The 144,179-nt window shown below is 38.9% G+C and overlaps 9 protein-coding genes and 1 long non-coding RNA gene across 15 annotated transcripts; 3 read left to right on the plus strand and 7 right to left on the minus strand.

Moving 5' to 3' along the window:
* Nucleotides 1-251: 251 nt before the first annotated feature.
* Nucleotides 252-6,117, minus strand: LOC311067307 (uncharacterized protein). Its single transcript, XM_084089072.1, has 2 exons — nucleotides 5,703-6,117; nucleotides 252-4,041 (listed from the first exon to the last, which is right to left on the minus strand). Exons 1-2 carry the CDS (start codon nucleotides 6,082-6,084, stop codon nucleotides 416-418), a joined length of 4,008 nt encoding a protein of 1,335 aa, XP_083945198.1. The 5' UTR covers nucleotides 6,085-6,117; the 3' UTR covers nucleotides 252-415.
* A 509-nt stretch (nucleotides 6,118-6,626) lies between these two features.
* Nucleotides 6,627-12,191, minus strand: LOC311067308 (uncharacterized protein). Its single transcript, XM_084089073.1, has 3 exons — nucleotides 11,078-12,191; nucleotides 8,155-8,580; nucleotides 6,627-8,052 (listed from the first exon to the last, which is right to left on the minus strand). Exons 1-3 carry the CDS (start codon nucleotides 11,433-11,435, stop codon nucleotides 7,283-7,285), a joined length of 1,554 nt encoding a protein of 517 aa, XP_083945199.1. The 5' UTR covers nucleotides 11,436-12,191; the 3' UTR covers nucleotides 6,627-7,282.
* A 2,963-nt stretch (nucleotides 12,192-15,154) lies between these two features.
* On the plus strand, nucleotides 15,155-17,643 carry prss1 (serine protease 1). Its single transcript, XM_084089074.1, has 5 exons — nucleotides 15,155-15,276; nucleotides 15,468-15,627; nucleotides 16,803-17,056; nucleotides 17,168-17,304; nucleotides 17,403-17,643. The coding sequence occupies exons 1-5, from the start codon at nucleotides 15,237-15,239 to the stop codon at nucleotides 17,550-17,552; spliced, it is 741 nt and encodes a 246-aa protein (XP_083945200.1). The 5' UTR covers nucleotides 15,155-15,236; the 3' UTR covers nucleotides 17,553-17,643.
* A 619-nt stretch (nucleotides 17,644-18,262) lies between these two features.
* LOC311067717 (uncharacterized protein) lies at nucleotides 18,263-23,752 on the minus strand. The gene is made up of 2 exons (XM_084089749.1): nucleotides 23,676-23,752; nucleotides 18,263-21,596 (listed from the first exon to the last, which is right to left on the minus strand). The coding sequence occupies exon 2, from the start codon at nucleotides 21,549-21,551 to the stop codon at nucleotides 18,585-18,587; it is 2,967 nt and encodes a 988-aa protein (XP_083945875.1). The 5' UTR covers nucleotides 21,552-21,596; nucleotides 23,676-23,752; the 3' UTR covers nucleotides 18,263-18,584.
* A 174-nt stretch (nucleotides 23,753-23,926) lies between these two features.
* LOC311066680 (uncharacterized protein) lies at nucleotides 23,927-30,888 on the minus strand. Of its 2 annotated transcripts, none has more exons than XM_084087974.1 (2): nucleotides 30,745-30,888; nucleotides 23,927-29,361 (listed from the first exon to the last, which is right to left on the minus strand). In XM_084087974.1, the coding sequence occupies exon 2, from the start codon at nucleotides 29,278-29,280 to the stop codon at nucleotides 25,237-25,239; it is 4,044 nt and encodes a 1,347-aa protein (XP_083944100.1). In that variant the 5' UTR covers nucleotides 29,281-29,361; nucleotides 30,745-30,888; the 3' UTR covers nucleotides 23,927-25,236. The 2 variants fall into 2 exon arrangements, with proteins under 2 accessions (XP_083944100.1, XP_083944099.1); XM_084087973.1 differs by lacking the exon at nucleotides 30,745-30,888 and adding an exon at nucleotides 30,456-30,527.
* A 1,513-nt stretch (nucleotides 30,889-32,401) lies between these two features.
* On the minus strand, nucleotides 32,402-61,859 carry znf1035 (zinc finger protein 1035). 4 transcript variants are annotated; one of them, XM_084087972.1, is made up of 6 exons: nucleotides 61,437-61,794; nucleotides 60,627-60,691; nucleotides 58,629-58,691; nucleotides 51,766-51,908; nucleotides 41,468-41,521; nucleotides 32,402-41,386 (listed from the first exon to the last, which is right to left on the minus strand). In XM_084087972.1, the coding sequence occupies exon 6, from the start codon at nucleotides 41,349-41,351 to the stop codon at nucleotides 33,261-33,263; it is 8,091 nt and encodes a 2,696-aa protein (XP_083944098.1). In that variant the 5' UTR covers nucleotides 41,352-41,386; nucleotides 41,468-41,521; nucleotides 51,766-51,908; nucleotides 58,629-58,691; nucleotides 60,627-60,691; nucleotides 61,437-61,794; the 3' UTR covers nucleotides 32,402-33,260. The 4 variants fall into 4 exon arrangements, with proteins under 4 accessions (XP_083944098.1, XP_083944096.1, XP_083944097.1 ...); XM_084087970.1 differs by lacking the exon at nucleotides 51,766-51,908 and having other exon boundaries at nucleotides 61,437-61,859; XM_084087971.1 differs by lacking the exon at nucleotides 58,629-58,691.
* A 9,207-nt stretch (nucleotides 61,860-71,066) lies between these two features.
* LOC311067364 (uncharacterized protein) lies at nucleotides 71,067-84,497 on the minus strand. Of its 2 annotated transcripts, XR_014603214.1 has the most exons (4): nucleotides 84,248-84,497; nucleotides 83,113-83,186; nucleotides 71,991-75,853; nucleotides 71,067-71,817 (listed from the first exon to the last, which is right to left on the minus strand). XR_014603214.1 is itself a non-coding variant. In XM_084089177.1 (3 exons), the coding sequence occupies exon 3, from the start codon at nucleotides 75,441-75,443 to the stop codon at nucleotides 73,707-73,709; it is 1,737 nt and encodes a 578-aa protein (XP_083945303.1). In that variant the 5' UTR covers nucleotides 75,444-75,853; nucleotides 83,113-83,186; nucleotides 84,248-84,497; the 3' UTR covers nucleotides 71,067-73,706. The 2 variants fall into 2 exon arrangements, 1 of the variants encoding a protein (XP_083945303.1); XM_084089177.1 differs by having other exon boundaries at nucleotides 71,067-75,853.
* A 1,556-nt stretch (nucleotides 84,498-86,053) lies between these two features.
* On the minus strand, nucleotides 86,054-88,719 carry fpr1 (formyl peptide receptor 1). The gene is made up of 2 exons (XM_084090047.1): nucleotides 88,604-88,719; nucleotides 86,054-87,767 (listed from the first exon to the last, which is right to left on the minus strand). Exon 2 carries the CDS (start codon nucleotides 87,752-87,754, stop codon nucleotides 86,636-86,638), a length of 1,119 nt encoding a protein of 372 aa, XP_083946173.1. The 5' UTR covers nucleotides 87,755-87,767; nucleotides 88,604-88,719; the 3' UTR covers nucleotides 86,054-86,635.
* A 42,662-nt stretch (nucleotides 88,720-131,381) lies between these two features.
* Nucleotides 131,382-134,904, plus strand: has1 (hyaluronan synthase 1). Its single transcript, XM_084089416.1, has 5 exons — nucleotides 131,382-131,445; nucleotides 131,659-132,357; nucleotides 132,481-132,706; nucleotides 133,169-133,301; nucleotides 133,473-134,904. The coding sequence occupies exons 2-5, from the start codon at nucleotides 131,674-131,676 to the stop codon at nucleotides 134,146-134,148; spliced, it is 1,719 nt and encodes a 572-aa protein (XP_083945542.1). The 5' UTR covers nucleotides 131,382-131,445; nucleotides 131,659-131,673; the 3' UTR covers nucleotides 134,149-134,904.
* Nucleotides 134,905-138,446: 3,542 nt separating this feature from the next.
* Nucleotides 138,447-139,847, plus strand: LOC311067522. Its single transcript, XR_014603231.1, has 3 exons — nucleotides 138,447-138,602; nucleotides 138,668-138,861; nucleotides 138,981-139,847. It is a non-coding gene; the product is annotated as an uncharacterized lncRNA (long non-coding RNA).
* Nucleotides 139,848-144,179: the final 4,332 nt, after the last annotated feature.

Below are 144,179 nucleotides of genomic sequence, written 5' to 3' on the forward strand. Positions count from 1 at the left end.
TGCTATTTCAAACACCATATTTTTTTCACTGCAGTTTTAAGGAGAAAATACTTAGCAATGGTGTTGACTTATGCTTTGCACATGGTTTGTCTTAAAGCATATTTAAAACACCACATAGACATAAACAACATTAAAAACTTGATTTTCACCACAGGGGGTCTTCGACTTTTAAAAAAAATTTTTTTAACAAATGTTAATTTAGTTTATGTGGTTTATTGCATGAGGGTAACAAAGCACACAAAACTAATATATAAGTTCAGCTGGAAAATTTAATAACTGAATAAAAACATTAATACATTTTAAATCATCATGACACACTCCAGCAGCTTGACAGCAAAGTACAATAAAACAGCAAAGAGACAGTCTAAACTGAGCTATTGTTGTTTTGTATGTATATCATTTCTAAAAATCTAACTCAGACATCTCGCTGTGCATGTTGCATATAATGCATCTGTAGTTCTAGTTCTCCAGGCAAAGAACAACCACATATCATGCACTGGAACAGGTGATCCGGGGCAAAAGGCATTTTATTCCCCATTTTGTGTAGATCAGTTTGTTGGGCATACTGAGGTAAGTTTGTTACTTGTGGCATGAGTGGCATCTCATTTATGTTTCCCTGTGAGGTGAAGAAGATGCCTTGTGGTAACGGACCTGGAATTTGCCTTCCAACAGAATGCATTGGATGAGGAGCAGGTAAATTTAGAGCTGGTGGAGGAAAAGGTGGTGAGATAAAAGATGGAGGGCTATTTAAAGGAATCCGCTGGCCAGAAATTAGAGTTACGTGCTGTTGGATGTGGCCTTGTTGAACTGGTCCATTTACAAGGGTTTGGGAAACAACTGGAGTTGCCTGAAACCCCCACATTGGAGTTCTGTCCCCAATAGGAAAATGAGCTGGTGCAAACGGAATGTTCAGTGGTCCCATCTGGTTTGGGGGAGTTGCACTAACCCAAGTAGGAGGTATTTGAGGCTGTTCCTGGAGTTGTGGTTGATGAAGCTGCTGTTGAAGAAGCTGCTGTTGTAGCTGCATTTGTTGAGGCAAGTGCTGGATTATTCTGCTTTGCTGCTTCTCTAACCCATCCCCAGGTATTTCTTGTAAGCTCACAGTTGTAGACATTTCTAAAGATGTTTTCATTCCCCATGGATTAGTATTCGGTAGAACGGAAGCACCAGCAGATAGCACTATACCACCAGCCTGACCCATTTCTGTTTTAGCCAGACCAGAGGAATTTGGCATTTGCAAATCATGAGTGAGTTTATCAGATTTGTTGTTGGGTGGTGCTTCTAAGTCAACAGTTCCTTTACCATCTTCTGACGAATTATTGAACAGCTCTGGATTAGATGTTTGCACTGAATCACAGAGTACTGGCCATTGCGACTGCTGTGGGTCTTGCATGGACCTCGGTGACTGCATTTTCACATTCAGAGGTGAAGGCCTGTCCATGTGGTGTTGTGATTCTGATGAGGTCTTCTGCAGAGTGGAGTTTGGTGTATTCACCCAGAGAGAAGGATGCTTGCCCTTTTGCTCTGCTTCAGATACGTTTATCTCAGAGTAATGATTAGGTTGTGTTGACATGGGTACACTTGCTTGAGAATGTTGTTGCTGATGCATGAGCTCTGGGAGACCCTCGCATTTAGGCAAGATCGTCTTAAGGTGACTTCCTGGCCACTGCATCTGCACTGCATTAGTTGGCTGAGTGTCCAATGAACTCGAGGGCTTCTGACAGAGTAGCAGCTCTTCTGATGAAGGCGCCATTTGTAGCTGCCATTCTTGCTGCAACGGAACCTGCTGGGAATGATTTCGCGTCTGCAAGTGCTGCGATCTCAGCTGCATGTGTTCACGTCTATTTGCATCGAAGCTACTGGATTGTTGTGGAACCACATTTGGCAAGTGTGTTTCTGATACGATTCTACCAGGTAGAGGTGCTGTCCTTCCAATATCTCGATCTGACCTTGGCCTACCTCTCCTGCTGGTACTTACTCTACCTCTTTGAGAATGTATGGACAGTGAATAACTGTGACTCTGACCTTGCCGTTTACGCATATGAATCTTTTGATGCACAAGCAGACTGCTAAGCCAAGGGAATGATTTATGACACTCCTGGCAGCGGTGGGGTCTCTCCCCCGTATGAGTGTTTAGATGGTCTCGGAGCAAGTAGGCCAAAGCAAAGCTCTTGTCGCACAAATGACACTTGTAAGGTTTCTCTCCTGTATGGGAAAGCATGTGCCGCTGGAGCTGACTCTCATCGCTGTAGCCCTTACGGCACTGCGTGCAGCGAAACGGCTTTTGTTGATGCAGCCGCTGGTGTGTTTTCATGTTATGATGAAATGCAAAATCCTTACCACAGTCTGGGCATTTGTATGGCTTTTTGCCGGTGTGGATAATCGAATGCTGCTGCAAATAGCTACTAAATCTAAAGGACTTTTTACAAACTTGACACTGGTAACCCTTGTTGTGTATGCGCATGTGGAGCTCTAACACTGAACGGTAACGAAAGCACTTTCCACAGTCTCGACACCTGAACGGTTTCTTCTCTGTTTGGTTCTCCAAACCCCCTACTCCTGACATACTGTCAATATCTGCCTCATCCATTCCAATATCCTGCTTTTCAAGTACTGCTTTAACCTGATTTGTGATATGTGTTGTGTTGATACCCAAAATGTTCGTCATATGTGTTTGCGAATGGGACTGCAGGAGAGATTCTGTCTGGAATTTGAGAGGACAATACTGGCATGCATAGACCTTATCGAATCTCTTGCCATTACTCATTCTTTCATACTCTGCTTCATGGATTAACATGTGTGCTCTTAAATCAGGCGCTTTATAAAAAACTTGAGGGCATAGAGGACAGTTGCGCTGCTGCTCAACGTTTGCGTTTTCTTTACCTACTTGCCCCACAAGAGATACATCATGGTTTGCAATACGTGCCTCAGACCTAGCTGAGATCTTTTTGTGTTGTCGACAATGTGCTCGCATGTTTTGCGCAAAAGCGAATGTTTTTCCACAGTATGAGCAGTGGTAAGGCTTTCGACCGGTGTGGAGATACTGGTGCTGTTGCAAAAGGCTGCTGTATTTGAAGTTCTTCCCACAGATTTTGCACAGGTGGGCTCTTTCATCCACGTGCCTGCGTCGATGGTCCTCCATAACGTAGCGATGCTTAAAGACCATACTACAATCTGGACACTCGTACGGCTTCAGTGCAGCGTGGGATCGTTGGTGGATATGCAGCGTCCCCAAACTCTGAAAGCCTTTGTTGCACTCCAGGCATCGATAAGGACTGTCTAATGAGTGACTCTGCATGTGGGCATTGATGGACACCCTATACTGGAACTCTTTGCGGCACAGAGGGCAGCGAAAAGGCTTCTCCACAGTCTGTTCACAAGCATGAATCCTTAATCGCATCATTGTCGAGAAACACATACCGCAATGCTCACACACAAATCTCCTCCGTTCCTTGTACATAATCTTAGAGTGTCTTGAATGAGACACACTTGGTTGGCTATTTTCTTTATGAATACTGCGGTGTTTGATGAGGTCACTTCGATGCTGAAAAGTGATGCCGCATTCTTTACAAACGAGGGAAGCCTGCTCATCCTGATGCATGTGAAAGTGTCGATGGAGGTTGTATGTTTCGCGGCGAGTAAACTTTTTACCACATTCATTGCATTCCAGGCGGCTTTTCCTTCGTTTTACAACTATACCTGTCCCGTCACTCTTAGATTCATCTTCCTTCTCTTCTGTGTTGTCCTTATCCTTCTCCGTGCTTTTGAGATCTCCTTTGTCGTCTGTCTCTACTTCTGTGCTTTGTGCTTCCTTCTCTTCTGTGTTGTCCTTAACCTTCTCCATGCTTTTGGGATCTCCTTTGTCCTCCATCTCCACTTCTGTGCTTTGTGTTACCTCTCCATGAGACTTTGATTCTTCACTTACATTTGTCGACTCTTCATCTTGTTTTGCTGGGTGTTCCTCCTCTCTAACAAGCTTTAAATCTTTGCTGACATTTTCTATAGTTTTATCTGCCGTTTCATCTTTGTTGTTTTCTTGCCCTGCGGAGTGACAGGAACGAAAACATTAGAAGTAATTTGCAATGTAAAACCACAAAATGTAGCAGTCATTCAGATTTATAATTGCAATAACCTATTTAGATGAATTCAATGTTTTAAAAAGGAGTAGATAGTCTAAAAAGCTATTAAATACTACCACCGTTATTGTCCAAGAAAAAAAAAAAAAAGTCACATTTAAGTTAACTAAATACACATTGAGCTTGTGTGACAACATGCTCATTAAACAGTCTATTATAGGCTTTTCAGCTATTTCAGCAAGCAAGATCTGTGTAACTGAACATTTGATTCAAGAGCCTTTTCTCAGGCTGTGATGATGTATTTCAACAGTTATTAACATTGTAAATCAATGTTTTTCACATTTTAAAATTTTAATTTTTTTAATGCACATTCATAACACTAAACTTTATAACTGAATATAACTGAAAAGTGCTAGGTCATTCCGTCTCAACTCAACCCCTGATGACATTTTTCAGTTTCATTTTTTTTTTTTTTCTCTGGTAAAAGAAATATATAAATTAAGAAGAAAGACAAAATATTACACGTTATGGATGTATATTTACTGATGAATCCACTATTTTGTAATTAACCAATATGGTTAATTTCCATCTCAATGTGACTCCTTGAGTAAATTGGTACACATTTTAAGAGGTCAAAAACCAAATGTGGGTCACTATGCATACAGCTGATATTTTTTCTTGTAAAGAGCAATATCTGATCTCTTCTGCTGACCAATGTAATCATTATCTCAATATTTCCCCTTTTTTTTGTAAAGTCATTTAAACAAAAAGCTTTTTTTCTTTTTCCATTGACACAAATTGGAATGCACAATTTATATTTGTTGTAGTTTCCCTTCACCACCGTAGAAGTATGATGACTTAGGATTCTGAGATGTTCAAAATGGTCAATTTCATTCTGAATAAGCCATGAACCAAGCCAACCAGCTACAAGATGAATCACAACATTACAAACTTTGATTTGAAGCAAAAAAAGGTATTTCAAAATTAGACATAAATCAGGTACAGGGCTGTGTACTTCATGGCTTTAATGTGATAAAGAACTACAATGTTATGAAGCATTGCGAATGACAAATAAAAAATGATGGAGATGAACTGATTTAAGGTTGTTGATTATAGCCTACAGATACAATATATTTTGTGTTTATTGCAACTTATGCATTATTATATTATGGGTGACAGTGGCAGTATGCAACAAACGTTTTGGATATGTCTATTGAAAATTTCTACGTACAATAAAAATATACTATTTTTTATTATGTCAGAAAGACTCTTGAACATGGCTTGTTTCACAAGGACAGTTAAATCATTCTTTTTAATTAAAACGGATACGCGGAAAATTTATTTAAATGACCTTTTGAGGTGTTGTATGCAATTCTATCTAATTAAAAGCTTTATAACGGATCTTAATTTACAAGCATGAAAGGGTTAAACAAGCAGTTTTGTTTCTGATTGGGTTAGAACAAGCCAATTACAGAGTAATTAATTGCTGCCACCCCAAAAACACGTTCCACGAGTTTCTGCATGATCTTCCCACGGCTGAATATATGTGTGTGTAAAGTCTATGCGCTCTTCAAGAGAGCGCTGCGTGCCATTTACTGTCTGCCCTTGATGCAAAGTTGTACTTACCGATGTTTTCATTGTGCAAACGATCCGAGGTCTCCCCGCAGTCCGTTGCGGGCTCAGCTGAAACAAGATCACCGTTATTTTCGAAAAGCACATCCGTCTTTTGCTCGTCCACCGTAGATTTCCTATTACATGACATTCCTGATTCATCTTTGTTGCGTGGTGAAAGAGCAGCGCCATGTGGAGATGAATTTTCACTTGCTGGCGAAGACGGAACACCAGGCTCTTTCGGTCCCTTTACGCCGCTGCCTTGTGCACAAACCTCCGCGTCACAATCAGCGACTGTAGCAGATGCAGGTTGTAGTTCAGGTTTATTTTCAGCGAGTGTACCGTTAATGAGTTTATTATCTAATGGTTGTTCGGATTCAGACAGTACAGTAGCCATTTTCACATATTTCTTTCTCTTTTCTCCACCCCTAAAAACATGGAAGCCAGCGATTGATTGGAAGCCTGTGATTACGTCACATGCGCCCTCTGCGACTACATTTAAAGCGACACCTTTCGATAAATGTAGATGGGTGCAAATCTGCGACTTACTTGCATCTAAGATTTACATATTTTATTAATTTAGTAGATTTATTGATAACCGTGGTCAGACATGTGAATGTATTCACGTCCTTTTTGTGTAGATTTAATGCATTTTTTAACTCTTCAGTAAACTGGTAGTTATAATTTACAGAAAAAGGCAGAAATATCCACCTGGGTCCATTTAAATCACAAATATAGCAACAAAAAAAAAAAAAAAAAATTTTCTCTCGATTTTTATTTTTATTTTAATATGATTTTTTCATGTGATGACAAAGCTGAATTTTCAGCAGCCATTTTTCCAGACTTCAGTGTCACATGATAAATATTTATTACTATCAATGTTGAAACAGTTGTGCTGCTTAATATTTATAATTGACTTTGATAATATAAAAAAGGGGATAAATGTATTGATTGCTTTTATTAAAATTTGTTCATATGCAGACATTTTTTCCAAATACACATGATTTTTGTTAACATGGTGAAAAGTTTGCAAAAAGGTATATTTGAGCTTAGCTATCTTGCATTGCATGCAGAGTGACTGGGCAATCTTAGATCTCTATGTTAGTCAGTAATTCTGATAACTGCATTTATTTCCATGGAACTGGAGAACCTCTATGCATTACAATATCCTTTAAAACAGCATTTGGATGTATCTTCTTAACCAGTGATAGTAGCAAAAGTAAAACGTCATTTTACACTGATCTGCGGTGCCTCTATCAAAGAATGAAAATTAATGAATTTTATCATGCCACAGCATGAATACTAGAGAATATTTTTCTAAACTTATCATATATTATAAACTTGAGCAAGCAGATCCATAAAATGTCAGTAATTTATGATCAGCAACAAGAGTTCATAAGTCAATTTTGATTATAGCTTTGAGCTTTTTGGTGTACACAATACATTTTATTATATATCTGCAACAGGCATAACATATAATGTGGCTGCAATGACATGGCACAATCTGCAACTAGGTAACCTTATAAAACATTGCTTTAAATAAATACATTTACTGTAACCGAATACAGTTTATTTTTCCACATCTCACGGCAACATCAACGTCTGCGTCTTCGTCTGAGGTCTACTGTTCTGCCACGGCGTGGCCGTTGCGATACTCCATTTATGTCAGTCGGTGGTTCAGTGTGCAGAGTACCATCTAAAATATCTGGAGGTGGCGGTAGAGGTGGAAGAGTTGCTGGGATTTGCTCCTCTAGCTGTGGATGTTCCTGTGGCAATAACAGTTGCTGATAAGGCTGCTGTTGTGGAGGTTCCTGTTGCTGTTGTGTAGGTTGCTGTAACTGTTGTTGCTGCTGTGGAATTTGCTGCTGAGGCGGCTGATGCTGCATCTCAAGTAGACCCAACAGGCGTTGCAAAAGTACATTATTCTGCTGCAAGCTGCTTGTAAGGGCCTCTTGTGAAGCCACAAGCGTCCGCATATCGCTTCTGAAGCCTTCTGCAAACTCGCGCAGGTTCTGCTCCATGCGATCTCCAAGCTGCATGGCTGCTTCTCCCAGTCCACGAAGTTCATCTTCCAGCCAGGAAGTGCGTGGTGGAGGGGGCTCCAGTGGGCCCTGGTGGGTCCCTAAGGATGGTTCTGGGCTTGTATGAGGGGTCCCGTTGAGGAAAGGCGCGCTGTAAAGGGGTGAAGGAGGTAGCCAGCGTTCTGATGTCGGAGGTGGTACTATTCCCAGACCCAGGCCTAAGCCCAGTTTATCCTCCATGCTGCTCTCCACACCATCACAATCATCTCCATCATCACAGTCTTGCTCACCAGCTTCTTCATCCTTCTCGAAACCATCTCTTTCAGAACCATCTCCAACAGCAACTGAAACAGTGAAAAGATATGTAAACATTTAATATTCCCATGCTTGACGGACTTTATTACAGAATCAAATTTGTGAGGTCACTCAAAACCTGAAGATGTTACCTGGATCAGTGTCTGACAAGCAACTGAAACTGGCTTTTACTCTAGTGCTCTGCTTTTGACGAGACTGCTGGAGCCTGGGACTGACTTGAGTCGGCCTTCCCATAATTGCGGCCCCTCTGCTGGATGGCAGGTAGCAGGTGCGGTGCCTTGCGTCAGCCAGTCTACCACCGTTACGTCTCTTCAGGTCATCCCAGCGTTTCTTCACTTCTCTTAGAGTGCGTGGTACTCTAGACACAGCATTGACACGCTCAAGTATCCCGGCCCAAATTCGCTCTCTTTCTCGGCGCCGGAGCCTCCCTGCTGGACCGAACAGCTCCCCCTCACAGCGGGTCACCTCTGATACCAACACCTCCAGCTCTGCCCCGCTAAAGCGGCTCTTCCTTTTTCCTACGCCTCCTGCGGCTAATGCTGAAGACACCCCCCTGTCTTTAATTCAAAGGCAAGTTTTATTTTAACAAAAAATTAGGCTTCTGCATTTCTATTTAAAGGTGCACTCAGTAAATTGTTTGCTTTTGGTGATGCTGACGGACGGTATTTTTGGACTTATACTGACACATAGCAGCATTAATGCAGCATCACGCAAATATTTTTGACCAAAAAATTTACACATTTTAATTGAAATTTATTTAAGCCACTGTCTGTATGAATTGCACTGTATTTTGAATGAGTTAATAGTTTTTTTAAAGTGTCACATCAAGTGTCATGTTTTTTGTGGTCACCAATGATTTATTTAATCAGTGAGTAGAAATTACAATATCAGAATGTTACTATAATAAACTGAGTAATATATATAATATTATTAATTCATCTGTCAGTAGGATATGTACCAAAAACTTTCAAGCTGGCAGTTATTAAACCATAACTTGATCCTGAAGAATTAGTTCATTACACACCCATCTCGAATCTCCCTTTTCGGTCAAAAATACAAAAAAAGGCAGTATCCTTATAACTATGTTCCTTCTTAGAAAGAAATGGTATCTGTGAAGATTTCCAGTCAGGATTTACACTGTATTATAGTACCAAGACTGCTCTCATTAGAAAAACAAATGATTTGCCCTTATCATCTAATCATAGTGTTGCAATGATACTATCGTCCATGCTCTCAAAGACAAATGCAGAAAAGTTAGTTCATGTGTTCATGACCTCAAGGCTAGATTATTGTAATGATCTACTGGGTGGTTGCCCTGCACACATAATAAACAAACTCCAGCTGGTCCAAAATGCAGTTACTAGAGCCAGGAAGTATGAGCATAATAGCCCGATTCTGTCAACACTGCATTGGGTCCCAATTAAATATTGCATACATTTTTTTTTAAATCTTGTTGATTACTTATAAAGCACTGGATGGTTGAGCTCCCCAGTATTTGAGCGAGCTCCTAACGCATTATAGTCCTGCACGTCTATTGCGGTCTCAAAATTCTGGCCAGTTGATTATACCCTGAATGTCAAAATCGCCTGTAGGCAGTAGATCCGTTTCCTATTTAGCACCCAAAATGTGGAACAGTCTTCCTAGTGTTGGTCGGGAGGCACTCTGTGTTAAATCCAAATGTAGATTAAAACACATCTATTTTATCTAGAATACACATTATCACATTTCTATAAATTCAAATCCGTTAAAAGATTCTTAGGCTGCATAAAGTAGGTCAACTGGAACTGGGAACACTTCCCACAACATCCAATGTTTTTGTTACATCATAAGAAGAATGGCATCTACGCTAATATTAATCTGTCTGTCTCATCCTTATCCTGAGGTTACCGTAGTCAGCCAGATCAGATGGTGCATCTGCACCTAGACGCGACCACAACACAGCCCTGAATGTCAGCAGAGACCATATCAACTAGACAATCCCCTGTGAAGACCTTGTCGACACTACAGCCATCAACAAAGATCCTCGAGCAAAGACCACGAGAACCAGACAAGTCCTTTGCACAGACCCTGATGGCCAGCTTCGTCTCCATACTGGCGTGATGAATCCGATCTTCAAGCAGAAGGAACTGGATTAAATATTTTGAATGATTCCAATTCACAATCTGTTTTCTGACTTAAACCACAGCATGTTTGTTTGTTGGCCAGAGGAGAACTGGCCCCCCGACTGAGCCTGGTTTCTCCCAAGGTTTTTTTCTCCATTTTGTCACCTGATGCAGTTTGGGTTCCTTGCCACTGTCGCCTCTTGCTTGCTTAGTTGGGGACGCTTAATATTCAACAATATTATTTATCTGACACTATTGGATGAGAACTGAACTGAGCTGGACGATGACATCACTGTTTTCTGCAGAGCTGCTTTATAGCCGTCTTATCATCTTATATGAGTGTACATAATTTTGAACATTTATTAAATGTATTATTAATTTCTACATTTGTGACCCTGGATCACAAAACCAGTCACAAGTCACACGGGTATATTTGTGGCAATAGCCAACAATACATTGTATGGGTCAAAGTTATCGATTTTGTTTTAGGACAAAAATCATTAGGATATTAAGTAAAGATCATGTTCCATGAAGATATTCTGTAAATTTCCTACCGTAAATATATAAAACATTTATTTTTGTAAGTGAATGCAGCACAATCGCGAACATAAATGTACAACTTTACAGGCGATTTTCTCAATGTTTAGATTTTTTTGCACCCTCAGATTCCAGATTTTCATATAGTATCTCGACCAAATATTGTCCTATCCTAACAAACTATATACATCAATGGAAATCTTATTTATCCAGCTTTCGGATGATGTATAAATCTCAATTTCACAAAATTGACCCATGTGACTGGTTTTGTGGTCCAGGGTCACATTTGTAAAACTTTGATAACGAGGGGGGAAATTACAGAGTGCACCTTTAAATATTACTGTAATGTTAGAAGTAATATTTCAGGAAAGTAAAATCACATATTTTTAAACACTTCCTTCCATCTAAGACTTACTTTGTTCGATTGGGATGAGTTCATCTGAAGACATTCCAGGTGCGACTATGTTGGGATGCACAACCACAACGTTAAAGGGCAGACTGCTAGGCAACCCACCATTCTGGTGGTCACAACTGGCCTCTGAGTCGTCATCTTCCCTGGGGAAACCATCCTCTGAGACCCCGCCTCCAAAGGGACCCTCTGGAGACTCCACTTTGATGTGCATGGGAGGTGAGTGCTCATACAGCAACCCTCCCTCCTCGTAGTATTCAGTCATGGAAATGTTGTGGTTTACAGACACACCAATGTGACTGGTGGACAGCGTGCCATTCACAAGGAGGGTAAAAAGCCACCATGCTGTTCCATGGCAAGGCATTTATTGCTTCATTTTAATGTCTAACAAGGACAGCCTTAATAATGGGCTCAGCAACTAAATAAAATAGATAATAGCTACGGAACGGCAATAGGTTAACGTGTCATTTTATATATATATAAAAAAATGATGTATATTTACACTGATTCTGCGCAATTATTGCGATATTTTGTTGTCTGTACCTTGTATCTCTAAAACAAAAACCTGTGGCTTTTGTCTAATGTTCTTCTGATATTCTGTTATGTTTGACATTATGTATTAGTATCATTAATTACATGCAGACATCTTAGAGCTGTCCTAATTAACAATAAATTTGGCAATCACAAGGAAAAGTCCGAGGCTACAAGAGGAGCGGGCGAGAAATAAAAACAAATAAAGCATGGATAATATAGTTGGATTCGCATTTAACTAATTGTTTAATTAAGGGAATATCTTAAAAGTAAAGGCCAAAATTACCTGTGTCGGAGCAATGCGCATATATTCTGCACCACATCCGCAATGGATGCGCATTCCGCATAAATTACGTTAGCCGCCACTAGCTCTTCTCAAGCAAATACTGCTGTTCGTGGAAAAGTCATATATGCGACGTGCCCGCATTACGAGACAGATTTAGTTTATGGGGGAAAAAATCCGTACTCACACCGTCGGACTGTGATAAATGGCCAGAGAGTTTAAAACATAATGCTAACCCGATTTAAGTGCATAGATGCAAAGCTAACCTCTTAGAATCCTAAATGTACACAGACCACAAATCGTCGCAGGAATATGACATCACGCAAAGATATTTACCGTGTTGCTGTAACTGAAATTCTGAAACGAATATTTTATACATTAAAACGGAGAAAGTATATTTAAACAAACTCAGCTCTATGATTATATATAAGTTATTAGTATATAAGTTCAAGCTAAATGAAAAAATAATAGTGGAAATAATCCATTCCACCGAAAGGGTGACATTTCAGTCCCCAGGACATTATATGTATAAAATTGCATGACAATTAACTCTAAAATACATTTTATTATTAAGCAAAATGACCTGCACATTAATCTAACTACAATTTTAAAAAGTTCAATTAAAAACATTAATAAAAACTACACAGAACACTAAAAAATAGCATTTTCTGCATGTCCCCGCTCTCTATCTCTAAACTTTACCATGAAATATAATGATTAAAATCCTTCAGAAATCTAAAAAAAAAAATATATATATTATCTAATATTTTAGATATTTACATTCTAGTCGTGTCCCCAGGTTTTCATTCAGTCATGTTACCCTAACACATGCCCCCCTCTGAAAAACGTTCATTTTCAACATTTTCAACAGGAAGTTGCATCATCTGGATATTCTGAAGGCAATGGGATACGGTTCCCATTTCTCACATGGTAGAAGAGTTAACATGCAATGGCTTGGACTAGCCTACTTGTATTAGCTTCTCACTTGCTTCACCAGAGTGATCCAGTGAGCATAGCCAATCTGAGGATCTTTTTGGTTAAAATCAATCTTCACTATAGCTGACCTATGCAAATGGACTTTTGACTCAAAACCTTGAAGTCACGGAGATAGGCTATATCTCTTGCGACAATGTCCCGATGCGTGACAGCCCACAAAGTGATATTGATGTACAATGAGTAAAAAAAAAAAAAATCTAGAATTTATTTTTAATTTACTATTATTTCATTATAGTAGCAGGCAGACAATAATATATATAAAATAATAAAAAAACAAAGATACATCTAGGCTTTTTAATCAGATAATATATATATATTTTTCCCCTTGCCTAGCCTTCATTAGCCATCTGTTTTCTCCCACAAAAGCTAATGATTTATCTGTGATTTTTCTGGAATTGGAGTCAAATCAGCCCAAGATTCACAAAGCATAAACCATATGGTAACTTTTTTGTGAACTTTTTTTTTTTAAATGATGAAATTTAAAAGTGACAAGTCTGAGTTTTCTAACGTAATGTAATGGACAGTTTATAAGTAAACACAGAATGGAAATATAAAGAAGACAGTCATACAGAATTATGAAAAAGGGAGAAAGGTCATTTGGATTGGCTATAACAACGGCCATGTTTAAAAATGTATTTTAAAGATCTGTCCACTGTCGTTGACACCATGCATCGAAGGGATAAAAAACCTTAGATTTCTTATGGTTTGAGTAAAAGTCTAACCAGGGAAATATGCAGCAAAATATCTATTAGCTAGAAAATAGAGCATATGCTGCTCACAATTTTAAGCAACAATGCTATTCTATATTGTGCCTGGCAAATGAAAAAAAAATGTTCTGACAAGCAATATATGAGTTTAAAATGTCTGATTAAATATTTCAAAATTCTTTGATAGTCAATAAGAATCTCTGGTGACAAACACCTTGAATGGTTTAGCTGCCACATGTTGATTCAGTTGAACTTTCCCATGTCATGTTTATCTAAAGTCATCGGTTTGTAGGTATTTTGAAATATTATGGAAAATAAGGTTACCATCAGCTAAGATTTCACAGCTTATATATTTTTTTTTTATAATCAAGGGGAAATAATATAGTTACATGGGGAAATTAATCAATGCCCACTTTCAATTAAATGTGAATTTAAATTAAAACTTTTTACTTTTCACAATTAAAATTTTTCACAGCAATACTCCAGTCTGAAATATAGTCTGTGTTGTCCACTCAGTCTTCTCTAATGAGAGTTTGTAAAATGAGAACGCTCATTTTACAAATTTCCTGAATTTGATCACATTTTTTAAAAATAATAAAAGAGTCCTCTGAAGTGAAACACCACAGACTCTAACATGAATCATTGTTTGCAATTGCACCACAATGTAATGTATCCTAATTTACCAAATGAAAGAAAATTTAACATTAAGATATGCTAAATAACATTTATCATTATATATTTAACAGTATAACATGGCCAATTTTTAAACCCTTGGTTTTGCATGTTAGTTTCCAAAGATAAGTAATATAATGGTAACACTTTACAATAAGGTACATTAGTTAACATTAGTTAGTGTATTAACTAAAATGAACTAACAATGAGCAATACATTTGTTACTAGTTCATCTTTGTTAATGTTAGTTAATAAAAATACAGCTGTTCATTGTTTGTTCATTTTAGTTCACAGTAATGTTAACACATAGCCTTTGATTTTAATAATGTAGGCTATTTGTAAATGTTGAAAGTAATGTTAACTAAGATTAATAAATACTGTAGTATTGTTCATTCTTAGTTCCTGTCAACTAATTTAGTTCACTAATGTTAACTAATGAACCTTATTGTAAAGTGTTACCATAATAATTGTACAACATCAGTAAAACTTCAGTCAAAACTGTTTTATGAAAAAAAGAGATACATTATTAACATTGTGTCCTTAGCACCAAAGTCTTGTCAAAACATTTTTCTTAAAGTAGCGCATGATAAGCACTTAATATTTATAACTCATGACAAATTTCTTAATTTTCTGAACATATTTGTTACAAGTTGTTACTAATATGCAACCAAATTTCCCCTTTATAAATAACTGCTGCAAAGGATTCCCTATTAGAAAATAATAAGAAACATCAATTAATCAGTTTGTGAATATTGTTTCTCAACATGCAAAAAAATGATTTGCAATAATATGTTCTAGAAAGACAATCTGAATTATGTTGAAGCACATGCTGGAGTCACACACTGGTTGCTATTTAAGGCTTACATAATGAACCAACATGTATGTATGTCCTTGAAAATTATCTCAAGCTGTGGAGTAGACAGAGTATAAAAGGTGGGTCTTAACAGCATGGGAACACACACTCAGCAGTCTCAACATGAAGGCTCTCATTTTTCTGGCTCTGTTCGCTGTGGCTTGTAAGTAAAGGGGCATGAAAGATTTAGATTGGAATTAATACAGATCTATTAAGGGTTTTTAGGGTTTTTCGAAACAGAAATCATCATGTAAAATATAATCTATTTTTAATTTAATTCTATATGGTTACAGCTCTCTTCATTAATATTGGTAAAATGTATGTATGAAACAATGAAACCTTATGTTTTCCCAGATGCCGCTCCTCTGGATGAGGATGACAAGATTGTTGGCGGATATGAGTGCACTAAGAATGGTGTTGCATACCAGGTTTCCCTGAACAGTGGCTACCACTTTTGCGGTGGCTCTCTGATCAGCAACCTCTGGGTTGTGTCTGCTGCTCACTGCTACAAGTCGTAAGTGAAAGTCCTTTTTTTTTTTTTGCATGTGCATAATATATATATATATATATATATATAGGGGAGACTGGACTGGAGCTTGTCACATGGGGAAGTTGTTACAATAATTATATCTCAGAAGGTTTGACTCAAAAGTCCAATTGCACAAAAACGTTGTCTTTGGATTTGAATTAAGAATTGTTTTTTAACAATTTCTATAGTGTAGGAAGTTATGTTACTTTTAACATTTTAGCTTTGTAATGAATTATTTTGTGCTTCTTTTTATTTCCTTTTTAAATTTAAAAGATAGCAACTAAATAACCAATGTAATGACAAATTTATATTTGCTATGCCATTATTATATAAAAAAGAAAAGAAATTAGGTATGCATTAAATTGATCAAAAGTAACAGTAAAGACAGTGATAATGTTACAAAATATTTCTATTTTAAATAAATGCTGTTTAATATAACTTTCTATTCATTAAAGAATCCTGAAAAACATTCCACAAAAAATATTAAATTGTTTTCAAATTGATAATATTAAGAAATGTTTCTTGAGCACCAAATCAGCATATTACATGATTTCTGAAGGATCATGTGACACTGAAGACTGGAGTAATGATGCTGAAATTTCAGCTTTCCATCACAGGAATAAATCACATTTATATATATATATATATATATATATATATATATATATATATATATATATATATATATATATATATAAATGTGATTATATATATATATATTCAAATAGAAAACTGTTTTAAACTGTAATAAAATTTCACAGTACTACTGTTTTTTTTTTTTTTTTACTATATTTTGGATCAAATTAATGCAGCCTTAGTGAGCCTAAGATACTTCTTTCAAAAAACATCTTACGACCCAAAACCTTTGAATGGCAGTGCTCAATCTGCTTATAGTGTTACAATATGCCCTGCTATGGGGTAGAAATGTCCATCAGCTTACTGCAGTCAAGATTCTACCATATGTAAAGAATTACTTTTCAAAAATAAATATCTCCTATAAGAGGCACATAAGGGATACATCATTAGTAACCACTTCAATTTCAGCCAACAAAGTGCACATTTTCTTAGGTTCAATAAAAAATAAGTTGTAGAAGTATGTTAAAGAGTTCAACATTTAATGCTTTCTGTATAAACCAATAATCACTTGTCTCTATTCTCAGACGTGTCCAGGTGCGTCTGGGTGAGCACAACATTGACACCACTGAGGGCACCGAGCAGTTCATCAACTCCGCTACGGTCATCAGACACCCCAGTTACAACAGCAATACTCTGGACAATGACATCATGCTGATCAAGCTGAGCAGTGCCGCCACTCTGAACAGCTACGTTAGGACCGTTGCTCTGCCTTCAAGCTGTGCTTCAGCTGGTACCAGCTGCCTGATCTCTGGATGGGGAAACATGAGCGCCAGTGGAAGTGCGTGCCACTAAATTAACATGGAATGAAACTTCCTGCGTAAATCTTTAGGCCATCTAAATATAACCCATTAATACAAATTAACCTAGTGGGGACTTGATGTTTTCTCAGGCAACTACCCCAGCCGTCTGATGTGCCTGAACGCTCCTATCTTGAGTGACAGCACCTGCAAAAATGCCTACCCTGGTCAGATCTCCTCCAACATGTTCTGCGCTGGCTTCATCGAGGGAGGCAAGGACTCCTGCCAGGTAAGATCAATGCTAAACTTTTGATGTCAAGCTAACAGATATATAAAAATACTTTTTGCAGCAATTATTGACTTCTCTGAAATGCTTCTGTATCGCAGGGTGACTCTGGAGGCCCAGTGGTGTGCAACAACCAGCTGCAGGGTATTGTGTCCTGGGGTTACGGGTGTGCCCAGAGGAACAAACCTGGTGTCTATGCCAAAGTCTGCAACTTCACCACCTGGATCAGAAACACCATGAACTCCAACTAAGCTACCACGGATTTTCAAGGCCATAATCATGGCATGTTGCAATATCATTTAGGCAAACTAAAATAAAGATCTGATAACAAACATTAAAGAATGTTCTTTGTATTATTTATATTTTATACCATGGTCTGGGTGAATACTCGATTCTGATTGGCTGCAGGGTGTCCATTAAAAAGTGATAGAGGACACCTAGTAAATAAACTGTCAGGCGTAACCAGGGAAACCAAGTTATTGTTTGTAAAAACTTTAGATTTCGATTGTAAAACTAATTAAAATATAAACTAATGTTTTAAAAATGTGTTATTTGGCAAGTGAGCATGGTATAAGCGGGTTAATGCCCTTCGAGGTGTCCATTGTCAGGAATTTATGGACTTCGGCAGAGGCAACCGTCCGACGCGCACGCCTCGCCGTCGTCCATTAATACCTGACAATGGACACCTCGTCAGGCATTAACCCTAATTTAGCTAAGTTTTGAGATGTCTGCATTTTCACAGATTGAGCTCCACATTATCATTAATTAAATTGACATATTTAAAATGAACATATTTAATTAACATTGAATACATTTATTATGGATCTTTTCATTGATTTTTATTTTTATTTGATTAATTTCTGGTCAGATCTGGTTGTACTTACTATCTGTTAAAAAAAAAAAAAAAACTTGAATGTTTAGCCCAAACAGCTATACAAGTATAAATAACATAAGACTTGAGCAATATCAGACAAGACATTTAATCTGTTATAAGCAACAGATAAAATTTTACTTACAGCACCAACACCAACAGATCTAAATCAAACTATAGGATCTCTAAATAAAACAATACTGTCAATTACAGGGAATAACTAGTCCAAATACCTGAAAATTTATTTTTTAAACAAAATTATGTGTCAGTACATCAGTAATGTTGATATCACATGAAAAACATAAAATTCATATACAGCCAACATTTTCACTAGTTTCAGAAGTTATGTCATTCCCATACAAAAGTTCCTCACACACTCATTGAACAAAAGAGAATAACTTTTACAGAATATTCATATTTGTCCTCTGGCATGGTCCAAGTAATGTCCATGCAACTCTAGAAGGTTGGAAAAACAAGCGTTACATTCAGTGCATACTAAGTTACCGGTTGTGTCCTCTGTCTTCAATACAGATGGTGACCGGCTTGAACCATTTAATTCTTCCATTGTTGAAAAACTGTTCTCAGAGTGTTTTTTAACAATTTGCCTCACACTATTTTGAGAATTAGGAAAGGAATGTGTGTCTGATGACACATAAGCCAATGTCCTGGTGGTGCTCGGGGCCTCCGTGTTCGGTTTTTGCTGCTGCTTTGGTAATGGATGTAAGCTTGAGGGACCTAAGTGTGACAGTGAATGAGGCATTTCAGCACCATTTGAAGAGGAGAATGAGAGGAGCTTCTTTTGTGTCTGATTATCAGAAAGGCAGTAGTTGTGGCTTTGACGCTGGGGGTGGTGAGATTGATGTTGCCCTGTTATAAGTAGCTGGCCTTTCATTGCTATTGGTTCTTTCTCTACAGACTTGTGGAGGAGCTGATGATGGAAAAGCAAGTCTAAGGTCTCAAAACTGGCATTGCACGTACCGCACTCGTAGGGATGCACAGCAGACTGTGGATGAATGGTGTAATGTGTCTCCATTGTTTCATTTGTGAAGTGAACAACTCCGTGTCGTTTAAGAACGATCGCACTCGGGAAACCTTTTCCGCAAATATCACAAATAAAGGGCATAGTTGAGCGGTGCCACTCTTGCTGATGATTTCTCAACTTTTGTGCATTTGAGAACGTGTGAGGACAGAAGGGACAAACATGAGCGTTAAGCTCTGGATGCTTCTGCAGATGTTTATTGTACAAGCCCACAAATCGAAACCCCTGACCGCACTTGGGACAAAAAAAACGTCCTCTCTTCTGTCTATGCAGCCGCTGATGAATCCAAAATTTGTTCCAGTTTTTAAACATCCTGTTGCAATCGACACACGAGAAGCCTTGACCCCGCGAATGAGTGAGCATATGGGCTCTCAGCCTTCCAACATGCCGGAATACTCGTCCACACCGTGGGCAGAAGTACTTTCTTGGATCTGCTTTTTGGTGCGTACTGTTCAGTTGAGATACAAAATAGCTGCATTTGATCGGCTGATTCACTGAATAGAGATTATTCTGAGAGTCATAAACAGAAGTGGCCATGACCTGAGGAGGGCAAGCAAGCAAAGAAGAGCATCTTTTGAACTTCCTCAGCAAAGAAAAATCTTTTTCAGGAGATTTTACTGGACTTGCACTTCGCATTTTTTGTGCTGTTCTTCTTTTCAAGGAGTTTTTGGGTTGTAATCTGTGAGGAGAACTGTAACCAGAAGACTTGGTTTTTGTGTGCCGCATGGAAATGCAATGCTTGCTGTGCGTATGTAGCTCTGAGAGAAGACTGAACGTCTGCTTGCAGCAGTCACAGCTGTAACGCTGGGTATCCTTGTGTCCTTGCAAATGTAATTCATACTCATCTCTGGTGCCAAAGCAACATTTGCAAAGGTGACACCTGAAGCTGATGACACCATCCAATTCCATATCTTTCAACGTGGAATGTGGTTGTCTTTTACCTTCACACGTGTGTATCTTTAATGGCCCGATCTGAGAAAACCCCTTACCACATTTGGAACAGAAGTAAGGCCTGATGGACCAATGCACTCTTTCATGGACACGTGCAGTACAAGCCTGAGTAAAGGATTTGCCGCACACCTTACAAGAGTATGGTTTTTCTCCACTGTGAATACGAAGATGGATTTTGAGGACAGACTTGTAGCAAAAGACTTTGCCACAGATCGGACATGTTTGAGGTTTCCCTTTCCCTCTTCCTCGCCCCCTCCTCCTTCTAGGGGTGATTTGATTACTACGACAGTCACTTTCCATTTTGTCGATCACGCTCACATGGTTCATGTCTGCATTTTTCTCGGTCGCTGTGGCTCTACTTTGGTCTTGGTATCGGTGTGCACGTTTCCGACTTTTGGATTTATGGACTTTGCTGTGAGATCGCAGGTTAGAGAGTTGAGCGAAGGCTTTCCCACAATCCTGGCATGTGAAGGGCTTCTCACCTGTGTGGACACGCAGATGAATGATATACGCAGAGGCATGATTGAACGGGCGCCCGCAATATTCACACTTGATGACCCGTTTCTCTTTGCGTGGCCGTCCGCGAGAAAATGAATGAAATCCACGTTTACTTTCTTTGATCTCCACACTGGCTTCGGTTGAAGGTGTCTGGCTATTCAGCTCTGAATTAGGCTCTTGTGTTTTCTCAGGTGAATGATCTACACACGCATCATCCAATGTTACATCAGTTTGGTTTAATGTGTCAGAGGGCAGGGCTTCTTGATTTTCAGTGTCAGAAATTTTTGCATCTGCAGTGTCCTCATGGATTTGTTTTTCAGAATCTTCTTCGCACTGGCTATCACTTATAATAGGACAGGATGTATCACAGACATCTTTCTCAGATGTTTGGACAGTTGAACAGTGGGCTTCATTCATGTCAGGCTCTCTTTCAGACTGACTACTTGAGATTTCATCTGTTTGAACAGATATCTGAGTGTCGATTTGTGGTTTATTTAATTCTGCATTAAGAGGCAGTGATTTTGGTCCATTATCTGTGGTGCTGGAAAGACAATTAGAATTTGACTCTGGCTGATCAAGGTCTTCCAAACATTTCTGAGCATCCATTTCAGCTTCTTTGACAGGGGTAAAATCAGACTTAAATTGCTCTGGAAATGTATTTACATCTGCATTACAAGAGCCTTTTTCACTCTCTTTTTCGTCAACATTAACAGGCAAGGACTCATGTAGGGCATTAGTGCCTGCAGGCGACGGGTCCTCCACTCTTCTGTTCTGGGAGCTTAATGCCAGACCTTTTGAAATGAATTCCCCCATACCTCTCTTCACAGATTGTTCCTTGGTTTCATCCTCATCAGTGTTGGTTCCTTGCTTCTTATCTTCTCCTTTAAGCATGATGTGCGAGTCGCCTGCAGGTGCCTGAGTTTCCCTTCACTCAAGCTGAAACCAGACAAAGGAAAAGGAATGAAAGATATAGATAAGATATTATGAGATGTATTGCATCTAATGATAAGTTTCATCAGCACATTAGTAGCTGCTTCACATGTTATCCACATAATAGGTGGATCTATTAAAGGGTTAGTTCACCCAAAAATGAAAATTATGTCATTAATGACTCACCCTCATGTCGTTCCAAGCCCGTAAGACCTCCGTTCATCTTCGGAACACAGTTTAAGATATTTTAGATTTAGTCTGAGAGCTTTCTGTCCCTCCATTGAAAATGTATGTACGGTATACTGTCCATGTCCAGAAAGCTCATAAAGACATCATCAAAGTAGTCCAAGTGACTACAGTGGCTCAATCTTAAGTTTATAAAGCGACGAGAATACTTTTTGTGCGCAAAAAACAACAAAAATAACGACTTTATTCCACTATTCATTTCCTTCTCTCTGGGCCTCGAGTTTTTTCACGTAGTATAACTGCGCAGCGCTTCTGTGTTGTACATCACACGCATCACACACATGACCAGCGTCGGCCAATAGTGAGCCTACGTGTGACGTACAACACAGAAGCGCTGCGCAGTTATACTACGTGAAAAAACTCGAGGCCCAGAGAGAAGGAAATGAATAGTGGAATAAAGTCGTTATTTTTGTTGTTTTTTGTGCACAAAAAGTATTCTCGTCGCTTTATAAACTTAAGATTGAGCCACTGTAGTCACTTGGACTACTTTGATGATGTCTGTATTACCTTTTCTGGACATGGACAGTATACTGTACATACATTTTCAATGGAGGGACAGAAAGCTCTCGGACTAAATCTAAAATATCTTAAACTGTGTTCCGAAGATGAACGGAGGTCTTACGGGCTTGGAACGACATGAGGGTGAGTCATTAATGACATAATTTTAATTTTTCTGTGAACTAACCCTTTAATATTATTGTAGTACAACATCAATGAAAAAATACATAACATTATATTAAAATAATACATCATATTTCATCTCCGGAAGAGTGTGTCCCACGGCATCTGACTGAAAAACAACACAGCACATTCACTGGACCTGACTGAGAGCTGCTGATAGACACTGATCATATTTTTACTGCCAAGTTGGAATTGTAATGGTATATGGCCAATTTTAAAAAGTTGTTACGCCACATACAAGCATTTGTATTGAGTTTAAATAGTATTGCTGTATTATTTTGATGGCAAAATATTATATCCTTAAATGCAAATGTCATCAGTAACACCCACGTTTGTTATTTTCATGCAGGATATAGCCTCAATATTTGTAACTTCCAAAGGGTTTAGCCTAACTAATAATGTATAAAACATAGGAGATTAAGTAGCTGAATACCTAATGATTGTTTTTATACGTTACGTTTATTTTATTTTTTAAGTTGATCCTTATTCATTAGATCATTACTGCCATAAAGTATTTATGTTTCACGTGTTTCTATGATTGTCAATAGTGGCTCGTGGTCCGTTCTTTTATTAGAGCGATTCATTCAAAGAACCGGCTCATACGAGTCATTCGTTATAGTGAATAGAACTACAACAAAGAAAACAAAACAAATAAGGGTTCTCAACTCATTGTCCCCTTTTTGAGTGCTTACCCAGTATTTGTATTTAATAATATTCAATAATGACCGCAAAAGCACAACAACTAGGGTAAAAAATTCAGTGCCGCAGTAGATAGCGGTTGATGCAGAGTGATATGACGCTCTGCATGCGTTTGCAAAGGCCATTCCGTCCATAATGTCTCTGTAATGCTTTATGCATGCGCTGTTACAGTCAGCCCTGCATCTCCTAATACTACAGAACCTGTCTTTTAAGAACGAGCTTATTTTGAAAAGCGAAATCAGCGTCTTTGAACAGGATTAATGTGTTTGTCGATTAATTCAACGCCCGACGCAGGACTAAACGAACAATTTTAAACACCAACACTTAATTTTTTAAATAATAAAAAACACCACTTCAATGCAAAATTACCCATCGTTTGATCGACTGCATAAAATTAGCTTCTGCCTTAACTTTGTAGAAAGTACATGCGAACAAGCAACACAAAGAAAGGCAACCAACCTTTCATGCTCTTTCTTTTCAGCAGCACCAATGAACTACGATTCAGGACTCATACCCTAAACAAATGGAGTTTCCTTTTCCGTTTCCGATAAAAGCCTCTTCGACGTCTTTTTCTGGATGTGTGGTTATGTAAAGAAAATCACCCCAATATGTAAACACATGTTAAATAATTCTAGTTTGACTCCATTTACCGCGCACGATGTATACCAAACCATCAATTACATACAAAGACATGGGTATCTAATGGGTATGACTTTTATTCAATTTTAATTGCAGTTAAATAAAAAAATATATATATACAGCATTAAAACGTTTCAGAAAACAAATTGTTCACTGCAAAAGTCATGTATCTAATATTCCATTAAAAGTTGCAAACCAAACCATAGAAATGGTTTCAAATTTAATGTGAAATTATAAATAGAAAATAAATACCTTATATAAAATTCTAAAACCATAAATGATAAGCAGTTTAACATAAGTCATGACAATGGCAATTGTAGGGCTGATCTGATGCTGCCCTTCATTTAAATAGAACAGGTATAAGTTATAAATGTAGCCTACTAACGGTCATTGTTAATTATGTTCATTCATAATACAGATTATGAACTGATATTAGTTTAGTTATTGGTATGTTCAAATGTACTAGTACGTATAAAATGAATATTATTTTAGACTAATAAATGCAAAAATATTATTCATTGTTTTCTTCCATGTCTGCTATTGAAATATATTAGCACATATAACCTTGTAGTGAATTGTTCCCAAAATAATGTTTACACAATAACTACATAACTCCGATAAACAACTTGATTTTCAGATTTTTTTTGTATGACCACATATAAAAAAACAATTGTGACATTTTTGTGTCACTCCTGAAGCTGTTTTTGATGCAAATGTAACATGTTGACTTAGCTCACTGCCTAAAGCAATTCATGTATTTTAATTTGTTCAGTCCTCCATCAGTTTTACCATTTAATCAGTACACCAAATCTTTCAATCTTTATCATTTACAGTAGATGTGTCCGGCAAGTGTTTTGCAATTGCTAGCAACATTTACCACACTATAACATGTGTGCATGACCACATCCTTTATTACTTTACTGGAGACTTAGAAAGGTGTCACTATTGTTTTTATTGATGCAACGTAGAACATGTTTACATCAGAATGTATTATTTACAGTAGACTAACAATACACAACGGCTACATTAAAAAAGGCCGAAAACTACTGTTTTTTTTTTTTTGTTTTGTTTTTTTTACAGTTTATACAGTGCATTCACCAAACATCTCTGTATTGAAAAAAAAAATTTGTATTCAATATATGAATTAAGGAACCCAATAAAATACAGAGGAAGCCAAATATATTAACAAGACAAAAAAAAAAAAAAATTCTACTACTGATTAGATATGAAACATTTTTTAAATGTTTTAAACTATTCAAAATTATTTTTCACTACTCTTTTAAAAATGTATTCAAACTTCTGCTTTATAACATCTTTTTTTTTTTTTACATTACATTTTGATCGCATATGCAGCAATGAAAGTAAGCAGTAGATCCAACTTTTATGTATGCAGAAAAGGTATCGGTTTCTGCTCTAGATCATCTTCTGTGTCATTTGATGTTGTTATTGTTGTTGTTGTTGATGTTTCAGGCACTGGCCCTAATATGCGGTGTACCCTTCTTGTGTGATTTTTAAGGGACACTATGTCAGGATAGCTGCGTTGGCAAATCTGACACTTGTACAGATTGTGTTGAGCCATGCCCCTCGACACTTCAAGACCACCCACGATACCATGGACCCTCCTTCTGTGGTTTCGGAGGGACTGTACATCTGGATAGCTGCGTGCACAAATGTGACATTGAAACTGATTGGGAGTGCTGTTTTGCTCAGTTCCCTTCGATGGCTGAAATGCAGCACTAAAAATACGATGCACTCTTCTTCTGTGGTTTTTCAAAGATTTTATGTCATGATAGGAGCGGGCGCATATCTGACACTGAAACTGGCCAGAACGGACCGGTTCTACGGTACCCAGATTTGGCTGTTTAGGCCGATGAACTTTCCTTAAGTGATCCTTCAGGGATTGAAGCTTTGGATAACTGCGAAGGCAAATAGGACATTGAAAAGGAGTAGATGAACTGCTTTGTGTGCCTGCTTGGGGCAACCGTTCCGGTGTGTCCTCCGCTGGTCTCATTCTGCTAATGACTCCATGAACATTTCTTTTATGCTCCTCGAGTGCCTGAGGTGTTGGACAATTATGGTCACAAATCTGACATGTCAGCCCAGCTTGCCTGCTGTGCGAGACTAGGTGTCTCTTGAGCCCATCTAGACAACTGAACCAACGCACACACACCGGGCATCGAATCGGTTTAAATGCGGGTTTACAGGTATTGCTTTGAATGTGAACTTTAAGGGTCAATGGGTTGTTGAATGTTGCGCCACAACGAGAGCAAGTGTGTTTCCTCTGACTTGCAGTATCACCTTTGCAACGTAACCGTATGTGTCTTAACAACGAACTGCGGAGACTGAAGTTCTTTTTGCATTTATGGCAAGTCAATGTCTCAGGAAATGACCTATGGTTCACATGTTGAGGTGACAAGAGTGCAGGCGGTTGTGCTTTTATGTTAAGCGGCGAAAAACCTGTAGATTGTCGCGGTCGGGTCGGAGCATGCGATGGTACTGTTTGAGTAAATGAACGTGGTTGTTGCTGGGAACCTCTTTGCTCATTTGCTGGGATTTTAGATTGCTTGTGCAATTGCTGATGTGCTTCAAAGTCCATCCACGACTGCAAGTTCTCACCACAGTGAGGACAAATGTAAGACTCCTGCGCATGCACCTGCAGATGTTCGAAGAGAAGTCGAGGACAAGTGAACGAGGCTCCGCATTCGCATGTCACCCTTCTTGGGAGTACAGATGGAAGTGACATGATCCCCCAGTTTCTGCTACTGCTAGTATTTTGAGTGCTCTCCTGTTGGGCTGCTTGGTTTTCTGTAGATGGAGACAGGACAAATAAGTTTTCCTGAGTTGCAGGTGTTGTTTTAGACTCCACGGTTCTAGAACTTACAACTGAATCCGTTTTTGTTGCATGGCACTTTTTTCTGTGCTTATTTAGATTGTCTTTGCGGCTGAAGAACTTGCCACATTGAGGACATGGAAACCGTTTAATTGGCCCTGGCAAATCAGATGATGTATTCTCAACCTTTTGCTCTTCCAACTTTCTCGCCTCGCAAATCTTCAAGTGCTCCTTTAGCGTAAATAGGCGAGAGTAGCTTCTCTGGCACCCATTGCAAACATACCGTTTCACGCCTTTATTAGTCACATGCACCTGAAAACCATTACTAGGTATTGCTGATTTAATTTCCTTGTCCTCAGGTAGCTCTACAATGACAACATCCTGATCTTCATCACAGTCGTCTTTAGCCACGTCAATCAAATCATCCTCATCTGAGTCCTTCTGATCTACATCTATTAGTACATCAATTTCAGCATCATCCAATGGCATGGTCCACTCCTTTTCAACCAATTTACCTTTTTCCTCTACTTTCATTTCAACCATTTTGGCTGGTACTCCAACAGAGTTTTCAGTAGATTCAGTTGGTTTGGAGTTAGAAACACTGGCAAAAATGGACTCATGGGTTTCTGGGGGATTTAACTGATCCTTCCGCTGCATCTTCGACCCAGTCTGATTTTTCTTGTCAATAGAAAATTCTGTATTCTGTTCCTCCATCTTTACCGGCTCTGTGCCTACGCCAATATTTATATGCTGTGATGACATGATTTGATTTGTTTTTGAGTCTTGCTTCGCTCTATTGCACTCTTCCATATTTTGGAGTTTGACGTGACGTTGGTTGGCAACATTGGGCGAGGATTTCAGAGAAGATTTATAAGGACAGTTATGAATTTTGAGGCGGTGCCTCCGTGTGTAGCCACGCTTGCATAAAGAACAGTAGAACATTTTTTCCAGCTGTTGAGCTGTAGGGCTGATAGACGTCACAGACTTCTTTCCCAAAGATTGAGAGTTTCTAGAAAATGCATCAGAGCAGACGTGATTCTCTGGGACAGAGATTACGGTTATCACAAACTGTTGGCAACAAAGACAAAACTTAACTCTCTCTTTCTTGTGCAAGGCATGATGCATTATCAAGCTGTCTACGGTTTGGAAAACCCGACGGCAGAGCCTGCACTGAAGTTTGCCTTCAACGTTGTCCCGGCCAAAAAGTTTTTGACGAGTCTCAAGAACCACCACGGGGCAGAGAGTTTGTGTCACGGATATAATCTTCCCCTTCTTTGACAACATCTTTCCAATTTTCACATTGACCACATTGTCTTGTTTCATCTTTGATAGATCCTCCAGTAGCTCTGGCTTTGAAATCGGCATGACAGTTGCAGGTTGCATTGGTGCTCTCGGTGAAACTTTTCTGGGAGGCAAGTTCCTCTGTTTCATTTGGACGGGTTGTTTATGACTCATGTAGGCAGATGCTAGCATCTTCAGGATTGATTTCTTATTAAATGCAGTTGATTCTTCAGAAGATTCTGGTGATTTCTCATTGTCATGCACAGAATGGTTTACCACGTTGTCCGTCTCAAGGATCTGCACTTGCTCTTCTCCTAACATGTTGGAGGATTTTAAAGTGTCATTCTCAAGGATCTGCACTTGCTCTTCTCCAACCACGTTGGAGGATTTTAACGTGTCCATATAGAGCATCTGCCCTTGCTCTTCTCCTACCACGTCGAAGGATTTTAAAGTGTCCATTTCAAGGATCTGCACTTGCTCTTCTCCTACCAAGTCAGAGGATTTTAAAGGGTCCATATCGTGGATCTGCTCTTGCTCTTCTCTTACCACGTCAGAGGATTTTGAAATGTCCATATCACGGATCTGCACTTGCTCTTCTTCTACCATGTCAGAGGATTTTAAAGTGTCCATGTCACAGATCTGCACATGCTCTTCTCTTACCACGCCGGAGGATGTTAAAGTGTCCATCTCATCTTGCTCTTCTTCTACCACATTGGAGGATTTTAAAGGATTCATTACAAGGATCTGCACTTGCTCTTCGGTCACAGAGGGAGATTCAAATGGCTTCAAGATGTTGCTTTCCATGTCTGCAGAGGATTCGGTCTTCTTTATATCAGCATTTGATGTAGGAGGTGCACTTTCTGCAAGGGATTTTTCATTGGAATGGGATGGTGAGAGACTGTGAAAAACTTGGTCGGAGACAGGACGGCTGGAGTTTATTTTGCTATCTGACACAATAGGAATCTTACCCAAATCTGATTTATCCTTATTTTCTGGCCCATGTTGCTTTTTGTGGGCCTCAAGAGCTGTAACACCACTAAACTCCTCACCACATTCACATAAGTAGGTTTGGGCTGGAGAAACTGGTGAGGCCGACATTATACAGTTGTGTTTTTCAAGGAGATCTTTACTCGCAAATAAGCTTCCGCAGCTATCACAAGTAGGTAGTGTTGATTCTGTCTGGCAAGAGATTTCACTTGCATGAGTTGCTTGGTGCACCAGGAGTGATGCCAAATTATGAAACGTAGCTGAGCATGCCACACAGCTGTAAGTTTTAGGACTCCCAGCTGACTTTGTTTCTTGAAGTCCAAGCATTTTGCAGGTGCCAGAAGATTCCACTGCCGAATGTTAAATTTAAGAAGTGTTACCAAGGTCTTTGTTATTGTTGAGTACCTCCTAAAAAAGAAAGCAAATAAACAAAATTAGTGGCACAGTATGAGTTTTCAAATGTTTTCAATACAGGCATACATCATGTAATGTTATAGATCTAGGCACCGTCATGTTTAGGACCCTATAAGTTTAGTAAAAGACAATTCCTTAAAGTAGTTCTAAAAATGGAATTACCCGTGTAATTTAAAAAATTTGGATAAAATAAAAAAAATATACCAGCATCAAAAACAAACTCTAATCTGTTCTCAACTAAAATAAAACTTTGGTGTAACTGGATCCATGAATTTGAAATATACTGACTAATAAAACACTATTTGATATAACAAATTCTCATTGAAAGGTACAGTCTATTGTCTATTTTTTAAGTTATACAAGCAGAAATTGAGTATAGACTTTTTTATATTTATTTATTTATTGAGCAAAGCCAGACTGTTCTCAAATAGAAAAAGCTGTATTTTTTAATTGATTAGTAAATATTAATATCATTAAAAAGAAACTGCTAATGTAAAAAAAAAAAAAAAAAAAAATCTTGATATTCATTACATTTAAAAAAAAAAGTAATAATGTTTAGAAATATGATTAAATGGTGTAATTTACTTTGGTAATTTTTTACTTTTGTGTAAAACAAACACGAATACAAAGATAACATTTCAAAAAAACTTGGCACACTTGTTCAAAACTAAATACTTTTGAAAGATGTAAGTTATGCCTTTTACAATATCGTACATCCACATGTGTCATTAACCTCAGTGAATACATGCATATTTAAATGAGAAAAACAATTTCTGCTCAGAAAACTCAAGCTGGTACAAATAAAACTGCTGCCCTGCTCTCGTTTTGAAGTAGAGTGTTTAATTATTCGTTACAAATAGACTACGTTTCAAATGCAGCAACAAAAGAGGACAGAGAAAGAGGCAAGACGGCTCATTGCATGCTTCGATTTTTACAGGCCTGGCCGCTTCCCGTGGCTCTTTACTCAAATATGTTCAATAAACATCATGTCAATAAATAAATAAAACGCATCACCAGGTTAATATGCATACCACCCGCTGATTTAGATTTAGTATATAGTTTAAAAGAGAGTGAAAAATAACACAAACCCTGCCAATAACAAACACTGCAATGGATGCTGCAGACTTGGCATCAGATGAAACATGTTTAACTATACAACCAACCTCCAACATCCAAACGCGAACAACACCTCTTTTCCAAAACAAACGCGCTTTATAGAAATATCTGATTGCTTGATATAGCGCGTGCGGGACGTCATTCACGTCCTGCACAGGGGAATTGAATGACAAAACCCGCAGCTAACGAATGCATGCGCGAATAAAAACGAAGCATAACAAGTACTTCAGTTCAGTGCAACAGTTATTGGCTTGCACTCACCTTGGGAAAGTACGATGTGCAAACTAGCATGATTTTACTCAAAGAAGTTATTTATTTTCAATCCGAAAGACGGTATGTATTTTGCAACGGGTTTCAGTGACATGTTATTCCCGCTATTCGCTATAGAGGGCAGTATATATGAGCGCTCACTTCCACTCCCAGTCCCCACATGTGCGGATTAAACATACCGCCATCAACTGGCGAGAGGGACCGGTGTGGCCTCCCTACAGAAATAGACCTACACCTTCCTCATTGGGCTATATTACAAGATAAACACCATTGAACAGTATTATTCATAGGCCTAGGTGATATGGAAGGTAGGCCTACAATATAGTTATAATCTTTATTAAATAAATGTCTATTATCATCATCAAACTTTGGACAGACACATTTCTGATTTAATTTATGCTGCTCAGTGAATTTAAGTGTTTTTTATTAAAAACAGTGAAGATATGGAATACCAAAGTTGACAAAATAATAAATACATAAATATAGGCTACAAAGAAATACAAGTAGCCTATGTTAAATAAATACAAAAATACAATTGTACCTTTACTCCCTTATTTATGTAGCTTATGTGGCTGGTTTCTAACTGGTGCCTGCCAGTAGACCAACTTGGGTCAGCAAAGAAAATAGCTAACTTGTTCCAAAACATAACAACCACCTTAAATTTTATATTATTTAACCGATAATTGTTGATGGTCCTGTGGTGGTTTTATAAACATATATTTTTTTTTTGTTGTTGACTGGAAACCAGTGAAATAATCATGCAGCAATATATACTTATGTTTTGAAGAGGACACTAAAAAGATGAGACATTTTCTAAATCAATTCAATTAAAAATAGATGAAAGGCTAAACTGAAGTTACTGATGATGCAGGTTTCACTTTTAATGCTTATGTCATACCAACACCAAACGCACCACAGTCTGAATATGAGCATACCTGACAAATGTTATAAAACAGATTATAGTTCTAAAAGAACCAAGGTAGCTCTTGACCTGTAGATATCTTAATTAGATTCACAATTAAAAGATAATGGATTAGTGAAATGTGAAAGGCTAAACAACTCTATAATTAACTGAGCAATGATGAGATTCCTGCTCCAATGGCTACAGGATTATAGTAAATAGTAATAGTAGTAATGGTAAAAAACGGTAATAGTAAAGGCTGATTAATAAGCTACAGGCCAGGAAGACTGACCATGTTCTCAGAATATAAAACATTATGATAGATGCTTTAATTTTGACATGACTAATTCTTACATTTGGATAAGAAAATTTTGCTCTTTTTGTTAATACATGTTATCTGCTATCTTAGGTTGGTTTCAGGCAGATATGGATGGGTATATGAAACACACCTGACTGTGACTAGCAGGCTGGTCTCCCAATCATATATTAATTTAATTTATTTTATATATATATATATATATATATATATATATATATATATATATAAATAAACCGTTAGTAGTTGTTATAAAATCAATTTGATATACTTGTAATAAAATCTAAATTCTTTGATTTAGTGTGAATTTTATTTTGAGTTAGACTTTCTTAGTGAAGCCTACTTTAAGTGGATAAAAAAACCATGGCTCAATGTGACTAGTTACCTCAAGTCATTCCAAAAGTGAAAGAAATTTCTCAATAACAGCAAAGTAGATGTAAATGTTTACTAGTTGAAGAAATTCTCAACATTGCCATATAATACAAAAGTAAAACTATACATCAGGTTTTATAGCCATATATACGTTAGCACTAATGTAGTTTACACAGAAAGGGTACAGTATTTTTGTCAAGCCTAAAGTTTTATGTTTTCTCTTCTTTTTTTGTTGTTGAGCAAGACCATTGAAGTTAGACTGTTCTCAAAAAGACAACGCTGGGTTTTTAATGAAACATAAAATACATAATTTTAACTCAAGGCATTCACATCATATATATAACAACTATGTGATGAACCCTTAACTTGACCTTGAATGTTTACAAACACATGGATAGTAAAAAAAAAAAAAAACATTACTAAGAAAATTTAATCTACAAATTTCCTCTAACTTTCAAAATGATGTTTAAAACATATGCCTAGTAAATTTAGCAAGGTCAAAAATTACTTCAACAATGAAGGAATGATGCAGGATTTTCAACTATACATCCTTGTGAACTGCACCGTGGAACATTAACATCTCCAACTACTTCATTCATGCATGCATATATACCTATAGTTCCATACATCATCTAGATTGCATATTAATATACACACATCAGTCTGAGTACTGTACAAAGAGAATTTAGTCAGCAGTTCACAGAACTGTAGAACAGAGTAGATTGTATGAACAAACAGACCGATTCAGAACTACAGTAAAACACCCACGCCATATATCAAAGTGGATAAAAGCAGTTAGGCTAAGTAAAAAGAACAATGGATTCTATGTACAGTTTATCTTAACAAATAATGTTCAGAAAACTGAATGAGTTTGAATAACCTGCATTGCAGGAAACGGAGTCATCAGTAATTCGACCTTTATTCATGCATTGGGCTTTGGAAGGGAAAATGTATTGGTGATTGGGACTGAAGAGATTCTGCAGAAGCAGCGGCATGAGTCAGCTGATGGTCCTCCAAAAGATTTAGAAAAGCAAAGGCTTTGTCACATTCTGTGCATTCATAGACCACTTGTCCTACATGGGTTTCCTGGTGCTTTTGCAACTGATCAAACAATGCAAAGGATTTATAGCACATATCACACCGGAACTCGTTGTCCTGACTCAGACTTTGATGTTCAGTATGTTTCCGTTTATGTTTTGCCAGATCGTTCGCTGTAAGGTAGGTTCTGCAGCATATTGGGCACTGGTGCTGCCTTTTTGCATCATGCATTCTGCGGTGAGATATGAGATTTGGTTCCGTTTTAAAGGATTCTGAGCACACATCACACTTGTAAGGCCGTTCATTGTGTATCTGCTGATGCTGTGTAAGGTACCGTTTCTTCGTAAAACCTTTATTACAAACCAAGCACTTGAAAGGACGTGGATCCTCATGATGCTTTTTATGGTGTTCCATTAAACTGCTATTGGAGGCGAACCGTCTTTTACAGATAGGGCAAATAATGAAGTCTTCTCCAACATCAACCTCCTCTTCTTCATCACCTGCTTGAAACTGAGTCCCTGAACTTTGCTTCTTAGAGGAAGAGACCGATGACTCTGAATGGCGCTTGTCTAAAGACGACAAATTTCGATTACTACAGTGGTGTTTGCGGAAAGCATCACTTCCAAGAAAGTTGTCTCCGCATTCGGTGCATTCATACTGTGTAGCAGCAGTCAAATGGCATTGTTCATGTTCGTCAAGGTCTTTCTTAGAAGGAAAAGTCATATTACAAACGCTGCACATGTGAGAATGAACAGAAAGGTGATTTGCGAGGTCCAATGCTTGGTAAAAACTCTCAGGACATATGGGGCACTGGTAAATTTTGTCACGCTTCACAGTTTCTACACGTATAGTCTTTTCACTGGTAGGAAAGTTACTGTCCTTGGAAGCCTTTTCATTCCCATGGCTTCGTAAATGGGTGAGAAAAAGGTGATGGTGGGTGAAGCTCATACTGCAATGATTGCACTGATAAGAACATGGTCCTGACAACTGATGGCTGAGCTGATGCTTTTTTAGGTGGGAACCATGTAAGAAATACTTGTTACATTCTGGACATGAGTATGGCCTCTCTTTTGCTGGATTGCAGCCATGTTCTGAGAGCTGTTCTGGGTCTGGAAATCTTACTTGACAAATTCCACAGCGATACTTGTACTGCTCAATGTTACTTGATGAGAGGCTTTTACTGGAGATGGCTGAAGCACCTTGCTTTGTTTGAGGCTGTTGGGGTGGAATCAACGGTGGAAGCTCTTCGTCTTGCTCTGTGTGCATCTTACGATGCTCCGCCCGACTTGTTTTACAGGAAAAGGTTTCATCACAAAGGTCACAGGGAAAGTTTTCATCGCGGTGGGTAACCATGTGCTCAGCTAGTTCCGTTGGGCGAGTGAAGCTCAGGTGACATTTGGTACAGCGGTGAGCGCTCTTTCTGATATGTGTTTGCTTGTGTTTGCGCAGGGTGAAGAGCGAGACAAAACCTTTACCACACATTTGACACTGAAACTCAGACTTGTGGCATCGCTGATGTTGTTGCAAGTTCGCTAGCTGAAAAAAGCATTTCCCACATTCCTCACACTCGAATGGCTTTTCGCCAAGATGACATCTTTGATGATCCTCGAGATTTTCTGATGTTAAGAATGTTTTACCACAAACATGGCATGGAAAGTATGGTGCTGAATCTGAGTCATTGTCGCTGTCATCTTCATCTTCAAAATTTCTGCCGGACTCTTCCTTATCTGACTCCTGACTTACACTGGCAGAGGATTTTTTCAATCCATCAGTGAGGGCTTTGACTGAATTCAATCCATGTTTTACTCTGCAGTGCTTTGTGTATGACTTTTTTACCGTATAGGTTTTGTCACATGGTTCACACCTATATACTTCAGGGTGCTCTGTTCTTGCTTTCACACTAGGTTCTTTTGAGCTGGGCAGGTGTGCATGCCAATGAGCCATCCTTTGGTGAATGGTCAGGGATTTAGCAGTCCAAAACCGCATCTCACAACGGTTACAGACAAAGGGACGACTGGGGTCATGACAAGATCTATGAATGTCCAGGTCAGAAGGAAAACGAAAACTCTTCGAGCAAATTTCACAAGTATTATCCATTTTTGCCTGATGTTGGATTTTCATATGCCTTTGCAATATACCAGCTTGAGCAAAGACTTTACTGCACACATGACATCTGTGGATATCCGATTTGCGCTCTTGATCTTCACGGCCATGCTCCTCTAAATGACTTATGAGTCTCAGCCCATCTGTAAAACTCTGATCACACTCAGAACACTGATACTTGTGAACAGCATCTCCTTTTTCTGCATCATTTTCCTGGTCTTGATCTTTACATGAAAATTTAGTCTGCAGTACTCCGGTTCCTGTTGTATTTGAGCCCTTGTTAAATATTAACACAGTGTCATTTAGAGCACAATCTATTTCACCTGCACTTTCCAGGGCAGATTCATTATTTGACACAATTGTGTGACCCTTACATTTTCTTCTGTGTTTCTCCATTCTCTTTTTGGTCCAAAAACCAACATGGCATTTTGTGCAAGAAAGGGGGTATACGCCATTATGTATGCGCATATGCATACCTAGTCCAGTGCTCCTGGAAAACCGCATGTTGCACTGAGGGCATTTAAGAGGCTTGATAAGGTCACTGTTTGAACATTCACGTCGCTCCCTTATCTGACTGCTGCTTTCTTGGTTCTGCCCATACCCCTCATCAACTGGCTCTTGCTTTATGATTGGCAAGTGATTTGATATCAATTGCTGTTGATCATTAACTGACTCTTGTGGCTGATCAGATCTATGCTTTGCTAAAAAATGCTGCTGGAGCTGCGAGAACAATAAAAAACGGTCACTACAGTTAGCACAGGAAAAACCTTTTATCTTAGTGGGGCTCTTGTTTACCTCTTGAGAAGATCCAGATGATTTTGAGCTGACAACACAGGTCTTCTGGTGTATAGACAGTGCATCCCGGGTAAACAGGTCACCACACTTGTCACAAAGGACTTTTTCTTGGTTTTCCCCCTTTCCGTTGCATTTAACCAAGTGCCGTTTCAAATAGTCTGTTCTGATGAAATGCTCTCCACAGTTAGCGCAGCCATATGGTTTTTCTCCCGTATGAAGACGTAAATGAACCTTCAGTTGTCCTGATAATTTAAAGCGTCGAGGGCAATACTCACATTGGTATTTAAATTTATTCATGTAATGCACTTGTATACGTTGCAGAAGTTTGGAAGTTTCCCTGCATGGCTGCTTTTGAACATTGTTTGTGGCAGATGGCACACTTTCCTTTGAAATCTTTTTGCATCTGATGGTGAGGTTGTGCCTGCTCAAAGTCTTTTTAGAACTGTATGTTTTACCACATCTTTTGCAAGGAAAAGGTTTATCGGTAATGTGGAGCATGGCCATATGGCGCTTCAGATCACTCTGGGTGGACAACCGCTTAAAGCAAACTGTGCATTGCAATGGGTCACCTTCCTGTGTTTTGCTTTGGGAACTTGTGTTCAAGCTGTCGAGACTCATCTTTACAACTCGCACCTCAAGTCGTCGTTTTCCTCTGCAGCGGGCTTGGTGCAGTTTTAAATGATCATAGCGTGAGAAACAACTTTCACAAGTCTTGCACCGATAAGGCTTGACCTCTGTATGAGTGAGGATGTGATGTCTTAGATTTCTAGCTCTCAAAAATGATTTAGTGCAAAATTTGCACTTCAATCCCTCACCATTTTCCCCAGGAACCACAGTGATCTCTTTCTGATTTTTTATTTCAGCAAACATCGATTTAATTTTCTCAGATCCTTTTAAACTTTCCAATCTACGTTCCTTAGATAAACCATCACAAAAAGCCTCGTGTTGCAAGCATCGATCCTGATTGTCAAAATTCTGTCCACAATGTATGCACGCATATGGGGTTTTCTTTGAATGAAGAGAGAGATGTTTCTGGAGAAAACTTTTTGTTCTAAAACATTTAAAGCATTGTGGACATTGCTGCTCAAACCTGCCCTTCTCCTTTGTACTAGTTTTGTTTTCAGTTGATAGCTTGCCCTTGCACTGCTTTTCGTGACCATTTCTGTAGTTTTTTCTTGTAAAAATTCTCCCACATTTTCTGCAAGCAGGTTTTAACTTGTCTCCATTGCAGATTGCGTCGTGATCCTTAAATTTTCTTTTCCTGTAAAACTTCCCACACTTTGAACAAGGGAAAACAGTCTTTGCCAAGTGGGCTCTTTCATGGAGTTTCAAATTGTTGGGAAAACGAAATGAATGTGGGCAGTATGAGCAATTATAGAGTTTGTTGGTCTTGTTTAGTGCAGTGTCTACACTTTTTTCTGCCTGTATTTCTTCAGCATTTGACGTCTGTACTGACTGCTCCACTGTACATTTTTCTTGATGTATTTTTAGATATTCCTTTCTGTTAAAGTGTCTGCCACAAGTTAGACACGGAAAAGGCTTTTCACCAGTGTGAATGCGGATGTGACGAACCAGCCCAGCACGATTCGAGAAATGGCGTTTGCAGAACTGACATTTGGATGCAGAAGGTCCAGGCATATGAGTTAAACAATGCTCACTAAGTGCCTTTGAGTCAGCAAAGGCTTCTTGGCAGAGAGCACATTTGAACTCCTCTTTGTAAATTTTTTCTACCTTTAGAGTTCTAGCTTGGTCCTTGGGAGGGAAAAGTTCCTTAAGTTTACGTCTTCTCTCATGCACAGCCACATGTCGAAGCAGAAAAACTGGAAACTTGAACTGCATTGGGCAATCAGGGCATTTAAGCATGCCTTTTTTTGGATGGGACTGTCTGTGTTTTAACAAATCTCCAATAGATGGCAGAACTTCCCAACAGACTAAACACTGTACATTCCGCTTATGCACATTTTTGTGAGTCATTAGGTGTCCATGCCTGGCAAAGTTTTTACCACAGTCTAAACAGCGAAAAGGTTTGTTTCCTTTATGAAGTCGTAAGTGCTTTTTTAACGAGTCAGGTAAAGTAAAGGCTTTTCCACAGAAGCGACAAGAGAAAGGAAGGCTTGCATCCTTATCAGCAGATTCTTTGCTAGTTGGCTTTTGACTGGCAGGGCTTGAACTTTTCAAATTGACACCATTACCATGTTTGTGTTTGATTGCCTTTTTGGCATTTAAAAGCAATTTATGCTTTGCTAGATGGCCGTAGTATCCAGACTTGCTAGAATACACAGATGGACAAAAAGTGCATTTGTACTGTGATGCTTTTTGTACAGGCATAGTCAATGGTGACTCTTTGTCCTCACTTTTGGTATTGATAACTTGCTCTAACTCTTTTCTTTTCTTTACGTTTCCTTTGGCTGTATACTGTTTAAGCTTAACACAAGTTTGCTTGATGTGTCTATTGCGGTTGCTGGCCATGGTAAACACATCCTTACACAAAGGGCATCGATACTTTGCACCTATCTTTCCTTTGCCTTTTTTCGTGTATTCTTTGAGACACTGTTCACGCAAATGGCGTGTCCGATTGTAGGAGTACTTGAAAATGCGAGGACAGATGGGGCATTTAAACTTTGGAAACTTGCTATCTGGAACTGAAGATTTTTCACGAGGGACAATCTTTTGAGAACACTGCTCTCTTTTATGTTTGTTAAGATTCCAGGTATATTTGAAGGCTTTTCCACAGTTGTCACACTTGAAGGGCTTCTCATCTGAGTGTGATCTAAGGTGTGCTTTTAGTTGTGCTCTAAGCCTGAAAGTCTTCCCACAAACTTGACAATGCATTTGTTCAGGCGATTGGCTTGTCTTGTACACATCCATTAGTTTCACGTAGCAATCACGAAGTTCTTTGTTGGAGACGGCTGTTTCAACCATGTCTGTTATATCTGTCTTTCCGAGGGTTGATTCTGAATGTTCTGCACTCTGTACAGAAGGGTCTAGGATCAAGGGTGTGCAAGCTGCTTTACGCTTGTGTTTTTGACATTTCTGAGCACTAGGAAAGTACAATCCACAACAGTCACATCTATGATGTGTGACAACTATGTGCTTCAGCTCATGATCTTCATAATAAGCTTGTCGAACAAAGGACTTCCTACAGTATTTACAAATGAACTTTGCCTTCTCTTCGGTTAGCCCTTTAGTATATGATGGTGATGACTTTAACTTGTCATTAAGCTTGACTCCCCCACAGAAGTGTTGTGTCAATGCGCCACCAGTGAAGTGACATTCACAAGTGGGACAATACTGAGATATACTGAGATTATGGAGAGAATGTGTGCTGTGGTAGTGCTCGATAAGCTCATCTATACTTTGTGTTGACCCCTGGCACTCAAAGCAATGGTAGTTTTTTCCATTACAAGTTTTTTTCTCAGTCGTCTTAAGGAGAACAACAGGTTGCAGTTTTCTCTTTTGGGTCTTGAAATATGATAAAGAATCTTTGCTTGCAATGGTGCCATTGTCAGTTAGACATTTGTGCTGTCCAGGATATAAGGAGGTTCTGGATGTCTGGTCAACACTGAGTAGAAGTGGATCTTTTGGTGCATCAGTTCCCTCATCCATCTGATTATTAGATTCAAAAGCAGTTTTTAGAAGAACTGGCGGTTCTGTGCGATTAAACAGATTGCACTCATCAACTTGGTTTACATGTGCATTTTCCAGGTGTTTCAGTTCCTCAATGTTCTGTGTTGTACTTTTTAAACCAAAACAGGACTCAAGGAATCCAAAACTACTCCGCTCAACTTGTTCATCATCAGATGTGAAGCATTTCTGTCCTTCCAGCTGAGAAGAATCTCCATGGCCAGGTTTTGAGGATGTTTTTTTAGGATATGGTTGGTTGCTTTCTAATTGACAGCCACCAAGTGAATCTTTTCCATGGCCAGATATCCCAGTCGTCTCTTGAAATTCAGGTTTTGGAGATGTATTTTCAGGATTTGGGTTCATTCTGTCCAATTGGTAGTCACCACGTGGATCTTTTCTAATGCCAGAAATGACAAATGTCTGTTCAAGCTCAGGTTTTGATGATGCATTTTCAGCATCTGGGGTTGTCCTTTGTGATTGGCAAACACTTAGTGAATCTATGGTTAGGCAATTGTGTTCATCTTCATTAGAAGTGGAGGAAGTCTCAATATTTGCATGATTTGAAGTGGAACCACCGTGAGAGGTATCAAGTTCTTTGCAACGCATTGTTGTTTGATCCAAAAAACAATCTAAATCACAAGAAAGAATGTCCCTTTCCTCAATTTGCCCATCTTTTGAAAAAAGCATTACACCATTCATATTATCCACGCCTTGTACTTCTGTACACGGATCCTCAGAAGTTGAGATAAGTGAGTCCTCACTACAAGTATGGTTTACATCTTTGCTCTCATCCATGGTCACTGGAGGTCCAGTGTCCTGCTGTAGATTTATTTCACTCATATCTGCTTTCACAGAACTATGGCAGACCTCAGCAGAAGAAAAGTCCATTGCATTACTTGAATTTTGGTCTCCTTCTAAAGACGGACCAGCTTGGTTGCTACTAATGTTAACTTCAATGGATGAATTTAAATTGCAATCAAGATTTGCTTCCATGTCAGAACAGCTGCTAATATCGGAATACTCCACAAGACCGGCATCTGTCTCAAAAGCAGTTTCTAATACTGCCTCGTCAGAATGTGCTTCCGATGTGGACTCAACTTCTACTGAGTTAGGCAAGGGAAAGGGTGTCATGTTACCATTATATTCTCCTTTATCTCCTGACTTTTCTTGTTCAAGGTCACCTGAATTCATTACATCTTGCCAAGATGATTCACAGCATGAGTCCTGCAGAGAACCAGACTCAAAGTCTTTCATGTCCGATTCAGCAATGTCTTGCAAATCCATCATGCTTGAAAAGTTCTCCTTTTCAATTAATTGTTCTATCTCATGTGCAAGGTTCTCCTCCGATTCCACTGGAATTCCATTACATTCCATAGTTCCTACAGACATTTCTGGTCTCTGGTTAGAAAGAATCTGTGCTTGCTGGAATGCATTCCATTTTTGAGCCATCCTCGTGTTCTCCTCCAAAGGCTAGCTCTCAAACTCTGTAAGACAAATGTCCATGTGATTACCAAAACAGCACACATTTGTAAATAAAATTAAATAGGATGAAATGAAATGCTCACCGCACTTATCCACTACATATCAGTAGGAACATTATAGCTGATTTGCCCAAAGACCTGCATAAAGAAAAAAAAAATCTATTTCAAAAGCAGCATACAAGTCAATTACTAATAAAATGGCTGTTTACTGGTATAATATGGATGTTTAAAATACTAGGCTACCACTAATAATAATAATAATAATAATAATAATAATAATAATATCAAACATACACTCTCCGAACTACTGCCAACTATGTAGTAGTACTGCCACATCATCATGCTAAGACATCAGCGCTGAAGTAATCCGAAGGTAATGAATCATTAGAAATCTAAGAGCTTTTTGTTCTTGCAGAGCGCTTTTGCAGTTCATCTCAGCTTTTGCAAAACTGAAGATTAGAGAAAAACAACTTGCATTTTGCTTTGTTCATCACACAAAGTTACTGTATGGCTTATGAAGACTTGGAACAATGTGCCCGGTCATTGTTTTTTGTAATTTTGGAGTGAGACAGAACCAGGCCCCTATCACTCTTATTATATGCAAAAGATCCAGGATATACAGAGATTCTCAAACTATAGGCCTACACAAGATCAAAGATACATGGAGTGTGGGCTTCAATACATTTGAACATAAAAACAAAAAGTTTTCCCCCTTTAATGTCAAGATGAAATTAAAATGAACTATTTTTAAAATTCCTATTTTTAATGGGATTTTTCAGTATTTATTGTAAATTATCCATGCACATTTTATGTTTTTATTCATGTGCCCTCAATCTTTAATCCAGAGGTCTTCAATCCTGCTCCTGGAGGGCCACTGTCCTGCAGAGTTTAGTTCCAACCTGCTTCAGCACACCTGCCTTTGAATACCCAAGCAATTCTGAAGAGCTTGATGAGCTGATTCAGGTGTGTTTGATTAGGGTTGGAACTAAACTTTGCAGGACAGTGGCCCTCCAGGAGCAGGATTGAAGACCTCTGCTTTAATCAAACTAACTTCCCCTCCCTCTTGCAGCAACATCTCTCTCTTCTGATGACGCGTTTACTGGCATGAGTGCAGAACAACCTGTCACTCTCACAAGATCTCAGCAATAGCAAACCACAACCATACAAATATACAATAAATTCCTGTGCCTAAAATGAAGCCTCGCCCTATATTTTTTCTTTTTCGAGAAGCCGTTTCACACAGATATAGGTCACCATAGAGAAGAAAAGACGATCACAACTTCGGTTTCATGATGACTTTAAATGTCAGCTTGTGGATGAGGTTTGTCAAATCCAGTTTCTGGAGGACCTAAGTACCACAGTGTTTGACATCACTGATCTAGAAGCTTCGTTTTCTGAAGGTAAGGTTTAAGAGTGGCCTTCTTTTTTTTACACAGAATGTACAATAATATAACCAGCAATGGAAAGAGTTTGAAACAAGTTTAAAGACTGACACAATTTCCTAAATATAATGTAGTAAAAGGTAGATGTCAGATCAACAATCAAAGTATATGATCAAAATACTATAATCAGGGGTGCCCAATCCTGTTCCTGGAGATCTACCTTCCTACCACCTTCAACACACCTGTCTGTAATTATCAAATGCTATAAACTGTAAAGAAAGAGCTTCCAGTTACAGGCATGACAGTTCAAGTGGTAACAAGAAAGCCTAAAATGGCCATGAAGCAGTAGAAGTGGACAATGTTGAGAAGGAGGAAGGCTGGTTCACCTATTGTGAGCCAAACATGGAGAAGCTGGTGATAGTTTGTGGCTTCTACTGGTATACTAAGTTGGTCCTACAGCAAGACAATGACTTAAAACATCTCATATCATATTTACCTCATAAGAAAAAGAACAAGACTGTAGGCTTTGGAACCACTGACTTGTGGACAGTACTCCAAAATATTGTTCAACAGCGCTTTGGGCAACCCGACTTTCCTGATCCCACACCCCTCTCTCCTATCACTTCTAGTCTCTCCTCTACTGTGCTCTCCAATACAGCCCAAAACTATAACTAAGAGATATACTGAATTCTGAAGACATCAAACCATGGAATGGCCAGCACTAGGGATGCACCAAATGTTTGGCAACTCTGGCAACATTGTTGCCGAAAATAGCACACAAAAAAAAGCACTTTCGGTGTTCGGCCTAGTAAGTAAACCGACCGAATCAATTTTGCCGAACAATGACGTTTTTGATGACGAGATCAAATAGTAATCAGAATAGAGTGAGGGGCGCGTGCTTTATAAATGCAGCAACATGTCGCGGTGTGGAAGCATTTTAAAGTGTCCAAGAAAGAGGCAAAAACGGCCGTTTGCAGACACTGTTCTGCTGAATTGTCCAGAGGGGGTGCATCAGCAAAAACTTACAGCACTACAAGTTTAATTTATCAATTAAAATCAAGACACCCCGAACAGCATGCAGAGTACGAGAAAGACACGGCGGCAGCAGCAGCGAAAAGGAAAGTAACTCCTCCCAGTCCCAGGACACCCACTCCATCTGTGGCTGACTTCTTAGAAAAGGCAAAAACGTTTGCCAATGACAGTGCCAAAGCTAAAGGCATTACTAAAAGGATAATGGAATTCATCGCATTGGATGATCAACCATTCTCTGTTGTAGAGGATGTTGGATTTCACAGGCTTAAAGACTATATTGAGCCACGTTACACCATGCCTAGTAGACGGCATTTCTCAGACGTGTGCTTACCTGAGATGTAGAACGTTGTTTCAACTCACGTCCATGAGCTCTTGGCTACAGTTACTGCAGCCCTCAGCTTCACGACTGATATATATGGAACTCGGATGTAAGCCCCACCAGTATAGTGCTGCACTCACAAGAGTTTAGGGGGTCCCATACAGCTGCAGCCATATCCGAGGCGTTCGCCAACATGTTTGACACTTGGCGTATCGACCGATCTAAAGTGCATGCGGTAGTCAGTGATAAAGCAAGAAATATGACTAAAGCCATGGAAGATAGCGATCTGAAAGGCATACGGTGTATGGCACACACATTCAACTGGCGGTCAATGAGGGATTGTTGAGTCAGCGCAGTATAGCGGATGTGATAGCGATAGGTAGGAAAATTGTTGGCTACTTTAAACATTCCCCGCTTGCCTATGCGCGCATACAATCTATCCAAGCACAGTTCGGAATGCCACGTTTCCAACAAGATGTGAGCACAAGGTGGAACAGTACTGGAAAGCCTTTTTGTGCAAAAGCGAGTCTACACCGGTTTTCAACCATTTCATTATCTCTGAGACATTGTTTGTTTTGAAATGAGCAACTGTCAGAGGACTGCAATATTATTATTTTTTACTATTCTGATCCCAGGTACTTGTCTGCTCCATGCACAAGCACCGGCAGCGAGAGACTGTTTAGTGCTGCATCTCATGTCATCGATAAGAAGAGGAACTGACTTTCATGTGAGAAAGAAGAGAAGCTACTTTTCATAAAGAAGAACCTGCCACTTTTCCTGAAGAAGTAGGCTAAGTAGGCTTATGTCTAGGACAGTTGTTCATTTGTTGTGGGTTCATCTACATTTTTTGCACTTTTCATTGCACTTTTTTTGTTGTAGGCATTCAAGAAGGGTTTCTGACCATTTATTTGTTTTTTACTGTAATTTTAAAGTTAAGACAATCATTAATATCAATGCTTGATCTGTAGTGTTCCAATAAACAAATTACATTACTAAATCTGGGTGCACCTGCAGCATGTGGCATCACCTCTACAGAGAGAACCCTGGGTCAAATACGTCTATACTTCTCAACCAATGAGTAGCATGGCCAAATATGCAACATTTATAAAATTCTAGTATTTCTTTTTTGTGACTAATGATATACTAGTAACAGGAGTACGCCAATTCAGACTAGCATTGTGACCCGTCGTCATGTCTACATTACATATCTACGACACCATTGCATGGTGAGATTTTGCAGGTTTCAGTGGAAAAATGTATGCCTATACAGGCGCAAATGAAAATGTACATTAGTTGGTACAAGATGCCAACTCTACACTAGGGCTGTGTTCGATACATCGATACTACTGTGTGTTGCCACATACTACTTGTCAATACCAGAATCAGATATCGATTGGAAATGTACTGAAATTAATTAACAGAATAGAATATATATGCTAGAACAACATAAAAAAAACGTAATCTCCCAATCGGAGCTTCACACTTGCAGTGTAAAGAAATATCTGCTAAGTGTTTTACTTATTATTCTCAACCTGGCAACCATGTGCTGGCACTCTGTCTCCACTGTGGATAAAAGCACGGGCTTTATGATCTCCAGTTCGAGATTTTATTCACAGAATAGTGTAATGCATCAAGTCTGTGTTCATTTACAGGCCTACATGTATGAATTACCTCAGTCTGTGCCACGTTTCTCTATTAACAAAGCAGTGAGTTTAATTGCTTCAAAAACAGTGATGTTACCAACTCCTTGCTAAGAAAGATAATGTAGCTCTTCAGTGGTGAAGCTATTTTATTGATAGAAATTGCAGGGCAGCATTGAGGGCAGGGCAAGTTTGAGTTGCTGAATGTTTCTGTGTAAGTGACTGAATGTGTGTGCGTGCGCTACAGTGAAGGAAGCGCATTAGTTTAGAACTTCTAATTTAAAAAAAAAATGTTTTCTTAAATGTAGTGTCAATTTGTGCAATGATAACCTACCAGTAACGTAAAGACGTTTTTATTAATCTATTAGAATGAGTATATTATACTTTATGTGCTTCAGAAGGAAATCAGAGGGAAATGATAGGTGAATAACAGCGATGTAGAAGTACCTACTTCCCTGGTTGTAAACCTTAACTTGACAAACTGTATGTTCCTCAAATCTGATTGGAAAAATCTAATGTTGATCCCAGAACATGATGTACTTGGTGAAATCACGTTCACTATGAAGATTCAGAGTTAAATGAGCCTATATATTGGATATGCGGTGTGATATGTTTGGTAGGGGGCAACTGGAAACATGTATAGCATCTTTACACTGATAAGCTATGGCTTCTGCACTCTCAGTGCAACATTCAATATAGCTTTCTTAAAACAACTGACAATACTATATAGTTCATCGTCAACCACAAATTCATTTATAGAAAGGTGATAGCATGGTGCTCTGTCAGTAGATCGGTTGTTAAATACTTATAACTGAAGATCTTGGTAGATTTATAGTACCCCTATTCCACTGGCATGATGCCACTGCCCAATCAAGAACCATTCTGTGCATTTCCACGAAAGAATTGGTTCTTCAGGCCAGGAAAATTAGCTTGGCACCTTCAAGGTTCTAAGGATTCAGAGGCCAGTCAGGGGCAGGATAGTGCCCTTACCAAGAATGTTTTTTAAAAATTACAACTCAAAACAAAACTAGATGGTATAAAACTAGGAACAATAATAAAGGAAGATGGCCTAGATGCTATTATAAGTAAACACCAGAACATCCTGTGTCTACATCCTGATACATAGCACGTACCCCTTAATTTGTATTAGATAAGGCCAAGGGGTGTCCAACCTTGCTCCTGAATGGCCATCTTCCTGCAGAGTTCCAACCTGCTCTGAAATTTCCATTAATGCTGGTGGACCTTGAATAGCTTGTTCAAGCACATTTAATTTGATTTGGAAAAAACTCTTCAGAAATATGGCTGTCCAGGAACAGAACTGGACATCCCTTGATAAGGCAATACCCCATTTCCTGACAGAAAGGAATATATATACAGTGGTGAGAACAAGCTCCCCACTGAAAGATTTTGAAGGTTTTCCTACTTACAAAGCATGTAGAGGTTTGTAATTTTTATCATAGGTACACTTCAACTGTGAGAGACGGAATCTAAAACAAAAATCCAGAAAATCACATTGTATGATTTTTAAATAATTAATTTGCATTTTATTGCATGACATAAGTATTTGATCACCTACCAACCAGTAAGAATTCCGGCTCTCACAGACCTGTTCGTTTTTCTTTAAGAAGCCCTCCTGTTCTCCACTCATTACCTGTATTAACTGCACCTGTTTGAACTCGTTACCTGTGTAAAAGACACCTGTCCACACACTCAATCAAACAGACTCCAACCTCTCCACAATGGCCAAGATCAGAGAGCTGTGTAAGGACATCAGGGATAAAAATTGTAGACCTGCACAAGGCTGGGATGGGCTACAGGACAATAGGCAAGCAGCTTGGTGAGAAGGCAACAACGGTTGGAGCAATTATTAGAAAATGGAAGAAGTTCAAGATGACGGTCAATCTCCTTCGGTCTGGGGCACCATGCAAGATCTCACCTCGTGGGGCATCAATGATCATGAGGAAGGTGAGGGATCAGCCCAGAACTACACGGCAAGACCTGGTCAATGACCTGAAGAGAGCTGGAACCACAGTCTCAAAGAAAACCATTAGTAACACACTACACCGTCATGGATTAAAATCCTGCAGCGCATACAAGGTCCCCCTGCTCAAGCTAGCGCATGTCCAGGCCCGTCTGAAGTTTGCCAATGACCATCTGGATGATCCAGAGGAGGAATGGGAGAAGGTCATGTGGTCTGAAGAGACAAAAATAGAGCTTTTTGGTCTAAACTCCACTCTAAACACCGTGTTTGGAGGAAGAAGAAAGATGAGTACAACCCCAAGAACACCATCCCAACCGTGAAGCATGGAGGTGGAAACATCATTCTTTGGGGGATGCTTTTCTGCAAAGGGGACAGGACGACTGCACCGTATTGAGGGGAGGATGGATGGGGCCATGTATCGTGAGATCTTGGCCAACAACCTCCTTCCCTCAGTAAGAGCATTGAAGATGGGTCGTGGCTGGGTCTTCCAGCATGACAACGACCCGAAACACACAGCCAGGGCAACTAAAGAGTGGCTCCGTAAGAAGCATCTCGAGGTCCTGGAGTGGCCTAGCCAGTCTCCAGACCTGAACCCAATAGAAAATCTTTGGAGGGAGCTGAAGGTCCGTACTGCCCAGCGACAGCCCCAAAACCTGAAGGATCTGGAGAAGGTCTGTATGGAGGAGTGGGCCAAAATCCCTGCTGCAGTGTGTGCAAACCTGGTCAAGAACTACAGGAAACGTACAATCTCTGTAATTGCAAACAAAGGTTTCTGTACCAAATATTAAGTTCTGCTGTATGTATCAATGTCATGCAATAAAATGCAAATTAAATACTTAAAAATCATACAATGTGATTTTCTGAATTTTTGTTTTAGATTGCGTCACTCACAGTTGAAGAGTACTTATGATAAAAATTACAGACTTCTACATGCTTTGTAAGTGGGAAAACCTGCAAAATCGGCAGTGTATCAAATACTTGCTCTCCCCACTGTAGGTAGGAATAAATAGAAAAGGTGATTCCCCAGTGTCTGTCGTGTTCTTGGACATCATGCTGATTTGAAGAACTTTGCATAATCTTGTACTGCATTGTTTTCATACATTGCATTCATCATTTAATACCAACATCACTCACCTCCAGCACCAATGCCTGCTAAATCCTATTTTTTTTCCCCCTCTCCTGTTATTGTTCTTGTGTGGAAACGGAGGCAAACCTTTGCATCTCTGCAATGATCAGAGATGAACAATCATTCTGGTTCTTTCTTCCAGATATACCCTATTCTTCTACCATTCCTCTCCTTTATAGTCTACAACTGGAGTTCTCAACTCTTGCCCTCAAGATCCACTTTCATACAGAGTTTAGCTCTAAACCTAATAAAACACACCTGATTAAGCTAATCAATGGCCGTTTCTCAATACCAAATCCCCACGGACACCACGGCAAATACGCTTATTTTACTCTTTTACTCTATTTATTAGTAAGTGCGAACTAGTATAAAGATTGCTGGCAACAGCCATTTTAGGATTGTTTCTGATTTGGTCTTAGTGACTTAGGAGTCCTCTTGACTACCCCTAACTTTTCACAGATTTAGAGCTGGTTTTAGCACTAAAATGCCAATTATTTTTAATAGTTTCTCCTAAATCTGCAAGTTAGGAGCTACTTTTAGCCTTAAGATGTTTTGTGAAGTCAGGCATATCAAAAAACACCACACGTCACTCAACTAACTTCTCACAATCTGCAGTACTTAGCCTGACTTCTACAAGCCACAATCCAAAAAATAAAACCTACTGAAAACTGCCCAATTTACCAAAACACACAACTTTATAGTTAAGTATAGACTGTTAACTGCCTTGGACAAGACCTTAGCAAAGGCAAATCTTGAAGTTAAAATGAGACTAAAAAACAAATATGGGACTAAGAATCTAATAGCGCTTTTCCATTACCAGTACCAGCTCGACTCGACTCGCCTTGACTCGGCTCGGCTCGCTTTTCGGTCCGTTTTCCATTGCAGATAGTACCTCCAACAATAGTACCTGGTCGTCATAGCGAAGCCGCAGGAAACTGCCGTGACAATCTTTTACGCGAGACACACCCGCTACCCACACACACAGGACAATGGAGGAATTCGAGTGTATGCTGTTTTTGTTTTTGCTGTTTTTTATTCAGGATACTGCGTCTGGCGCGTGCAATGACGACGCAGTGAATAGTGACGATTCTCTCTGACCAATCAGCAGTCTGCCGTGATTTCACATCACATTTTAGTATCGCCTCAGCTCGCCTCAGCCCGCTTAGAACCTCGCCGGAGGTGGTACGAAAAAAAGTACCTGGAAGCAGGTACAGGTACAACTTTTACACAGTGGAAAACCAAACAAAGCCGAGTCAAGTCGAGCCGAGCCGAGGCGAGCTGGTACTGTGTAACGTTAGTGGAAAAGCGCCATAAGGCAGGGATAGGCAACTCTGCTCCTGTTGGGACACTTTTGTCACAGATTTTAGATCCAACCCCAATTTAACACATCTACCTATAATCCTATAAAAAAATTTTTTTATAAAATCTGCAAAAAAATAGTGGCCCCCCTAGGTGCAGAGCTGCCCATCTTGTAACCAGGTACCTTGATAAATAAACTTCAGCCAGTCCTTTGGAAGACCACTGAGAGCTGCAGGTGCTACTCTGCTTCTCTACATCCAGGAATAGCACAAAGTTTTGTAGACACCATATCTTGCACCTATTGTTAGTTAAATACTAACTGTGAAAAATCTACTGATGTTGAGGAAAAATAGACTACATTCACATTAGTCTCTGAGATTGACAAACATGTTAACTGACAGGTGTGACTCAAACTGTCCTGTTCATACAGTAAACTATTGTAAACCAGCCAGGGCTGCGTTTCTCAAAAGCATCAAAATCCCAAGTAGAACGTAGAACCATTGCCACCAATGGTCTCTACGATCAACTTAGCTCACAATGCTTTTAGGAAACGCAGCCAAGTACTATAAGAATGAATAACTAAATGTCAAGCCATTATATTTTTGCAATTAGTGCCAAGAATATCACCAGAGAAAAACTAAAATATTACTAAAATTACTAATAAATATTACTAAAATATAGTAAAACAAACACCAAATATAGCAACATAACTCCAGAAAGAGTGGACACAATCTTATTAAACTATCCAAAATAAAAATATCCAAACAAAGTGAGGTACACAGATACAGAAACATGTGCCTTGTTGCTAAGATTTGTTCTAAAGTAGTCTTAGTGCATCAGGAGTCAGATTTCACTTATCACGAGACGACAGTAGCCTATATAACAGATAAATCGATAGTAGATGATTTGGTGTGCAAAAGATCTTGGGCATCATTGACAAAAACCTTATCTTGTAAAATGTGTGGTCAGTCCCACCGCACCTTATACACTGGTTATGCATGATCACAAATTTGAAAAGCATGCATTCAAAATCGATTTCAATACCCTGCATATTGAAAGCGGCTCCTGTTTGCCACGAGTTATAGGCCTATACACAGAGTACACATGATCGCGCTTTCAAAAGCTAAAGTGAAAAAAGCGTGCGCACACATTCAATTCAAAAGTTAATATCGGAATAACTGATATCTTATAACTGAATGTATGGTGTAGCATTTGGGTCATACACAGACCACAAACTGATGGGAGTCAAAGACAAAAACTGGTTCCAAACCCTTCGGATGACACACAGCTTATATCTCCGGAACCCCAAATGGAAACAAAAAGAAAAGGCAACATAAGCAGTACAGAGTGGTTATCCCACTGTGATGTGACGCATGGTTAGTTGTCCCGTACAGTTCCAATAACACATCACAGATGCCATGCAAGCATAAGTACCTCAATTACATGGAACACAAAGCATTAATTGTAAGAAGTTTGATGAAAAAATGCAAAATTCTAAAAGCTATTTTTAGATTAAAATAATTTGCACCAAGCAGCATATTGATTTGCTCAAGTTTTTTTTTTTTTTTCCTAATTAAAAGATTTATACACAATGTTGACTCACATGAGATGAAATGTCTAGACCAAGGGTAGCCAACCCCGCTCCTGAAGGATACCCTCCTGCAGACTTCATTCTCAACCCTGCTCCAACACACCTGTGATTGAGTTGACCAATAAAATTGGCTGCAAGGTGAGGTGCACGCTTAACTGGTTTGGGGGAAAAAAAGAAAAAGAAATCATGCATCCTGAACACCTTTGATCAACCTGTTACAGATGTGCTTGATTAGGGCTGGAGCTAAACTCAGCAAGATGGTTGCCCTCCATGGAGCAGGACTGGCTGACCAAACCTGTCCTGGAGGTTTACCAAAGCTGTCCACCCCTGCACATTTTAGTTTTCTCCATCTAACAAACCTGAATTAACTCATTAGCTCATTAGTAGATTCTGCAGAACCCGAAATTGGTGTGCCCAAAACCAGAGACATCCAAAATCTGCATGGGTAGAAGGTCTCCGGGACAGATTTGAGAATCACTGGCCTAGACCAGAGGTTTTCAACTCAAGTCTCCAGAACACTGGCCCTCCAGGAATTGAGTTCCAACCCCAACCAAACAGCCCAAAACAAGCTTATCACAGTGTTCAGAATTACTTGCAAATTACAGAGGTTTTTAATTAGGCTTGGAACTAAAGACCGCAGGACACCAGCCCTCCAGAACTTCAGTTCAGTTCAGTTTCAGTTTATTGTCCCCTAAGGGAAACTTGTCTTACAGCGAGGTAAACATACAGGTAGCACAACAGGTAAACACCACATACACATACGAATAAACAACACAAACTACTAATTAAAAACTCTATTACTCTACTACTCATCTAGGTCAAAGAATTGTGCAAATTTAGCAAACGAATTGGACTAGGAGTTCTTTATCCTATTGGACTTAAAACAAGGGACTCTGAATCTCCGGCCTGAGGGGAGGACCTCAAAAGAACAATGAAGGGGGTGATTTACACAGTCCAATATGGCATCTGCTTTCCTCATAACCTGCCTCTCATAAATATTTGTCAAGGAAACCTGTGGACAGCCTATTAACTTACCAGCCACCTTCACAATGTGGCTGAGGTTATTTTTCTCCCTCAGGCTGATGCCCCCATACCAGGCAATAAAAGCAAAAGTAAGGACAGATTCAATAAAAGATTTATAAAATAAAGACAGAATAACCATATCAACATTAAAAGAGTTCAGCTTCCTTAGGAAGTACAATCGTTGTTGTCCCTTTTTGCAGATCATCTCTGTGTTTGTCAAATTTGAGTTTACTGTCTATCACAGTACCCAGATATTTATACTGCTCTACCACCTCTATGCTGATTCCTTTTATATAGGTGGGTGGAGGAGAACCAGGTTGTTTTCTCCTAAAATCTATGAGCATATCCTTGGTTTTAGAGGTGTTAAGCTGAAGAAAAGACCTGTCGCACCAACTGACAAACTCGTCGACCACTGGCCCATGCTGAGATTCATGTTTCTGCAGTAAACTGACAATAACTGCATCATCAGCATATTTCAGGATGTGTCTATTACTATACTGGCTCCTACAATCGTTAGTGTAGAGCAGTGGTTCTCAATTCCAGTCCTCGTGACCCACTGCTCTGCACATTTTGTATGTCTCTCTTATCTGACACACTCAGTTCAGTTCATGGAGTCTCTCCTAATGAGCTGATGATCTGGTTCAGGTGTGTTAAATAAGGGAGACATACAAAATGTGCAGAGCAGTGGGTCACGAGGACTGGAATTGAGAACCACTGGTGTAGAGGATGTATAGTAGAGGTGAAAGTACACAACCCTGCGGGGAGCCAGTGGACACGCCTTTCAGAGAGACAACCATTCACCTTAACTCGCTGTGATCTGTTTGTTAAAAAATCCATAATCCAGCTCACAAGATTACTCTCAATATTAAATTCTGATAATAATTTACTGACTAAAACATGTGGCTGCATAGTATTAAAAGCAGAAGAAAAATCCAAAAACAAGAGCCTGGCGTGTGTACCAGGACCCTCTAAATGTCTATAAAAGAGATCTAAAAGTGTAATCTGGGCATCCTCTACCCCCCTGCTAGCCCTGTATGCAAATTGCCTGGGCTCCAGGGCCCCCCCCACCCTGGACAGCAGAAGCCGCTTTACAATCCTTTCAAATGACTTCATGACCAGTGAGGTCAATGCCACTGGTCTGAAGTCATTTAATGTGTTTGCAGAGTTGCCCTTTGCCACTGGAACTATGATAGACTCCTTCCAAGCCATTGGGACCCTTCCCTGTTCCCAGGACATCTCAAAAATGTCAGCAAACACCCCACAGAGCTGCTCTGAACAGCACTTCAACAATTTTCCAGTAATTCCATCTGGTCCTGGACTCTTATTTACCTTAGTTCTCTTAAATACAGACCTAACCTCCTCCTTTGTAATTGAGAAAGGTATGGATTCTACCTGAGCCTGTTCCTCAGTTAATTTCTTTAGTTTGTCTGAAAAGTCATGAATATCAAAAAGTGAAAAAAAGATGTTCAAAGCTTCAGATAACTCGCTATCATTTTTATACATTGGCAATTGAACTGATTTATTATGTGTTTTTTGCAAACCTATCATTCTTTTCACACCATCCCATGCTACCTTCAAGTTGTTACTGCCCAGTCTTTCCTCTATCTTATTTTTATATTGCAATTTAGCCTTCTTGGTTTCTGCTCTGACCTCATTAGTTGCCTCCCTAATTTCACGCTCATCCCCCTTATGAAAAGCCCTATGTTTTTTCATTAAAACTTGTTTCAGTGAGCTAGTGACCCATGCCATGGCTTATTATTTGCATACACTTTAACATACTTTTTGGGAATAATAGAATCCACACAAAAAGAAATATAACAACATACAGCGTCAACAAGCTCATCAATATCCGAAGCAGAGTCAATGAAGACAGACCAATCGGTGCAATCAAAACAACCTTGTAATTTCAGAACAGACTCATCCTCCCAGGTCTCAATCTCTCTCGTTTTAACTTCCCCCATTTTAAGCATAGGTCTGTACACCGGGATGAGATTGATAGTACAGTGATCTGAGGATCCTATGGGAGCCAGAGGGGAGGCAAACCACCACCAGAGGGGAGGCAACACACACACACCACCACCCTGAGATTTCCCCGTGGCTTCTGCGTCTCTATCCAACCTGACAGGCGCCCCAAAGCCGCTGATCGATAAATCCGTGTTGGTGTCTTTAGACGATAGCCACGTCTCACTGAAGGCCATAATACAGGCATTCCTGTATTCCTGTAAATAGTTCGAATTTGCTTGAAGCTCATCAATCTTGTTTCTGAGCGATTGAGCATTTGCGAGTATTATTGAAGGGAGCGGAATACGGCGTATTTTTTGTCGTTTTAACCAAAGTCGGACGCCACCTCTCCTTCCTCGCTTCCTCTCTTTGCGAGAGTATTTGCAATAATTTCCAGGAGACCTGCGCCTAGAGATCTCAGCTAGAATGTCTTCAGATACAAGCGGGTCCAAGTATATATTTCCCACACACGGATTGTCCCATCGCATCAAACATTCCCGAGAGATTGTCCTTACCGGCTCACGTTGCTGGCTGCGTTCGCCTTGGACATAATAAATCCATAAAGTCCATAAGATGACAGCGTAGTATATCTCCATGGCGACTGTTTGAATGAACAATCGTATCTAGTCCATTTTCATCAAACAACGAATCAAAACAGGAAACTTATTTCAGCACTTCTGACAAACAAAACGCAGACAAACAAACACACCTGCTACTGGTCGCTACAGGAAGAGTAGCTCCCCCAAGAACTGGAAGACTCCCAACTCCTTCAAGAACTGGAGTTGAAGAGCCCTGATCTAGACATTAGTCATCTAGAAAAAAATATTTTTATTGTAAAATAAAGTCGCCCCCTGCCATAAGATATTATATATTTGACGGAGTTACTAATATTAGTAAATAATACTTCGTAAACAATAATATTACTTGTTTTCTGACCAGTGCTCAAGACTATACGATGCATAAACACAAAACAAGCAAACCAATCTAAAAATATACAAAAAAATAAACCTAGACACAATATAACAATGGAGCATGAGTTAAGCACATGCAATCCATTGGTCCAAATAAAATGAGTATGAGCTGACGCTGTTCCAGTTGGATGAAATCAACCACAATGATCCGCTACTTCTATACACAGATCAAGGTTAGACTGCAGGCAGAGAACTCACGGCTGTCTATTCACAGTGTAATGAAGCAGCCAGCCTCATAACACAAACCACCAACAATTCACAAAATAACAGGGAGATTCAAATCCAAGAATGTCCATTATGAATGTTTGTAGTATGAAACTGATAAAAGGAATAAAAATCAACAAATTCACAGCACGGGTGTAAAAGCAGCAGCAGTTAGTAAACAATAATGAAATCTATTGGAGTGGATGCATGTCCAAGTCCAAGATCACGGACCAAGATCATTGACTGACATGTCCAAGAATAAAGCCAAGGGAAACTAAAAAAACGAATGAAAGTGCATGTGCCTTTAGCAAGTTCATTGTAAAACAAGAAATTCATTTGCAAGCTTGAATGCACACCTGGGACCTGTCCCAAATGGCGCACATTGTGCACTTGCAGTTTTGTGGACCTGCGATGACTGCCGCAAGTGTGTGCACAAGTCCACAAGACCATAGGGTGCCCCATTTGACATTTCTAGGTTTAAGAAGGATGCTCCCAGGCATTGGGACTGATATGTGCCCTTGATGCACACTTTTGCCATGCTGGCCTTGACGCAGGCTGCATAGCAGATGACTACCTGACATTCTATACACAAACGTTTGAACAGGACAGGGTAAACAAATTAACCTAACTGTAAGATTATGTAATAGATATTATCAGTAAAATCCAGTAAGTAACTGTCCTTTTGAGAGAACATTAAATGAGATTGTTGTTTATGGTTGAAAATGCAATTTTCAGTGCAATGGCCCATGCTCTGAACCCTAGACAACAGAGGTGCCACATAACCTGTTTTGCAAAAAAGAACAAAAAATATAAAGAAAAGCTCCAGATACACCATATGGTCAAACGTAAATGGACAACTCCTTTTACTTAATAAGTTTGGATATTCCAGTAAATTCTCGGAGGATAAATCTTAATTCTGCTGCATACAATGACATTGTGGGTACACCGTACAGCAGGGTTGCCGAACCCTGTTCCTGGAGATCTACCGTACTGCAAAGTTCAGATCCAATCCATATCCAACACACCTGTCTGTAATTATCAAGTGCTCCTGAAAATCTTAATGAGCTGGTTCAATTGTGTTTGATCAGGATTGGAGCTGAACTTTGCAGGAAGATGGATCTCCAGGAACAGGATTGGGCAACCCTGCAATATAGGATACCAATATGATACCGTAATACCCCTGTGCACAAAGCAGGTATCCATAAAGAAATGGTCTATGGAGGAACAATGTTTACTGGGTGATCAGAAACTTGGCATAAACATTTGGCCCAATTAAGGTATTCCCCAAGAGGTTTGTTTTTGCAGGTTTGGTTGAGCTTCGGTTTATGTTCACTGATCAATGTTTAAATGTGAATAAAAGTCTAAAATCAATCTGTTCATCCTATAAAGCAATAAAGTCTCTTCAGAAAAATTGGACTAAACCTTTTGAAGCTTTTTAAACTTTTTGAAGTGTCAAAATAGTAGTTGCATGTTGGTCAATGGAGGGACAGAAATCCCTCAGATTTCATTTTATTTCATTTGTGCTCCGAAGATGAATGAAGGTCTTACGTGTTTGGAACGACATAAAGTTTGAGTAATTAATGACATTTTTGGGTGAACTAGGCCTATCCCTTTGAGTGATACTGATGGAGGTGGGATCCTTGCATCCACCAGTTTGGCGTAAATGATGGCCCTTTTCACAAATACTATTTGCGCATTTTCAGTTACAATACTCACAGATGCTAGCCTGGAAAGCCAGACCCACATCAAGATGTTGGGTCTGGGAACACACCATTGGCAGGGCTCAATACGAGGGGCGGGATAAACGGTTGTCTTTCAAATTCCCTCTGCACGCAATAGGATAGCGCTACAACCAACCAGAGCGTTTTCCCACCAGCGGAGCAAGTTGATAGATTAAACTTCTGCCGTATCTAGTCGGCAAAACTACGAACACATCTACCTTTTTTAGGAATGACTTAAGTGCCATTCTTTGTTCTTTTCTCAAAGAAAAGCTTAACTCCAAGTCCTCCAGAGTCACGAAAGACCGCTGTTCGCCAGTAGCAGCCGCCATTCTTTGATTTCAAGTAGTAGGGAACCGTCAAAACTGTCGTCATTATGTTAAGCCCGCCCGCAGACTCTATACACGATGTGATTGGCCTGACTAGAGTTTGTTTTTTCCAGCTCGAAAGCCAACGGAGAGTTGCTAGACCACCCTGGCTGCAAAATAAAATTTGCTGCTGCTAGGGTGCGTCTAGATTTCTAGGCTAAACAGATGCAATATTTTCATTGTGAAGAACTAATTTCGTCAGACAGCATGTCGAAAATGCTGTATCAACTGTTTTACAACTTAAGATCAATATAATTTAATTATAAAGCAAATAATTGTATTGTAATAATTATTAAAGATAGGTGCAGTACATGTGAAACAAGTCATAAGCCTTATTCGGACAGGACTAGTTTTTTCCATGTGGATGTTAGAGGAATTCATGTTTCACAGATGTAGCCTACTTTGCGATTTTAATCCCGTCCGAAACTGCCAAGTCAGTGTTTTTCTCAATCAACCACTGTAAAGATTCCATGGCAAATTACCCACTGTTTCGGCAAACTCAACAGTCCTCTGAGAAATCTAATCTCATCCAAATGTGAATGTCAGTGATTGCTGATTCTAATGCTTGTTCTCATGTGTTTTTGACCTACCTGAGCTACCGTTTCCACACCAATCTTCGGCATGCTTTCATTTAGTTTCAATATGGATAGTATCTGACGAAAAAAATAACATATACAATCAATAAATAGAGCCAAATTGCCGAAACTGCAAAGACTGCCCATTTTAAGTGTCAGTTAAGAATAATATACTGGTTTAGATTTCTCTACTCACTTATGCAAGTTTTTTTTAATAAACATCCGTGGCTAAAAACTCATGAAGTTTACTTAAATAGGTTTTTATAATAACTTAAAATTGTTTTAACAAATAATAAATTAAAAGACTTAAGTCATACGTGATACACGCAAGCACAGCACATGACCTTCTGTAACACCCATTTCTAGAAAATACACTCCCACCTCTGTAATAAACAGACGTTAGTCCCGTCCGAATCAGTACATGAAATCACAGAGTCATCATACAATAAAAATGGACAATTCTTTTAATGCAATATTGCAGTGTTTATTATAAAATATTTATCCATGCTCTTTTTTTTTTTAAATTCACGTGCCCTCAAAATCTTTAAATCAAAATAACTTTCCCTCCCATTTGCAACGACATCTCTTCCCTGATGACGAGCAAGGGCGGGACAATCTGTCACTCACATGAGATTGCATCAATACCAAAATGATAATGATAATTTTTTTCTTGTCAAAGAAACCTTTTTCCTGGTTATTCATCACAATAGGGGAAAAAAAGACTATCGCAACTTATGTCATGTCGACTTAAAATGCACTCTGTAATTTTATTATGTTTGAACTGGGCAATATGGTGCCATCTTGGTATTATAGTCCAAGCATAGCTAGTGCTGTGGATGCAGCATCATGAAAAGGAAATCATTTTCCATTACTGATGCCACTGTTCAAATACACTTTTCAAAGTCAAAATCTCATCAATGCCTTTGCTTTCCAAAGCAACTTAAATTGCATTCAAAGTATACACTTTATCAGTTGTGCATTCTCTGGGAATCAAGTCCATGACATTTGCATTGTAATAGTGTCCTATAATAGAAGAATTACAAAGATAAAGCAAGTAGTACATGACTGGTCATCAACATGGCAGCCTCCATGAGATGACCCACTTAATGTAAAATAAATCAGCTTTTATTAGGCTACTGATATGAATACTTGAATATTCATCTCATGTACTTTTCATTTAAAGGCAAAATTAACAGAAAACAAAACAAAAACTGAGCGCACTTTTAAAATGTCAGCGATGGAAAGACCATTAAATGTTAGCTTTTTTTAATAATATTTTTTTTTCCTTATCACATATCCATCTTCTATTATTCACTGACAAGATCAACAAATAATCCTAATACTTGACTCAACTCTTCAGTCACATTTGGTTCTGAAACTGCACCCTTGTTTAAAACTGGATTAGTACTGCTACCACTCTAGGTTTAATGGCAAATTATATGAATGACTTGTAAAGTCATTACTAAATGTGTAAGCTAAATGTGAGAAAAAATTTGTCTTCAACCGTGTAAATTTTATTTTGCCATCAAGTAAGATGATCAATCAGCTAACCAGTGCTGTTGACATGACAAACAAAGTTTATTATTAATATACTACTCTATCATAATCAGTGTCATCTTGGGCTCATATACAAATGCCTGCATTCAAGTCACAAATGTTATGCTCAGGTTGGATAACAGGGTGATGTGCATGCAGCGAATATGCCACAAGTTACCTTACTAATAATTCTATTGTAACACACTAACTTGTGTGTTATATTCTGTGTGCAGTAAGTAAAAAGTCACTGCTTTGACAGTACTCAAAGATTTTGCATGTGGCTATTATATTGTAAAAATAAAGATACATGAGGAATTGTTCATTGACAAGATGCAATAACTCCTCTCAATTCCACCAGAAGATATCATACATCTTTATCTGTACATGAAAGCAAGTAAACACCCATATATTCTATGAGCAATAACATATAGTGAGAAGAATTAAAAACAGCCTGCAAAATTAGTAAAGTCAACTTACCCTAATATGCCAGTACACATTCCAAAAGCAGACTCACTCCAGTGATCAACGTTTTGTCCTTAACACTGTAAAAAAGAAAGAAAAAAGAAAAGAAAAAAAGGCTGACATCATTATCAAACATTCATGTCTAAAGGGGAAAGACTTCTAATCATAATACATTTATTTACACATAAATCAAGTATAAAACAGTATGTTACTTTCACGAACATCTTAAACCATTTCAATTTTTTTAAACTATACAAACTAAATATATTATTAAAACAAAACAGCTATATAATAGGTTCACCATGGAAACCTTTAGCCTCTAAACGATGGAGTATGAGTCCCTCCTGACAGTGTGTACAGTGACAAACCAGTGGCTGTTTTAAAGTGATGCAGATTTTTAGTTATAGTGACACTTGCAACAGTCAATAAATGATCAGATGTGTCAAGTACAGTAACAACGTAAATATACGGATGTATACTGAATTAAAACGTTAATTGATGTATTTTATTTGTTATTTGGTTGTTTATATAATGCTAACGGAGCAACCAGAAAGAGAAATGCACGAAGCTAAGCTGGCTGGCTAGCAACATGGAAGTCCAACGTCACAAAACAAAATGGGCTGCATGCTTGGAACCTGGAGTACAAGCACACAAACAAGAACTGGCGATCCCAGAAACTACGCAAATCAGCGTCTAAATTTGCGATGTAAATCTTACCTAGTGCATTATACATTCTTTGTATTATATTTCCCCGTTAAATAACGTAGCAAAGCAGTATAAGCTTCTCCCCATGAGCTTCTCCCCTTCAGAACGGCTCGTACTCACCGTCGTGCTCGGCTTCCTGCTGCTGTCGTTTTCCTTTGTAAGATGCACCTTCCCGTTGCGCAATGCGCACATAATATTCCCAAACTTTCAATCCAAGTTAAAGCTCATTGGAACATTATTCATTATTTTAAAAAAGCATTACGGGTTTGATGTTAGTACAATTCGATGCACATTCACCAAACAATGTGGCTCACCCGACCCCGGGATATTTCGTGACACTCGACCACTTGGACCTATGAGAAGACGGCTAAAGGAGAGGAAGACCCGCCTCCAGTTCTACGGGGCCTCCATTTCAATGTCCAATGTGTGGGAGCATTTTTTTGCGCATGGTATCTTAGGAACATACCTTAAAATGGCTGCCGATGTTGTGGGAGGTGCTTATTAGATATATTCTGTCGACCATCCTACATGATGCCTTTGATTGTTGCAGGGTGCAGTACCACAGTTTCTTGTCAAAGAACTTGACATAGCAGTTTACCCAGCGTTCCAACAATCCAAGCCACCTTTCTTGTTCTTTAATGCGGTAAGATTTCATTATTACTATTGTGACAAATATGTCACAGAACCGATTTTGGAGCCCACCACACCTTTGCACCTGATAACCTACAGTAAAAGTTTAATAAGCAATGTGGACTGTTATCTTGTAGATTGGAAAAGGTAATTGTAACAAACAACTAATGAACTAAACAACTAATGTGGTTCCTCTGGCTTTCACATTGATAAATCAGATTAACTTTGTGAGTCTGATAAAAAAAAATTATATCACTGAGAGCATCCATTCACTCATTTCCTTTGAGCAGGTTGTAGGCACAACTAATGCAAATGCTTGCTTTTTTTAACCCCAAGGGATGTCCTGGCAAAGATGCATAAATGTACCACCCAGTGAAAGGCTCAACTTTGCTCAGGGAGTGAAACAGCCCTTAATATTTACAATTTCCCCCTATACTCCTTCCTGCTTCACCAGCTCAACCCATTTCTTAGCTCAATTTCAATTATTTGGATGAATACCTCCCTCTTCATCCTAGAGTTGTATCTCTATAAGGAGAATAGATACAATACTAGAGAGCTGTCACTCATAGTGAAAGGGAACTGTTAAAAAGTGTAAATTGGTTGAAACAACACATTATGGCTACATATATTATAAACAGGGAACATAGTTTCAGAGCAATAGACTTGTGATCAGCACTCCGACATATGGCACAGCTGTGCTTCAGGCAACCCAAGTTCGAGTACCGACTTGAGGTCCTTTGCCTCTCCTGTTCCCCTCTCTGCTCTCCATTGCTTCTGGTCTCATCTACACTATCCTATCTAATAAAGGCATAACAGGCCAAAAACATAACTTGAGGAAAAAAAAAACAAGGAACATGGTAGGTCTATAATGTCATTAAGGCCTATTGATATGAATTACTAAATATAAGCATGCATTCAGTTTGGGAGGTTGCTGACTTTGGCAAACAGGAGCGCTTTTACTAGTATACCTTAAAGGTGAAGTATGTAAGATTGTTTTAAAAGTTAAAATACATTCCCTTAACCCAGTTTGTTAAACATTGAGCCCTCCAGGCACCATCTAAACATTGAGAGGGGTTTGCTTAGATCTGTCAATCTCTTTCCAGCTCAACAAATATCGTGAGTTTTGGGTTTTGAGGTTACTGTAGCAGGCTGAGCCAGTATCGGACCAAGGATGACACGTTACATGGGAAAAGACATTCTGCAGAAGTGCAAGCCAAATTTCACTGCATTTAGACCTTCAAAGGTTAAACAGGTTATGAACACATCAAAGTGAACCGGGCACTGCGATGAAACATGTTACAATGGAAGCTTCAGTATAGAGTTCTTCAACCCTGCTCCTGGGGACACACTGTCCAGCAAAGTTTATTTCCAATCTGCTTCAGCACACCTGCCTGTGTTTTTCAAGCAATCTTGAAGAGCTTGATTAGCTGCTTCAGGTGTGTTTGATTTGGGTTAGAACTAAACTCTGCAGGACAGTGGGTCTCCAGGAGCAGGGATGAAGACCTCTACCATACAGAATCATCATGCATCCTTTCAGAAAAACAAAGTACAAGTTTATAATGTTTACTTTGACATGTCCAGTGTAGACAGCTTCAAATAGTTGAGATGTCATGTCATAAAATACACCTGGTGCACTTACATTGAATGGGTTTATGATAAACCCCAGATGCTCAGGTTTGGTCTTGGCAGAGCGTTAGCCTTCTCAATTGCTTACTCATGACGCATAGCAACACAGCTAAAAGTATTCCTAAAATGTAGGACCTTTATTGAAAGTAGCCTGCTTTTACCTGTTAAGACATGCCTTCACGAGCACCCATAATAGCTGTATTTGTGATGTTTGAATTGGTGGAGGCATGACACAAAAATGGCCATTTGCAAAATATGCTATATTTTTGTAATTCTGCTAGGTGCCACTAGTGTCACAGAAACAACATACTTCACCTTTAACAAAGTGTTGTGCCACTCACTAAAATGGTCCTAAAAACAAAATTACTTTACTCAATAAGAAATATTGGAAATACACTACATGCTGTATAACCGAATCGTGTGGAAACTTGCCCAGATTTATTTTTTACATTAGACAGGGATGGGCATCTCCAGTCCTAGAGGGCCACTGTCCTGCAGAGTTCAGCCTGCCTATAATTTTCAAGCAATCCTTTAGACTTGTTTTTCAGGTATGTTTGACTGGGGATCAAGCTAAACTCTGACAGTGGCCCTCCAGGACTGGAATTGCCCATCCCTGACATAAGACTATTACGAAAGGGTGTTGTACAAGGAATTGACTCTAACTGGGAGGTAGGGGCAATATGCCAATGGACACTTGTAGCCTACTTGATTTAAAATTAAAAAAAATCCAATGACATACTCTCACTCAGAAAGGGGCACACTGGCACACATGTTGACTACATTAATGCTTGGAGAAGATGAGTATAGAAAAACAGATTTCTACAGAACACAAACAAAGAACCATTAAAACGAGATATTGTTTGAGAGTCTTTAAATGGCTTCCTTATTTTGTTAAATGAAAAAAATAAAATAAAAATAACACTGGTCTTTGCCTGATTCTATAATGGAGGAGGTGAAGTAACTCTTGACAGTATAGTTATGCCTTTTTGTGTCTGGGTATTTGGGGTTTTGTAACATTCTTTCTAAAATAAAATTAAGTTGAGGTTGGCACAAAACAACCTAATTATCCAGGTCAGTTACTTGATGTCAGAGTCGCTTCACTTATCTATGGTTGCTCTGGTAGCTTCTGACAGATTATTTGTTCAAACATTCTTTATGTTAATCTACCTATAATATATGATAGAACTTTGCAAATAAGCATTTTCATTTACATTTCTTCATTTAGAGCAGGGGTGCCCAATCCTGCTCCAAGAAGGCCAATGTCCTGCAGAGTTCTACAGAGTCCAACCCTAATTAAACACTCCTGAACCAGCTAATCAAGGTATTAAGGATTAGTAGAAATGTATAGGCATGTCCCTCCAGAAGCTAAATTAGGCACCCCTGATTTATGATTTATCCAAAGCGACTTGAGAATAACATGTGTAGAAGTAATTGATCCAAGGGACAACACAACAGAAGTATATCATACCAAACAATTTTTTTTATTAGATACTAGAATAGTATGTTTATGCAGTGTAAGTGCATATACATTTTTAAGCTCCTACAGAATGTGACTTTAGCCATTTCTTAAAGACAGTAAGGGATTGCATGGTTAGAGTGAAGGTTGATTGTTCATTCCACCACCAAAAGACAGGAACAGTGTGAAGGTTCGAAGTACCCTGTGACACTGTAATGGCACCATCATGTGTTCTTTGACTGACTGCAGGGGATGATGGGAGAATGAAGTACTGGTCTGGTATGCTAGTATTAGAGCCTTGAATTTGATGTAGATGCCTATAGGCAGAGAGTCAAGAGGTTTGTGTGGTGTTTCAAAATTCTGGCTGACTGAAGACAAGAACAAGATACTCTGATGTATTTTGGATCATCTGCCAGGCTTGACAGTAGGAAGGCCAGATAGTAAAACATTCTAATTCCCCAGGTTTAGGATGTCTGGACCCAGAGCTACACAGCATAATCAGACAGGTGTGGGCTAATTTTCTTTATGTTAAAGAGCATAAACTGAGCAGTTATTGGGATGGTTGTTAAATACTACACAAATATGGCTGCTTTATGGTTGAGTCTAACAACAACTTGGTGTTGTTGTGCTCAATTGATGGCCTGGGTGGGATGTCAAGGAGTTCTGCCTTTGCAAGATTGACCTGGACATGACTTTCCTTAATTCAGTCCATGATGTCAAACACAATTAATCTGAAAGACAGAATGAGAAAGTAGGATTCTCAGGCTGGAAAGACCAGAAGAGCTATGTTATTTGTATAGAAGAGGAAAGGACTATTAGTGAACCCTAGGGAACTCAAGTGGTTAGCGGGTGTGATTCAGACACTCTTCCCCTCTCCCATGAAACCTTGAAGAATCTACCTGTAAGATGGGACTCAAAGCAGTAAAGAGCAGTACCAGTGATGCACAATTTTGAAAGGGTTGATAGGAGATCTGATGACGTCAAAGGTTAAGCAGATTGAGGACATATGATCTCAAAGTCATGCCAGACAAAGGGATTCAGGAAAGAAGAGCATTGCAGTAATTTTAAATGTCTCCTTTTCAGTTCTGAAAAAGGAACGCAAAAAATTGAAGACCGCCTTTTCAATGTTTTTGGACCAGAAGAAATCAGAAAGACGTGTTATATAACATTCATCAGTTCCAGCTTAACTAGTAAAGCATGGTGCTTGCGAAGCAATCATCATTGATTTGATTTTTAAATTCACTTGTAGTGGCTTTTTGATAAATGCACCAGCAAATACATAAATGGCATTGTACTACTGCTGGGTTACGTATTGGTTTAAGTGGGGGTACAGCGGGTATACCTGAACCTGCTTAAATGTAGCGGAGAAGATTCCACTGGAAATAGACATGTTTATGATGTGTGTGAATACAGACAAGAGTGCGAGAGAGATGGTTTGAGGAAAATAAGCTTGTTCTAGGGGATATTAGCCTTTTTTCCACCATTGGGCTGAACGGTTCTAAGAACGGTAAGGAATGGTTCTAGTTGTATTTCCACTTGAGCCTGTTATGGCACGGCATGACAGGGCACGATTACAAACCGCTCTTGGCCCAGAATTCTCAGCACGGTTGGCTAACCATGCTGAACCATGCTGGTAGAATGCGTGTAGTGACGTCACCACTCAGGATTGCTCACTTGTCTGTTGCATGGTACCAGTTTCTCTGTAGCTGGCCAGGCACGCTATTTGACAAAGATGTAACCAGTCAGAGGTGAGTGGAGAATCTAGAGCAGGATAGAGGAGATGTTGTGAAGACTTTCTGGGTGTTTACAGTACAGTTTTATAAAGATTGTTGATCTGGTAAATGTTCTCCAAAAACTAGTTTGTTATACAAAACTGTAATACAACACTGGAGGAACAAAGCTCACTACCTGTCTACAAAAAGATGCTGTCTACTACTTATGGTGAGAACCATGCAAGTGTTGGTTGTTTTGAAATAACAGATTCAAGTATATTCAAAGATGATTCCTCTAATTTTAAATGAACAGAGGTGGCCACTTCATACATCAGCAAATGGAAGAGCTGTCTCTACCCTCTAGATATAACCCCAAAATGGAAAGATTAAATCTATTGCATTTAAGCAGCTGCATTGCAGAAATCCTTGAACTAATACTGTATACTTGCCTTGTAAATCTGGATGGTTGGTTAATCTACATTAGGGGCTCTTTTTTTCCTAACAAGTTTTTCCAGAAACTTTAGAACCAGGGCTTTCTGGTTTCAGAATTCTTTCAGAATTTACAGTTGGATACTGGAATTCCTAACAAGCAGACCTCAATACATCCTCTCTAGCTTAATGTTTTAGCCATGTAATGTTTTACTTATATGCCTCCTTGTACACCTGTACAGCTACCCTGGATATCCAGAGTTCTCACAAGAGCACAATTTAAATTTGCTCAGCGAGTCACTCTGGCATTGAGTAATGATGCTCATTAACTATGCCCTTGTAGCCTAGCTGCACCAATCACACCAGTGTATCTGATATAGGCGGGCCAGAGGCGAGCTAAACAGATGAGACAGCGCTGCGACGTGTGAATGACATGTATTGTTGTGATTGGTCGTAGTGTTATCCAATTGCGTGCAGTGAGATTTTCAAATGCATGCTTGGTGCCGCCCCTCAAGTAGGGCGATTTTCATTACTCAATGCCAGACCCTTAATCTTTCGGATTTGGGTCTGGATTTCCAGGCTACTGTACAGCTACTCACAGCAGTAAAGTTGGCCAATATCATGACTGGGCTAATTAACAGTTACAATGAGTTATGCAAGAACATAGTTGAAGGTCTTTAAAGATGTCCTTAAATAAGAAGACCTATTGCGATGGCTTCAAAATGCAGAGGGAGTAATTTCAATAAAGGTGCAACAACATTACCAGTACTACAGTGGAAATGATCAGATGGTTCAGGATGCTCTACTTGAATCTTACTTATCTGATCTGCCCCCACAAAACTGTAGCCATTCTAAAACATGTACACCAATTCCTGCACTTTCTAAAGAGTCTGAAAGAAATATGACATGATAAAGGAGTTCCTCATGAACCACAGCACCATATAAAAATATCCTCACTTGCAGTAAGACTTTGTTACAATAGAAAAAACACAACTTGGTATTGTCTGATGAACTATGTCTATGGTATCATATGATCATATCTAGTGTTTTGTCTATTATCACCAATCTCTCTTAGACTACTCAATGGACAAGATAAGCTAGCAATATTGTCAGCAATGGACACTGTTGTTTTCTAAACTGCTTCAAGTCTCTAATTCCAATTACACTTGGAATTAAGGTTTTGGTCAACCTGATCACAAGTGGACAGCGTTATATGTTTTGAGATTGTCCACTTTCAACTACATTTGGAGGACAAAAATGCATTTGACCAAACTGCTGACCAAAGTGGACATGGCAACACTGAAATAGAGTGCTCTGCGACAAAGCCTTCCAAACATAAAACATGACACCTCTGTCAAATTGTAGAACACAAGTCTTTGGTCACCTATATTACTTTGGTCAAAAATAGCAGGTACCAAACAAATGAGAAGCTAGAACATTGCTACGGTTACCAAGGTGTCGATCAACGTTTGTTTTCTCCTTAGGTGTACCCTTACATCAAAGAGTTTATGCAACCAGGCCCAGGTATACATGGTAATGTGTCTTATTTGAAAACTTGTCATCAGATTGACAAAAATCCATATTAATACCAAGTGTAAACGGGGCCTCTGATTTCAAAGTGTGCCACTCATTGCTTGCCACCTCAGGACAGTCCAGCCTTTTAAATAATTTCTGGGTGTTTCATTATTTACCCATGACCATTAGCTTATTTAATTAAAACTTAAAATGTAACATTTCTAATTGCCCATTACAATGCTGGTGTCATGTATAAACACTGTATGCCAGCATTTTTATTTCTGTGGTAGTTCCAACATATCATCTGCCATAGTTTCATAGTTTGAAAACATGGATTGAGACCTGTGTTCTATTCTTATGTGAATGCCCCCAAACACATCTGATTAGTGTATGGTAGACATAAACCTAAATTGAACCCACACCACTGGCTGAACTGAGATTTGACAACAAAGCAAGATTGAAGGACCACATGTAACAGGAGTAATATTTAGTTGTGTAAAACAGAATCAGCATGCTGTTGATTACCACAGAAAAAAATAATAATACTTTGGCTTCTTTTTTAGTTAATAAAAACAAATGCAAAATCCATATACAATTTCACAATTTAAAATATTAGTTTAAAAATTTGTATAGTCAAAGTTCAAATGGTATAAATTACATTATATAATATCATGTTAGGCTATATAAAAAGCATACATAAGCAGTTTTTTTATTTTGATGTTGTGCTGGCCAAATGACAGTCGAGTCAGACTTGACATCTTGCATTGTGAATGTAGCATCAACCAGTAGCAACGGTTCTCAGTTGTATAATGGTTTAAGCCATGGTTTAAAACTTATTGCACGGGCAAACATGTTTGTAAGAGTAATAACAGGGATTACAAGACAAAGCGTGTAGTATTCCACTGTTCATAGAACCACAACTTGTCTGCTAGATTAAACTTATTTTTAATAGGCTTTTATTAAGATATGTAAATACATTTTTAAAAAGTACTACTCATTTTTCAAACAATGAATACTGAGTGCATCTTTAACTCTTCATGATAATTTAGATTAATTTTAAATTGCAACAAAATTTAAGATCTTTAAGGGCAAGCAGCATTTGTGTATACAGCATAACCAAGGTCAAAGAAAGGAACAACAATATTTGTATGCATGAAAACAATTAATAATTTTGATATATGAAAAATAAATTCAACAATTACAAGGCCTTAGAGGGGGGAAACATAATTATCTTTATTTAAACAAGTGAAATAGACTTGCAGAAAATTGGTTACTCATGTATGAGAATAGTAAAAATGTTTTGCATCACTACTACTAAAAAAACAAAACAATTTGTACAAAAAAAATTATATTTAGAGTTTCCTCTTGTGAGACCTGGGCTGTTTCTCAATATACGTTCTTAAGAGATCTTGCGTCCTTGTGTTCTCGTACTACATCAACAACCGTCGAAGTTCAATTCCAATTTTTAAGAACGCAAGTACAGGGGACACATGAAAGTACCCGGATGTGTTCTTGATATCGAGGATGCATTAAAAGCAGACTTGAGAGGATCTAACCGTTAGAAATCCCAGAAGACACTGCGGGCAGTCGTCGTACGGAAACATGCAAGCTTTAAACTTCTCGCTCTCACTTAAGAAATTCCCAGAGCAAACTCGCAAATACGTGACAGCCCGTGAAAGTTAACATTTGTTTGTTTCTTTTTAATTTTAATAATGTGATAAAGACCTGAAGAAAGCCGACATTATTTTTATTGCCATATAAAAAATATCTTAACATTGACAAAGGATTGGTAAAATTAAACATATTCATTTTCACAAATACACGCTGGAAAATGTCTATAATAATATGAAATAAATGTTTTAATGGGTTATGACACTTCTGTGACGTTATGTTGTATTTTTGTGCATTGGCTGCTACTTATAATATGCTGGGACAGTCAGTTGAGCAACAAGATCACAGCACATCTCAATTCTCACAAATATGCGTTCTGTGTCCTCGCGTCCTTCAGAGTTTGTTCTTTCAAGGTCGCCTGGCAAGATCAGTCTCTCCATGAGAACGCAAGTCCGTTCTTTGCTTTCTTGGAATTGAGAAATAGCCGTTGACTCCAGTGTGGTGTGGGGTGGCTTATTAAAATCTAGACTATTAGTTATAAAAAGTATAGCTAAAATACATATTTTCCTAACTGCACCAAAAGTATGCTCTCTTTGAATGACATGAGTAATTCCAGATTTAAAAACTTCTGCTTTGTTCTAAAATGTTCAAAGTATTTTTAGACACCATGGGTTCTTATACAGGTCCCTTTGGTTCATGCATGCACATAGCGTCAATGTCCATTTTGAAAAAGAATTCAAAGAGCACATCCAAAAATTGGAAAAAGCAAAAGAGAATTTGATGACATTTTTATAAACAACAAATGCAACATACAAAGAAAAAAGTATTCAGTACATCCGAGAAGTCTATAGAATGCTTCTAACCCTATAAAAGTACAACACATGAAGACTAAAAAAAAAGTGTTAATTACCATTTAAATATGAGCATTCTGACAATGCTGACATTATATATCTTCATTATTGACACACTCTTTTAATGAACAGGTTTGGCATTTCTCCGGGTATTCCAGTGTCTTAAAGTGCCCCTATTATGCTATTTTAAAGTTTCCTAATGTTGTTTTGGAGTCTCATTCAACAGGTTTCATTTTCTCATAATATACATTTGCACATCAACACATTTTCAATGATTCTCAAACGACTCGTAAGATCAATCTCTCTAAATCCATCCTTTCGCGAGCTACTCTGCTCTGATTGGCCAGACAGCTCAGTCTGTTGTGATTGGTTTACCGCGTACAGCGCGCGCATCGAAAACAAAAACGCCCATTGCCATAACATCAGCTCTGCTTGTCCTGAGGCTTCTTACACCTTAAACTAAACAGTTAAGAACAATGACGTCGATTTTACCATATTAATCCAACCGCGAGTGCGATGATGTAACATTGAAAGAACTAGTCATTCAACCCAAACTACTACTGATACACTACTCAGTTTGAGGTACATTATGAGATGTTTAAACTGTTTAGGCTGTTTTATACTTCTGTATCGGACCTACGCCGGAGCTTCTACGCCAGAGGTCTTCAATCCTGCTCCTGGAGGGCCACTGTCCTGCAGAGTTTAGTTCCAACCTGCTTCAGCACACCTGCCTTTGAATACTCAAGCGATTCTGAAGAGCTTGATGAGCTGATTCAGGTGTGTTTGATTAGGGTTGGAACTAAACTTTGCAGGACAGTGGCCCTCCAGGAGCAGGATTGAAGACCTCTGCTCTACGCTGTAGGCTACGCGTTGATTTTCATTTATACTTTTGCGTCGTTGTTCACGTTGACGCACAATTGCACATGCAGAGGGGGCATGTAAAACCCGAGGGAGGGGTTCTAGCAGACCAATCACATCGCTTGTGTCCGCGTATAACTGACGCGTTGTTACATTTTTGCAGAGATGCACGTCGGGGTACGCATTCTACACAGCCTACGACATAGCTATGACGTGAGTTTGACGCAGAAGAATAAATTGGGCTTTATTCCTCGTCATCAACAAACCAATTATTTTACTCGTACTTACTTATTTACCGAGTACGTTTCTAATTTATTGCGGTGAACATGTAGAAACTGTATCAATAACAGTGCATACATTTGCCGAGCTCTACATTGGTAAAACAAATCTTGCTCCATGCTTAATCTTTCCTCAAAGTAGTGAGAATGACAGACAAAAAATAGAGTTTTAATAGAGTTTTAGGTAATAGTGGCCCACAACTTAAGTATTTCAGTAAGACAGAAATGATGTGAGTTAACCAGTTAGCAGGAGATCTACACAATATAAAACTCAAAACTAAGTATTTTGAACACCATCTTTCAAGAGCAAGCAGTTTGCGAATCATACACTGAACTCCGAGATTTGAGAAGCAGTCATCAGTAAAATAAAGGGAACACAGCAACAGTTTAGGATTATACTGCTGTGGTATTGTGGTAAAGATGAATTTTGAGAGCACAGCATTGAGAGCATCACATTGTAGAGCACAGCATCTTCTCAACATGATGCTATCCAGTATTCACCGGAATCAGCTGCAGGTTTGAGGGGGTTCAAGTTTTCCCTGGTGTCTGCGCGCAATAAGTGGGTGGGCAATATGCTAATGTTTCGTCTTGACATCACAACGAAACGGCTTATGACTCGTTCGAAAAACGATTCATTACATTGACTCAAAGTCGACTCTTACTTTTAAAAGACAACTATATATATACGGTGCACTTTCAGATTTAAAACTTTGCAGGATGTTTTCATTCACTTAGAGCTATGTTACACACTACATGAAAGGTCATTTTCAAAAATCCATAATAGGGGCACTTTAATATCAGAATCTTGATACCATACTATTCAATGATTTTCTAAAGAATGCTGTGCTTCCAACTTTGTTACAACTATGGGAGACCCTTTTCTTTTCTAGAAGTACAGTGCCGGCTTGCATGAAGACCGTAATGCCTTTGTGGTAAATCAGAACAGAAAGACATCTTCCAGCATCAGTCCCTTACCTCTGATGCTCATACATTTAATTTCAAAAGCATGACAAAACATTAATCTCTGCTTTTGGTGCTGTATCAGCTTCCACACTCTTTTGGGAGGGAACATTGCTGAAGAGACTTGCTCCAGAAACAAGAGCATCAAGGAGGTCAGCCAATGACGTTAAACAAAAGGGTTCTAAATCCATTTCAGAGGTGTTCGGGGTTAGGTCTGAGATTTGTGCATGTCATTCACATTCTTCAACACCTGAATCAGTAGACCAATGCTTTGTGCAGAGTCATTGCCCTGCTGGAATAGAAAAGAGTCCTCGCTATTGAAACAAAACTGAAAGCACACAATACTCTACTATAGAGTATCACTTTATTGAGAATTAAGATTTTTCTACACTGATGTTACTGGAATAGCCAAACCTGTTAATTAGAAGAGGGTGTCCATATACTTTTGACCATTTTGTACATCTCTAAGTCTGAGAACATTCAGTAGACTCATTCATTATTTCCGATGACATAACATTATCAGCATTTTTATCAGGCTTTTCAGCATCAGCATCTTCCTGTTGATTTTCGGAATCAACTACATTGGTCTCTGGAGCTTTTGTGCCATCATTCTCAGAGTCTCCTTTATGATGATTCTCAAGATGGCTATGTAAAGCAGAGAGGAATGTGAAGCGGCTTGGACAGAGAGGGCAACTGAGCAATACCTTGCAGGGACTTCGCTTGTGGAAATACACATGCCGCTTATAAACACTAAGTAGCCCAAAGACTCTACAACATTCTTTGCATTTGTACTTCATCCTTGGTGTGTAAGTTCTCGTATATCGAGAACCAAATAACCGGTCATCTGCCTTGGACTCGGGCTGATTTTCTTCTTCAAGATCCTCTTGTTCACTATCACTTTTTGTTTGTGTTAAAGCTTTTGCAGGTTCCTGTTCACCGCTTTTAACCTCATGTTCTGTCTTTGACTCCCCAGGAGCCTTAGGTTGAAGCGCTGAACTGTGGTACATGGCCACATGCCTTGTGACATCACATCTTTGTGGAAAGTGTCTTCCACAATAGACACAGGCATGCAGAGTACCCTTATGGTACCGCATATGACGAGAGAGACTGCTTGAGTGCACAAACACACGATGGCAAAGTTTACAGGAGAATATTTTACCACTAAAATTGGCTCTGCTCATTCCTCTATGTCTTCCTCTCAAGCTTGGTCTTAGCGGCTGCTTTTGCTGTTTTGCAACCATTTGTTGCATTACACCATGGTACTGCGGTTTCGTTTTAGCTGGTAAATCTGAGGAGTCCTTTATCTCAACCTCATCTGGATGCTGTGTTTTATGATGTTCTCTTAAATCTGAAATTTGGTTGAAATGTTCTCCACACAGGCCACAACGACATGGCTCATTAACTGAATCACTGCCATTTTTCTTACTTTCTTCTTCCCCAAGTGATTCCTGTTTTTGCGTTGCTTCAGTGGTTGGCTTGTTGACACGAGAATGACCGTTTAGGTGGCTTTGCAAGTCAGACAACCAAAAGAAGCGTAAGCCACAGATTTTGCATGGATAAGACCTGTCCATGCTATTTTCTTGATCTTCTTCTGATCTACTAGTCTTGGAACCAATAGATCCATGCCACTGTTTTTGGTGTGACAGTAAGGTCTCTTGTCTTAAGAATCGCTTTCCACAGTGTCCACAGCTGTAAAAGCGTTCATGAGCATGGTTTTGAAGATGGCTCTGCAAACTCTCCCTGTCATTAAACACCTTGCAGCACAGGGTGCATTTGAGCCCCTGCTCAAGAGCACGGTACTGCTGATGCAGTTGTAAGCTTTTTGGGGTTTTGAACACTTGTCCACATCTTTCACATTTAAACTGAGCATACTGCTTCTCTGGCATCTTGGATGAAGTCAAGGCTTCTTGATTAGGGGGTTGGCACCATAATGACTTGGTTGAAGGTTTTCCAAACAAGAAAGTAAAGTTAGATAACACGGATCGATCAACCACAGTAAGCATTCCGTTTTCATGGAGAGCAACCTCAATGGATGCATTGATACAACTACCATTACTTATGCTTAAACCATCAGAGGAAAATAAGCCATTAAGTCCATGAATGGCCATGTGTTCAACTAGTTTAGGGTACTGACTAAACCCTTCGCCACACTCTGTGCAGATGAAGGCATCTCCTCCACCAAAGTCCATTGAGTACGCCATCCTGACAAAGCCAAATGTAGATTCTTTTGACTAATAAATTTCAATGGTTTAGGAAACTGGGAACATGATTATGCGAGATGTTTAAAAAATATAACTTGGACTATTGGAAATATATTCCAGGAAATAAAATTAGTTAAACATCCAATCAAAAAACAAACAAAAAACAAAACAAAGAAAAAAACTTCACAGCATCTCTAAAATGGCAACTCTGCCAACTTCATTAAAACAGAAAACTGCATAAAGGATTAAAAATCTATCCTTAAAAGTCTTTGATTGTCATATCAATCATCATCATCAATTCCCAAATTCTGTAGGAAAATGTGGTCTTTGAGCATATTGCAATGATGTAAACCTCATTAGATATGGCCTGCCTTGTTTCAGGTGCTGGAGAGCAATTCAGATATTGCCATCTGGAAAAAAAGAAAAGAGGAAAAGTAAGACAAATAAATGTAGTGGCAAGTGATGTTTCTTTAAGAAATTGAAAAAAAAAAACTAACTTTTAAATAATCTTAATCAACACCTACATGACCTAAATGAGCCATATGTACAACCATTGTGGTATTTGTGTTGGGGATTGGTATGGAAATAGATTTCCCAAATTGTTGTGAATAGACTCTAGACTCTCAATTAAGATTAATTTTAGTACATTTCAGTTATAATATTCATTTTACTTACGAAAGAAACTCTCTCTCAGATAATACTGTAAATTATGCAGAGAAACCTTTAACTTGGCACATTACAAAATGTTAATTTTAGAAATTAATAACAGGGCCCAAAGTGTTCCATTGCTATTTATATAACAAATAATATATATTAACACTAACAATCAAAAACCAAGGCTCCTTAAACACTTCATGTATTCCCCTGAAAAAGTAAACTGTTTCTTTCAAAATAGTGAAAGCAACAGAATTTCTATAAGAACAGAGAGCAGGAGAAGCAAGTTCAACACTCATTTTAGCAATACAAATATGAAACAGAAGTGTCGTTTCACCTAAAGTCATTTGTTTATATGGTTGAATTTGATCATTAAAGCTAAGCAGCAAAAACAGTGGTGACATAAAGAGATTAAATTTGTATTGTTTAACATTTAATTATCACAGATTTGCATAGTTATGCATTTTTATTTCCCTGTGTTTTTAGTAATTAAGGAATATTGATTCTGTTACTTGCAAATGAGATCAGTAAACAGCACCTGATGCAGAAAACAACTAATGTCTATGTTTAAGAAACATTCAGTATATTTCACAAATATTGTAATATAAATTGTTGAATCAAACTCATACATACTGTGCAATTAATATAATAAAACAAAACTTTAAATGAATCACGATTGTGTAAATCTTTTAACCTTATTTTTTCATTTACCACAAAAGGAATTTAATGCAAATTCAACAAGATGTAAAATATGATAAATGTTTAAGCAAAACATGTAACTATATGCAAAATGGATTAGCAAGCTGTCTGCATAAAATATTGAGCAAACATTCACACTTTTGCTTATGTGAGATTAGGGCTGGGCGAAACGGTATCGGTATTTATTGACGGTACACCATTGCCGGTAATGATATAAAAAATGCTATTTATAAAACTATATTTTCATTAAAAAGCGTGCGCATCACCCGTAGATCTTAAACAGCCTATCAGATGTTTTGATAAATCAGCATGCTACCATTGACAAGCAAACAACCAATGAGATCTCTTGCAGTTTTAGAGGTTTGTATTAGGGATGGGCATTCGATTTTTTGTTCGTTTGTTCCAAAATAATAAATAATAAAAAAAAAGAATCATGTTAAACAAAAACATAATAATACTTAGATCTGACGGGTTTTGTCAAAATGTAACTCAAAACTATCCAAGGCACGGAGTCGAGAAAGAGGGTAAGAGAGATTAGCCTACCTAACAATTAATTAGGCTACTTAACAAATTAGGCTACTTAAAGCCTCATAAAAAATAACTAGTAACTCACATACAACTTCTGCACCAGTCTACTGATTTTTGTTGAGAAAGATAAGCATGTTAATATGATCTGGTGTCAGACGCGACCACAACCTGGTGACCGTCAGTCCAGCCGCCGGAAACACCCGGTCTGAGGGGAGTGACGTTGCTGGGATGCACAGGTACCTCCGTGCTGAACTAAGTCCTTTTTTAAATCAAAATGGTCCCATGCCACACTTCACCGTGACCTCTTCATGATTCTTCTTTTGAAATTAAAACGGAAACTCGCAGGTAACTGAGTATTGCGTCAAATATTGCCCCTGGGTGGTAAAATGTTTAATTGCTGCCACACAGTGAAATTAATTTCATTGCTTCAAGACTCACACTACACAACGCAACTTGCATTAGTTTAATTGATAATAAATTAATGTGATCGACGAAATTCTTAATGATCAATTATCGATCGTCGATTAATCATGCCCATCCCTAGTTTGTATTGTCTTAGGGGTGTAACGATACACGTATTGAACCGTTCAGTACGAGGCTTTCGGTTCAGTATGCATTACAAACCGAACGATTAGTTGGACCATTTTTCCTGCCGGTGTGACCAAAATTGCCGTTGCCCAAACGTAATGAAAGCGGAACGAAACTGCGCTACTCATTATTTTGTGCTTCACGGACCGTTTATCAGATTGGACCAATGTCAGAGCAGCGCGTCCCGATCTTGATCAAGCGCCACTCTTACTTCACAGCGCTAAGAGATCCAGTAAAGAATTTGAATTCGCCACTGAAGTAATAACATCTAGTTATTAGAAATAGATCTAGTGAGAAGAAATAAAATGTCTCTGTTATTAACGGATCAAACAGCGCTGACGTGGAAACCAGGAGAAACATTGTGCCATGAATGAACCAGTTGTAGGGCTTTAAAGGGATAGTTCACTTTGAAATTAAATTTTGGTATGTTTTAGCTTACCTCAAGGGCATCCAAGATGTAGGTGTCTTTGTTTCCGCAGTAGTTTCAATTTTGAGATTTTTAGGTCAAACCGTTCTTGTCTGTCAGTCATATAATGCAGGTCTATGGTCACCACCTCAAACAACCATAGACCTGCATTATATGACTGACAGACAAGAACGGTTTGACTTAAAAATATCAAAATTGAAACTAGGACTGTCACAAGATTGAGAAAGTAATTTAATGACTTGTATCATAATTAGCACACAGTACCTTTTAAGATAAGGACAAAATGGAGAAAACTAATTTGAACTAGCAGTACAATATGCAAAGGCAGATTTCAATGGTGCTCTTTACAAGTCTCACAAAAAAACATACTATATTCCTCAAAATGAATCAAAACGCAAAAGGGAAATATAAATGCTGAAATATAAAATAACTTTAGGATAATCATTTTGCTCTTGGTGTGAATGGATCATTTGTCTGCAATTCAGTTATCTTTTTCGCATCACAATTGCTGTGAAAGGGCCTTAAAGGCCCTGTTCACACCTGAAAGAAGCATTTTCGTCAATCCAATCCCAAGTGGACACCACTTATACAGGTGTAAATGGGGTCTAAAAATGATTTGAGCTTGTCCAATTTATACTACTTCCAGAGGTATTCAAAAACTAATTTGACCGGATTGCTTTCGTATAGACGCTCATGTTGTAGAATGCTTTCGAACCACCACAAAAGACTGCTTCTCCACCTACTGACCTAATGCAAAAACATTATGGGAAGCACGCTAGCCAGACGGATTTGAACTTTGTCAGCTGAAGATTTAAGTTTGGTTTGAAGACGAAAAACGTACCAAGCCCAATGATATGTTTTTCCTTCGACTCCTTTCACATTCATATAAAAATTGTGCAAGTTTACTTCGTCCATTAGATCAAAGAAATCCCATACATTTACCCACCTCTCAAAGAAATCAGGACAGAAGTGGTTAAAAGTGGACAAAAGAGACAGATTAAAACACCAGGTGTAAACAGGAATGTGTCTTCCTCGCCTACTTGTGATACGGTCGTCCAAAACACATCTTAATACCAGGTTTAAACAAAGAAAACTATCAGGGATCATGCTATAAAGTTAGGCTGCTCTGGAGTCAATGGCCCCATTTACACAATGGCTTACTCCAGGGTTTTTGCAGTGAGCAGAATTCAGAAGTTTCTGAACCATCATATTAATGAAAAAACTGTTTTCCTTACACCGTTTAAGAGACTAAGAGAAATCAGTTTAACAAACCACGGGCCATATTCACCAAAAAAAGGCTAAAAGTTGCTTATAATTTTAGTTCCCATACATTTTTAATCAAAGTAATTCACAAAGCATTTTAACGGTAAAAGCAGGGTATCTGCATTTATTTTAATATCAAAATTAAGGCTTTTTAAGACCTGCACAAAAAATGTATATTGTATGAGAAGCGTAGGGTAATGTATGTGGTAACATTAAACAGTAAAATGACAAACTGATTTACAGTAAATGTTTTATAAATAGATTAACCTCACATGTTAGGCTTTAAACCATTTTCTAAGAAAATGATACTTGATGACTTGGCATAAGTCGACTTGCGTAGGCCATCTGCCGGAAGCTAGTTATTGGGGTCGATAAAGTTTTAAATATGGATATTTTTCTTACACGAACACATCGCTTTGCTTCAGAAGGCCTTCTATCAATGTTTTCCACGTTCGTAGAGTAAATATGAAGGCTATAATCTGTGTACGTACACAACTTTTTTTTAAATGGCAGGTGCTGGTGTTTCGCATGCGTTCGGCCAAACAGTGTACACTAACGTCACTGATAGTTCCTATTGTACTGGGTTAGACCCTACTCTGAAGTAGGAGCTAAGTTAGTTCCCCCAAAGGAGTTCCTAGAACTAAAATCGTGATAGAGGTTTTTTTTTCCATATCTCACAGCCCTAATGTACATGCGGAACAGGACTGTAAAATAAAGTGCAACCAACTTTTCTTGTACCATTTAAGATCAAACTAAATTTGATCAAACTTATTTTAAGACTTTAAGGACTCGCGGGGACCCTGTAGCTCCTAAACTCAGAAGGACAACTTAGAAGCAGAGATTGACCGATAATCGGTTTTACCAATATTTCTCTCAATATTTAAGCATTTCTCCATAATCGGGTATTGGTTTTGATATACTGTGTGATTTACTTTTAGCAAACATCTGGATGTTTAGATGAATATGTAAATATGTGCTGTGCGCTTAATCAATAACAAAATAAACACACAACAAAAATAACAGCGGTGAGAAAACAGCAGTTAAAAAAAGCATCTGATCATATCGACATGGATACGTTTGCACGAGCTCTGCAATACAGCACTCCAGTCAAGTCATGTTACATTTATTTAAATAGTACTTTATAAAACAGATTGCTTAAAATCAACTTTACAGTATTAAATATGAAAAAAAAATTACAGAATTACAACTTCGGTTTCTACTATAAAGCAGTTCTCCAGTGCGTTCGTGTTTTTACTCGCGGGCGTCTGACCTTAACGGAGTGAACTAGGAATTAGGGATGCACCGATCCGATACTCAGTATCGGTATCGGCTCCGATACTGCCATTTTTGCCAGATCGGGTATCGGTCAGACGAGGCCGATCCAAATCCGATATTGTGCGTATACTATTCTGTGTTATTGTTAAGCCTCACAAAAGGCACACAAACATTATAAAGCACCATAAGTTTTCGTGCACAATATTATAAGTGTTCTGAAGCCATTATATAGTATAATGTGAGATATAAATTAATATTTAAGTCGTTAAATTCAAGATCACGTAAACGTTTCCCTCAGCTGCGGCTGTCAATCATTCTTCTTTCAGCATTCAAACAGCGCGTCGCGTTCGGTTACGACAGTTAACACGATGAAACTCTCTCCAAGATGATTCAATGTTACTATTATTATACTTGATCTGTAGATAAAGGTCTATGGTTTCGAATTAAAACAACTTTATCTTGCTGGACTTTATTGCTGTACCTTAATCATGTTACTTTCTACCGGGTGTCTGTTAGATCACAACACTGGAGTAAAGTCAGAGCACTATTTGTTCTTCACGCGCACAGTAACTGAAATTTAAAACTGTTAAAAGAAAATGCTGAATAGACTATTGCATAGATAGATACTGTATAATACACTACGCATCAATATGTATTTTCTTTGTGCTTTAAACTTTTCAATGCGGACTCTGCGCGCTGTGACTCATGTTGCTTCAAGCGCATCATTCTGCGCTCGGGATCCGCATAAGCGCCTTGTGCCGCACTGTATTGGAGCCTTTCATATCATAATACAGTGACGAAATGAAAGATTATTAATAGCCGTTCTTGTTCTGTCCTATCTATCATATGTTGCTACCTCATTAAACAGCTGTGCTATACATTTGAAAAATGTCTCAATTTTATAGTAGGCTATATATAAAATAATTGCTATTTTTGATTTTTATCTTGTTTTTCATGAATGTATTTTACAACAATACAAAGAGCAATGTGTAAAGTTTTACCATTTAGTGTTACACTTATTGTCTCTAATTTGTTCCCCACTAAACATTTTTTTTTTTTCACAAAATGTTCAGATTTTATACAATTATTGTGCACTCGTGATTTTTCTAGACTAAATTTTACTGCTGAATTATCCACTAACCTAGTTTATAAAAGCATTTATGTCAGATTATGATCATATATTTTTTTGTTGTTTTTCTTTTTTTCAGTTCTTATTATCAGTTCAACACAGAGTTATAGAAATTCTACTTGATAAAAAAAAAAAACTGCGCTGGTATCGGTACGGATCGGTATCGGCCGATACTCAGAATTTTTGGTATCGGATCGGATCGATTCTGAAAAAATGGTATCGTTGCATCCCTACTAGGAATGCACCGATAGGATTTTTTTTGGCCGATACGATAACGATTTTAACAAGCAATTATTGTCCGATTCCGATATTTGTCACTTGCTCTCTTTTTTGAAAAAATACTATTATAAATTAGGTGAGTGGATGATACAGCAGCAAATGTTAATCTATAAAAATCATGAGTGCACAGTAAATTTATAGAATCTGAACATTTAGTGAAAAAAATAATTTAGCAATAATAATAATAATCTATGCAACAGTTTATAGAGACTTTTCTTTAAACAGTTTTAAATTTCAGTTCCGTTTTCAGTTTCTCGCGTGAAGAAAAATACATTGCGCTCTGCTCTCTACTCCAGCAATGTGATCTAACACCCCGTAGAAAGATGACATGGTTTAGAAACAGCAATAAACTCTAGCAAGATAAAACTCTGAATTCTTGATGATACACAAGTTGCTGGGGTGTGACCTTGAAAGGGGCATGCCAATTTGTAACATTGCAGAAACACTATTCTATAATATAGATAATGCAATATATAGCCTAATTTCTATAGATTCAGCGAGCAGAAAGCAAGTCTGTAGTGAATGGTGCAAAGTTAATTACTAAACTTTTACGGTTTGCTTTATTTAAAAAAAAAGATGGTTGTAATACCATGCATAAATAAGAGATAGAAATTAATAACTTTCAGCATTTTAAATTCAGATGTTATTTGGGTTTATGGTTTACAAAATAATTATTTTGTTTAGGCTACTTCCTTGTTGCATTTCTGATTTGAATGTGTGATGAATGAGTTTTCAACCAGGTGCACTGTAATGCAGAATTTCTTCAAATAAAAATAGTTTTATAAAATGTACACAAATACATAGTACTCAGTTCAACTTTTACTTACTGCAATCCTGATGTTTTAAAAGCGATCACTCCTTTTTTACAGCCAGGGCGAACACCAAAAACAACACAGTACTTCTAAAGAAAAAAAGAAAAAACACAAAAATGGTATTAAAGCTAGTATCTAACACAACTTTGTACAGGTTTATGATAGAACACAGAACAAGGGTCTGGCAAATTACCGTACTCTATTTAGAAAACGTTTAAAAAAATTGTGACTTCTTACATGATGACTTAAAGAATTTCATGCACAGACAAGAAACACAACATAGCAGTACAGATATAACCTCATAAAGAGCTAAAAAACAATGATAGTTACACAACACAGACAGATGCTGAAAATTACATTAACCTTACATTTGTTTAGCAGGCTCTTTTATTCAAAGCAACTTCATAAGCATGTTTACCATGGTACATTTAAATTAAAACAAATATTACCAATGAGAGAGTGAGAGAAAATATTCACAAGATGGTTTCTGAAAATATTCAACACGTTTTCCTACCAAAGTAAAATATATATTTTATCTAGGACCCAGAAGGGGAAAAAAACACTTCAAAGTCTTTAACATTGTATTTTTTTCCTAATTTGAGCTAAACACTTCCGTCACAGCCGGAGAGATCAGACTCAACTTCGGTCATCACTAAATTTTGACCAAACGTGTAGTTACTTCGTTTCGACTTTATATTTTGCAGCTCATTACATTATTTGAGCAGCAACAAGTTATTTCTGATGTATTTTATGTTCATTTCATTTAAGGAAGGCATTGTGGGCTCTAAATGAGCCAAGCGACCAGCAGCCAGCTTATCGATCTCAAAATGAAAACATGTAACTTAACGTTAATTTTCTCTTAACAAAAGTGATTTGGCGGTAAATGTACACATTTATAAGAACAGGGAGATTATGGGAACATTTACGTCTCAAACGAACCAAATAAAAACAGCAACGATTTACAGACGCAACACCGTCACATTACAAGCCTAAACAACACGCTACGTTAGCAAAGTTGATTTAATTGAAGGTATATTCTACCTAAGTAAAACCAAAACTGTTATTTATGCGTAATTTAGAAAAACAATTCTATGCTTTCATAGCACAGTATCTACAAATAAAAAAAACAACACGTGTTTCCGCGAATTACCTCGTCGAGTAATATATGTCACTCTGAAGACGTTCAAACGCGAGTAGCAACTTTCCGTTTCCTTTTTGTTTTGTGCGAAGTGAGCTCCTTTGTGAATTTAATGTTTATCGTAGATTTGTTTCGTTTTTTGAGCAATCCACAAGATTATTTGTTTGTATATCCCAAAGAGATCTGAATCCTTGAGAAAGAGGCAACAGAAGCGGGTGGGAAAGAGTAAACGAAAGCTTCCTTTTAGCCTTCTTCTTCGCGTGAGGTTGGCTTCGCTGCATTACCGCCCCCTACAGGACTGGAGCATAGAGCGCCAGCGACTGGGAAATCTATAAATCATTGTTGTTGCATATTGGGTGCATGCATGTAATAACAGGCCTATTTAAATCATGTTATCTAAACCAGTTTTTTCAGATAACTTGGCTCTGCATTATGTACTGTATAGCATATGTTTGTCTGTCCTGGATCACTTTAAGATGATTTTGTAACATGAGGCTAACTAGAATGCACAGCTTTTATTTTCTGTGAAAGCTCAAATCTTTATCTTGCATGTGCTGTCCAGTGTAGGAGGGTAGTTGTCATGAAATAGGCTACTTTGGGAAACTGAAACTAATATGCGATGCAGTGTGACATTTGCAGCGTGCAGTAAATTATTTTTGATATATAATTATGCAGCTTTATGACTTTGTGAGACTAAATTACTTATATGTGCTTAACTCGTTTTCAATACAACAGAATCATTTGAAACGAAGACAGAAAAATCATGTTTCCACCCATTCTTCTAAACTAAAAAAAACCACTGCCAAATGGATTACTGTCATCTAGTACATGTACATGTAGTACAGAACAGCTTTTAGCAGTGAGATAGTCTAATATTCTATCTTGATCAAAGTGTAATTCATGAAGATCTTGAGGGTCCGTTTAATTGGTAGGCCCAGGGCCATCAATGTTAAAAGCAAAATGTCCCTGACAGATCTCTGTGTCTGTATATGTAGTTCAGCAAAATGAGTGCTTCCCTGAAACTTCAGATTTGAATCAAATGATAAAAAAGACATGAATGCATTTTTATATTATGTACCGCCTTAAATTCTGGAAACTGAGGGATAATTTAGTTTTGGGCATACAAAAAGAACAAGTCATGTACAGGTGGAGAGAACAAAGAATATACTACCATTAAAGCAAGTAAATATCCAATTAAATAATACATTTCATAAAATCAAATATCTTATTAAATATATAATATGAGATATTTCACACTATTCAGATAATGGATTGCCTTCAGTGTGTGTTCTCATTGCACTCTGTATTAGTTCATCATTTTTCTTCTTACTATGTGTTTAAAACAAGCAAACAAGTGTTGTGACAGTAGACATTGTGTCATAAATTCTCATTTCTCTCATTGTACCTGAATAGCAAAATAGTCAGAGGTAAATTAGAACCTCTTAGTACCCGTTTCAGAAACTGAAATTTAACAGACCATAATCTTTCATGAATCTCTTGTGAGAGTTAAAATTTCAGCTAAAAAAACCCCCAACAACTTACACTTACAGAAATGTTAACAACAGTTTAAGTGATAGCACTTACTTTCTCTTTCTTGGAAATTTAAACAGCAGTATCTCCCATTCTTATTCTTTTACTTTTATTTTATTACTGACCTGCTCTATAATCGAGTTGAACAGAAACAGCATGCATGAGATTACAGCTTTCCATCTAAAATGACAAAATGATTCTTAATATTCAAAATCTCAATATTGAATTGTATATACAGTAAATATTATATTGTCATGTTATGGAGATCCAGAACTTCGTAGACAGTGTAAGCTGTGACTGTAAGAAGTTTAATCATCTTCAGCTTTATTAAATCTTTGCAATACATCAATAAACTTAATACTATTTTTTTTTAATATGAAATAAAAGATGCTTTATAAAAAAATATGTGCAGACAATACAGTAAAGAAATAACAAAAAAGCGACTTGCATCACATGCATAGTTCATGAAAAACTTTTTAAATTGCTCATATATGGCATACAATACCAAGTTCAATTTATGTGTGTCAAATACTTCATGCATGGGTATACTTCATGCTGGAAACCTGTTGTATTTAAAAGGAGGTTTTGGGAGTCTCTGTCAGGTTTAACTCACGTCTGGGTACAAATTTGTCTCCAAAATATGGTTAAGTAGGTACACACACAAATGTAAATAATAATTCTACATTAAATAATTATTTCCCCATAACAGCAATTAAGGCAGTGTTTTGATTTAAAGCTGCAAACTAACTGAATTTCTTTTGGTCCAGTTCCTTCAGGTTAATGTGTCTCACTTTTATTTATGATGACGCTAAATCCACATGAGACACTCTGTAAAGTCCTTCTTTAGAAAAAGTGCTTCATGTTATACGGTTATACTTCCGCATCAGAGAAGGACTTGCTCCCGTTCTCTTTGTTACGAATGGTGGGCATTGAATTTGTGCAGGTATTTGTGCGCGAAACTTCCTCTGTGAAAGCGGTTTCCAAAACCTTCAGGATAGACTTGCGCACCTTGTCTTTAAAGTCTTGTCCCATGAAAACATACAACAATGGGTTCAGGCAGCTGTTTAGAAAAGCCAAACTGGTCGCAATGGGAATTCCAACAGTGGTGACATATTGCAGGCTGGAGCTGAATTCAGCTCTCATGTGGTGTACCATCTCAATAAGCACCAGGATATGGTACGGAGCCCAGCACAGGAAGAAGGCAGTGATCACAGCAGCAATGATCTTGAAGGGACGTCCAGTTCGGCCAGACATTGAGCGGTTTCTTCTGAGACGATGGATGATGACCGCATAGCAGGAAACAATGATCACAAAAGGCAGCACAAAGCCTATGAGGAAACGGGTTATGATCATGGCTCTATGCCGTAGAGTACGGAGCGCCACTACCTCTGGTTTCTCATAGTCATCGGAAAATGCAAAGTTGTTGAAGCAGTTAATTTTGTTTGGGCTGTCGTGGTCGGGCGCAGTGTCCTTGAAGACGAAGTAGGGTGAGCTCAACACCAGGGCGAATAACCAAACTCCAAAGCTCACCACAGAAGCACGGCTCACATTCCGATGATTCTGTGCCCATATCGGACGCACCACAGATACGCAGCGGTCAACACTGATCACGACCAAGATGTACACACTGGCAAACATGTTGAGGAAACTGAGAGTGCTGTTGAATTTACACATGAACTGGCCAAAAGGCCAGTGGAAGCCCATAGCCGTGTAAGCCACGCTGAGTGGGAGGAAGGCAGTGAAGAGGAAATCTGCTACAGCAAGGTTCAAAAACCAGACCGTGTTGACTGTCCTTTTCATTTTGAATCCAGTTACCCAAATTACAATGCCGTTTCCCACCACTCCAAGTACAAAAGCCAGACTGTAGACTATGAGTGACATGATGTTAAGAGATTTTGCGAGTGGCGTATCCTCATAATCATAGTCATATTCATCCTCAGATAAGTTGTAATCAGGTGAGGTCTCTGTAAAATTGGATTGATCCATCATTGTACCTTCAAACCTGGATTGACAGAATGAATATGGTATTTAGTAAATAATTATAAGCCATCAGATATAGATAGACCACATGTAGTAAAAGGAATAGACAACTAACATGTAATTCTGATTTGGTCCACTGGAGGCCAGAATTTGAGTAGGAAAGTAATGTTTTGCCATTCAGAACATCATCTGAAAGCACTTTCTCTATTCTGCCTTCTCAGATGTAACATTTTACATGGGAATTCTCCATCAATAAAAATCTAAAGTATATTAAAATATGTCTGCATTTTAGTGTTGTACGGTGAAGATGTGGCATCTGTCTTTACAGTGAATTAAACTGAGCTCATTTAAAAAGGTCAACATAGGTCAATACAAATTTTTCTGTTTGTAAATTAGCTCATTCTTTGGCCAGTATAACAGACATCAAGGGGGTGCCATTTTTGCATAACAGTTTTCCTTTAAGAATATGAACAAAATCAAATTGTGTAATATTATATGAAAAAAAAAAAAACGTAAAACTGTGATTCATGAAACAATTATTCGTTGCTTAGCTGTCTACAAAATGCTACTGTATGTAGACCAGATTTATTCGTCATATAAAAGCACAATAGACCATTTACTTTTAAAACATATACCCTAGACCTAAACGGTTAGGCTATATGAACAATAAACGATAGACCAACACATAACTTAAGTTTTGCTTTGATCTCTGTTGTAACAGACATCTCAGTTGATAACTACAAAAAGGTGCTCAAATGACTAAAATATTCATACATTTGAGATTTAAAGTCTTGTATTTAATGACTCCTAAAAGTTGCATTTAACAATAAGATAATCATATGAAAGCGTGATGCTTACCTAGTGTTGCCTAATAAATGGCTTCCACAAAATTATAAAGAAAATAGCTCACACCTGTGACTCGCGAGAGAGCAAAACTGCAATAATCTCTCTTGTTTGTTGTCGGGAAAATCATTGAGAAGGTCCTGGCTGCAGCCTGCAGATCGGGGCGGGGCTGCACTTGGGGAGGGGCTGCACGTGTCGCCCCGCCCCATGCATACTCTGATTGGTTCCATCGTCTTTCATAGGCATAAATGATAGAAAATGTGTTCGTAGATGGTGTAGGAAGGCTATGCCATTTAAATAACTAGAAACGCTGTGCAGTTTCACAAGGCCTTCATAATGCACAGAAGGGGAAAAATAATTTGCCTAACTTGCAGTGTGCATGCCTGAAATGACTTTTTGGTCATAGTCACTGGTTTTTAGGCTAACGACCCCATAACATTTAAAAAAATTAATTGGTTTATTATCCATAGCAAGAGAGTCAGGTCTTCACGAACGCACGAACGTAGAGGAATTAATTATGAATTAGATGACTTATGATATTTTGATTATTTCATATCACCATAGTATGAGAAAGGAAATGAATCAGTAACATGACAAGACACCAGTAACGTGCGGTGAAATCTTGTCATGGGTAGGCTGTGACCTATCAATGTGGCATATGTTCATATTCATTCAGTTAATGAAGCAACCCAAGTTCATATCAGGCATCATCACATCGCTGCCTGCATACAGCAAAGTCATATGTGAGGCTAATGCACAATCAAATCTAATAATCAAATGAATGGACACATCTATCTTATGATAGATATATATTATACAACAAACAAATGTTTTGTGCGGGACACAGTAAGAGGGAGGCGGCGCGGTGTCAGCGAACCGACAAGCAGCAGAGTCACTATTGTGTAGTTTGTATTAATGCCATGGTTCAAAAAATAATGTAAAGGTTAAATAATAATTCACTTAGACTTTATAAGAAGCAATTGCAACTTTATTTCACACAATTCTGACTTTATATCTTGCAATTCTGACTTTATAACATGCAATTGCGACTTTATTTCACGCAATTCTGAGAAATAATGAAAGAATTGCGAGATGTAAACTCGCAATTGTGAGATAAAAAGTCGCAATTATCTTTTAAAATGTTTTATTCTGTGGCGGAAACAAGCTTCCATACCTCCTGGCCTCTTCCTCCCATCCATCCTCCCTGACGCATAGCTACCGGGCCGGCCCAGCTATCGGTAGGCGCCGGCGGTGCCGCGGTAGTTACCTGAGAAAACGTTTTGGAAAAGACGGGCTATGGACCCAACCAACTCTATAGGAGGGGAGGGGAGAACTCCCTCACATGGTACAACCCATGCAGAGGCTTCGCGCTGCGGTGTCAGAATGCGGAACGTGTGTAGCCTAATGTAACTAACGTGACAAATGTGAAAAAAAAAAATCCTCGACCGGCCCAAAAGTGAAGAGGCCCACCGGGAATTCTCCCGATTACCCACCCCGGGCCTGTTGACAGCCAACGCTAGGCGCCGCTAGATCGGGAAGCGCGGATTGAGTGAGAGTGAGTGGATCACGTGACATGAAGCAAGCTCGGTCTCTGCCTCAATGTTGATAATTCAAGACAGCATGATAACTGACTGCGCATGCGCAAACTTACGTAAACTACGTTCTATGGACCAAAGAGGCACTGCTAACCTCTGCCTCAATGGCCATGGCCTTGAATTTCCTGCATGAAACAATGGTTTTAGGAGCAAACAATGGCAAAATGAGTATATTATATGTGTATTCCTGAATTTTTTTTTTACAAAAATTAATATTTGGAATAAAATAAATGCAATTAATAATGTGGTGAATTAATAAAGTTCTTGGAATTAATAAATGTAATGTCAACATTTCCTTTGGTGAGGCACTGCCTACCCTGCCTACCCTGACCGCACGTCCCTGCAAGACACACTTATAGTTACAAAAAGTGTTTTTGGTCATGCAGTTGTATGATAACTAAATATGTCTGCCGTGTTATTTTTATGTATTTATGTGTGTGTATGATGCTTTCATTTTCTTCACAACATTGTAAAGCAAAATATCAGACTTTTTGCTATTTCAGGAAAACAACCTGTGCCTCATTATTTTAAAGTGCAAATCAAGAACTTTAAATATGTAGGGGAGACCAGGGATGGTTGCAATACTTTTTGTATTTCTCTCAGTTACTCTATTTGGACTATTTGGACTAGACCAACCAAATTTGTATATATTAAACTTGCATCTGTCTGCTAATTACCCATACCATTTAAAGATGATTACATGGCATATCGTTCACAGTATTTATTTGAATGGAAGAAGCCAGATGTTGCAGCTGACCCCAGGGGACAGTTGCAACACAACCCAGGGACGATTGCAACACATTAAAAATACCTTAAATTTAATTAATTAACTTTAGCTTTTTGTCTCAATGAGTAGCCTATAGAATTCTGAAAATATTAACTGTTTTAGGCCTACTATAATATTATAGGATTATTTATTTATACAATAATATTATTGTAGCCTATTATTTATTTATTTAGTTATATTTATCAAATAACAGTTATTGAGTTATTTATCTGTTTATGTGTAGAACATAGGCCTACATAGATTCAGTGTGCAGGTGTTACAGATGCTATTCAATCTCTCCATATTTCAGTGTCAGACGGAGAATTGAACAATTTGCAATGCCACAAACTTTTATTAAACATGCAATTTATAACTTGTTGCAACCGTCCCCAACCCTATCAGCCATGACAGAACATCATACGCCTGCTAGACACACTGACTTTGACACATGCTAACCATGTCACTTAGAAGTCAACAAAACAATAATTCAAAATAAGTAAGTTTTGATTAATTCATACAAAATGTCAGGACAGTATGACAAAAATACATCTCATGAAAAAAATTACTTTCATACCTCCAAAACAAGTTTTGTTCAATAAATGCAGCAGCAGATGTTGAATATGTCTTCTGTCTTCTTGGTGGGGGGAGGGTCTAACAGCAGGGGCGTCAGACTGGGGGTAAAACCAGTACTGATTAGGGCCCTTGAAAACTCTGGAATATATTTTATTTTACCTGGATATTTTCATTTCCTAATTAAATTTCATAATGAATGTCAGATGAAATGTAAAGTCAGTGCATTGGCTGAATAACTTGGTTGATTGAATGACTACATTTTGTATACAAAAAAGTAAAGACTATCTAAGGTCTCACGGTCCCACCTATTGCTAATGCGCCAAATGGTTTAGTCCATCTGCACGCATTTTGTTTATGTTAGTTAGTTGAGCATCTGGTGGAGCGCAAACTTCTGCTCCAGAAATGTCTTTCTCAAAGAAAGCCAAATTAGGCCACAAAAAAATGGGGCCCCATCAGGACTGCCTATATGCATAGGGCCCGGGATCTTGTGCTACGCCCCTGTCTAACTGTGCATGTGCAGTATGAGTGTCATCACTCTAGCTTGTTTCTGACTGGAGAAAAATGTTGCAACCATCCCCTGTTACAACTGTCCCCGGTCTCCCCTAGCCTAGTTAAGTTGGCAAACACACCTGAAATTGTCTCAGATTCTCAGAATAAGTGTGCTCAGTCTAGAATCTTATTTGTGTGGCATTAGACACCTCTCTTTTACAGTTTTGTAACTGGATTGATGACATTCGCTTATCAATCCATGCATTACTCTGACCTACACCAACTAAGAACACATTTTCTATTATTGTGCCTATTAAAGATGAATGAGCCAATCGGAGTAAGTGTGGGGCAGGATGACAAGTGCAGCCCCGTCCTGATCTGCATGCTGCAGCCAGGTGTAATTTTTTTTTTTTTATCATTGAAAAAAATAGAAGGCTCAACACAAAAAGAAATAAACAATAATAAAATTAAATAATAATAGTAATAAATAAATAAATAAATAATATATATATAAAACTACAACAGATTGTATATTTCAAACAAATTATACACTTTTATTGCATTTTGGTTTTTTTTATTACTGAGGGCATCTGAGAAGTATGAGCCAAGTGTACACTTTTTTATTTATTTATTAATTTTTTCAGCAAAGTGTACTTTTTTTTTTTTTGAATTTTCAAAATGACCGAATTAAATATCAAGTTTTTGTCACATTTATTTTACACATTTTGTAAGTAGGCTATAACTTGAAACACAACAATAATTTAAATAAAAAGGAACAAAACAAAAAAACTTAAAAATAAAGGGCATCACAAACATATGTTAAATTCATTTAGGAGAGATATAGATCTTTGGGCTTTTCGATTTTTTAAAAACATTACAGCCTACATTTTGAAGGCTGCTTTAAAATGAGCAAACATTTTGAGTTAGGCCTACTCCGTTTAGTTTGATGAATATAAAATTGTCCTAATAACCAGAGCCGGACAGTAACGGAGTACATTTACTTGAGTACAGTACTTAAGTACAATTTTGAGGGATCTGTACTTTACTCGAGTATCATTTTTGGGGAGTACTCATGACTTTACTCAAGTACATTTGAGAGGCAAATATTGTACTCTTTACTCCACTACATTTCTATCCATAACTGTGAGTACCCGTTACTTCTTCTAAAAAAAAAAAAAAAAATAAAAAAAAAGGAAAGGAAAAAAGAAACATCTCGGAAACCCTCAATTTGTTGTTTCCCTCTCAAATGTGATTGGATTGTGCAGGCGCCACTGATTGGGACAGCCTATCAGCAATCACCTTCAGCTTTCCGGCAAAGTCAACTCCATGGTCAGATTTAGATAAGAGACGAAACCATGGATGAAACAATGGATGAAGATGCAACAGGTCCATCCCGGGAGTATTTTTTTTTCCCAGGATGGTAGGGGAAGACTCATGAATATTCATTAGAGAAGTCATCTCTGATTGGTCTTAACCCCAGTGACGGGTAGGTTTAGGGGTGGGGTTAGGGGTAGGTCATCAGACCAATCAGGGATGACTTCCCTAATGAATATTCATGAGTCTTCCCCCACCTCGCCAGACTATTTCAATTTTCTGAACAAGTTAATGATAGTTTTCGCTTCAAGTGTTTGCTGTGTTTACCAATGTAAGCACTGTGGCAGTAGTAATGCAATATTTAGAAAATGTACTCTTGTACTCTTGATACTCAAGTACTTTTAAAAACAAGTACTTTAGTACTTTTACTTAAGTAGACATCTGACTGTAGTACTTTTACTTGTACTTGAGTAAAATTTAGCAAGGGGTATCTGTACTTTTACTCAAGTAATGAAGCTGTGTACTCTGTCCGCCTCTGCTAATAACAAAAACAAATCGATAACATATATTTTTCTTTTGGAAAAGTCATAGGCCTATTCATTTGTATGAAGTAAACCAGATGACAAATCTAAGTGTAGGCTACTTGAACTCAATCCCCGTTTGGGGTGACGTCACACCACCACCTCCTCGTTTTATTCAGTTGTTGTTGTTGTTGTTGTTGTTGCTGCTGCTGCTGCTCCTTGATTTAGGCTATCACAATTTTATACTATTTTTCTCGTTGGTTTCTCCAAAGCGGTGTGTTAATGTCCACAGATTTGATCATGTCAGGCTAATCATTATTGGAGGAGATGACAAGTTTCTTCTACGGGTTATAACTTGCCGAATATTTCCAGCATTTGAGAGCCATGGAATGAGTGCGGTTTCCCGAGTGCGGTAACGCAAGCTGCTATTCCTTGACACAACAGCATGTTTGGAGTAACGAGTGAGGCGAGCTCTCATGTGAAATATCGAACCACACGACGATGTTCAACAATTTTAACGGCTTAGAATAGCTATGTTAGATCTATACACAGACAATTGTATTTACAGTGACAATACAAAATATCCACATTCAAAATAAATGGATAAAGTCGATATATTTATATAGAGTAAGTAACAGAGTGGTCAATGTGCATTTACTTTACCTTGGGAACAATGTGCATTTAGGCCAACTTTTAAATAGTTACATATGTAGGCTAGATATAAGTTTAGCATTATGATGCATCAGCCATGCCATGCCAATGTATTATTATGAAATAAATAGACATATTTGCTAAGTAGTTGTTATAGAACACAATGTAAAATGATTCAAAGAGGCCATCACTTCTGGGGTAAGTTGACCCACTACCTGGGGCAAGAAGCCCCTACAAAACGCAGAATGTAGCCTATAAATTACTTTTGATATAATTCTTAGGCTATTATATATATTTTTAAGTGCCATTAATGTAAAATAGTAAATCAACTATTCTATTTAAAATACAATTATGACAATTTAGTTGAACATTTGAATAACTGATGTCAGACAAAGCAGAATACCAGTAAAAGATTAGTAAAAGATAGAAGTAAAATTATTCTATGACATATATACAGGCATAAAAATATTTACATAACTAATTGCCCATATTTTAACTGAAGAAATGTCATATAGCAACACTGTGAATGAAAATGTAATGATTTCACTCAACTAAATGTCTGAAATGTACATCTAATTCATGGAAATACTGAATAATAACAGCATTAATAACAATAATTATTAAATTTAAAAATAATAACACTAGTAACAACATGTCATCATGGGCCTTCTGTGCTAATTCTGGGGGAACTTCTAAGCAAGCTGCCATACATTTAAATTATGCAGTAGCCTATAATGAGCTTAATCTTAAATATACATGTGTATGCACAGTAAAGGGATTGTTGTCTTAAACAAACCATAACCTCACATAAACTTACATAAACAGTCAAGACAAGGGATGTTTATGGAACTCAAACCTCAACACTTGGGCTGCATTCCACTCTTTTGCATTCTGCATTCCAAATTTTTATGCCATTCACTCGCTAACTTCTCTCAGTCCCGTTCACTCGGATGTGCGTCATTGCTTATTGCACGAGTGCCCACTACTGGCGGAACTCGTGCATAAGGTTTAAACGGAACGCACTAAGCCCTTGATCACTTGGAATTCACAATGGAGCTGATTTATTATTTAAACCCTTTTTTACTTATGAATTTGTTTTATGCACCATTCTATATTCATGTAAGTTGTTGGAGAAAATATGTAAATATGAGCTGTTGGAGAAAAATACAATTATACAAACGAAAAAAAAATGTCAATAGCATAAACTTTGACTGTGAACATAAGGTAGCTACAAGTAATATGCGATTAAATCTCAGCATAATTAATAAATTATTAACTATTATGAGATTAATTCTCAAAATAATGAATATATCATACACTTTACAGTTAAGCACGATCTGCTGTGACGTCACAATCAAGTTGAATTGTGTTAAATTGACATAGAGCTGCTTGAAGTGTACATCGGAGTAGACTCTCTCCCTCTGCCATAATCGAGGGGACGAGGGCCTATCCATGCACATAAACTTCCCTCACCCATTTGACAAAGTGGAACTCACTTCAAAATGGTGGCGATGATTCCCCCGAGGGGAAGTGCTTAGGGAAGTTCACGAGTGTGTATGTCTAAAAGCGAAGTGGAACGCACACTTGGTACATGAAACATGACAATGGTAACCAGATTCAGATAACTTTATTAGTCCCCAAGGGGGCCATCAACAGACCAACAGACTAATTAACAAATTAATTAGGCCCCTATGCATTCCCCCATGCATGCTGGGAAGAGTGTGAGTGGGACTGAACCACAAAACCATTTTTGTTTCATAAAGGTTACATTAAGATGCACATTGTTTTCTGTTCCTGAAAGCAGTCAGTTGATTGAAACTTCTAGAATAGTAAGTAATCACAAAAAATACAATAATCAAGTAAATAATTTTAGCATGTTTTACTTTTCTAATATGCTTCAGGTCATCTAGTGACATATGACATACATGTAGTCAAATCCGAAACTGATTGGAATCCTCCAAATGATTATTCTTCCAGAATTCCATCACCCAACAAATGAAGTATGCATTGTCTCTTTATTTGGTTTTCCCGAAATATTTCGTGTTTTCTTCACTGAGCAAAGCAAATTTGTGCTTGAGGTTCAAATGCAGACCTATTGACTGGTTAATGAGTGAATATTATGCACGTGTCTATTTTATTCTTCTCAACAGGACATATGACATGTCAGTCGCTGCATCTGTTGGCGATTTACTGTGGTCACAGCTTCCCTGTGTCATGGTGTCTCCCTTGATTTGTCTTATTGTATTCAAGGCAAAACATGACCAGCAGCTTGTAAGTATAATTATCTTTATTTTTTTTGAGTGGGCATGGTTCCCAAGAGGCTTGAGATTATTTATATGACAGATACATTAAACATATCATTTTTGGTAATCATGTCAAGATAAATTCTAAATCAGATCCACATAATCCAGGCCAAATATTTATGGGTTTTCAAAGAGGTTCTGGAAACAGCCAATGTTGACACAACCTACAATAGGGTTTCTGTCAAAACTGGTCCTTTTGGCCAAACTAAACACTGAGATGAGCAGACAGTTTTGTGTTCTGCTTATTTTGGAATACAAACAATATGTTTATGTCATATCCCAAAGAGTATTGAGTGAATATGTGAAAATATTATTTAAATGTGCTTGTCGAATAGGCTACAAGCTTAATAAATAGCTACATTTATGCTCTTATGCCCAAAGTTTAAAAGAGGTTGTTTTACTTTAAGCGTTTTACCTTTCCGTTTTTGTAACTATGAAAGTGTTAAAGTTCCCTTTCGAAGTGGAACTTTAAAGCTGCATCATGGAGCTGATGCTATGGGAAACACCCTCAGTGTGTCCGGTGTCTGAATACGTGTAACAGATGACAATTTATTGGCCAACGGCAGTCCATGATGTCACAAGATTAGCGCCTGTGAGTATAAGAGGGCGCCTGCAAGACATGTCATCAGCTTTTTTGTCTTCAGGAGCCACTTTGTTTGTATGCATGTGTAAGAGAATCTGTTGAAGCATGTTTGAATTTTAAGAGAGCTGGATGCACTCATTGTGATGCTTTCACAGTAGGAAGCTCTGTTCTTGCTTTATTCTCTTATACCCCTTTTCCATCTAGGCAGTGCTGATGCTGGTTCGGAGCCAGAGCCTAGTTTAAAATCGATTCTTTGTTTTTCGACACCCAAAGCACCAGCTCTGAACCAGGAAAAGTGGTTCTTAAGTAGCACCAAAACATTGCTGGTCTAGAAGTAAGAACTGCTTGCGTCAGGGGCTGGGGGCGGGATTACCGTGACCAACAAGACAAACAGAAACTTGTGATCGCCATTTTTTAAATAGCAGCTAATTAAGCTAATAGCAGCTCGATTGTAATCTACATCTATGCAAGTTACGGCGAGCTGCACGAACGCGTTGGATTCGCCGTGTTTGGATGCCGATGAAGGTTCGCAAAGCCATGAACATCAATAGTAACACAACGACCGCCATTGTTGATGGAAGGCTTGTTCGAGATGCATCGGAGCGGCGCGGACCGATCGGAGCTGCGGGAGTGTTTGGAGAGCATATGACTCCTTGTGCTTTTGGATCGCTTTCGCAGTGCTTTGATGTCATGCGCCGATCGCTCTGCGAGAAGCTGAACCATCTCGAACAAGCCTGGTGTGTTTGTGTGCTGGGCAACATGAGATGTATACAGTGATGTAAGATCTAGCTCTGTGGTGGCTCTCTGGCCTGTGGAAAGGCAAACCGGTTCTTAGAAAGCTTGTCAGTCGAACCAACTCCGAACTGGCAATAGCTCTGGCTCTGAACTAGCACCCGGTTCTTGCTGGTGAAGAGCGGTATTAGAGAATCAAGTGTTTGCACGGAGCTTGTTTGGCTCTCGAGGGAGCTGAATACATTCACTGTGATTTGTTTGCTGTGGGAAGCTCCACCTATGTTTAACTCTCTATTGAGAGATGAGAGTTGAGCGTTTGTACCACACGGTTCGTGTCCGCTTCTACCGAGGGGGCAGGGCGGGAACGATCGTGGCGGAGCTTGGAAGTCTGACTTTTTTTCCCCCTTTTGGGCTTCTCTTGATAGCTCCATTGTTCTCAAATCCCATTTTGTGGTTTTGGAAGCTTGCTGTAAAAATAGAGTGAATTTTCCCAATCCATTGGAGATTTATAAACACTATTGGTCTCATGTTAGTTTAGGATGCTGCTCTATGGCCGCTTCCGACCTGGCTAAGCGCATATTCAGGTGCCATGTCTAGTTCTGAATAATTAGATAGGGAGAGAGAGTTGAGGCGGGTGTTATTTATAATCTGCCTCCTTCCGCTGCCCTTGATTTAAGTCTGTGAGCCTTTAATTTCTCCTAGATCTTCACATTGAGGTGTCAAGGTCATGTGGGTGGTCGTGTCTAGTGTCTCCCATGTAGCGAACTATTCGCGTGTGGAGGGGCTGTGTGAACATCAATTTGCAAGTATGCACCAATTGATGATCTGCATCGGCTGTTCAATGGTTGCTATAGTTGCCATGGTGAGGGATCTGTGATAAGGAGAAAACCTTTCTCCATGATACTCTGTTCTCACACTCTGGCTTCTTCAGACTCAGCTTATGCTGAGGTTGGGGTCTGCTGTCATGAACCTGTGGTGTTCTTCTATGAAGAAGTGGCAAGAGGCAGACAGAGTGAAATACATCCAGCTCGGTTGCCCTCTCCAGCTTGGAGATTAAAGTGGACTAGTGAGTCACCATTTCTCAAGCTGGTAATTGCTGAGGGACAACTGTTTTTATAAGGAGCCTTCTTGTTTTGCCTTCCTTCCGATTTGACCGGAGGTGTTAGCAGTGAACTGCTGAGGCAGCAGCATTCAAGGAGTGGTCGTGTAGGCTACCCCTACAATTTAGTCTGCACTTCTTCCAGCTCAGCTGGTTAAACTGCTAAGAGACATCCATTTTAGAAGGCTGGTCAAGGTATGATGATGTGACCCCCTCACTTTCGGTTACTCTCTCTCCATTTTCTGGAGGTGTTAGCAGTAAACTGTTGAGGCAGCAGCTTACTGAAGGTCGCAGTGAGATGATGCAACCCCTTAACTCTTTAACCTTTTGAGGATTCTTATTTCTGTGCCCCTGAGAGTACGGTCCCACATATTGGATTTAGAATGAACAGTGATTCGACATAACTGCCAGATTCAAACTGTGCTTTCGCTGAGCCAGAGACGGATGCACTCAGCACTTGTCATAAATCACAACTATTTGCAGTGTTTTCAAACACAAAATGTTTAATTTAGGTTTCAGACATTTAAATACACATAAGCACTAGTAAAACAATACATTTGGAGTTTGTAAAATACACACTGATGTCTATGGAAGCAGCAATAAAAATCTATTAAAATATAATTTGCTGACGTGTGTTATTGTGTTATCAGATACACATAAGTACTATAATATAGTACTTATAATTTATAGTACTTATAGTATAAACTTATATACTTATAGTACCTATAATTATAGTACTTATAGTGTAAGACCAAAATACTCAAAACCAAAATAAATAGTGTTCCAATCAATCACCGACAGGGGGTGGGTGTTGTGAGGTTTTGCGCTTGTGTTCTCCATTTTCGCGTGCAGCCATGCGCGAGGGCAAAACCTCACAACACCCACCCCCTGTCGGTGATTGGTTGGAACACTATTTATTTTAGTTTTGAGTGGTTGGTGAAACCAATTGTTTTTGTGTGCAGATCTCAGAGCCTAGGCTGCCTACAGAGACGCGTTTTTTTGACGGCCTGCTTATGGGGCGGGCAGCTAGCGGATCGTTAGGAAAGATTAGATGAATGTGATCATTTATGTTTGGGCCTGAAATCGCTGATACAACCTTTAAAATAGGGGTATCACTACCCTTTGGATTGGTGCTCTACTAAAGACGAACCGCTAGCTATAGCGGGTTTTGAGTACAGTAACTTTACTCTAGACAGGTTATGAGCTGCTCTCAGCCAATGACATTGGGGTCTGTAAGTAGGGCCTGAGCTCCCCTGCAGTTCCCTTGGAGTTAGAGCCTGAATGAAGAGAGTTACTGGGCACACTGCGTTATGCCCTGCTTTCATTTTCCTCTCGTTTAAGGGCAAAATTAGGTATGTAGGCTTCCCCTTGGAGGAGCAGCAACATCGAAGGAGCCTGAAGGGCTAATTACTGTAGGTTTTTAGCACCTTGCTTGCTCCCTGTGATAAGTTGCTCAAGTAGCCCTTAGGGTAGAGCAGGGTGAATGAAACTATGTTGGGCAACTCATAACTCCCTTTGTTTTGTTTACCTCGCTCCCCAAATCAAGCAGGTCACGTTAGTCAAGTTCTTGTGGTAGATTTTTCCCTAAACCTAACTACGTCCTATAATATTTATAATCTAGCGCGTCTACACATCGACGTCGGCCGAGTCTAACCCTATACCCTAGCGCGTCTACACATCGACGTTGGCTGAGTCTAATACTATAGCATAGCGCGTCTACACATCGACGTTGGCTGGGTGCTAATACCTGTTCCCCTAACTAGCTTACTTCCTGCGCAGGAATAATCAACAAACAGACAAACAGACATGTCAATTTATCGGCCAATAAATTGACATATTTGTTACTTGTATTCAGACACCGGTCACGCAGTCACACTGAGGGCGTTCCCCATAATGTCAACTCCATGAAGCAGCGTCTCGTTCCCCTGCTTATGCTGGGTACACACTACAAGATATTCAGGGTGATTCTCCCCTTACGACAATCCTAGGTAAAGTCCTGATTATCTTGATGGTTCTACAGATTATCTTTTTTTTTTTTTTTTTGCAAATTAACCAAACAGTAGCTTATACAAGGTAAGAAATCGATGACACACATACAGAAGAGTGAAAAACAAAAACAAAACAAAAACAAAGAGAGCGAAAACAGCTAAATATAGATATCGATATAGTGGTGTATGCAGGTACATTGGTAAGTAATGGGATATTTTAATGATATAGATATAGATAGAGGCAATTTAAGACAATCATAGTAATAGTAATAGAGTTGTAGTGGAAGTAGTAAACTTACTAATAATAATAACAATAATAATAGTAGTAGTAGTGGTAGTAGTAGTAGTAGTAACAATAATAATATTCATGATAATAATAGCATTAGTAATAATAATAAAAATAATAATAATACATTTAGATCAGTCAATACAATTATTGTAGATATATACTATTCTCTAGGTCTGGGAGCCGCTCGACAACTGCCAGTGAGCATAACCAACAGAGCCTCCCGACATAGACACCTCCCTCCGATTCACCGATCCACCTGGGCCCCCGCGCCTTTTTTTACCTGGTATTAAAGGTGCTCTAAGCGATGTTGGGTGACGTCACTTCTTGTTGATGTTCGAAGTATTGTCAAACAAAACAGAGGCTAGCTCGACCCTCCCTCCTCCTCATCCCGTCCCCTCCCCCTCCCTTCCGTGCTTCCTGAAACAGTCATGAACCATTTAGAAAAAACAAACTGGATTTACCCACCTGTCCAGCAAAAACAGAGCCACCTGAATATTGGATTGGAAGCCCTTCTGCCGGCGGAGTTCTCGCCACCTTTTGAACGCATTTCCGATGTAAATTCGTAAATTCTTTCTCCTTTTCCCTATTCTTTGTTATTTGTTCTTCAGAACGTCGTCTCTTTGGTAGTGTGTCGGCCATATCAAATATTATAGCGGATAGTGAGGAGATGTTTGCTGGATGTGACAAAAAATGTTTTGGCCTAAAAAAAACGCCCGACATCGCTTAGAGCACCTTTAAAATGCGTTTTTGGTGATCCGATCATAAGTGGTCAGCGGCGAAATGCGGGTTGAAATGGGGTCTAAAATCTCTGGTGTTTATAAATCTCTGAAAACATATGAAGAAAAACGTGTGTGACCACATCGCATTTGCAGTGGAAAAAACTATTCAGTATAGCTCTGCCCACTCAAATAAGTGATTGAAAGACACCTTTTGAGGAAGCGCACCATGCATGTTTTGTTGTATCAAAACAGACAGATGACAATCGAAATCTGAGTTTCTCACTTTACACATAAATTTCTTTGAATTATCCTCCTTTGTCGTTCGTTTGGAACATGGCTTTGTCCATTCAGACGTATTAGTACTCTTGCGAAAGTGACGTTGGGTGTGACGAAATAAGTAGGGGTCTTAACAAAATCCAATCACAAGGAGTCCCAGGCAATGCATGTTAATACTAGGTGGAAATGACACATCTCAGCAGAGCGCTTGTAATCAAATCACAGAAAACGCAACTAATACCATGGCCTAAGCTTGTGTAAAGAATAATTATAAATAATCAGTGACAATCAAAGAATGATTAATAAATTATATGCATTCATAATAATAAAAGTAGCTTTAAACACTAAATACAACTTGGTAGACCTGTTATTATGACAGTTTTCCAGTTAAATCTGTTCTTGTCACCTGGAATGGATATAAATTCGTCCGATGGTTTATAGAACTTTTTAACATTACAAACTCACAAAATCTAGTGGTTTTCTAGCTGTCTTTAATGCACAATATACATCTGCAATAACTTAAAATAATGTGTAACAATGGTTAATCTAAAAAAAAAAAAAACTTGTTTGGACAATATATTCACATTGGTCAAAAACTGCAAACACAGCTGACTGTGTAACATGAGAAAATCATAATCAGTCCAAGATGTAGAAGGGTACTGTGTAGGTGGATGAGTGCTATGAGATTACAGTTCCCCTTCCACCCCTGCTTCCCATGGAGGTTACAGAAACCGGACGGCTTCTTCTAAGACACACCCAACCTACAGAGATGAGGACGGGCCCTGGAACCCCCTACGTGCCTTCATTTATTATACGCCCTCGTAGCAGAGACATACATGTTGCTGTGTGGGTGTATTGTGAATATTGGCAGTAAGTGTGTGAACCTTTTTCTGTGTTTAGAGTTCTCTGGGGCTCAGGATGAAGTGTTTGACCTGGACAGCTGTGAAAATTAAGCAATGGTAGGAAATCATTATTACCAGCGGTCACAAACCCTTTGGAATATGGTTTGAAATATTTCTGTATTTAATTATAAATGTGAACCCACAAAGAACCTATAGATTGGACAATTCATATGTTGCAAGAGGCATGTTTGAATGTTTAGGTCATAGGCTATAAATCTAAACTTCAAGAAAATGCACACTGAATAATGGGGAATAGGAAAAGATGATGTTTTTAACATGCATACTGTCCAAGGGATCTAACAATAGTTAAAATTCTGCCCTAAAACCTTTTAAGACAACATATACAAACTATATTACCTCCTTAATTGTTGTATAATAGCATAGGCCTACTAAATGTATTATTATTATTAATTTAGCCTATTTACTTTATTGGGAAATAATTCTTTAAAAAATAGGATCATCTCTCATGGGGAGCTCTCAAGGCACCCGTTTGCATAAAGATTTCCAATTCACAATCTGTCTTGCAAATGGCTTATTATAAGGTGCACAAAAGACGGTCAATTTGATCCCACAACCTAAATGACATGAGTCAGAGACAGGGATTGAGCAATAGTCTATTCAAAGCTGGCTTTGTACAAACATGCACAAGTAAAGTTGTCAGTTGTAAACTCGCAATAAACCCCTTAAGTTAAGAAAACCCTTAGTTATAATTTGAAGTGTATTATTGTAGCCTACCGGACGTGACCATTGCATTGCGTCAAATAAACACAATAATTGATGTTGTCTACAGTGGATGCATAGTGCCGACAGTAGACTGATGTCCTGTTCTATTTCTGACGCAATACACACACTTGTCCTACTTCTAAAATCAAGACAAATAGTAAAAGGAAAGACATTGAGCTGATCATGTTGGGACGCTCACTTTGTAGACAGTGTAGATAGCCGTGCCAATGGACACACCCGGTTCAGACAGTGTGTAAGGATTTTCTTAACCTTCCCACTTTGGGGTTTACTGCAACCGGCTGCAGAACATTACTGATGAACACTTTTTTCCTTCACAGAAGTTTTAAATTCCTCTGACTTTAAAATTGATTGCACCCGTCTAGTCCTGAAAGAGCATAAGCAACCAATTTAAAAGGCATGTAGGCTACAATGCCAATGTGTGCGGAGGAAGATGAAGTTATTGAACAAAAAAAAAGACAGGAAGAGGGGAGAGGAGGAATGGGGGATAGAAGGGCGTGGAAGCTTAAGTGATTAAATGCATCATTCGTTTTGCAATAGTGAAGAGCACCACCCAAACACTAATAAAACTAAATGTAAATTTTCCTTATCATGTTATTTCTATCGTGACTAATGCTGAGTGTTTTCATATTGGACGACAGGGAAAACGTATTGAGAATGAATCTTTTACAATCTCCAAGTGAGATCAGGAGACTGCACAATCTTTCCTATTTCATCTATGCTTTTATTTTACAATAGGTTTACGTATTTTAAATGTTGCTGATTCATATTTTTATAGTTATGAAATCCGAGCATGAATATATTAATTCCTGTTTTTGTACTGAAAAATGTCGATAAGTTTTGCTTTTTTAATTGATTGTCCTAAGTTTTCCCATAAAGCTGTTATGAGTCATTCATAATGATGGTGTCTGCATGGGATATTAATAGATCCTATAGTTTGCGGGCACCCAGGTCTCTCAAACTTGCAATTTGGTCAGCCAACATAAATACCAATTTGGGTGTGTAAAACAACTAGTGGGACTACGGGGCAGAGAGTAGGTTTGTGCCTGGGCTGGGGGCTTGGTTGGAGTAGATTGTTTTGCGCAGATGAAGCTAGGGTGTGGTCATGAAATAAACAGAGCCAAAGGGTTGAAAATGAACTTGCTCTGCTCTCATTTTGTGGCAGTGAAAAATCTAATGAGGCACTGTACAGACTTCCACCCTGTGTTTATGTAGCTGTTAGGGGAAAATCCTCACAACCCTATTCTAGTTCCAGCCCTCATTTTAGAAAACATTCATTCTGAAATGAGAACAGAAACGATTTTGAAACTTTATGTTTTTGCTGCAACCAACTGGATTTATTTTGGAAAGTAACACTGACCAGAAACCTCTTTTCCTGCTTTCTTTCTAAAATTAACACTGTTGTGCACTCACATTTATTACTCATTACACATACATGCTCCATTTTACTATTTGATTATTAGGTCCTTATTTCTAAATACTTTTTTTACTTATAATAGTTTTACTAATTTTACTAAGTGCATCAAATAAACAGTCAGTTGTACACATTGGATCAACTAAATCGATCAATCAATGTATTGAATGAGAGAGTTGCAGGATGCAGTTGCTGTTGAAACTGTAACCACCAAAAGCTGTGCATTTCCCATTCATGTCAACTTCAGGATTTTGTGTGGATGGGGAAGGCAGTGTGGGAGTGAAAACTGTGGTGCATTACAGCTGAGAGGTCAGGAATTTTGTTATTGAGTCAAAGATTTTCTCCCCACTTTTGCTTTGCCTGTCCGACCAAAAATCAACAGAGAGGGAATGGTGGAGCTCCCCTGCCAGACCCACATCCTATTACTTGTTTCAACTCCCAACCACAGTGTTTGTAACCAGCGACACAAATATATAAGACTTCACCACGATGGCAGCAAACCGGCAGACCGGTGTATATATACAACACTCTGTAAGAAAATCTGAAAGGCTTTCTGTCTAAAACATTGGGATGCACATAGATAGTGTCCCTTAGTGATAATAAAGACTGAATGAAGAATAAAGGCTCTTTGTTTTTCACATGAACACAACCACAAGAAACCACACGAGAAATGCACATATGCATTTTAGGGAGTGGAAAATCCGAGCCAGGCAACTGGCATATGGACAAAGTCAATAAACTTTGCCGTATACACACAAGAGAGGACAGTGAAATTTTGTCTTCCCACTTTTTTTTTTACATCCTCCATTGACCACATTCAGCAAACACTGTTTAATCATCTGAAAGAGGCATCTGTTGGGCACATGCTGCTTTTTTGTGGGAGCACTGAGCCATATTCCAATTTCAGTTTCACATCTGTGACACACTGGGTCTCATTCATGAAACATTCGTAAATATACGAGTAAATATGTGAGTGATTTGCGCGTAAAGAGACATTCCCGAAAATTCTTCTCCTGATTCACAAATACTTCGTAAACGTCAGATTTGATAGTGAAATGTGTGTGTGGGTTAATGAATTCCAATCACTCGTAAATGGGACGCGCGTGCACGCTCATTCTCAATTACCATAAATCCCGCCAATTAAAACCGACTGACAGCTATATATGGGCATCATATTATGACACGAAACGAAGGATTTCAACATGTCTTCTCAAAAGCGAATGCTATTGTATTATTACATGTATAATTTTGGAAGAAAAAAAAAAAAAAAAGCGAATGAAGAAGAGAAATTTCTCAGATGCAGAAATTGAAGTTTTATTATCAGAAGTTCATTCAAAACGCCACATTTTATTTTCAAGCGTACATAGTGGCGTATCAGGTCCTAAAAAAAAAGGTAATAGGCTACATGCTTTAGGTAAAAATGCTTGGCAGCATATTACAGATGCAGTTAATGGAGTTTCATCTTTTAATCGAACAGTCCCAGAAGTGAAAAGAAAATGGTTCGACATGAAGCTTGACTGCAACACTTGTAACTTGCGGACTTGTAAAAAACAAAACAAAAAAAAAACAGCTTGAATATAAAAAAATAAAAAAAACTTGTGGACTTGTGTTCCTTTTGCAGATGCTATTACTGGCTCTCGTAATACAAGTAAAAAGAAAAACCGTATGTAATTACTATATATAATACTTTTTCAAAATGCTGTGTAAATATGTACCCGATTACGTTGAATTAAAATGCAGTTTATTAATGAGCAAAACGTTCGGATGTTAAACGTACTATTTACGCGTGGCTGGGAGCAGGTGTAGATTTCTTTCGTACCAACTAACATTTGGGAAATACGAACATTTTAATGAATCCGAAAATTTACGCCAGAACCACTTTACACACGATTTACACAAAAATTCGTTCTGCTCGTGTTTCATGAATGAGACCCACTGTGTGTATATTAAAAAAAAATGTCACTGGAGAGAGAAATGTTGAAAAGAAGCTTCTTCTTTTACACAACATGAGATTTTTAGAATATCAGCAACTTTAAAATGTCCCAACATATGCCCTGATGTAATGTGGACTTTTGTTGTGGTTTTCATGTGCATCTGTCCTGTTGCCTATAGTTCTTGTTTCCTGCCACTTAATTTTCCTACTTGTTTCTTGTTTCCACAAATGGTCCATTCGTACATATGCTGTTTCTAAACTTTTTGTCAGGTACAGTAGTTGTGATATGGCTGAGTTTTGAGTTTATCATGTTTATCATTGTCATTATTTGGTATAGAAAATTAACTTTTTTGAGTTTACTCAACTTCAGGGTGATTTAACTTTTAAAATTTCAGTTGATCTAGTGTCAGTGAACACAGTACATAAATACAATGAATTTATTTATTTTTTTCATAATTGTTACATGCAGATTCAAGCTCAACAAGCTTAATTTTAAAATTTGGCAAAATACAATTTCTGATATAAAACAGGACTTTCATCTCCACTAAACGTCACCAAAGGCAGCCCTGCTTTTTTGTAACAAAACATAATAAAAAAATTAAAAACAACACTTAATAGAGATCAAACATATATTCATTAATAACTATTATTTTCACACCATAAGTCCTCATGCTGTGACCAAATTTGACCAAATCAAATGCAGGGGCTTATGGGTGTTCCCCATGCTATAGCAGATGCAAAGGTATGAAATTCACTTTTGCCTCAATAGCTTTATAGCTTAATAGCTTGTTTGTGTTGTTTGTTCTTTTTCTGTTTCCCTGCCATGTGTATCCTGACCTAGTTTCCTAGTTTCCTGTTAGTCTAAGTTCATCTGTTGATCATTGAGTTTCTTCGTTTACCTCTGTGTATTTAAGTCCTCAGTTTCCCTTGTTCATTTGTCCATTCTATGTCTATATTGGTTAGTTGTTCTGTTCCTGTGCTAATAATCCTGTGCTAATTGATCCTGCATCTACTCATCCTTGCTGCAACCATTTGTGACAGATTCCCACAAAAACAGTTTCACTTTTACTTGTATTATCATAAAAACACTCTAACAAAACAGGACAAATGTCATCACAGTATCCACCAATGTTCATTGGTTTTGATGATTTATGAAATTATGAAACCACTTCCTCATGGCATCATGAGCAATATTTCCTCTTCCCATTTTCTGTTACTCACAGTGTTGAGAGTAATGCATTACAAAAGTAATTATATTACAGTAATATATTACTTTTTAGTATATTAATATATTAGCTTTAACGCAGTAATATAATGCATTAGGCCCGTTACTACAATGCATTTTAACCCAAGAGGAAGTGGTAGTTTTATGTATATTTTTTTAAAAGAATTTACCAACACCACGAGACATTCAAACAACAGAGAAAAAATTCAGCGGGTAAAATACGTCTATTTGCTGTAGCTGGAATTCGATGGTTGAGATGACTGCAGAGACAGATTCTACATGTATGAGATGGACGTATTCCCATTATTTTCAGTTCGTCGGAGAAAAGGACAAGACTGTAGTCAATTGCAATCTATGTGTGACACCGAGGGAACTTTCTACATTGAAAATTATAAAGCACGAGTAACTTGAATATGTAACACAGAACAGATAACGTCAAAGACGTCAGTTCAACTTTAATTTTTGAACTATTTTTCAACCATGCTTCCATCTCCTTTTCTCTCGCCTCGTCTGTCTTACCTAGGGTGACCACCTGCTAATAAGCCCAAGGGGGGACAAGGGGTATGTTTCTGAGGGACAATGTGGGACACTGCCTGGCGCGGCGGTGCCCCCACCCCATGGGCAGACTCACTGTGGATAGTGGTTTACCCATTTCTAGCACATACCACCTTACATCATCATGGTATATTAATAATGCCCTATTCCCCTAAACATGTATAATTGCTGATGTATGCTCATGAATAGGCCAACCAATGTGTATTTTTTTCTAAATAAAGATTCATAATATTTTGAACATTCAATGAATTGACAGATGCACTTCCACTTAAGATTTAGGCTACTATTTCATTTAATTTATTTTTCATTACAATTTATTCACTTTAAATAAATTATAATATAAAATTATAGGATTAACAGGAATTGTAGTTGTTCAACACCACAGGAACAGTTTAAAAAAAAGTATTTTCAAAAAAAAAAATACGACTGACATCGTATTCCCCTCCATGTCCGATTGAGAAGGACGTTTTGCAAAGGTCACAAAAAGCCCTCTCGGTATCCCCCTCAACACCTATCAGCCACAAATATTCATTTTCCCAGTCTTTCTTGAACCCACACCTTCTCTTTTTAATTGATGATGGCGGTGCCTCTCAGACAGTCTCTTTCTCCATTTTTCGAATTGGAAAGCGCGCATCTAAAAGTTCCTTCCCAGTGTGTCTGGTATGCGCGTGCGTGCGCTGTCATGACAACAACGAAAAAGTTGACAACAGTCAGCAGTTCAACTGAGGGGTGGGTGTGGCAACAATAGCGTGCTGAACTGTCAAGTAATGTTCGTTCCCTTTCAAGGCGGTCACTTCAACATTACGTCAAAGACGTATATGGGAACTCCCTTCCTCCTCATTTTCACTGAAATCTTATAGGCTAACGCCAGCTGGAGACAGCTGGCCAATTGACGCGAAACATGCAAATGCTGACCGGTCCGCGGGCAGTATAAATAGCATGGGCGCGACAATTACGTCAGAATCTCTTTCTTCACGCTAGAAGTCTTATCTGAAGTCATCGTGGAAGTTGCAATAGAGGTTACTCACCATGTTTCCTCCCCGCATCCGATGGCTGCTAACTTACATGCCAGATATGTGCGGGTCCTATCGACTCGCTCTACCCTAACAAGTTCAACCGAGGCCGCACTCACGGACGACGGGCATGTGCCGGACAGTGCGCGCCCTCAGGGGAATAAACCCGGGCATCCGCGGGGATGAGGCCCACTGCCGCCAGCAGGCCGCTGGTGGGCCCTCTCCCGCCCTAGGACGAGTACTATGGCGAGTGGATAATGCCACGGATAACTTACCGAAGTCGACAGTCGTGTACTTTTACGTGACCGAAGGGGTACGCCGCATCACAGACGCGTGACACCAACGTCGCACCACAGCACGTCTCATCACAGACGCGTGACACCAACGTGTGACTCCAACGTCGCACCAAAGCACGTCTCATCATAGACGCGTGACACCAACGTCGCACCACAGCACGTCTCATCACAGACGCGTGACACCAACGTGTGACTCCAACGTCGTATCACAATAAATTAATATCTATTTTCCCCCTAGCTTTTCTTATCTTTCCTTTGTTATCTTCCTTATTCTTTTCTTGTGTTCTGATGACATTGAAAATATCTTTGATACAAATTTTGTATTGTATACAAAGTTGTGTATCTCATTAATGTCATCTCTGAATGGTTTACGGGCATAGTATTTTTTTTTTTTTTAATAATTCACTCACTTTCTACTGGATATGAGGACTATGCAAATTATACACCATCAAAGTCACAACTTTTTGCACAATTAGGCTATTAACAACAACTTTAAAGTTGAACAGATAAATTCATTATCTATAAACATAATATTCTGGAATGTGTCATTCTGAGTTTTTACTTTTGAAGGTGGTAATAATTTTAATTAACACAGTTGACCATAATGGGCGAATACACAATATGAAACTATTCACGATATTGTTTACAGAAAAAGGTGACAAGAAAGTATTTTAATAGCCTATTATTTTCAAGAAATCAACAATGAAAAAATATAAGACAGGGAAATAGTCTTTTAGTCACAAAATGTAAAACAATGTAGGTTCATGTTCAAATGTTCAAAACTAGGGCTGTCAGTGTCGACTATTTTATTTATATATTTTTTGGTCAGAAAGATAGATCTGAAGTGAACAATAGCCTTTAGTATGACTTAAATACATTACAAATGAGGCGATATAATTTGTTCAAATAAAGTATTAAAAGTAATTAATTTTATTGTTTTAACAACACTATTAAAATACACGAAGAAATATATAAACAATGAACTTATGTATATTACTATAACAAATGCCAACAGAGGGCGCAAGAGGCCTGACGATAATTGTTACACTTGACATCAAGAGCAAACCATTGTTTATCTAGTGTTTGATTGCACTTAATCTGTAATGTTTTGCTATAGCCAACAGTTTCATTTTGAAACCTCAAACATCTATTTGCATTCTTAGAAATATATTGGTTCATTTTTTTGGTGTTGTTAGCGTGTTTTTAAGTTGCTAAATAAGTTCAACAGCACAAGTTTCGTCCATATTCCGAAATGCACCGAAAAGTACCAAAACATAGAATAAAATAATACAAGGAATGTCCATTTTTGCCACAAAAACAACTGTTGAACAGAATAGTACCAATGGGTTAAATGTATAAGGATCTATGTTGTCCCACAACCAGGGCCGCGGGAAGTGGCAATTGTAAATGCAACGCATATGTTTGTTCATTAAAATGTATTAATTTTTAGCATTTAGTCATTTATTTGTAATAAACACTTTAAGTGGGCTATTTAAAAATGGTTATTTATATGTTAAATTATCTTTTTAAAACATTAGCGCAGAGTGTTATGTAATATTGTGTGTGTCGAAAAAATTTGTCCGCATGCTGCTAAAAAAAAAAAAAAAAAAAAAAAAAAAAAACAGTCAAAAACCCCACTGTCAGTGTTTTGTAAGGAACAGGCAAATATGTTAAATATATCAGGATACATTTTAATTGTTTACTAATAAAACAGTTCTTTTTTTTTATGTCAGTGTCGGCTAGACCAACCCAGTCTCTTCGCAGCGCCAGAGAGAAATGCACATTTCATACGAATTACATAAGCAGCGCCGTCTGTTTTCTTTCGTTTTGAATTGTCCTGCTTAAAAGTAGACATTTCAAGCTATCTATATGTCTCAGGTCTGTGAGGCAATAGGCTACCTTATAGGCCTATGCTGAGTTTCGGTTCATTTATGAGACGAGCTCAGGTTCGCCAGCGCCTCCGTGTCCTGATTATCTATTTTCTAATAGCCTATATTTAGCTACTTCTTATTAAATCCAGAAAATTTGTTGATGAAACATTGATTAAAATTAAGATACAATTAATACAAAACGAAATTAAATTTAAAGACAGGCTTTGTGCTTTCAGTTTTAGGTCTCTGTGAAAGTTTTAAAACATTATTTTAGTGCCGCTTTAGAGCGCTCACGTCCGTAGCGGAGAACTGTCTGTAACTTTTTTTTTTTTTTTTTTGTGAAATAATTTTTTTTTAAAAATGCAACTTATTCCAGTGCAACTTAGGCTAAATATGTTTTTTTTCTTCTTCGTGGCGCATTTTTTGACTGATATGCGTCTCCGGAGCGACTTATAAAATAGGCTACGGTAAGTTATTTATTCTTTTTGTGCAAATGTCCCATAAAGTCCCATCCTTTAAGGATTAATTTATGTCCCGTTGACCGGTCCATTGCATTACGAATAAAAGCAGAATCAATAAAGTCAAAAATGTGATGTGCAGTCAGGTGGTTTGAGTGTGTGCGCGTTTTTTGACGAGTTTTATAGTCTTGATATTGTTTCTTATTCAAAAGTGGTGACCCCCCCCCCCCCCCCCCCCAAAAAAAAAAAAAATCAGCACCCCCCAACCTAAAACCTCTTCCCGCTGCCCTGCCCACAACTGTATTTCTTTTTCGTTCTTCTTTGGAAAATAAAAAATACAAGACTTATGGAAGACTTTTACACGTCACTCAAAAATATGATTTTTGGGATTTCCTCAGATAAACACAATGGCTCATTTCAGAGAAATTTTACATAACAGCCTTCATATTTTCTAATGGTTTGAGCAGGGGTTATAATACCAAAAATTCAATTATAATATTTTGAATTTCTAATGCTCAGGAGGAGAAAAGCAAATTCTAAACCAGGGGTTCTGAACTGATCAGGGTTGGAGCTAAACTCTGCAGGAAAGTGGACCTTGAGGACCAGAGATGACAACCCATCTTGAGCATCAGAAATTCACATCTATTATAATTGCCCTTCTTTTTGGTCATAAGTTACCATGTTTTTCCTTTTTTTGTAACAAAAAAAACCAACAACTATATTTTGACAATAAATTGATAAAACATAAGAAACTAAGCATATTTTTTCAGAATACCTTGTTCTCCACGTCATTAAATGCTGAAGAAAATGTTGAATGACTTAAAGAGAATAAAGGCGAGATCACTAGAAAACAAGGCAAAAAATGTGCATGGGCTCTAAGGGATAGTAAAAAAGAATGCCTTCGATGTTCAATATATGTTAATTTTTTTACACACTAATGTAACAGCCAATATATTTACACTACCGGTTTTTATAAGATTTTTAAATATTTTTAAAATAAGTCTCTTCTGCTCACCAAGGCTTCATTTATTTGATTCAAAATACAGAAAAACTGTGATATTGTGAAATATTTTTACAATTTAAACTGTTTCACAATTTATAATTAATACAGTTTTATACAAACGCTGAGTTTTGGTTAAGTTATGAGATGCGCTCCAGTTCACGTGCAATGCAAGTGACCGCGCGGGCGCCTCCATGTCATGATTATATTGTCTGCTATTTGCTTCTTATTTAGCCTATTAAATCCAGGCAACTGGTTAATGAAAAATTGCTTAAAATTAAGGTGCAATTTATACAAAACGAAATTCACTTTAAAGAAAGGTTTCCTAAAAACAAAACTTATGAAGTGGTCAAAAGCATGTCTCCCGATATATTGCGCATCCAATCTTACTCATGCTGTTCACTTTTCATTATCAACATAGATTGGGGAAAAAATAACATTATAATATTGTAACAAATATGAAACCAAATGCGCTTATTTAATGGCTACAACATGTCTAAAGACTCTCTATTTGTACAAATTGCTGCATATTCAATTAATTCTGAATTTTGCACAGTTCAAACTAAGGCATTTATTTGCGCATAAAACATCTGCAACATTCATCAAGTTCACGGATAATTGTGCCTGCATTTATAAATCATTATGATATAAAATCATAATAAAGTAGGCTATACTATATGTTCAAAAAATTAGATGTTTAATTACACGTTAAGAATTTTCCTCCCATAGAAAACCATTATAAGAATGCTTAATGTGGCTTAATGCAGATAGAATGTCCCATTATTATGTCTAAACGGTAAGATTTTTTTAAGTCTCTTCTGCTCTCCAAGCCAATGCTTCATTTATTTGATTCAAAATACAGCAAAAACAATAATATTGTGAAATATTTATTTAATTTAAACTGTTTCGCATTTTAAAATTTATACAATTTAAACCTTTCTATTTTAATATATTTTAAAATGCAATTTATTTCTGTGCTGGCAAATTTCAGATAGTTGCTGTTGTTTTGAACTTTCTATTAATCAAATAATCGTAAAAACAAAATTGTACACAATTGTTTTTAACATTGATAATAATCATAAATGTTTCTTGAGCATAAAATCATCATATTACAATGATTCCTGAAGGATCATGTGACATTAAAGACTGGAGTAATGATGCTGAAAATTCAGCTTTGATTGCAGGAATAAATGACATTTTAAAATATATTCAAATAGAAAACAGTTATTTTAAGTTGTATAAATAGCCTATTTCAATATTTAATATTACTGTCTAAAATATCTTACCGTTCATAAACTTTTGACTGTAGATAGCTTATCAAACACTGAATAGGCTAAACTTAGTTATTAAGCACCAGTGGCCCTTTTTGAGAAATAAGTTTACTGTAGGCTAAAAGCAATAGCCTATAACAAGTACATCTACTAAGGAAAACTCTGAAATGTTTAAAGGCGAAATACATTGGGGAAGCCGTGTTTATCATGCGTCTTATTAGGCGACGTACAGAGGGACGACGTGTTTTTTTAGGCGTCTTATTAGGCGACGTACTGAGGGACGACGTGTGTTTCAGGCGTCTTATTAGGCGACGTACTGAGGGACGACGTGTGTATCAGGCGTCTTATTAGGCGACGTACAGAGGGACGACGTGTGTTTCAGGCGTCTTATTAGGCGACGTACTGAGGGACGACGTGTGTATCAGGCGTCTTATTAGGCGACGTGCCTGGTTCAGACGTTATGATTTTTTATACATTTCTCACGTACGCCGTCGCCACGTCGCCGTAAGTATACGTTACTACTGTGACGTCGCCATGACGTCGTCGCCGGTCTGTCGTTTGACGTCTCTATCAATCCCATTCAAAAATAGACACGGACTGACGGCGACGGAAGGGTAGACTGCTCCTTCGCCTTCTTCAGGGTAGACTTAGAAAAGGCATTATCCACTCGTCATAGAGTACGCTGCCCGTCGCCACTCCGGTCCTCTTCGCGGGCTCGCTAGAAGGACTCGACGCGATAGCCCCTGTTGATAGGAATACTTCAGCCCGGTATCTCAGCCAGGCTACTTCAAGAAGACTCCGTCTTCCACGGCGTCCCTTGGTAGTCGTGCGCAAGACGCGCGTCTAGAGAGACGAGGCAAAGGCCATGGCTCCGTGTCTAAAAGGGAAAAAAAGTACGGATGCTATAGATCTCTAGCAGAGAGGTCTCTAGCCGCCTCGCTCTGACAATGGAAGTGCACAGCCGCAATCCGGTGAGTGTTGTTGCGCAGTCGTTACCGCTTATGCTGTTGACGCTGGGCCTACGTAACATTACATTTTGATGTGCTTACAGCTGATGTTGCCCTGTAACGTTATCCTTCAGTGCAACTGGCCATGCTGATTTAACTACATATTCACAGTCGTTGTCGCTACGCCACTGACGCTGTGTTTATGTTCACACTGCTCACTGTTATGTGCTATGATTTGTGCCGTTATATTGCCCTGTATCCTTCAGTGCAACTGGCCATGCTGATTCAACTACGTATTCACAGTTGTTGTCGCTACGCCACTGACGCTGTGTTTATGTACTCACTGCACACTATATGTGCTATGATTTGTGCCGTTATATTTTGCCCTGTATCCTTCAGTGCAAATGGCTATTCTGATTACAACATTCACAGTTGTTGTGCTGCCACTGACGCTGTGTTTATGTACACTGATATGTGTGTGTTATGCTTATGCCGCGATATTGCCCTGTATCCTTCAGTGCAATTGGCTATTCTGATTACTACGAAGACACAGTTGTTGTGTGATGCAACTGACTCTGTGTTACGTAGGCCTACACGCGTCACACTGTTGTGTTAGGATTTATGCCACTATATATTGCCCTGTATTTTTCAGCGCAAATGGCTATTCTGATTGCTACACAGCACGTAATACCACGTATTCAGTTGTTGCGCGATGCATCTGACGCTGTGTTTAAGTACACACTACACACTGATATGTGTTATGAATTTGCCGTATATTGCCCTGTATCCATCAGTGCAATGGCGATTCTGACCACTACGTATTCACAGTTGTTGCGCGATGCAACTGACGCTGTGTTTATGTGTACACTACACACTATATGTGCTATGAATTTTGCCGTTGTATATTGCCCTGTATCCTTCAGTGCAATGGCTATTCTGATTACTACACAGTACTTATTCCAGTTGTGGCGCGATACAACTGACGCTGTATTTACGTACACATTACACACTGATATGTGTTATGAATTTGCCGTATATTGCCCTGTATCCTTCAGTGCAATGGCTATTCTGATTACTACACAGTACGTATTCACAGTTGTTGCGTGATGCAACTGACGCTGTGTTATGTACACACCGCACTCTGTTACGTGTAATGATTTATGCCATTATATATTGCCCTGTATCATTCAGTGCAATGGCTATTCTGATTACTACTCAGTACGTATTCACAGTTGTTGCGCGATGCAACTACGCTGTGTTTACGTACACACTACACACTGATATGTGTTATGAATTTTGCCGTTGTATATTGCCCTGTATCCTTCAGTGCAAATGGCTATTCTGACTACTACGTATTCACAGTTGTTGCGCGATGCAACTGACGCTGTGTTGTACACACCGCACTCTATGTGTAATGATTTATGCCATTAGCCTATATATTGCCCTGTATCCTAAAGTGCATATGGCTATTCTGATTACTACGTATTCACAGTTGCTGTGCGACGCAACTGACGCTGTGTACACACTACGCACTGATATGTGTTACAATTACGCCGTTATATATTGCCCTGTTCCTTCAGTGCAACTGGCTACTCTGATTACTGTGTATTCACTAGGGCTGCACGATATTGGGAAAAAATTACATTGCAATATTTTATTTTTCTGCGATGTATATTGCGATGTGAAATTAAATCTAATCTAATTTTTTCTTACAAACAAATATGGGGTAAGCACACTTACATTCTCATTTTAAATAATTTAAACATCAGGGTATTATTTAAATTAGAGTAAATTATTTGTTTGTAACTTTAGGATATGGTTTGAATTGTTAACATTAGTTAATGTATCTAACAATAACTAACATGAACTTACCATGAGCAATACTTTTGTTACTGTATTTATTAATCTTTGTTTATCTTAGTTTATAAAAATACAGCTGTTCATTGTTTGGTAATGTTACTTCACAGTGCATTAACTATGTTAACACATACTGTACAACTTTTGATTTCAATAAGGCTATAGCCTAAATGTTGAAATTAACAATGTTGTAGAAGTGCAGTTTACTAATAGTAAATGTTAACTAATGTAGTTAAATAGTTTAAATAGAACATTATTGTAAAGTGTTACAGATTTTTTTATACACCAATTCAGACGTCTCGTGAGTTCAGTGTTGGACAGGTCAGTTGTTTAAACCATAGGTTTAAACCATTCATTAAATTGAATCGGTTCAAAGGAATCATTAGTTCGCGAATCGGACGTGTAGTCTACGGCACGCGTTGTGTAATTATCTCGGCAGTTTAGGATATCGCACACGATTTATCAACACAGAAAACATTTCATCACTGGATAGTTTTTTTGTTTGTTTTTTGTTCGACACCATCGTGTCAATTGATTTTGTTTAATATGCGCGAGGGAGAGAGAGAGAGAGCAAGACAGCGCTCGTGTTGTTTGAAGACTGTGAAGGTGAGCGCGCGGGCGGCCGGGGCTCTCTCTCTCTCTCTGCTCATACTTTTATGCGCCCTGTTAAACTGGCAGGACTTAAAAACACATGCAAATGTAATCTTTCACTCTATGATGGTTAAGATGTGCAATTAATCCGCGAATCACATGCGTCAAGGGCCAGGGAGCAGCTGGCCCGTACGGTTAATGAATCACAGATCAACTGCAACAGCATACATCGCACATCCTGCGATGTGACTATCGTGGATTCGCACATCGCGATATCGATGCTTAAACGACACATCGTGCAGCCCTAGTATTCACAGTTGTTGTGGGCTGCCACTGACGCTGTGTTATGTACATTGATATGTGTCTATGATTTATGCCGTTATATATTGCCCTGTATCCTCAGTGCAATCGGCTATTCTGATTAACGACGTCGATGTCGCTATGCCTCTGACGCTGTGCTTGTACAGCATCAATGTAACTATGCTATCACGTTGCCCTGTATCCTTCAGTGCAACTAGCTATCCTATCTAACTGTGCATAGTCACAGTCGTCGCCACGGCGACTTGCGCTGCATCTGTGTACACACTGAAGCGTTATGCTGTTATGTTGCCCTCAACGTAACTGACCATTGTGTTTGAACTGCGCTTGTTCATGCAGTTCGGTCGCTTCGATGACTAGCGCTGCATTATACACACAGATGTTCTAAATGTGCACACTGATGTGTTATGCTGTTATGTTGCCCTCTATCCTTCAGTGCAACAACCAGCTGTCCTATCTAACTATGCATATTCACAGTTCTGTCGCTACGGCGACTACACTGCACTTATGTACGTACAAGGACGTGTTTTTGCTATTTTGTTGCCCTGTTCCTTCAGTGCAAAACTAGCTATCTTAATCTAACCGTGCATATTCACAGTTTCTGGATATATGTACGTGCACGGATGTGTTAGGCTGTAATGCTGCCCTGTTTCCTTCAGTGCAGCTAGCCATCCTGATCTAACTGTGCATCTCAGCTATGGTGACTTACGCTGCGTTATGTACATACATGGATGCACTATTCTTACGCACTTGTGTTATGCTGTCATGTTGCCCTGTATCTAGTGCAACTAGCTATCCCAGTCGAACTGTGCATATTCACAGTCTCTGTCGATACGGCGACCTGCGCTGCATTATTGCACATGGATGTGTTCATGCTGCGGTGTTGCCCCGTATCCTTCAGTGCCTATACTGAGCTACTGCGTATAGTTGGCGCTACAGCGACCGATGCTGTTACGTACAGGTGCTACGCTGTTATGTTGCCCCGTTTCCTTCACTGCAACTGGCTATTCTGTACTAACTCGTATACTCACAGTTCTAGCTACGGCTACAACTGTGTTTGTGTACTTCTGAGGTGCTATGCTATTATGGGGCTATTATCTAACTGCGTATATTCACAGTTGTTGTCGCTACGGCCACTGGCACTGTGTTTATGTACATTCAGTTATGTGTTAAATTGCACTTCTGTACATCGGCTATAGAACATCGGACTATGTTCTACAAGGGAGTGTCAGTTTCCTCGTGACCCCCTTGCTGGCCTATCATCCCCGGTTCACGGACCTGAGAGAGTTATGGGGCCCCCCCCATGACAATCCCCCTCAGTAAGGTCCTGCTTCTACAGGCGATCGGCACGATTGGCACCCCAGCCCCAAGCTGTGGAACCTTCTTGTGTGTCCGCTGTTGGGTCCTTCGTTTGAGCAAGACACTTCACACTAATAAGTGCTGAGAGATCTCCTTGAGAAGGACCTTTCCACCTGTTCTCGCCCCAGCGAAGCACTTGGAGACCTACGCTCATTCTATTGAATGATGTTACATTGTCTCGGACCTAGTGACTGCAGCGTCACTCTCCGTCCGATACCAAACTGCGTTCCGAAGACGCTTACACCGTTCAGAGCACAGATTTATCCTTGCCCGCCTTCTGCTGAAGCTGTCAGCCTCACATGATGCTGATGCTCAGAGTGCTGTTAGCCTTGTAAGGGCTTTGCGGATGTACGTGGACCACCAGGCAGCAGTCTGACTAGCTGTTTGTGTGCTTGGTGGATGGTACTAGGGACTGAGACTTTCTCACTGAATTCGACGCTTTTCATGTGATTTAATGCCTACGGGATATAGGTATGCTGGCTGTCTTCTCAGAACACGTTCGCCAGGGGTTCAAGTTTTATGCACTGCCTATAGCGTCGTGGGTTCGGTGAGTTTTATTAATGTACTCATGAACTGTTTCCACCAGCTGTGCAGTAGTCTGCATTATGCAGAGTTACCATTGTTGCTAACTCTGTGTTATGACTATAATGTTACATAGCTGTTTCCGCATTACACAGTAGTTTTCAATTTCTGTTAACTCTGTGTATGGCTATAAGGTTATGCAGCTGTCACCGCTATTGCCGTCGACACTGTGTTAACTCTTGTGCTTGAGTGCTTATGGTGTTGTGCTGCCCTCCAGTGCAGCCTTCGCTTCATTGCATTGGATATGCAACTTGGTAGGTCGGAACAGACGTTTCTTGGTCTAGCTTCGCCATCAGTTCGAGTGCTCCTAGCGGCGCTGCTGGCTTAGAACTGTTGTCTCTCGTGGGAGTGTAGCTTGACCCCGTTTAGGGCTTATCTTCACTGCTCTCACGGCGGGATTCTATACAGTTCCCATATACGTCTTTGACGTAATGTTGAAGTGACCGCCTTGAAAGGGAAAGTCTCCGGTTACTATCGTAACCTCGGTTCCCTGAGAGGCGGGAACGAGACATTACGTCAACCGCCGTGCTCGCCGTTTGATCAGCTGTGCTAGCGTTCAGTCTTGATTCTGACGTAATTGTCGCGCCCATGCTATTTATACTGCCCGTGGACCGGTCAGCATTTGCATGTTTCGCGTCAATTGGCCAGCTGTCTCCAGCTGGCGTTAGCCTATAAGATTTCAGTGAAAATGAGGAGGAAGGGAGTTCCCATATACGTCTTTGACGTAATGTCTCGTTCCCGCCTCTCAGGGAACCGAGGTTACGATAGTAACCGGAGACGTTTGGCTGCCTGGGGCTCGAGGATATAGAGCGACCAACTTTTTTTTTGAGCAAGCATGGATTATGCGTGACACGGTCTCAATTTGCGGGACGCATGAATTGGGCTTCAAACGCTGTGCGCGCACGCGCTACGCGGGACGGGTGGTCACCCTAGTCTTACCCCCAGGTGCTGCGGCCACCGTGACCGTCGCTAAAAGGAGGAGCGACGACAGTGAAGGCCAAGAGAGGACAAAGCCTGGGACATTAGTGTGTGGCAGTCGTCTGTGAGGGGCTGCCACTTTACTTTCTTTTTCTGTTGGTTTATTTTATGATTATTAACGTTTTGTGGAAAGTTCGCCGGTTCCCACCTCCTTCTTCCCTGTACTACTAACTTTTTTACACGAGCATTGTTAGCCGTTGGTTGTGCCGAACCCTGTCAAATGCTTTGGTGAAGTCAATGAAGCATAAATATAGTGGCTGGTTTTTCCTTCGCTTTTTCAAGGATGATCCGCAGATTCGTATCTGATCTCACGTGCCCCTTCTTAGTCTAAAGCCAGCTTGTTCAGGAGCAATTTCAATTTATTAAATTCGACTAATTTAGATTGTATTTGGTTCAAAATTACTCGTAACAGGACCTTGCTAGCATGTGTAACCAGTGCAATAAGTTTGTTTGACATGACATCACTGCAGTGGCATGAATTGCAGATGGAGGGCATGAAACGATTTTCTACATAGGAAGTACTATCACAAAATTTAAAATGCCTATGTTTTGCATCGTTTATGGCTGCTTCAGCCATCATATGGTAGAAATGTCCAAATAAAAAATGTGACAGAAGTCGATATATTTCTTTGTTGGAAAGGTGAAATGTAACTGAAGGTTAATTGTTGTCATTGTAAATATTCACTTTCCCATGGGACCACGGAGGAGAATCGGACAGCCACTGACACACTGTATTTTTTGTATTTATTTCAACAAATGACAACCAAAATCGAATCCATAGAAGCTTGTGAACAGTTTTGAAGTGGCTGCGTGCAAGTTCTGCTAATTCACAAGCAAAGTGAGAGTCATACTTGCAAATGTAATGTTAATTTTATTAAACCAAACAAAATACAAAACATTCAAAAACACTCAGCAATGTGATTATTTTATTGAGTGATAAGGTTTAATCAGTGACATTATTATTAGGGTCTTCCCGTCACCTCCTCAACCGGCTTCCCTTACGTAGACAAGGCGAAAATTGTATTACACTGTCCAGTTTTCTCCCTGAACGATGATGTGAGTTCCTATGGCAATTCTCGATTCAGCATGAATGACCTACAATGGCGACATTTTTCACAATCACGACATAAAATCAAAATACTGCCCTAAACTCACTAGCAGAAAGGCAGCGCGATATTACGGAGCCCCTAAAGGGACGTGGTGGTGGAATTTTTTTTAGGATGGAAGATTTTTTTTTTTTAAATCTTTTGCGTTCCCACGCAAAACTTTTGCGTTCCCTCGCAAAGATATTTGCGTTCCCTCGCAAAGATATTTGCGTTGCACGCAAAACTTTTGCGTTCCCTCGCAAAGATATTTGCGTTCCCACGCAAAACCTGTTTTGAGCTCGGACATACACTTCCTGTTGTAATGTCCCGCTGGCAGTGTTTCAGAGCTCCGTACGTTAATGGATCGTTTCATAGTGTTTGAACTTGGACTCAAATATAAAGAAATGTGGTCAGTGCTTATAAGGAGTTCAGTGAAGTTGGCAATATTCACATAGGCTATTCGAACTTCCCTATTCTTGAGCTAAACGTTGTTAAAACACAAACAACACCTATTTACAATCAAGACGAGCTTTATAGGCTAATATTAATTTCTCTAACCAGACGAATGAGAGACAAGTCCAAATAAGGGGCCGTCTGTAAAGTGCAAATCTCAAAACCCTTCTGCACATTTTATAGCCTATTATTAAACATATTCAGTAGCTTCACTGTGCTTCACTGTGACACACTGTAGGACTGTCCGTACAGTGTGTCACAGTGAAGCTATTGAATATGTTTAATAATATAAAATGTGCAGAATTGTCACCAAATTCAGTTCACACATCACTGCTCTCCTGCTGGTTATACTAGGCCTACATTACTTATAAAAAATGCAGAATTTTTATGATTATTTATTATGAAATAAAAGCAATAACTTCACCCTTTTTAGAAATAAATATTAAATAACTTCACACTGTGTGAAGTGTAGGCTTACATACAGTGTACAGTGTAATGCCATCAAATTCAGTAAGCAAATATAATGCAAAAGCTGCGTAGCCTACAGTACCAATATCATTTGTGTAAAGAATAGGCCTACTTATTATTTTTATGTGCAATTACTTCCCTAACTAACTGTTGCAACATTAGAGCAGTGATGTGTCATGTGCGAACTAAATTTGGTGTGTTACAGTGAAGTTATTTAATTTTTTCATAATATAAAATGTGCAAAAGTAGTGTAGTATGACCAGTGGGTCACCATTGATGTGTAAACTGAATTGGGTGGCACTACAGTTTATAACATTGAAGTTAATGACTATTTGACTGTGAGTTGATGCTGTAGTCGTTTTTGGGTTATATTGCACTTTGCAGACGGTCCCTTTGAACTAGTCTCTCAGCCGCCTGCTCATAGAGATCAATTTAGCCTATATTATAAAGCTTGTTTTGATGAGAATCGGGTTGTAGCTCGTTGTCTAGGTTACTGTGATTGTAAATAGGTGTTGTTTGTGTTTTAACAACGTTTAGCTCAAGAATAGGGAAGTTCGAATAGCCTATGTGAATATTGCCAACTTCACTGAACTCCTTATAAGCACTGACCGCATTTCTTTATATTTGAGTCCAAGTTCAAACACTATGAAACGATCCATTAACGTACGGAGCTCTGAAACACTGCCAGCGGGACATTTCAACAGGAAGTGTCTGTCCGAGCTCAAAACAGGTTTTGCGTTGGAACGCAAATATCTTTGCGAGGGAACGCAAAAGTTTTGCGTGGGAACGCAAATAACTTTGCGAGGGAACGCAAAAGTTTTGCGTGGGAACGCAAAGTTTCTCGGGGGAACGCAAAAGTTTTGCGAGGGAACGCAAAAGATTTTTTTTAAAAAAATCTCCCAACCTAAAAAAATTTCCACCAACCACGTCCCTTTAGGGGCTCCGTACGATATAAACAAACCAGACCAGAACTCAACACAGCGTGGCGGTTATCTTAGTCTGCACTACGATATGTACGTGCATTGTTAACTGAATGTTTCCACTGTTCACTGATCAAAATGTAGTCAATCTGGGCTCTGGTGTCCCTAGCTGGACTTCTCAATGTGTGTCTTTGTTTATAATGTAGACAGAAAAGGGTGTTGGTGATCATTGGACGGTGCTCAGCACAGAAGTTTACCAATGCAATATCTGACCCCGTTCATTTTTGTCGCCATGCCCATTCTTTCCTAGAACACACTTTCTTCATTTTCTCCAACTCTGGCATTGAAGTCACCTGTAATTACCAATAAATTCTGTTTGGGAGTCTCTGCAAGTAATTTCTCGATCTCATTATAAAACTGTTCATCAGGTTTGTCAGCTGATGGAGCATAGCACTGTATGGCCGTTACATTTCTTGGTTTTGAGGCAAATGTATCAGAGATGAATCTGCTACTGGGTAGTGGCATTATTGACCCATATGGCAACTTAACATGTGATTTGTGTTTAGTTTTTTTTACAATAGGCCTCACACACAAAAAACTTTCCCCTGAAGTTTACACATTTTTGAACAGTAAATGACCATGCAGTTCTAAAGACAGAGGGGACCATTAAAGAAAAAGAAAACACATTTATTTTCATCATTATTCCAGTGCCCAGAACTTCTTACCATGTCCTTTGAAGTTCAACAAATAAAAGCAAGTCAGCTGTGACTTAAAGAGCGAAGAGAAGAGAACTTGCCCATACTGGATGGGAATGCGTTATATTTAAAAGTTAAGTACATATAATCATGGGGTTAGTGAAATGTAACCTTACATCTATTTTTCTGTCTGCCACTGATAAACACCTTGGCACATGTTTATATAGAGTGCCTGACAATCTGCTGCCTGAAATCTACAGCCATTACTTAATACATGAATTAACAATTGTACACACAAGACTGACTAACTAAATGTATGTATTTAGTGTTACATTAAGGCAAACTCTCTAATAAATTTTCCACTTAGACTGCTATTAGGAAATACAGAGGAAGAACATTTTTTCTAGAAATGTCTAAAATTAATTCAAATTGCACTGTTGCACTTGAGTTGAACTACATGGTTCTTGACTCATTATTAAGGATTTAACATTTCATGAAAGTTCTCAAGAGCACCATGTGGTTTCTGTTTTTTTATAGAAATTAAGTGAATTTGAAAAAATAATTTGTTTCTGAGAGCTCTTGAAGTGTTGTACATACACATTAGTCCTATAATAACCACCTGCTGTATTCATAAGCTATACAATTATTGTAATTTGCCACAAATTAGTGTTTTGAAAGATATATTATTATGACATATGAGATCACATTTAGAAAAAAAGAGGCATGATTTACCATGAAGATGAAAAGATTGACACTTCCTTAGTTCCCATATATATATTCATGCTGACAAAAACATCTGGAAACCACTTTTGGCTTTCATATGACTTTCAACCATCTGTGAAACTGCTGTATGTCAGTGAGCTGTCTTTACCACGTGGATTTGACAGTGAAGTGTTTTGCAATATATTGCAACTATTTCACAAAAAAACACAATTTTTAACCTTAAACATTTGAGGCTGCACAACATTCATCAGAATTAAGTGTATATAAAAAGCTATAGTTTATTACTTCATGCTAAAATTATCAACCTTAAAACACAAGTAGGCTACACAGACAACACCAAATAAAAAACAGCTCATTAAGGTAACAATTGCAGGTTACCATTTTTTATACACAGACATTATCATTATCCATCTGATTTCTGTTAATAATTTACCCTAAAATATTACATAAATAGCACAATGTTGTTGTTTCATCGTATCAAACTTTACATAGACATGCATTCAAAAACCTGAATATTTACTCAACTTTTTATCATTTATCAATTATCTTTAACATTCATTTATTTCCTTTTTACAACCTTTTCTTAGAACATCACGTTATAGTTTTCACAATCTTATTGCTACTTCCTCATACAGTTTAAGTCAGCCTTAACTATTAATACTATTTGTATGCATACAACTATTTATACTTATTAACCCCCAATAACAACACAAGCACCAACATTGCAATACATTATCTTTGTGAGTAGCTTTTATTTTAAAATAACATAAATCTTGTAAATTCCTTGGAATAGAACAGCATGTTTTGAAATAGTTTTTACAATCTGTGCATGATCACTCCTGATCAAAAACCAGATCTTGGTCTGGGTGCCTTTTAGATCCTATGGTATAAGCACTTTCTATAATACTTAAGTTGAGGAACAAGACTGCAATGTTTCATGTTTGTTACACGAATAGAAAAACAATCAGAAATAGAACGATAGGGGGCGACCGAGTCACCGAGAAAACAAGATGATGTGGTGCTGCCCTCTGCTGGTATAATATGGTGATGAGAAAAACGGGATTGTTCTAAAACAATTTTGAAGACCATTTGTAAACCGACAACTTTCATACATAACCATCCAGGGGCGTAGTTTGTGTGTGTGTGGGGGGGGGGGGGGGGGGGGGGGGGGGGGTTGGGGGGGGGGGGGTTGGGGGGGGGGGATCAATTCACATTGATCTCATGAGATCACAACACTGTAGGCTACGGAGGTCGGTTTTCTGTTTTCTTAAATAGAAATACAGGCAGGGGAGTCGTGGGATAAAAGATCAAGCAGTGAAGCTATACATTATGCTCTTTACGACTATTTTATTTACAAAACAAACTAAACAGAAAAAGCCCTAATTATCTCAGATAAATGGACAGTAGGGGTGAGCGGGGCACACACTTACGTGGGGCTAGTTTTAGCACACTTGTTTAAAATACTTCCACACATGACGAAGCATGACGAAACTTAGTGTATTTACTAGTTGCCATATCAACACTGTATGAGAAAAAATTGCGCCAAAATTCAGAAATCTTTGGAAGATATCACTGAACATTTATTTACCTATAGCAAAAGTACATTTCTTATATTATTTTTTATCTCTATTTGTTGTGTCTATTTAAAATTAGACACATCTGATATTATTTTAATGTTATAAACTATCTGTTATTTAACAGTTGACATGGTTATTTAATGCTGAAACCAGCAGAAGACCAGGCTTAAATCCCAGGTGCGCAGATGGGGAACGTTGTAACACTGCGTGAGAAATGATGCATTATTATGTTTTAAACTAGCTGTATAGTTGTGTTTTGCTGTTGTGCTTGTTGTCAAACTCAAATATTAGTTTATTTTTAATTATTAAAAAATGCCATTATTTTTTATGAAAAAGTTAATAATTGTATTTTTTGGAGAAAACCACATAATTTTACTACACTCTAAAAAAAGATGGTTCTTTAAAGGTTATTTACACGTAGTAACAGTTATATTTAGTAGCCTACCATATCGTCCTGAAGAACCCTTTATATGCTGAAATGGTTCTTTCTGTTGAGTAACTGTCAAAGCCTCCTCATTACTGATTTTGGTAACAATTGCAGGTTACCATTTTTTATACACAGATATTATCATTATCCATGATACACATATACAGCTATACAACTACAGTTAGGAGCTACTACACAGACTGTCAACATACTTTCAACAGGTAATGATTTTTTTCTTAAAATGTCTATAAATTATAGCCTAGTATAAATTAAATAACTTAAAAAATTGTAACAATCATTTCCTACCAATCATGTATTTTTCTCTTTTTAGTTTTAGTTTATCTTTTTCTCACTTTTAGTAAGTGTGAGCAGCTCTGTTCAGATAAGGATACTCATCTTCTCTTCTCCAGAAAGTAAGAGAGATATAAAAGTATAGAGATATGGAATTTATGATGCATATCGTTTGATTTTTTTTTTTAAATTATGGTCTTATGTCTAAACATACCCAGTCACAAAAAAAAAACATTAAAGCTATGCCATGACTTTATATCACTTTTTCCTTTTAAGCTCACTTTTTCTTCCCATTTTTGCTAATTGTGGCCTTCATGAACATAATTGTTTTTACATAATCAAATGGAAGAGACACAATGTAACTCTAAACTCAAATTGTGTATTTCAGATGCTGTCACGTCCCATAACCTCATCATCTGCAGAAAGAAACTGCCACTCAGAATACACACAAAATGAAGGACGTAAAGACATCATAGAGGATTGTGAAGATATTTCACTGAAACTTGGTCTTCATTACATCTATATTGTGTTCAATGTCAATTGTTATTTATTATTTATTTATTATATGTATTCAGCTAACCTCTGTTGTTAGAGCACTGTCATTTTTCTACAATCTGCCATGTCAATAAAAAATAAAAGTACTTAATTGACACGACATGCAGTTTTTAAAACCCAAATAGAGGCAACAAGATAGAGCAGATAGATAGAAGGCTAAAAAAAATTATAATTTCATAAATAATTGATACAAAAAGAATAGAAATAATAATATGAATATACTAATATTTATGAAAATAAATATTGTTGAAAAGGTTATTTATAACACCATTAAGGTTCTATATAACACTTTAAAAGCATGGTTCTTTATGGAACCTTATAAAAAGGGTTCTATTTAGCACCAAAAAGGGTTCTGCTATTGTTACAAGCCGAATAACCCTAATTTGGTATACTGTTTAGAACCATTTTTCTTAAGATGTAGACATGTGTGAAATTAATGCGGGGGAAAAAAAATACTCTGAACCCTAAGTAGGTTTACCCACACCGAGAAAGTCAAAAAGCATTAGGTTGTGCCCCGTTCTACCCTATTGATGTTTCTATGGAAAAACTTATCTAATGAGGAGAAGGGGTAGCTTTTCTTTCATATTATAGGCTACACCCTGTTGTTTCCTTGATAAGATACCACAACACTGAACAATTACATCACTGACAGGTCCAGAAAGCATTCATTGTGTCCAAAATACGAACATTTAGAAGAAGAAAAAAGAAAAAGAAACAAATACGGAAGAAGAAGAAAAGAGAAACTTTGAAATCTGTAAGGGAAAACAGTTCACACAAGTCTTGTTTGCATAACTCCAATGATTCAGATAAAAACATCTATGTTGAAAGCATCAACTTGAACATAGGCCTAGCCTACTGTATATTGAACACACACACACACACACACACACACACACACACACACACACACACACACACATTTATATAGATACATATACTCTTGCATTGTCAAAACAAGATCTTGACCAAAAATGTATCTACACTCTAAAAAGAGATGTGTTAAAATCTACACAACATGTGTTGTCCCTGAGCACATACACTACATGTTAAAATCTACACAACATGTAATTTTTAACATCTCTTTTTACAGGTTGTGTTGTTTTCAACACATAATTTTATAAGAGTGCGCCGACACTCACATCAATGTGCATGCAGTGTTTGCTATGTTCTCAAACAAACAGGCCAGTATAATTAAAAGTTATATAAAATATTTTGTCAGTTGCTACATTTTAATTTAATTCAAAGTGCAAACTCGGTTAACTGTTATCTCTTCATGATCTTTTATCAATAGCAGCATTATCAATTAGGGGTTGAAGCGTGAATAACTGAATAATGTACGGTACAGTGAGTCTGTCCAGTCATTGAGCATGGCCTTGTACTTTGTGTGCACATGCATTTTGTACTCCACTACTGATAAAATGATTAATATTTTTACATCTGCCCCTTTCGCTTTATTTTTAAAATTACATCTGAGTTTCTAATTACCCGACACAATAAATGTGTAAGTCATTTTAACACACAAATTGTGTTAAATTTGACACAACATGTTATCCCTGAGCACACTCACTACATATATTTAAACTGACACAACATGTGTCATTTTTAACACATCTCTTTTTAGAGTGTACCAATAAATGTTGTAATGTTATTTTTGGTCAAGATCTTTTATTGACAATGTAAGAGTCGAGCACTCTGTAAAGTCTACTCCAAAACATCCCAAAGACTTTTAAGGTCTGGACTCAGACGTGCCAATTCATGTTTGAAAATGATTCTTTATGCTTCCTCCCAGCCATTCTTTCAGAATTTTAGTCTGATAAATCTTGTCTTTTTCATCCTGGAATATGGCCATGATGTGTCTTCCTACATAGTTGTTTAAGAAATGAAAAGCTACACATTCCATCAATTAGGGTTAGAAGAACTATTGTCAAACATAAAACATGCTAGAAACATGCTGCAATAATGATCCAGTCACAGACTCGAAGCATTTGCCTGTTTAAATCCAAACGTATATACTCCTAACCTTAAACCTACCCATCACAGAAAACTTTCTGCATTTTTAGATTTTCAAAAAACATAATTTAGTGTGATTTATAAGCTGTTTTCCACACGGGACCAAAAAATGTCCGCACAGTGATCACTTTGAACCTTAACCAAGATATTAAAACCTTAAATTGATGACGATCATTCATCTCCTGTAAGCCTCACATACCCAACAGTAAATGCAATAAGAAGAGAACCGAGTTGTGACGTATATTTTGTGTGAGTCATGGATGGAAGTTCTGTGAGTGAGGCGTGCTCTGAGCGCATTTGCAGCTCATTAGACATCTGCAGAAAGGGTGTTCCCTGAGCTCAGACACAGCCTATAAGTTTGAGGTCCTGAATGAACAACTAGATCTGAAGGAGAGCAGGCTAAGGAAAGGGTGAACAAACCTGGGTAAAGATTTGTCCGAATAGGTATGTTAAAAACAGCTTATTAATTTGAATTCTATACTATTTATTACATGTGTAATTTTACATATTATATTATGTGTAATTAAAAAAAAATTGCATTCGAGTAACTTTACTTGTTATGTTTTTTAAGTACCAATTTTTTATGATGATGATTACTAAAATTGTGTTTTTCCTTCAAAAGTAAATCTTTTTTCATACTTTTTTCATTATTTCTAGCAATTTGATAATAAAATGGACATCAAGCCAGTATTAAGGAGTTTTGGCTCTCTGATCCGAGCCATTCTTACATTTCTTTTTGCTCTCCTGGTCCTTGGGGTGATGTTATGGGCTTACATTTATGGTTTTGAGATAGCTACATCTCCATATAACATCATCTCATTTGGTTTCTATGGACTGCTGCTATGCTTCCACGTCCTGATTCAGAGCCTTTTTGCCTTTGTGGAGCATCGGCGCATGCATGCAAGACGCAAACCTTGCTCTTACACAAAATCCATTGGCTTTACTATATCAGCCTTTCAGGAGGACCCTGCCTATCTCCGTGAGTGCCTTCTTTCAGTACGGGCTCTGCAGTACCCACCTGAGCTGCTACGCATTGTCATGGTGGTGGACGGAAACTCTGAAGATGACCGCTACATGATGGAGATGTTCCGGGAGGTGTTTGCAGACCAGGATCCTGGCTGTTATATATGGCAAAACAACTACCACTCTTGGAACCCCACTGGCCAAGTTAAAGATGCTGAAGCTGATGGTACTGATGAAAATGATGGGGTGATGTTTGAAGACCCCCAGCGCTTGGAGGTTGAAGAACTCATTAGGACCAAGAAGTGTGTTTGCATCATGCAAAAATGGGGAGGAAAGAGGGAAGTGATGTATACAGCATTCAAAGCACTAGGATCCTCTGTGGATTATATACAGGTTAGTGATATGTACAAGCACTTATACTAAGAACAAATTAAGCATTGAATTTTAGGGTAACAAATATGTAAGAAATACTCCATCACTCTTCCATTTTCTTCATATTCTACTTTTTCTAATCAGGTATGTGACTCAGACACAAAATTAGACCCTCTGGCCACAGTGGAGCTCTGCAAGGTGCTGGAGAGTAACCAGAAATACGGTGCCGTGGGAGGCGACGTGATGATCCTTAACCTTAAAGACTCCTATATCAGCTTCATGAGCAGCCTGCGCTACTGGATGGCGTTTAACATTGAGAGGTCCTGCCAGTCCTTCTTTGACTGTGTCTCCTGTATCAGTGGCCCCTTAGGTATGTAATACAAAACCTTTTTAAACCAAAAGTTTATATGAAACAAAATTGACCCTATGTACTATAAATGCATGTTCTTAGTCTTATACTAAATGAGTCATCGGTGCAGCTTATTTCAAATAAAAAAGTTTGTCTACATAATTTGTCTTCATAACATTATAAGAAAAAAGTGGTTATTTTAAAAACTGTTCACTGACAGACGTGACAGGCTCTTTGGGGAACCAAAAATGGTTCTTATATGGCATCTCTGCGAAAACCTCCTTTTGGAACCTTTATTTTCAAGAGTGTAGCATGAATAAAATATGTTTTTTAAATAAGTATTTAAACTATCTTTAGTCCACTCAGAGCACTGATTAATCAGTTCTAATCTGATCTAACCAAGTAGGTATATTTTTGTTACTCTGATCTAAGTTTTAATATTTTGTCTGTATGAATAACTGCGTTTGATTATCTTCGCTTCAGGTCTTTATAGGAATGATCTCCTCCAGCAGTTTTTGGAATCCTGGTACAACCAGACGTTTCTTGGTACCCACTGCACTTTTGGGGATGACCGCCATCTCACCAATCGAATGCTAAGCATGGGCTATGCTACAAAGTAAGTAGTTACTGTATGGCCAAATATGATTCACCATTGATGATTTAGAAGTAAAATTGCTAACTGATCGTCCTCTATAATGAGCATAACATTCTTTTCCTGTCAAATACTTCTAAACTGTATCTAATTTCAAACAGACATGTTTTAACTGTGAGTTTCTGTCCCTATAAGGTATACTGCCCGTTCTAAGTGCTATACCGAGACTCCCGCCCAGTTTCTGCGCTGGCTTAATCAGCAGACGCGTTGGACCAAATCCTACTTTCGTGAATGGCTCTATAATGCCATGTGGTGGCACAAGCATAACCTGTGGATGACCTACGAATCCATTGTCTCAGGCATCTTTCCTTTTTTTGTCACTGCCACCATTATCAAGCTTTTCTGGACAGGCACTCTATGGGACATTTTGTGGGTTTTGTGCTGCATCCAGTTGATTGGTCTGATAAAGGCAGCCTATGCCTGCATCCTACGACAAAATGCAGTGATGCTCTTCATGTCCTTATACTCTGCCCTCTACATGACCAGCCTCCTGCCCGCCAAATACTTTGCCATTATCACCATGAATAAAAGCAGCTGGGGGACATCGGGTCGTCGTAAGATGGTGGGGAACTATATTCCCCTAGCACCCCTTTCAGTGTGGGCAGCCATCTTGTTGGGAGGCCTGGGGTACACGATCTACAGGGAGTGCAATGAGAAGTGGACAACAGATGCAAAAAAAGAAGAGATCAAGTTTTTGATATTTGGATCTGCAGCTTATGTGTGCTACTGGCTTGTAATGATCTGCCTCTATTGGATGTGGTTTCGGAGATTATTACGAAAACGCTCACAGAGTTACACTGTGAATGTATAAGACAATTATTTGGGCACATTTTTATTTATTTAAGAAAACTTGAACTTTTTCATGGTCTTTTACAATTTTATTTGTGATTTTTTTATGTATATATTAGTATTGCACATGATATGATGTCCATTAATACCATGAATTTAGAAATCAGAAATGATGTGGAAACTACTTGTCTTTATGAAATACAATGACTGTATTAAATGTGCAGAAAGCAGTAGTCAACATTTGATGCTGTAAGGTTTTAAATTAAACAATATAGCCTAGAAGTGAACCTCAATATTACAGATGTTATTTTTATTGAGGGAATTATTGTAACATAGCACTTTACATCATTGAGCTTACTGAAGTGATATTTATTGATTGTTGAGATAACTGAGGAAACACTAAGACATACTGTTACAACACTTGTTAACAAATTATTTAAAGAATGCTGATAAGATACATACCTGATCATGTGCTGCTGAAGATGTATTAGCATTTGTTATTATCAGAATGACTACTTACACAAATATGACATAATTATTTATCAATAAATGTATTAATTATTAACACAAATATTTCATGAGAAGCATATGTGATGTGTGCTGATTTACAATGCTTGTAATTCTTTCTGATGTAATGTGACAGGGCATTTTGTTGTCTATTAGCTCTTGAAGAGAGTATGTTGAGTCAGTATATTTATTGCCAGCAATATTTTGTAAATGTGAACTCAAAAATATTTGTTATTTAAACAACACAAGAGAATAAATTACTTTTTAAAGGAAACCGTGCTGAATTTATTTCAACCATTGCTTTGACATTTGTTGAAAAATTATTTTGTTATACTTTGATGGACAAAAAATATAAAAGTATAGCTGCAAGCAGCAATTAATGGAGTTCAAGTGCTTTAATGCCTTTAAGCATCTACATAAAAAGGTATTATGTTTTATTTAGCAAGCCTGTAACCACCTAGATCATAGATGGAAAATACAATTTATAGCCAAAACAGGCAATTTACTAAGGAAATATATGTTTTAAAGCTTTTTAATAGTTATCAAGGTTGAGCCAAAAACCTATTACTAGTTTGTGAAAGTAGGTTTTTTAAATAATCTCCAATATTTAATTCGATTGACAGCAGTGGTCCTATGGGCAATGTTGCTCAGAAAGAGGAGTTCCCTTTTAGTCAGTCATGTTCGAAGTTACGTCAGAACAACTGACGAATTGGGATCTCGTCTGAGATCCCAATCACCTTCGAGTATAAACTAAACGAGCCAATGCACATTGGCATGTGATATTTGCATCGTGCACCCCGCCCTGCAAAAAGGTATATATAAGCACAATGAGCACGTGCAATCGCACATTCAAGCTTTCACGTCAGCGGTGGTCGCCATTTAAAGGGACATTGCACTCTAAAAGAGCATTTTCTTTTTGAATGCTTATTGCAGTTGAACTAAAATAGTTCCTGTGCACTCTGCAGGCTTCCAACAGTCTGCAAGTCGTGCTGTGACCAGCACAATAAAATAGCTATTCCCCTAAAAGAGCAAGCACGGGTGAGACACTGCGTCTTTTTAAAGATGTTATTCCACCCGTGTGTTTCTGGATGCAGTCATTTCTTGACTCCGTCTTCACTTGTCTGGGCTTAAAGCACGCTGTAGAGCTGACTGCTATGCTTTCCCAGGCCGCTGATAGCGTCAGGCTCAAGTGTAGGCCTCCACAGTACCCCGAACGTTCAAGGCTGGGCGATTGGTATCTCAGGGTGGTTCACGCTGATGGAGCGCGTGGTTGCGATGCAATTGCAGGCTGCCGTCTGGTGGGGTAATCCGTGTCTCCCATCCAAGGCCTGATAGTTCTCGTCCGTGCTTACTGCCAAGGCTTACAGATGCCTAGCTTTGCTCTGTCCCCTTCGTGCTTTGCGCTTATACGCGGACCGAACACAGAGCTTCAGGACCTCAGAACAGCTGAGACAGACAGCAGAATGGAAAGGCTTTCTCCAAGCAGAGGCTGGTGCTCTGGATATAGTGGTCGCCGTAGTCTTGGCATTCCAAGCCCAAGATCAGCCATGCCCCCTGGGGGTGAGTGCTTATTCCACTTGGAGTGTTGCTCCCTCCTGGGTGTTGGCACACGGTGCCTCGCTAGCAGATATTTGTAGAGCTGCGGGCTGGGCAACACCCAACACATTAGTGAGGTTTTACAATACGTGCACTTATTTGCTCCACAGGTGAGTTCCCCAACTGGCGAACCCTGTATGGAGTTCATCCAGCACCCTCGGCAGTCAGACGTAGCGGAGACATCCAATGCTAGGCCTAGCACTAGTGAGTATGCCCAGTTGGTTAGCCCCTGTTCTAGGCGCCCATATGTTGTGATTCCTACAGCGATCCCATATGTGTATTCTTTCACGGTATGGCTTCTCTATCGGCGAGCCCCGTGTCTTTCCTTGGCAGAGCCCACTCTGCCGTCTCTCCCGATATTGACTCCCCCCTAACTAGGCTGGAGCTACCCCAGAGACCTTCCATATGTACTACTGCCCTGTTGGCCAGTCCATATGTGTAATCCCCACATGATAACTCCCTACTGACAGGATGTGGTCTCCGTAGCGTCCCTTTCCATAGGTACGCTTCCCCAGTGTTATCCAATCGTGTCACTGAGTGGGTCAGAAGGAACAGCAGTGATTGACCTTCTCTGAGTAAGGCCCTGTCCCATCTTCCACCCCAGTAGGTGCGGGGGGATTAGGTGGCTTGAGTGGAGCGCTGGAAGGGGCAGCAATCGTGCCGCTTTGGTAGGGAACCCATTTTGTCAGTCGTTCTGATGTAATGTTGAATGTAACTGACTGAAAGTGAATGTCTGGGTTACTACTGTAACCCCCAATCCCACAGACCGAGGCCATACTATACCGAGTTTGGTGAAATTATCTCATTCCTTTCAAGAGGGATATCCGTTTTAGTAAAAGTGGCCATGCTCACTTTTTGTGTTTTGGCAAAGTTTTGGCATGCTGTTGTGGACGTGAATCAACATTTTGACTTTTTTTGTAATAATTATTGACAATCAGACTCCAGATAATCTTTCTGCACTGGTTTGGTTATGATCAGGCAAAAAACCTTGGACTAGTTTGCAAAAGTAGGTTTTTTGAAAAATCCAAAATACCCGAAAATTTTGTCAAATCTGAAACGTGCGTTTTGTTTGTCTTGAGCCAAGGATTCCAACGATATAAGACACTTGAGCCTGCGACGAATGGTTTAGGTTATTTTAGGTTATGAGCCATTACGTACTTTTGATCGCTGTAGCGCCACCATCAAGCCGATTGGGGCAAGCTTTGCTGACGTTGTAGACGGGTGGGTACTACCATCCCTCAAAGTTTCAAGTCTCTACGACTTACGGTTTGGTCTGTCCTATCACTTTTGGGGGAGAATGTTGATCCTTGGAAATTCTAACAATTACAATAGGGTTTCAGCGCTATGTGCTTGAACTCCTAATTAAACAAAACTGATTTGAATTTGACTACATTTTTAAACACAACATTTCCAGCAATGTAGGATGTGGACTGTGGTGCACCTCTAAATACAGTTTATCTGAACAAAATACAGTATAAGGGAGGATTCCCTGACATTTGTACATCCAGACCAGAGCTGACATAAATCAGTTTGAGTGTCATTTACAGCAAAATCAATAACACTGTAGGATAACATGATATGCATGATCAATTCAAAGCAAATGATTTACACTTTGGTGTGATTTAAGGCATCTAGTCACACAAGAACACAGGGTGAATCAGAGTAGGGTGGGTGCCATTTGGGGGTAATTGTTTCATGGAAAACATTTTATGAAGAACATTTGAGTGTTATAGCATGTTTAGACTGTTACCAAAGGCAACCAAGGTGGATCACAATAATAGGAGGTTAAATTTTTTAATTTGTTTTAAATACAACCATAAACAAAAAACATAAATTACTTCCAAAACTTTAAAGATAAGGAAGTTACATTTACAGTAACAGGGTGTCAAAAATGATTACAATGCAATTTCCATTGCTGTCATGTTCAATGACTTGAAAACAAATATGACAAAAAACGACACTTACACTCCACTGATGACATCAGCATTTTGCTTTAAAATGGGTGGAGCTACTCAGACACGTCGCAATGCATGAAAGAGTGATGTAACTGGTGACAATGACCCCCTAATGTCGTAATTATCATGGGAGGGTTTGGTAAATAATTATCAAAGTCATTTAATAAACCATTTATCATTGTAAGAAAATTACCTGCAAATATACAAGTCAACCATGTATGTGTTTTAGGTCATACAGTATGTTTAAACCATATGTGGCAGGTCTAATGAAATATATCCTGCCTGCAGGTGGCTGATTAATTCATTTGAGCTCGTCCTATCAGTGAGCTGTAGTAGCGCATATAAACAAGCTGGTTAGAGTGTATGGTGCCATGAGGCACCGCCCCTTCCCGTGTCGTCATTTTCTGTCGTCATTCAGGTATGTTGGGTGTTGTGAGCTGGCCGATCAATGGCATACTGTAGCTAACATTAGCTTATTTCCAGGGCGACATGCAAGCTTTCGCGGCTGGCATTCGGCTGAGGTTGTACCCTTGATGGTCAAAGTATGGTTGTTTATACTTCATGCCCGGAATGCTTAGTTATTGCCGACGCGCACGCTGTCCACCTGATAGATGGGATGAGCCCACATGCATGTTGTCTGCCTGACTGAGTTGGTCCCCAGAGATCGCACCTAAAAGGTATGTAGTTTTAAATTTGCGCCTAGGTTAAATGGCAATCTGTTGAGAGAAACAGTTTTTATTAATGGTTAGCAGTTAAATCACAGAGTTTGTCTGATTGTTTATTTGTAAATTTATAGATGTAGTACGGACCAATGGGTCGCATCTGCACCACCGATTAGTTTCCGTGCGGTTGACTGCGTGGGACTACTTCTGGAGGCGTTGTTGCTTTGCTGCTTTATGGCTTTGCTGCTTTATGGCTTTGCTGCTTTATGGCTTTGCTGCTTCATGGCTTTACTGCGTTACTCCTTTTGCGGTTGCTTTGCTCCGCTGTGGACAAAGGACTGAAAACACTGTCCTTTGTGGTTATTTTAGTGTGTGTGCCTCCATGTGAGCCCTTTGTTTCGGGGGGAAAATTTCCTTTTCATTTGTATTGGCTTTTATTTTGTATTTTGACTCAGAATTTTGTAATCTGTTTAACGTGAAACTGTGAATATTTCTACTCCAATTTCTGTCTCTTGGAGTGACAATTCTGAGTGTGTCTCAACAGTGACATTTCTGTTCCAGGAGCTGAGTGCACAAAGCAGGGGCGGATTGCTGGTGGTGGTCTCCCTCACGAGTGTTGTGTGCTGAGTGTGTATTGGTGTGAGTGTATATGCACAGGTGTACGGAAAAGGTGACTTGTCGTGGAGGCCTTATGTGCCCTTATCCACTGCTCTGCCTCGGCTCCTGTCCCGCTGACTCAGGTCGCTCCATGTGTGTTTGTTGAACCACAAAATTGTCTACATTGAGTGTTGTTGATGTTTGTGCATTTTTATATTGATTATATCTTTAATAAAACAAATTTATATTTTTTTGTACCCACGTCTCCTGCCGCCTTACTGTGGACGAACCTGTGTTTCCTTAAGTAAACTATATTTTATTTTCCCTGGCAAGATTCCAGGGTGGCGTAGTCGCTAGCAGAGATCATTTATGCTTAAAATCATTCCATCCCATCCTCGTGCCGCTACACATAGACTGTAAAAAAAGATGGACGACGCCCCTTCGCTCTCTTCCATTGATGAGAACTGAAGCCGCCAGAGTCCTGATATGGCGCTGACATATTGGAACTTGAGTCTGCGCAGTAGCGATCTCGGGACCAGACCTGCGCAGTAGTGAGCAGGAAGTAAAGCCGCGAAATCAACGCTCCGCCCTCACTCTCGCAGAATGCACTCAGGGTGGATTCTGCACACTTTTACATTTTTTTTTATTGCAGTACGACAAGAGGCTTGTTAAAATAAAGTAAATACAATCTCCTCAGTCCTCCGAAGATCCCGAAAAAAATGTCCGTTGGTGCTTCAGTGACTACTTCGCTCAGAGAACCTGTCAATCACAGCTGTCAATCATGACGTTACACCACCGCATCACGTAACTAACTAAAAACCAACTTATTTTTGAAACAGACACTTGAACTTACATCAGCGTGATAAAAACGACAGCAAATGAAAGAAACCACCTTTGGAAAAAAGATATTTGAAGTGTAATTTAATTGTTTAGTTGGTCACACGTCCCGTTGAATAACACGGGGAGGCGTATGACCTATACTAGGACCAGTCACCGGGGGGCGATCGAGACGTTTTGGCTTCACTTTTCAGGGCTTGTGCGGCACGCTTGGTTTAAACATGCAAGGTATCATAGTTTTCAAACAGCCTATAAAAATAGATTAAAGGACATAACACGTGGAAGCAAATGGTCTTGACTGAGAAGGTCTACATCTTAAACATCCAACTTTACAGCAAGAACTCTTTGCTGGCAAAAAAGATCCATTGTCCAATGTCCACTGTCAATAGTGTAGTGATACATGAAGCACAGCTGACACAGAAGTCACTTTCAAACTAAGCAGCATTCTTTTGGTCAGTGCTCCAAATTCATGTGGAAAACTTGAACCCAATGTGAACTGTGCATGGGGAAATGTTTCATCCTTAAGCAAAATCTGAAGCAAAAGCAAATAATCTGAGTGGGGAACTTTTTTGCTCTCACATGGAACTCCCAATCCCACTGAATAAGCTGTTTAAACTAGATTTCGAGGATGTAAAATTTCTACAGCACTGCAACGGTTGCACTATGATGTCTATTTTTTGAAAACATAAGTCAAAAAAAAAACAACAACTCAAAATACTTAAAATAGACGCGGAGCAGCAGAGAACAGCAAACACGGCATCAGATAGCCTTGAGGAACAAGCCTCTGACAATGAAGACTCACTTTGAGGGTGTTTAACACTTTTACACTGAGAGAACCTTGGCCTGTAAGGCGGGTCCAAGTTATAAAACCAAGTTACATAACCTCCAAGTTATAAAACTTCACAAATGTGGACGGCGAGGCCCAGCCAGCCGTCGCACAAATGTCCTCAATGGCTATTCCACTGGACCAGGCCCACGAAGAGGCCATGCCTCTTGTGGAGTGAGCTCTGACGCCCAAGGGGCAAAGGCGGCCTTTGGACTTATAAGCTAGCGCGATAGCATCCACTATCCAGCGCGACAGTCTCTCTCTGCAAGGAGAGAGCCGTCAGGGAAATTACCTGTGCTCTGAATGGAGTGGAGAGCACTTTAGGAACATAACTGTGCCTCGGTTTAAGGACGACCTTGGAGTCGTTTGGCCCAAATTCCAGACAGGAGGCGTTCATAGATAGCGCTTGTGAAGCAAGCACCAGCAGAAAAGCAGTTTTGAGCGAGAGCGACTTCAGGTCCACAGACCGAAGCAGCTCGAATGGGGGACCCTTCATGGCCTCCAGGACTTTAGAGAGGTCCCAGATAGACACAGACGGGGGGCGTGGAGGGTTTAACCTCCTAGCACCATTGAGAACGCACAATGAGGTCGTTCCTTCCCAGTGGTTTGTCGGCTACCGGAGCGTGAAACGCTGTTATGGCTGCCACATAGACTTTGAGTGTGGAGGGGGTGCGACCCGCATCCAGGAGCTTTTGTAAAAATGCGAGCACACTCGGTACTTCCCATGAATGAGGGGCTACGTTTTGTGTAGAGCACCAGCTAGAAAACACTGTCCATTTCTGAGCGTACAGGCACCTTGTTGAGGGTGCTCTAGCTTCCTGAATTGTTTTTCAGCACCCTATCCGGGAGATACCTGGGTACCCATTGAGGGGCCATGCGTGGAGGGCCCATAAGTCGGGACAGGAGTGCGAAATCGTCCCGTTCGCCTGTGTGAGGAGGTCCTTCCTCTGTGGAATCGGCCATGGGGCTGTTTTCAGCAGCTGTATCAGCTCTGGGTAACATAACTGGGTTTTCCAAAGGGGAGCTATTAACAGCACTGCACATCTGCACTCCCTGATCCTTTTCAATGACCTGTGGTAGCATCGTGACAGGAGGGAATGCGTACAGTCGTGGGTGAGCGCGTCCCTTTTCTTTGTAAAAAATATTTGGCAGTGAGCGTTGTCTTCTGAGGCGAAGAGGTCGACCTCCGCCCTGCCGAAGACATCCCACAGCAGCTGAACCGTTTGTGGATGAAGAGACCATTCCCCTGGGAGAACATTGCGTCTGGATAACATATCCACACCCTGGTTCAGAACGTCTGGCACATGCGCCGCCCTCAGCGAGCGCAGGTTGTGCTGGGACCAGAGAAAAAGATTCTCGGCCATGCTGTGCAGGTTGTGTGACCTGAGACTACCCTAGCGGTTTATGTACGACACCACTGCCCTGTTGTCCGTCCGGACCGGGGAGAAAGGCTTTTAAGGCTAAGGCTACCGCCTTCATCTCTAGACAGTTTATGTGTAGGCGTTTCTCTGGGTCTGACCACAGACCAGAGACGGGCCTGCCCTCGTAAAGGGCCCCCCAGCCTGAGCTGGAGGCATCTGTCGAGATTGCTTTTCTCCTCGAGATCACACCCAATCTCACGCCAGACCGATACCAGTCGGTCGCTTTCCAGGGGGTCAGGGCTCTGATGCAGCCGTGACTCGCTCTGATTTGTAAGTGATTAGATCGCCACGCGTGAGCTGGGATCCGTGGTTTTAGCCAGTGATGAAGAGGACGTATTCACAGCAGTCCTAGTTGGAGTACTGGTGAGGCCGAAGCCATCAGACCCAGCATCTTCTGGAAGCTCTTGAGGGGAACGCGGGTACCCGCCCTGAAAGATGTCGCCAGGAACCGAATAGAAAGCATGTGCACTTCGGTGAGGCACGCTCTCATGCGTACCGAGTCTATTTCTATACCCAGGAAGGAGATGTTCCGGCTGGGAGATAGTGTGCTTTTGGAGAAATTGATCCTGAGGCCCAGGCATTCTAAGTGGTTGAGGAGCCAGGCTCTGTGAGTTATTAATAGCTCCTCCGATTGGGCTATGATGAGCCAATCGTCGAGGTAGTTTAACATTTGCACTCCCCACTGTCTCAAGGGAAAGAGCGCCGCGTCCATACACTTCGTGAAGGTATAGAGACAGAGACAGGCCGAATGGTAGTAATGTGTACTGATAAGCCTGCCCTTCGAACGCAAACCTCAGGAATGGTCTGTGATGGGGCGCTATCTGGATGTGAAAATAGGCGTCTTTCAGATCCACTGAGAAAAACCAATCTCCCGGGTGAATATGCGCAAGAATTTGTTTGGTTGTCAACATCCTAAACGGACGCGTCATAAGTGGTTTGTTCAGGTGTCTGAGATCTAGAATATTTTCACATGTAGCGGTGCGTTCATAGCAGTGGGCACACAGTCTACATTTATTACCTTCTTTTCCCTGATAGGGGAAAAAGATGACACCGTGTTGGAAGTGTTTATGTGTAGGGGCACGCATATCGTAATGGGCACCTGAACTACATTGGCAGCGTGAGCTGAGCTTGAGACTCTATGCACAGTGTTTATGTGTGGAGGTGCAGACCTTGTGGTGGGCACACCTTCTACATTTGTTAAATTCGCAGCATGTGATGGTGAATTGGTTACTGTGGGGACAGTGCTTGTGTGTAGGCGTGCAAACTTTATAGCGGGCACATGACCTACATATGACACATGGAGAAAAGAGCTCTTTTCTTGCTTTATTTGTGTCGCTGTGAAAACGGTGTTTGTTTGCAGGCGAGCGTGCTTCACAGCAGACTCCTTTGCTGCGGAGGCTCGGGGTCCAACGCAATCCTGGGTCGGGGTCCCCGCCTCTCAGGGAACGGAGCGTGCCTGGCAGAGTGGGAGCGGCGACGGACTTCAGCTGCTGGACAGGGCTGGGTGACCGGCGGCGCTGACTTGGGCTGCTGTTGAGGAGGCTTCCTTCTGGTCTGGTGGCTCGAAGCCGAGCTGGAACGTTTCGGAAGGAAGTGGCGTATCGCCTGTGATGCTTTCTGTGCCTCCGTGTAGCGCTCGGAGAAGCTCTTAA

Source organism: Abramis brama (genome assembly GCF_963993115.1).
Source record: "Abramis brama genome assembly, chromosome: 17".
NCBI classification, from domain to species: Eukaryota; Metazoa; Chordata; class Actinopteri; order Cypriniformes; family Leuciscidae; genus Abramis; species Abramis brama.

Coding starts and splice junctions, on each gene's coding strand:
- fpr1 (XM_084090047.1), bottom strand. CDS start 87,754: ATGATGGATCAATCCAATTTTACAGAGACCTCACCTGATTACAACTTA.
- LOC311067307 (XM_084089072.1), bottom strand. CDS start 6,084: ATGGCTACTGTACTGTCTGAATCCGAACAACCATTAGATAATAAACTC. Junction 4,042..5,702: donor TTTGCACAATGAAAACATCG/GTAAGTACAACT, acceptor GTCACTCCGCAG/GGCAAGAAAACAACAAAGAT.
- LOC311067364 (XM_084089177.1), bottom strand. CDS start 75,443: ATGGCGTACTCAATGGACTTTGGTGGAGGAGATGCCTTCATCTGCACA.
- prss1 (XM_084089074.1), top strand. CDS start 15,237: ATGAAGGCTCTCATTTTTCTGGCTCTGTTCGCTGTGGCTT. Junction 15,628..16,802: donor GCTGCTCACTGCTACAAGTC/GTAAGTGAAAGT, acceptor CTCTATTCTCAG/ACGTGTCCAGGTGCGTCTGG. Junction 17,057..17,167: donor AAACATGAGCGCCAGTGGAA/GTGCGTGCCACT, acceptor ATGTTTTCTCAG/GCAACTACCCCAGCCGTCTG.
- LOC311067308 (XM_084089073.1), bottom strand. CDS start 11,435: ATGCCTTGCCATGGAACAGCATGGTGGCTTTTTACCCTCCTTGTGAAT. Junction 8,581..11,077: donor ACTCATCCCAATCGAACAAA/GTAAGTCTTAGA, acceptor TTTGAATTAAAG/ACAGGGGGGTGTCTTCAGCA. Junction 8,053..8,154: donor CTTGTCAGACACTGATCCAG/GTAACATCTTCA, acceptor TCACTGTTTCAG/TTGCTGTTGGAGATGGTTCT.
- has1 (XM_084089416.1), top strand. CDS start 131,674: ATGGACATCAAGCCAGTATTAAGGAGTTTTGGCTCTCTGATCCGAGCC. Junction 132,707..133,168: donor CTGTATCAGTGGCCCCTTAG/GTATGTAATACA, acceptor TCTTCGCTTCAG/GTCTTTATAGGAATGATCTC. Junction 133,302..133,472: donor AGCATGGGCTATGCTACAAA/GTAAGTAGTTAC, acceptor TGTCCCTATAAG/GTATACTGCCCGTTCTAAGT.
- LOC311066680 (XM_084087974.1), bottom strand. CDS start 29,280: ATGCTTGGACTTCAAGAAACAAAGTCAGCTGGGAGTCCTAAAACTTAC.
- znf1035 (XM_084087970.1), bottom strand. CDS start 41,351: ATGGCTCAAAAATGGAATGCATTCCAGCAAGCACAGATTCTTTCTAAC.
- LOC311067717 (XM_084089749.1), bottom strand. CDS start 21,551: ATGCTTAAAGGAGAAGATAAGAAGCAAGGAACCAACACTGATGAGGAT.